The sequence below is a fragment of the Ostrea edulis genome, chromosome 3 (genome assembly GCF_947568905.1).
Source record: "Ostrea edulis chromosome 3, xbOstEdul1.1, whole genome shotgun sequence".
In the NCBI taxonomy this organism is placed as follows: Eukaryota; Metazoa; Mollusca; class Bivalvia; order Ostreida; family Ostreidae; genus Ostrea; species Ostrea edulis.
Window position 1 is genome coordinate 58,644,331 of NC_079166.1, and position 137,500 is coordinate 58,781,830.

General features: G+C 35.9%; 5 protein-coding genes across 69 annotated transcripts in view; 2 read left to right on the top strand and 3 right to left on the bottom strand.

Annotated features, from left to right (window-relative positions):
• LOC125673814 (uncharacterized) overlaps positions 1-10,465 on the bottom strand; it is a 45,885-nt gene extending 35,420 nt beyond the window's left edge. For 2 of the 9 annotated variants that reach the window (XM_048910641.2, XM_048910634.2), the window contains exon 1: positions 7,262-10,465. The gene's annotated coding sequence lies outside the window, so the exon portion shown is untranslated. Of the gene's footprint in view, positions 1-1,075; positions 1,352-2,033; positions 2,177-2,336; positions 2,656-4,963; positions 5,037-7,261 lie in introns of those variants that run through there. The other 7 variants (XM_056158322.1, XM_048910637.2, XM_048910636.2 and 4 more) reach the window with 5 other exon arrangements.
• A 22,190-nt stretch (positions 10,466-32,655) lies between these two features.
• Positions 32,656-90,596, top strand: LOC125673106 (phosphatidylinositol-binding clathrin assembly protein LAP-like). Of its 50 annotated transcripts, none has more exons than XM_048909395.2 (27): positions 32,656-32,943; positions 46,791-46,933; positions 47,079-47,154; positions 50,682-50,784; positions 52,349-52,388; positions 53,770-53,826; positions 54,104-54,215; positions 54,787-54,893; positions 56,161-56,184; positions 61,305-61,346; positions 62,116-62,139; positions 69,265-69,353; positions 70,177-70,191; positions 71,431-71,551; positions 72,587-72,628; positions 74,261-74,540; positions 75,066-75,140; positions 76,346-76,399; positions 76,796-77,155; positions 78,142-78,174; positions 80,316-80,354; positions 82,875-82,922; positions 83,575-83,731; positions 84,486-84,666; positions 87,250-87,294; positions 87,962-88,181; positions 88,267-90,596. In XM_048909395.2, the coding sequence occupies exons 1-26, from the start codon at positions 32,814-32,816 to the stop codon at positions 88,151-88,153; spliced, it is 2,589 nt and encodes an 862-aa protein (XP_048765352.2). In that variant the 5' UTR covers positions 32,656-32,813; the 3' UTR covers positions 88,154-88,181; positions 88,267-90,596. The 50 variants fall into 50 exon arrangements, with proteins under 50 accessions (XP_048765352.2, XP_048765351.2, XP_048765356.2 ...); XM_048909394.2 differs by lacking the exon at positions 56,161-56,184 and adding an exon at positions 56,345-56,368; XM_048909406.2 differs by lacking the exon at positions 56,161-56,184 and adding an exon at positions 56,345-56,368 and having other exon boundaries at positions 32,657-32,943; positions 84,486-84,606.
• Positions 90,597-93,751: 3,155 nt separating this feature from the next.
• LOC125676107 (C-Jun-amino-terminal kinase-interacting protein 1-like) lies at positions 93,752-104,778 on the top strand. 6 transcript variants are annotated; one of them, XM_048914003.2, is made up of 11 exons: positions 93,752-93,950; positions 98,896-99,208; positions 99,511-99,643; positions 101,020-101,568; positions 101,727-101,894; positions 102,504-102,587; positions 102,732-102,829; positions 102,987-103,091; positions 103,215-103,294; positions 103,376-103,474; positions 103,835-104,778. In XM_048914003.2, exons 1-11 carry the CDS (start codon positions 93,907-93,909, stop codon positions 103,905-103,907), a joined length of 1,746 nt encoding a protein of 581 aa, XP_048769960.1. In that variant the 5' UTR covers positions 93,752-93,906; the 3' UTR covers positions 103,908-104,778. The 6 variants fall into 6 exon arrangements, with proteins under 6 accessions (XP_048769960.1, XP_056014315.1, XP_048769958.1 ...); XM_056158340.1 differs by having other exon boundaries at positions 99,514-99,643; XM_048914001.2 differs by having other exon boundaries at positions 93,875-94,199.
• Positions 104,779-106,005: 1,227 nt separating this feature from the next.
• LOC125675623 (proton-transporting V-type ATPase complex assembly regulator TMEM9-like) lies at positions 106,006-117,712 on the bottom strand. Of its 2 annotated transcripts, none has more exons than XM_048913382.2 (5): positions 117,563-117,712; positions 116,136-116,302; positions 115,509-115,602; positions 112,810-112,935; positions 106,006-107,695 (listed from the first exon to the last, which is right to left on the bottom strand). In XM_048913382.2, exons 1-5 carry the CDS (start codon positions 117,614-117,616, stop codon positions 107,528-107,530), a joined length of 609 nt encoding a protein of 202 aa, XP_048769339.1. In that variant the 5' UTR covers positions 117,617-117,712; the 3' UTR covers positions 106,006-107,527. The 2 variants fall into 2 exon arrangements, with proteins under 2 accessions (XP_048769339.1, XP_048769338.1); XM_048913381.2 differs by having other exon boundaries at positions 112,801-112,935.
• A 5,156-nt stretch (positions 117,713-122,868) lies between these two features.
• LOC125675333 (multiple epidermal growth factor-like domains protein 10) lies at positions 122,869-124,668 on the bottom strand. 2 transcript variants are annotated; one of them, XR_007370444.2, is made up of 4 exons: positions 124,409-124,668; positions 123,886-123,941; positions 123,439-123,616; positions 122,869-123,288 (listed from the first exon to the last, which is right to left on the bottom strand). XR_007370444.2 is itself a non-coding variant. In XM_048912923.2 (4 exons), exons 1-4 carry the CDS (start codon positions 124,513-124,515, stop codon positions 122,993-122,995), a joined length of 597 nt encoding a protein of 198 aa, XP_048768880.2. In that variant the 5' UTR covers positions 124,516-124,523; the 3' UTR covers positions 122,869-122,992. The 2 variants fall into 2 exon arrangements, 1 of the variants encoding a protein (XP_048768880.2); XM_048912923.2 differs by having other exon boundaries at positions 123,479-123,616; positions 124,409-124,523.
• Between the last annotated feature and the right edge of the window lie 12,832 nt (positions 124,669-137,500).

Here is a 137,500-nt window from a genome sequence, read left to right on the forward strand (position 1 = left end):
AATCAACTAGCTATATCGTACACTCATAGCCCATAATTTATAAATATATTTGTACTGTTATCCCATAATTCATAAAATAAAAATTTACAAAAATTTTGTACTGTTAACCCATAATTCATAAATTAAGAATATATTTGTGTATACATAGTGTTAGCCCATAATTCTTAAATTAAGAATATATTTGTACTACTAGCCCATGATTTATAAAGTAAGAATATATTTGCACTGTTAGCCCATAATTCATAATTTAGAATTATATTAATATCTGCTTCTGCTTCACCTAAAACATGAAGTCAGAAATCACGATATGGTCTGACATGTCAGTGGTCAAGAAATTAAGAAAGAGAACTCTAATGTTTCTTTGATTATTGACATTTAATTATCACTGACTTTACCCTGGCATACATGTTTATATACAGGTACGATTGCATACTTCTGACCAAACTATTTTTATCAATGAATTAAGTCCCACCCCCTTCCTTCCCTTCCTCTCACATCAGAGTTGTTATGATTCTGTATCTTTCAATACCAGATCAACAAATCTGTCATTTGCATCATTGACACTAGTCAGTAAGATTACATTGTATGATGTCAATTAGGCGATTATTTATCGCGTCCAGTGTGACAGCAAAACTCCACACAACTGGGAGACTACTGTATGCTTTGAAAACAATCAACGACTTCCTTTTTGCATCCAATGTATGCCCTGTGTCTGATTATATAAAGGACCTCCCCACTTTAGCTGTAGCGTGTGGTCCCTTTTTACCACCCCTCTTTTCCAAAAAAAAAAAAGAAGATCTATCCATTATACTTTTTGGTAAATATGAAACACTGATGTATCTCCAGTAAGTGTCCAGTCATTTTATACTGTACTCTGTATCTTTCAACCTGCATATAACTCATCCAAAATGCCACCTATATAATTCCACCAAACAATTCCTAGAACCCATAACATATTTGAGAATTTAAAAATCTGACCTATTATTTTACTAAATACATATAAAATACACACAATAATCACTGTGCACATAGCACAAAATAAGAGAAGTTAAGAACAGATTGAACAAATACCCACCTCTGGTGCTTTACAACCCACCAAAACTAAAAGAAATAAATAATTCAATTTTACGCCAGTTCAGACCGTGGGATGATCATGACTTACGACTTCTTGTTCTAATAGTTACCTATCCACGAAAAGGCATTATAAGTCCTCCACACTTGGTGACCTGTGCTTAAAAAACTGATGTGTCACAGACAAAAACAAGTTTGTATCTCTTAAAATTGCTCATTGTAGCTTCCTATACTCCTGGGATTCCCCAGGGTGTTCACACAAGTTCAACTTTATCACTCTTTTATATATTAATTAAGGAGCAGTGTTTATTCATAAATTTAACATGTAAAACATATCAGGTTTCAGGATCTATATTCAACTAAGGTGCAGTGAGAGTCCTATCTATTTAACTTAGTATAGATTCATTTTCAAAACATTCACTGGATTTAAAGTTTGATCTTTTTTTTTCTTTTCTTCTATCAGTGAGTCAAAGGAGACCTAGCACACCTTGCAATATTTGATAAATGATCCCTGTAAAAATCTGGTGACATAACCGTTAAACAGTGCCGGATAAAATTATCCCTGTACAGAATGAACTTCCTCTTCGTGATTGGGTGGACAAAAAAAAAATGACAGTCAAATTAATGCAACACACCTGTCACCTGTAGGAGAAATATCTACCTAGCTAGATAAGGTTTCATAGAAACTAAATAGTGCATCATCTCCCAGCAGGGGACATAACTATATATTGACCAGAATTACAGGTTAAATCAAGGCAATAATTGTCTTCATCCTCTCATCTGGGGAGTGCACAGAGAGATAGATAAAGTATACATTGTATGCAGAACCTGTGATTCATGGACAGTTCCATCATCACATTGTTGTTGAAAAATATGCATAAATTTCATATTTAAAAACAAGTTTATGGAAACTTTGAAATTAACATTCATGACTATCTAATAGCAAGTTATTTGTTGCTTACCAGCAATTATTATTCCCAAAATTAATCTGCAGGAACGAGGAATACAGTTAATCAAATTCAATTTCCTGTACACCCAAAATACTTCCTCAAAATTATGAAATATCAAACAGCTTAAAATGTCCGTATGTCTGCTCAGTCCAGAAAATCTTGTGCTATAGTCTAGAATCCTGATTCTTTGGCCAGCATTTATTTTTTTATCTCAATAAAGTCCTTTGTAAGTTTCAAAAGAAAAAAATCGCATTCAGCTTTTGTTAGAAACGCTGACATAGAATAAAAAAAAGTTTAAAGATAAATAACACAAACCTGTGAGATAAAAGTCGACAAAATCCGCCTAGTGTAGTCCAAATAGCTAAACCGGCCAAGTTTTCCTTTGTAGTACTTTAAACTCCGAGTGTCACTTCATTCAAAGTTAAATCACTCATCAGTAGGCCCCTCAAATCAAAGGCCTCAAAAGTCTCTCTGTGTGACCTTTTACCTTTTGTGTATATATATATAACAAAAAATTTCATTCACAAAACATGTCAACTACAGAAGCCTTTAGAACTCCAAAGTCATGATACACATTAAGAGTTGTTGACAGAATGATAATATGCCATTCAGAATTATTGTACTTCTACTACCATAGGTGGAAGGTACCCTTCAAAATCATTCAGAAGCTTATAGACCCACTAAGACCCATGCATTCACCAATCAACTCTGTCAATTTGGAGGTTCCTACCACAATGTTATGACCTAATTTTAGGCCTAAAATCTTGTACCTCCTTTAACCAAAATTCACATTTGTGACAATTACATAGGTGTAACTTGACAAAAACATCTCTTTCCTGCAGTTTGACATCAGAAGTGAATCGTGTCTTTGACATCATTACAAGAATTAACCAACAGAATTAATTGATATCCTACTTGATCACATTTTTATTAGCATATTTAATGATGAATTTGTTTATGAATGTTTAATTAGGATTCGTATGTATCATCCCTCCAGAACATCCTACACAACCACCACAAAACGGTCAGGTAGTTGATTTAATATGAAAGTGTAAATTCAGAAAACTAGTTCAAATAATTAACATCAACTGATTCATTAACCAACGTATCACTGTACAGCTGCATTAGTCATACCAAATTAGCAGGTGCTCTATTATGACTGACCTGTTCTGATTAAACATATTAACACCTTCCATCTTCTCTATTTACAAGGCATACTTTTTGGACTGTTCTTCGTTTAAATTGCTGAATTAATTTGAGGTTAATTGACCCCGAGTGACTAGGAGAAACTTGTTCATGGTGCACACAGTGTCACTAAATATCTGATTATTGTCCGATCCTGTCATCAAGTACAAAAATATTCAAACTTTAACATGTTTAATAAGCAATGTCAACTCACAGGATCCCCACTTCTCTCCTGATAAAATCTTTACATCACTTAGATCCTTAACAAAAACAAAATAGTGACATTATTACCATGGAAATTGATAGCCAAAAGAAATTGATTGTTTAACACGCTTAAAAAGACACAAAGAAACTATAAAGTCACCCATCAATAAGAGGGAATAATACATATCATGTTTAAGTCCTATAAATTTACATTAAAAATGTAATGCATATACCACATAAAATGCACCACAGTTAAAAACGTAAAAATAAGTTTAGAATTTGAATCTGCAGTAAACAAGAGGATCGGTACTTGAGAGAGATTGACACACCTCCAGATGTGGGACAGTCTGCTCTGGAGTTTACCCGTGTGATTCTGTTAAAGTACATCTTATTTCATCCAAGATCAGGATGTTTTGATACTTGTTGACAAAGACTTGCATCTCCAGTTACCATCAAAGCCATTCACACACCACCGATCTCTGGTGGGAAAGACCACTAAAGGTCTACGTCACAGGAGGACTGTCGGCCATTGTGATATGTTTGCGTTCGAGGACTGTCAGCCATTGTGATATGTCTGCGGTCGATGTCTCGTTTAACATATATATTTAAAATTTACACAAAAACCGAATTAAAAATTAAATCACCCTGATAAAAGCTCTGTTGCAGCATTTCTTTATAACTATAAAAGTGTAAAGAGCAACTGCCTGCATGAACAAGTGAGCTACTGATACTACTGCTCTCAGAGACTGTAAGTATCATTATCAATACCAGTTCTAATAAACAAATGCCAATTTAATCGCTAACAAAATAAGAATAGTGGTTTTAATGTAATGACTATCAAACATTATCAATCTCTTTTTGTTCCTAACATTTATGAAATTTGTCTATTTTCACTTTCAACAACTTTCTTCAACATTCTGCAGCTATTTGCTTTCCATATTTCTGTATAAAATGCACATACAATATCTCAAAAGAGAAATTACAGAACATCATTTAAATTAATCTGGGATAGTGGGAATATTAAACAAGTAAAACAATGAATATCATCTAATTAATCCGGGATAGAGGGAATATTAAACAAGTAAAACAATGAATATCATCTAATTAATCCAGGATAGAGGGAATATTAAACAAGTAAAACAATGAATATCATCTAATTAATCCGGGATAGAGGGAATATTAAACAAGTAAAACAATGAATATCATCTAATTAATCCGGGATAGAGGGAATATTAAACAAGTAAAACAATGAATATCATCTAATTAATCCGGGATAGAGGGAATATTAAACAAGTAAAACAATGAATATCATCTAATTAATCCGGGATAGAGGGAATATTAAACAAGTAAAACAATGAATATCATCTAATTAATCCGGGATAGAGGGAATATTAAACAAGCACAACAATGAATACTGTCATGTCTGTGACTTCTAAAAGACAATCCAAACAGAATGTCAGCAAATGGATGAATGCAGCAAAATGTGGGAATTTTAAGCCCTAGTGAGTGTGCACAAACTTAGATTCATCTACATAAAGAAAAAAATGTCCTACTCATCACAGGTCAAGTGCATTTTATCCAACATTGTTAGAAAAACAGCCTACTATCGGTACTTCAAGTGATTATAAGTCAAAAACTCAAATCAGGAAACACAAGCTCATGTGACTCGTTATCTGCACAGTCCAAGGGGAGACAACCCTACCTTGAATCAACTGACACGACATATATATATATTATATATAGATGCGCCAATGTGATACTCATGTCGCCAAAAAATAAACCTAAGAGGCTACTTCTGTTAGGTGCTTGACAAAACCGTTTATATAACTGACAAATAACAGAACTACAAATTTAGACAATATCACTGTACTGAGGGAGTGGATGTGAAACGCCAAATGAAAATATTAGTTTTAAGGAGGAATATGACACAAAGCAAAAATAAAATCAGAAATATAAAATCTCTGTCATTGTAACAGTCGCTATTAACTTGTCTGGATAAGTTTATGGCCTACGGTGTTAAGTGATCTACAAATCACGATTTTAACTGTCTCAACCAACCAGAGTTTTTCCTTTTCCAAAATAAATGATTTTAATATACTAAAATTGCAAAAATTTGCTATACAAGGCAAACTTTTTTATTGCACAAATATCTTGTACTTTTTTATTCATGGTAAATTTGATTGGTGATCACCTCCTTATTGGGAATAGTGATACAACCCAGTCAGCTTCCTCTCTGAGTCATATTAAAACTCACTTTCCTAACTTTAACACACCATGTATCAGGCACAGATCACCAAAATAAAAATACACAAATAACCATGACAATGTCATTATTGGATGCTTACAATTTGATCAACCCTGTCGTAACATTGACTGATATCAAGAATGATTCGCGTCATGTGACTGTGTTGTCTATTTGGTGCATATACATTATCTGTGTGTGTGCAACGGGAGACATATGAACATCGTATGTGTCATATGATAACATATTTATGTTATTTATACACAATATTGATATAAAACATTAAGGACCTATTAAACTTGTACATTTCTTACACTGCAGCAAATTATAACATGTACACATCATATACAGAAACACATATGTGTAAATTACATGCACTACGTGACCTTTTCTGTTCATTCCTATATTATACTTTATCATGACCTCCCTAATTTGTATTCTGAACCATATCATTTACAAAAAATCAAATATTGTCTGCAGGGTTTTACCCTGCAAATTTAAATGTTGCTACCCATTTAATATTAAAAGGGAAATTTTTGAGGGGAGAGGGGTGGGGGAGGCAGTTGTGAGCTTCCAAGGGAGGGGGAGGGTGGGCCATACTCAGAAACAGGCATATAAATTGATCATAATCCTGTTATTAATTAGATGCTATTAAAAACAGACACAGAATTGGAGAAAGATATATCTGCATTATATAAACTTGGTGAAATTCATTTCATTATTATGTCATCGAGAAATGAAAGTGGAACTGCATGCAAAATCAAGGTCAGAGTTTTGTGATGATATAGCTATGTAAATAACCAACAAGAATAAAAACATTGACGAAAAATGAAAGGATTTTAACTTTTTTTAAACGTATTGAAAATCTTATACATAATTGACTAATTCCTGTGTATATGTTTGTCATTGCTTTGTAGATATGATTATGGTAGAAACCAACTGTCATTTCCAACTGAGACTCATTGACCATGCAGACAGTGCCTGACCAACTACAATCTTCTATAGTTACCTGTTAAAATTCAGTGTGCAGGTTATTGCAAATAGTGGCTTCACCTTTGTAGCATATATTTTTTGTTATCCCCTACTATTAGGAATCATAACCTGCGAGTTATTCAGAATTCCATGCTCTACACAGAGGGCAAGCATGGCTCTGGTATAAAAATAGACACATTGCAGTAGTTTGACATCATGACCCTGAACACGAGATCCTAAACTATGTATTCCGTGACAGAGAGTTTAAAAATTCATCAGCGGGATTCTAAATACCTGACAAACTGCAGGAAGCACAGATCGTACTAAAAAGCTGTTTGGGTGTAAGTAAATTATGAAGGGGGGGGGGGGATTTGTCATGTCGCTAGTCTCTCGGTGCTCCGTTTTACTCAGTTAAGTCCCCTGCATAATGCTAAATTTTTTCATTTTTTATTTTACTGCAAACATGCATTGTCTTTTAGACAGGACTCCGTGTGTGGAGCAGTGGGGAATTCGGAATCAATAAATTTTTAAAAATCTGAACCGCTGCAAACCAGGTATACAGGGCACATATTTAGCATTCTTCTTCCATTCTGATTGGAACGAGAAACATCAGGATGCATCGTGAAATCGATCTTACCTACACCCCTCCTTAGAAGTGCGAATCCATCACATTATCGCTAATTTGGGTGAAATTTATCCCCAACAGATGACAGTACGGATAGATTACAACGCTTGAGTGACCTTTGATATGAACCGGAAATACAACTTTCGAGGGAGAATTTATTGTAAATTTCGCTTTCCGATCCCGAGCATAATAGCCTCTTTTTTTTTTTTTTTTTTTTTCTTTTTTCTTTTTGGATACTCGTTGCGGTTTTTCTGTTGTTTATTTACTTTATTTTTATTTCCCCAAAACAGTGACAATTGCTGGGGCTTGTCTTGTGGAAAATAAAACAAAATATGAATCTTCTATGTACAATGATTAACAGGCATCTAAAGTGTGGCTAGCTGGTATAGATCTTATGTAACCCCCCCCCCCCCCCCCCCTTAGAATGAAATTATTTTATACAGAACCAAAAATTTATCCAAAATATGTTATTTCCTCACCGATCACCCTCACAAGTCGTTCTGAATAGTCAGTTTCTACCTTCTGTAAGCTTAAATGAGATGACCACATGTGAGAGATTTGTTGCACACCTTTACATAATGTCCCAAAAGTGGTCATCTCAAAAGCTTACAGAAGGTAGAAACTGATTATTCAGAACGACTTATGAGGGTGATCGGTGGGGAAATAAAATATTTTGGATAAATTTTTGGTTTTGTATAAAATAATTTCATTCTAGAGGGGAGGGGGGGGGGTTACATAAGATCTATACAAGCTATCCACACTTCAGGTGCCTGTGCAATGGTCCTGTAGTATAGGAGAGAGGAGAAAACTGGACCGGGAATCGAACCCGGGAACCCTGCACAACTAGTCAGGTGCTCTAACCACTAAAATAGCCAAGCTGATATCCACGATCAGTATATCCCTAACTACTACATTCCTCCTTCCTTAATTTTGTCTTCACCCTCGAAGACACACGCAACCCAGATTCTTTTCGCCCCTGACAGAACAACCTGCAGTGCAGGGATAATCAACGACACCACCTGTAGTATATAGAAGAGAGGAGAAAATCTATGGCTAGACCGGGAATCGAACCCGGGACCCCTGTATTACTAGTCATGTGCTCTAATCGCTGTGTTTCCCAGGCAGATATCCACGGTCTCTATATAGCCCTACTAAAATACTATCTAACTTGCAGAGTATATATATTAATGATTATCAAAACGTTTCATCGTCTTTATCAAAACGACTTTTAAAAAATTCTTTTATAGAGGACTCATATTTTTTTCCATTTATTCTATTTTCCACAATTTTGTAAACGAGCAACCGTGGGAAGTGCTGGGGCCTGTGCAACTCGTCTCCTTTCGAGATTTGCATAGCGCGCACAACCACGTCGCAATGGCAATTCTTTATAGCGTATCATATAAGGTCTCATCCGAATGACCCTCGACTCTCATGCACATTAGCAAATGTTCAAGTCAAGATATATATTTAACCAAGGCGATTTAAGGGATAAATTGCATAAACTGGTTCAAATTTCTTAAAACGCATGAAAACATGATTAGAAACATCTTCGCCCTCTTCGAGTTCTATCGAGGCAACATCGTCAACTTCGATCAATGAATTTAGAGTTGTACGTGTACATGAGTAAGAATTCCAACAACCAATCAACTTAATGATGCCTACCTGGTCAGGCAGTGTTTTAAATTCATAAATTCGTCGTCTAATAAGTCGGTGAAATGAAGAGTTTTAAGAGCCTACCTTTGTTTGGAACTGCTGTCTGCCATCTTGTTTTGTCCAATCCTGCACATGATCATGACAGTGAATGTGGAGTGTTTGGTAAAACCATTGGCGCACCTTGAAATTTCTGAACAGGGAGAGGGGCACAATAAGAGGATGGAAGTAGGTTGGGGGGGGGGGGAGGCTGTCTTTAAGCCCACAGCGGGTCCAGGGCAAAGTCAAAGTGGGAGCGTAGGGGGTGAATCCCTCTGAAGTCACCGAATTTTGACAAAATAAAGCGATCATATTTCAGTACAAGTATGTTTTTAGACATATTTCTATTTTCAAAAAAAAAAATAAAAAAAATAGATGAATAAAAAAGGTCCTATTTGTGAGGACACACATCGCACATTACATGAAAATGACTGCGTGCTTGGTAGTGTGCGTTTTATTCTAACTAAATTCTATCCATTCATAATAAGTATTTGAATAACAAATATATATTGCAAAATAAAAATATATATATGACTTTTATAGGTCGGTTGCGAGTTCATGGAGCGATATACCACATTTTTTCGAAGTCAAACATCTTTTTCAAGTTTATCACTCTCGTATTTAAAAAAGGCATACATGTACTATTCCATTTTACACACTTTTCGTGTCGTTTCATCCACTTGTAGAACACGTGTATAACTTGTCAGTGTTTTCATTATTTTTCGTTGCGTATTGATCAGAGGATCCCTCACCACACAGAGCAGATTTCACTCGAGGAAAAATTACAAATTCATATGTGTACGATCCGGGTTTTTTTTTTATTGGGGGGGGGTGTTGAATGGCATGTAAAACTCAGTAAAATACAAGTCCTTTCATCTGACGCGGTCATTGCACGAGTGGCACTTGAACCTCAAACTCTGTCGTGAATTTAGTGAGCGTTATTGCCAATCAGCTGCATGTACGTTGAGCTAGATCATCAACTCCTTCATTATCATATCTTCGATGCTAGAACGTGCATGTATATATACATACATGTGTACCTGTAAAATGGTAGCTCTCGCGAGAGCTAAACTAGTCATACGGTTTACCTCGATCGCGTGTGTGTCCCCCCCCCCTTTTTCTTTTCGATTTACACCTTTTGACCTTTTTTCTCCAAAATCAATAGGGGCCTTGCTTTGCTGGTATCCAACAATATATCCAAGTTTCATTTGATTCAAATTAAAAAAAAATTCGAGTTATCCTCCTGAAACCAAATTTTTTTGGAATTTTAAATCTATTTTCGGTCACTGTGACCTTGACCTTCGACCTATTTTCTCCAAAATCAATAGGGGTCTTCCTTACCTGGTACATAACAATATCGTTATGCATCATTTGATTCGGATTTAAACTTTCTGAGTTATCATCCGGAAACCAAATTTTTCTGAAATTTTCATTCCATTTTCGGTCACTGTGACCTTGACCTTTGACCACCATTTTTCTCCAAAATTAATAGGGGTCTTCCTTACCTGGTACCCAACAATATATCAAAGTTTCATTTGATTAGATTGTAAATTTTTCGAGTTATCATCCGGAAACCAATTGTTGACGCCCAACCCATCGCCCACCTGCATCACCAAACCAATAGCCGAGTTCAACTTCGTTGCAACTCGGCTAAAAACATGTAACCACCCAGGTTGTACAAGTTTGCATATTTTATAAAATATGAAATTATGTAGTCCTGTTACATAATGTACTCTTAAATGAAAAGAATTTTTCAAAAATTCCTACAAATTTTCATTTTTAAAAATTTTGAATCCTTATTTATAGCCAGGATTTGGTCAAATATGAATCTGCATTACATCGGAACATATTAATAATCATGGCCAGTGAGAAAGGGGAAAAGTTCTTGCATATAAAATTTTTATCACCTATTGTGGCTATTCTGGCCCTACCCTACCTCCAGGGACCATGATTCAAACAAACTTGAATTTGCACTATATCTGGAATTGGTTGCGTACTGACCATGGTCCTGTTGTTCTTGAGATTTCCACCCCTCCCATTTATTCCGATGTATAACTTTGAATCATTCTATCGTGGCCGAAACCCCGGTAATAATTGAAATAACCTGCAAATTATTACATATTAAAATGTCTAGTCCTGGCCCTGTTGCTTGATTTTCTCCTAACTATTATTTATGTAAATCTTTGATCTCCTATTGAGCGCCCCCCCCCCCCCCCCCCAAGGGTCATGGTTTAACAAATGTGAATAGGTACTACTTAAGGATGTTTGATACGACCTAAGGATGCTTGGTACTAATTAAGGATGCTTGGTACTACCTAAGGATGCTTGGTACTAATTAAGGATGCATGCTTGGTACTACCTAAGGATGCTTGGTACTAATTAAGGATGCTTGGTACTACCTAAGGATGCTTGGTACTAATTAAAGATGCTTGGTACTAATTAAGGATGCTTGGTACTATCTAATGCTGCTTGGTTATCAAACTGACTAATTATGGCTCTGCTGTTCTCAAGAAGATTTTCTTTCATCAATTCCTATCTACATTGAAATGTATGTAAAACTCAATCCCCCATTGAAGCACCATCCTACCCCCGATCATCTTCCCGAGTCAGGGGTTTCTAATCCGCTAACCTTTGACCGGATAGACAAAGTAAGACGGGTTAGAAATCAGGGCCTTTGATTGGCCTCATTAGAAGACGCATGATCCAATTAGAAACATTGTTTTATTATACCAGAAACCCGGGGGGGGGGGGGGGGGGGGCATGATATAGTTTCTTACTGCTTGTCACCCAAACCCCTCCCAAGGGTTAATATCTTGAAGTTGAGGCTAAATAGGTTTCCGGATATTTCTTTTTGTCGTTATTTCAATTTACTTGTGCTTGTCGAGAATTTTATTTTTACATTTGTGACTTCGGCTTTCTTTGAAAAAACGATGCTTCCTGTCTGTTGCTATTCTTGAGAAGAAAATTTTTCCCGCTACACAGTACAGAATGCATTATTTACCACGTCCCACAGAGTTCAACCCTCCGCCTTGCACCGTCGCGGTTTTTCGTAAATGGGCTTCGCGCAGAATCACGTTTGTACCTGTATTCAATCACAGGGCCTTCTCACCTCTGGTCGGCGCGGGTTCGAATTCCCACTCGCGCCGGTAAGTGAGAAAGTTTCCCAGTTTACTTTCGGAAGGTCGGTGGTTTCTTCCCAGGTACATTGTATCTGGATTCTCTCTTCCACCAATAAAAAAAAACTGGGCGCCACCAGATAACTGAAAAATTGTTAAGTGTGACGGAAAACAGCAAAACAATCAATCAATACAGTACTTCGCACAGAGTCACCTTTGTACCTGTATTTGTACAGTACTTCGCACTGAGTCATGTTTGTACCTGTATTTGTACAGTACTTCGTACTGAGTCATGTTTGTACCTGTATTTGTACAGTACTTCGCACAGTCACCTTTGTACCTGTATTTGTACAGGACTTCGCACGGAGTCACCTTTGTACCTGTATTTGTACAGTACTTCGCACTGAGTCATGTTTGTACCTGTATTTGTACAGGACTTCGCACGGAGTCACCTTTGTACCTGTACAGGTGATAACCAGTCTGAATGCGGTGTCTTATCTCTAGTGTCTCTTCCTTCTAGGGGATAAAATTCAATACAAAGTACATTTTTTATATATTCTATGTTTTTATATTACTGATCAAGGTATAGGATTATAAAGACGGGTGTGACCGGTCGACAGGGGATGTTTATTCCTCCTAGGCATCTGATCCCACCTCTTATATATCTAGAGTCCATGTTTGGCTGTTGCCCAACTCTTAGTTTGGTATTCCTTATAGGAGATATGAGATTGACCATTGTTCGTTATTTTCACCTTTTCATTTTGAAATTGTCGCAATATCTGAATATCCCTACAGTGAGGTACAATCCCGAGTTGCCATTTATCTTGGCTGAGATTCGGCTCGGCTGAATATTTGGACTGACGCCTTCACCGAATCTCGAAGCAATCCTTCATAATTCATATCTGGAAATTTGCTTTCAGCTTCCGCCGGTTCACTTATAGGTGACACTGTTGTTCGTTTCAAATAAATGAGTTGACTATTAAACCAACTCTGTATCACCATTAATGCTGTATTACTTACCGTCTAAGTATATAAATTTCGAAAAATAAACTTTCACTAACTTTTCCGTTCAAATGATACTTGCATGGCACAATATTTTATCTCCTGAAATTGAAGAGTTTCTTTAGTCCGTTTTATCAAGTTACTGATACATTGTATCTCCACATATACCTACTTGTATATCGGTAATTTAAAAAACAAACTTGATACACAGATAAGACACGATATGGATACCGTGGTCTTGTGTACAATCTAAATCAGCTTGAAATCTCAGGTCGCTTATGGGCCGTAATTATTACTTAAAGATAAGTCGTTCTCTGTGATTTTCAATAAGATCAACCCCCACTGGTTTTCTATCTTATGTAAATTAGCTTGAAATCTCGGATTGTCGTTCAATTAACACATTGTTCTCTGTGATTTTCAATCAGATCAACCCCACTGGTTTTCTATCTTATGTAAATTAGCTTGAAATCTCGGATTGTCGTACAATTAACACGTTGTTCTCTGCTGTTTTCAATAAAAACAACCTCCACTGGTTTTCTGTTTCCCAAGCTGTCAGACAGGGAGGCGTATTGCGAACCATTCTCTATCTAGTGCCTGTACACGATTTAGTGCATGAAATACGAAATCTATCCACAAATATTGGAGTTTCCAGCATCTCAATCTCCAGTCCAACCCGTATGGGCATTTGTTGTATTTCACTCACCCACATGGATAACAGTGAAATCTACACAAGAATGAATACCAAACGCGATTGTGATTCTCACTGAATGCAGTTATAAAGCTTCCTAATTTCTATCAAGAAAGGACAAACAACACCGACATATACGTATTCCATTGGCACCTAGGCAAGGAAGCTATATTCATTCCTCCAACAGTATATACTCACCTGGAGATCTTCACTTAGGCAAGGAAGCTATATTCATTCCTCCAACAGTATATACTCACCTGGAGATCTTCTTGAACTCTACATTTGAACCCCGCAGCAGAACTTCCGATGTTTGTTGGAAAGAACAGTCAAGATTATTTTTCTCTTCAAACTTCCTACAAGCTCAACTCAATGACTGTTTCCAAGCTATACAAACAGGTAGTTCTACCCTCAGTATTGCATGGGAGCGAACTGTGGTGCGATCTACTACAAAAAGATGTCGATGGATTGATTGTATATTGTTTAACGTCCCTCTCGAGAAAATTTTTACTCATATGGAGACGTCACCATTACCGGTGAAGGGCTGCAAAATTTAGGCCTATGCTGGGCACTTACGGCCTTTGATCAGGGAGGGATCTTTATTGTGTCACACCCGCTGTAACACGGGGCCTCGGATTTTTGTGGTCTCATCCGAAGGACCGTCCAATTTAGTCGCCTCTTACGACAAGCAAGGGGTACTGCTCAGGTCCTCAAGGACCTATTCTAACCCGGATCCCTACGAGGACAAAAATATGTCGAAACTCTCAACATTTCACAGCAAAACACGCAATGGGCCTCCTTTACCAAACCAGATCGGACATGTGTCTACCAGAATTCCTCCCTGACACTGAGGGGATTGGCATAAAGAAACTGTATTTTTTACGTCTTTGTGAGCTTTGTGACCATGACACTAATTACCTTACAAAACACATATTTCTCACCCGTCTATTTTCCTATACAATGTATGACGAATCAAAACATCGTGGATTTATCCAGGACATTATATACCTATATTAACAAAATATAACTTGTATCCTGTCCTAACTCGTTATCTTAAACCGGTAACTTCTCTCCAAAATCAGAGTGGAAAAGGTGAAGATAAATAACGGTGATCAATCTCATAATTCCTATAGGCAATACAAAATAAAGAGTTGGGTAAACTATGACCCTGGACATACTAGAGGTGGGATCAGGTGCCTAGGAGGAGTAAGCATCCTCTATCGACCGGTCACGTCCACTGTGAGCCCTATACCTGGATCAGGTAAACGGAGTTATCCGTAGTCAAAATCAATGTATCAAGAACGGCCTAACAATCAGTATGAAACTAGTTAAACAGCATTTGAACCAATGATAGGTTGTATTGGCAAACTAGATCGTTATAACGACCATCGAATTTGCGAAATTCTGACTGTTGAAACCACTGTACCATCAACTTGTTTGTCACAAAATCCTTTGTCGTTACTTACGGTACCCATCTGATTCCAGACGACAGCGCATGCTCGCTGATCCTGACTCAAAATGACAATATCATCAAATTTGTTTCGGGATATTCCGTGTAATATCGAGTTTGTTCCGGAATATTCCGTGTAATAACGAGTTTGTTCCGGAATATTCCGTATAATACTAACGAGTTTGTTCTGGAATATTCCGTGTAATAATAACGAGTTTGTTCTGGAATATTCCGTGTAATAATAACGAGTTTGTTCTGGAATATTCCGTGTAATAATAACGAGTATGTTCTGAAATATTCCGTGTAATAACGTGTTTGTTCCGGAATATTCCGTAATAATAACGAGTTTGTTTCGGAATATTCCGTGTAATAATAACGAGTTTCTTCCGGAATATTCCGTGTAATAATAACGACAATCGAAACTCCTCGAATGTCTCGCGCACCGCGCACTCGACATATGTCGAGCGCGCGAGACATTCGAGGAGTTCCGATTGATAATAACGAGTTTGTTCCGGAATTTTCCGTGTAATAATAACGAGTTTGTTCCGGAATATTCGGTGTAATGATAACGAATTTGTTCTGGAATACTTTCAATAACAGTTTTATTCTATCAATGTTCTGTTTGTCATATATAAGAAACTCCACACTCATTTAGTTTAGACTTGATGAAATTACACCATGAATTTTGTTTAACGTCTCCCTCGAAAAATTTTCAATCATATGGAAACGTCACCAAGACCGGTGAAGGGCTACAAATTTAGGCCTTTGCTCGGCGCTTACGGCCATTGAGCAGTGAGGGTTCATTAGCGTGCCACATCTACTGTGACACGGGACATCCGTTTTTAAGGTCATCTCTGAAGACCCGTGACATTCACACCTGATGCCGAGCGTTTGGTGATGGAACTGTCACTACGACTTAGGTCTGTCGCGGCAGAGATTCGAACCCCGGCCTTTCGCATGCGGGGCAAACGCTCTCAAATGTTAAATCACAATATTTCATCTTTTAACTAAACTTCAATTGGGTAATAAATAATAAATAGTGTTCAAATTTTAATGTGAATTTCAAGTTTATTAATCGCTTTTCTTGTGAAAATTTTAACGTGAATTGCTATGAATTCACGTGAAATTCGTGTGAATCTCTTCCTGTGAAATTCACGTCTATCACTTTTCACATGATTTTCCTGCGAAAATTTTAATGCGAATTTCACGTAAAATATTTTTCACGTAAAATTCATGTGAATACTTTAACACTTAGTGAGAGACTTTCTTATATCAGGTGTAGGCCATCTGACAGAATGTTCTAAGTTTTCTTTTCCGTCCTTGTCCAGTTTTTGCTTTTTGGGCGTTGAAGTATTACTTGGACTATCTTCAAGCTCAGACTTCTCACGTTTTAGATCCCCATCACCCATTCTGAATGTAGAAGGATTTTCGAGCGTATACTGATGACCGCTTTCTAAATCAGAGCTGCTAGGGTTTCTTTAATCCTCGGTAAGAACATCCGATGGAGCACAGAGAACAAAGTGGTTAGAAGACCAATTCTGTCGTACCACATTGGATGTAAGAGTCCACATTACACATATTTCCAGGGCCGTAAATTAACCTTCAATTTGGAGGAGGCAAGAAATTAGGCGGGGGTCTGGGGGCCGCCCAGGCCCCCAGACGCTGAGCACATTTTGTGCACACTGAACACGTTTCGTGCAAAATCCTTGATTCTAGGGCCTTCTAAGATGTTACTTGACTAACTCATTCTAAAAGAAAGATTTGGAATGCTTTTTAAGGGAGGTATCATGTTCTTAGTTATTGGAAACAACATAAATTCTAATGAACTTTAAATTTTAATTTTTTTTGGCTCAAAAGTTGGAGGAGGCAGCTGCCTCCTCCACCTCCATGTAATTTACGGCCCTGATTTCATTCGAAGACACATCGTAGTCCTTGAACGGCTTTATTAGCTGATTATGGCAGTCTCTGCTGATAGCAGCATTTATTATCTCTGGGGAAATGCTTCGGATGGTCCTACAAATTGCATTGCAAACAGGCGCGTAGCTACGTTTACGTCAAAACGCCCGAGCGTACACATAAAAAACAAAAACAAATAAAAAACCCACCCTATTAAATGCAACAAACATAGGTGAAAAATAAGTGTCTGCAGTATCTGCGGTACATTAGTCTCCCCCGGACCCCCTACCAGGGCCCTGCCCTGGACCCGCTGGGGGCCTTGAGCGGCCCCCAGACCCCTCGCCGTACAATAGGCGTACACATTAATTAACTCAGGCTACGCCACTGGCAAACAGCATAAATCTGCAGCAATGAAGAATACTCGCCAAACTTTGCAGTTTTAAGAATTTCATTCTGCAGAGATTTTGTTGCAGCACCAGTTACTCTGCATTCATCTGAAAGCGAAGTCTCATAAAAATATGGCATCAAGAATGCGCTTTAAATTCCGACATTTTGCCTAAAATTTTGAACGTTCAAATACCATTTCTCATTATGAACCAGTTCAAATAAAGTTCTAACTCGCATTTTAACATGGTGGTTTTCGCATCCAAATATTGAAAGGGAAATTGAGCGGTAAACACAATTATTCCCACGGGCCCCATTAAGTCGCCTCTTGGACGCTGAGGACCTATTCTATACCGGATCCCCACGGGCCGTGCAATTAAATGTTATAAATTGAGTATAAGAAGTTGATTAATAACTGTCAGCGATATTATCAACTTTATTTTCATATATTTAAATGAAATGGCTAATTCAATACAAAATGAAATCAGAGAATTGAGCTAACTCTCTGCCAAAAACGTTTGGGGGTCTAAGCCCCAATTTTCAATGCCTATATCATGTCCGTCTTTGCAAAACAAAACAAAGGGGGGGGGGGGGGGGCTAAGCCCCCTAGGTTCGCATATGCACTAATTTCATATGAATTGCTGTTCACGTGAAATCATGTGAATATTTTAACGTGAATTTCATGAATTGCTGTTCATGTGAATATTCTAACGTAAATTTTACAGGAATCACTTTTCACGTGAAGTTCACATGATTTACGTGAAATTCACGTAGGCACATTTACCTCTGCAGTGCTTCAGCGAAATGAAGGAAATCGAAATATAAAAACAGAGGCCAATTGACCACATCACCCACCTGAGTTACATTGGCCCTTCCATTGTTCAACAGTTCTGATTATCAAAAGATTTCTTTTATTAATTTTCATTCCCTTGATAAGTTTTGACTTTGTAGTGTGACCCCAGCTTAGCCCCGAATTATCATGACACCATTGTATCACATGAAAGGTCTTGCTGTAAAGAATTTTTCAAAGCTACAAAATATGAAAAGCTTTAATTAACTTGTGTAGTCCAAGAGATATTTTCAAAAATTCCATATATATCAACATATATATCACTTTGATTCCCTATTATGGCCATACACTACTCCCGGGAAACATGATTTGAACAAACTTAAATACTCTAGGTAGGGAAGCTTTCATGTAAATCTCTATACTTCTTGCCCAGTGGTTCTTGAGAGTAAGATTTTAAAAGATTTTCCTATATATTCGCATGCAAAACTTTGATCCCCTATTATGGCTCCATACTAACCCCAAGGGCCATGATTTCAATAAACGTGAATCTGCACTATGTCAGGAAACTTTCATGTAATTTCAACATTTGTGAGCCCAATGGTTCTTAAGATTTTTAAATGATCCCACCCTATTTCTTGCATTTTTGTGATTATACCAAGGCTTTATTCTCTCATTACGTTGTAAGTAGTGTGGATTTATGTTTGCGTACTACTTCCCGTGATGAAATTTAAAAAAAAAACACAAAAAAAACCTGGTAAACTATTGATAATGAAAAAGTTTATATTTTCCATTGATTATCAATTATTTATATATATATATTTTAAATGTTGTCAAGGGCAATAACTCCTATATATGCTGGTATTCCCTCTACTGCATGTCCATTATACAATCATTTCCCTAATATTCACAATTAATTCATACATATTTGTTAATTAACAGTTTTCTAAACTATTGACAATCAAAAATTTCCATTTCAACAAGTTTTTATGCATTTTTTATTATTCTGTTTTCCGAAAATGTGTGCTTTTCTGATACTGACCTTTACTTCTGTTTAAATTGTATGTCAGACATTTTAAACAAGGAACCAATATGCACATTTTCGTTGGTTATTAATCAAGTTTAACTATATTGTGTGAAAATTACACTTTCAACCATTATTTGATATTGATATATATGTCAAATGAGGATGGGGCTACCTAAGACCTCCGCCTGGTATGAAGACCTACAAACGCCTGGTTATATTCATCGTCCTCCGATTAAGCATGTCTCAAATATTTAGACATCTAGTAAACTCTCTCTCTCTCTCTCTCTCTCTCTCTCTCTCTCTCTCTCTCTCTCTCTCTCTCTCTCTCTCACGTGGTCCACACTCATGACCTAGCGCAAGAAAGACAACTCGCGTAAATGTTACATCGTTCAATGTTACAACTCTTAACCATAGTTTATATATATATATATATATATATATATATATATATATATATATATATATAAGCATATAAGAACTAAGTTCCAACAACATTCGATACCTAAACGTGTCGGATCCACAACATGAATACAAGATTATACAAAGCACTAAAATGACCAACGACACGAACAACCAGATTGCCAAATTCCCTTCTCCAGGACAAACGAAACGAATTACATAATGTGGCCAATATCAACAGAGAATAATAACAAAAACTACATATAAATACATCTAGCACTACAACTACACTAATCTACAAACGTATTTACAACGCAGACTACATGTTTTTTGGTCTTTAGGCTTGGCAATCAATGTTAAAAGTGGAGCGAATTAGGACATGCCTTATTCGACCAAAATTGCTGTCCTTACACATGTGATTTGATCAGTCCCCCTATCTTATAGCAATTTTGATAGTGGTATTAATAGTAGAAAGAGCTTAGAAATCTGAAGTTTAGACTGCCTGTGATATTTGAAAAAAACTTCACCAAAGAGAGCTAGGGGCTCTATGGGCCAAAATCGGCCCCAAATTTACATATTTTTTCATAAACAAAGAAAGAGAATCCACTTTATTTTAAAAATGTTTCTGACTTAATTCAATTAATATTGCTAACTTGATTAACAGCGGGAAAGAAAATATTGTGAATGTTACGTAATAGAGCTTATTTCTAACGTGTCTGAACGCGGATTGCTCTTAACTTCATCTTTATATTTTCTTCCAAAATTGTCTTCCCTGGACAATTTAGTGTTATTTTTAAGAAATAGACATCCATAGCATATATTCAGAAAAACATGGTTCATTTCTGAGATGAGGCCGATTTTGGCCCTTAGAGCCCCTACTTATTTAGCTCTTTGCTTGTTGGTCATATACCGTATATGTAGTAATCCAAGTACGATGCAAAATGAGCGTGTCTGTCAGATTGTTCAAAATACCTCCATCTCATCCCCCTCCCCCTTCTCATGCAACACCACCCTCAACATCCAAAAGCTGATTGTCATAAATTTCCCGAATCTTCTGAAATCGAATCTAGAAATTGCTGTTTCTCCAAAGAAAAGAAAGGGTTTATGGCAGGTGAAAAAAAATTGGTTTTAAGAATTCAGAGTAATTTTCAAGAACTTGCAAATTCTTCGAAAACATTTTGTTCGTGATATGCTGCACTGAAACTGTTTTTATTTGATTTAACGCCTAATTTTACACAGAGTATTCAATGGCGTAATACATGTATAATATAAAAAGCTTTAAAAGAAAAAAAAACAATGCATCATTTACATGCAAACACATTCTACATCTACTAAACTAAAAACATGTACATTAAAACTGTCTAAACAAATGTGTCTTCAGTTTAGCTTTGAAGGTATGTAAAGATTTGGACTGTCTTATTTCAGATGGTAAACTGTTCCACAGTCTCGGACTAATAGTTCCGAAAAACATTCAACCCAGAACAATCTACAACATAACGACATTCAACACAGTACAATCTACAACAAAAACATTCAACCCAGTACAATCTACAACAAAAACATTCAACCCAGAACAATCTACAACAAAACATTCAACCCAGAACAATCTACAACAAAACCTTCAACCCAGTACAATCTACAACAAAAACATTTAACCCAGTACAGATTTGGACTGTCTTATTTCAGATGGTAAACTATTCCACAGTCTCGGACTAATAGTTCCGAAAAACATTCAACCCAGAACAATCTACAACATAACGACATTCAACACAGTACAATCTACAACAAAAACATTCAACCCAGTACAATCTACAACAAAAACATTCAACCCAGAACAATCTACAACAAAACATTCAACCCAGAACAATCTACAACAAAACCTTCAACCCAGTACAATCTACAACAAAAACATTCAACCCAGTACAATCTACAACATAAAGACATTCAATCCGGTATAATCTACAAAAAAAACATTTATATCAACCCAGTACAATCTACAATAAAAACATTCAACCCAGTACAATCTACAACAAAAGACATTTAACCCAGTACAATCTACAACATCAAGACATTTAACCCAGTACAATCTACAACAAAAACATTCAACCCAGTACAATCTACAACATAAAAACATTCAATCCAGTACAATCTACAACATAGATATTTAACCCAGTACAATCTACAACAAAAGACATTTAACCCAGTACAATTTACAACAAAAGACATTTAACCCAGTACAATTTACAGCAAAAACATTCAACCCAGTACAATCTACAACATAAAGACATTCAACCCAGTACAATCTACAACATCAAGACATTTAACCAAGTACAATCTACAACAAAAAAATTCAACCCAGAACAATCTACAACATAAAGACATTCAACCCGGTATAATCTACAACATCAAGACATTTAACCCATTACAATCTACAACATCAAGACATTTAACCCAGTACAATCTACAACATCAAGACATTTAACCCAGTACAATCTACAACATTAAGACATTTAACCCAGTACAATCTACAACAAAAACAGTCAACCCAGTACAATCTACAACATAAAGACATTCAACCCAGTACAATCTACAACATAGAGACATTTAACCCAGTACAATCTACAACAAAAAACATTGATATTAATCCAGTACAATCTACAACAACAAAAATTATATTAACCCAGTACAATCTACAACAAAAACAATCAACCCAGTACAATCTACAACATAAAGACATTCAACCCAGTACAATCTACAGCAAAAACATTCAACCCAGTACAATCTACAACATCAAGACATTTAACCCATTACAATCTACAACATCAAGACATTTAACCCAGTACAATCTACAACATCAAGACATTTAACCCAGTACAATCTACAACATTAAGACATTTAACCCGGTACAATCTACAACAAAAACAGTCAACCCAGTACAATCTACAACATAAAGACATTCAACCCAGTACAATCTACAACATAAAGACATTTAACCCAGTACAATCTACAACAAAAAACATTGATATTAATCCAGTACAATCTACAACAACAAAAATTATATTAACCCAGTACAATCTACAACATAAAGACATTTAACCCAGAACAATCTACAACAAAAACATTCAACCCAGTACAATCTACAACAAAATATTCAACCCAGTACAATCTACAACATAAAGACATTCAACCCAGTTCAATCTACAACATTAAGACATTTAACCCAGTACAATCTACAACAAAACATTCAACCCAGTACAATCTACAACAAAAACATTCAACCCAGTACAATCTACAATAAAAACATTCAACCCAGAACAATCTACAACAAAAGACATTTATATTAATCCAGTACAATCTACAACATAAAGACATTCAACCCAGTACAATCTACAACAAAAACATTTATATTAATCCAGTACAATCTACAACATAAAGACATTTAACCAAGTACAATCTACAGCAAAAACATTCAACCCAATACAATCTACAGCAAAAACATTCAACCCAGTACAATCTACAGCAAAAACATTCAACCCAGTACAATCTACAACATAGACATTTAACCCAGTACAATCTATAACATAAAAACATTCAACCCAGTACAATCTACAACAAAAGACATTTAACCCAGTACAATCTACAGCAAAAACATTCAACCCAGAACAATCTACAACATAGACATTTAACCCAGTACAATCTACAACAAAAGACATTCAACCTAGAACAATCTACAACAAAAACATTTAACCCAGTACAATCTACAACAAAAGACATTTTACCCAGTACAATTTACAACAAAAACATTTAACCCAGTACAATCTACAATATAAAAACATTTAACCCAGTACAATCTACAACAAAAACATTTAACCCAGTACAATCTACAATATAAAGACATTTAACCCAGTACAATATACAACAAAAGACATTTAACCCAGTACAATTTACAACAAAAACATTTATATTAACCCAGTACAATCTACAACAAAAAACATTTATATTAATCCAGTACAATCTACAACAAAAGACATTTAACCCAGTACAATCTACAGCAAAAACATTCAATCCAGAACAATCTACAACATAAACATTCAACCCAGAACAATCTACATCAAAAACATTCAACCCAGTACAATCTACAACAAAAACATTCAACCCAGTACAATCTACAACAAAAACATTCAACCCAGTACAATCTACAACATAGACATTTAACCCAGTACAATCTACAACATAGACATTTAACCCAGTACAATATATAACAAAAACATTTAACCCAGTACAATCTACAATATAAAGACATTTAACCCAGTACAATCTACAACATAAAGACATTTAACCCAGTACAATCTACAACATAAACATTCAACCCAGTACAATTTACAGCAAAAACATTCAACCCAGAACAATTTACAACATAAAGACATTCAACCCAGTACAATCTACAACATAAAGACATTTAACCCAGTACAATTTACAACAAAAAACATTGATATTAATCCAGTACAATATACACAAAAAAAATTATATTAACCCAGTACAATCTACAACATAAAGACATTTAATCCAGTACAATCTACAACATCAAGACATTTAACCCAGAACAATCTACAACAAAAGACATTCAACCCAGTACAATCTACAACAAAATATTCAACCCAGTACAATCTACAACATAAAGACATTCAACCCAGTACAATCTACAACATTAAGACATTTAACCCAGTACAATCTACAACAAAACATTCAACCCAGAACAATCTACAACATAAACATTCAACCCAGTACAATCTACAACAAAAACATTCAACCCAGTACAATCTACATCATCGACATTTAACCCAGTACAATCTACAACAAAAGACATTCAACCCAGTACAATCTACAACAAAAACATTTAACCCAGTACAATCTACAATATAAAGACATTTAACCCAGTACAATCTACAATATAAAGACATTTAACCCAATACAATCTACAACAAAAACATTTATATTAACCCAGTACAATTTACAACAAAAAACATTTATATTAATCCAGTACAATCTACAACAAAAGACATTTAACCCAGTACAATCTACAACATAAACATTCAACCCAGTACAATCTACAGCAAAAACATTCAACCCAGTACAATCTACAACAAAAGACATTTATATTAACCCAGTACAATCTACAACATAAAGACATTTAACCCAGTACAATCTACAACAAAAGACATTCAACCCAGTACAATCTACAACAAAACATTCAACCCAAAACAATCTACAACAAAACCTTCAACCCAGTACAATCTACAACAAAACATTCAACCCAGTACAATCTACAATAAAAACATTCAACACAGTACAATCTACAACAAAGACATTTAACCCAGTACAATCTACAACAAAAACATTCAACCTAGTACAATCTACAACATCAAGACATTTAACCCAGAACAATCTACAACAAAAGACATTTAACCCAGTACAATCTACAAGAAAGACATTTAACCCAGTACAATCTACAATATAAAGACATTTAACCCAGTACAATCTACAACAAAAACATTCAATCCAGAACAATCTACAATAAAAGAAATTTATATTAACCCAGTACAATCTACAACATAAAGACATTTAACCCAGTACAATCTACAACAAAAGACATTCAACCCAATACAATCTACAACAAAAACATTCAACCCAGTACAATCTACAACAAAACATTCAACCCAGAACAATCTACAACAAAACATTCAACCCAGTACAATCTACAACATAAAAACATTCAACCCAGTACAATCTACAACAAAAGACATTCAACCCAGTACAATCTACAACAAAAACATTCAACCCAGTACAATCTACAATAGAAACATTCAACCCAGTACAATCTACAACAAAAGACATTTAACCCAGTACAATCTACAACAAAGACATTTAACCCAGTACAATCTACAATATAAAGACATTTAACCCAGTACAATCTACAATATAAAGACATTTAACCCAGTACAATCTACAACAAAAGACATTTAACCCAGTACAATCTACAACATAAACATTCAACCCAGAACAATCTACATCAAAAACATTCAGCCAGAACAATCTACAACAAAAGACATTTAACCCAGTACAATCTACAATAAAAACATTTAACCCAGTACAATCTACAACAAAATCATTCAACCCAGAACAATCTACAACATAAAGACATTCAACCCAGTACAATCTACAACAAAAACATTCAACCCAGAACAATCTACAACAAAAGACATTTAACCCAGTACAATCTACAACAAAAACATTCAACCCAGAACAATCTACAACAAAAGACATTTAACCCAGTACAATATACAACATAAAGACATTCAATCCAGTACAATATACAACAAAAACATTCAACCCAGTACAATCTACAACAAAAACATTCAACCCAGAACAATCTACAACATAAAGACATTCAACCCAGTACAATCTACAACATAAAGACATTTAATCCAGTACAATCTACAACAAAAAACATTTATATTAACCCAGTACAATCTACAACATAAAGACATTTAACCCAGTACAATCTACAACAAAAAACATTTATATTAACCCAGTACAATCTACAACATAAAGACATTTAACCCAGTACAATCTACAACAAAAAACATTTATATTAACCCAGTACAATCTACAACATAAAGACATTTAACCCAGTACAATCTACAACAAAAAACATTTATATCAACCCAGTACAATCTACAACATAATAGCACACAAAGTACAAGAATGTATTAACCTGCATCACATCGTATCAAAACGTCAATTTCCAGACAGCTACGAGTGATCAATCGTGGCGTTCGTAACGGTGTTGTATAGTAGCCTTTCCCCCATAGTAGATGTTTCCCCCGGAAAAATAGCTATATAGTAGCCTTTCCCCCATAGTAGATGTCCCCCTCCCAGGAAATAGCTATATAGTAGCCTTTCCCCCCATAGCAGGGTTAACCCCCTCACGTTTTTGGATTTGATTTTAGAAAACAGACTATGGAAAGTCAGTCAGGCTTTGTACAAGAAATATTGATATTGTATAGATCTGAGTATCGAAGAGTGTATACTGCCAATAGTTTGAATGTAGATACATGTACATGTATTTTCATAGAATTTTTTTTTTTAGAGATATGCTTTACGGTAATACTGAGAAAGAATTAGCAAAGTCTAAACTGCGAAACAAAAGACATTATAAATGTAAAAAGAATGTATGTACCATCATTTTACGTGCCTTTTATATTCTCATGAGGATTAATTTTCAATGTTTTGAAATAATGAATGTACAATGCATTATTATTATTATTGGCTGAAACATGTTTACTTCGACTTTTTAGATGAAACAAATGGTTTGAGGCCGTTCTTTTGACACTTTGGTCATTTTGTTTTTTCGTTTGTATATGCTGATCATTAGGGCACCTGCAAAACCACGAAACGAAATCGAAACGAGCCTAGGCCTAAGTAGGAATGAAACAAAACCAACCTGAGCCAGGGGTGGATCCAGGCAATATTTCCAGGGGGTCCAGATATTTTAGGTATAAACACAATTTTCCCAGGGGGTCCAACATTTTTTGGGGTGCAAATATATAGTAAAATTCCAGTGTGTGTGTGTGTGTGTGGGAGGGTGTGTGTGTGGGGGGGGGGGGGGGGGGGGCTCCGCAAAAGATTTTAATACAAAATGGACGACATATTACCCCGCGTCTTCGTTTTCATTTTTTAAAACGATCTATATGATCTTTTAGGATAGCAAAGTACTGACAGTACAGCTGGGAGTTGCACCGCCTGGAATAGTTACGATTATATATCGATAACATGTTCACATCTATTAATCCACCAATGACCCGAGAACATTGGGGGGGGGGGGGGGGGGGGTCCTCTCAAAAACCTCTAATTCAATTGAAAAATCCCACTTTCCCCCAATGAAGTGTTAAGAATCATGTCTAGCGAGAATGCGAGTTGATTCCTTAGTAGTAGCAAATTGGAATCAGGGATAGACAATCAACAGAGTTGTAGAAATTAAGTTTTACTCCACTATCTATATGAAAAGTTTTTTGTGTTAAACAAATGGAAAGAGACAATTTTGATTTATCGTACGATGAATACTTATTTGTTTAACTAACAAATTCTAAGTTGCCTAAATATAGGTGCTGTTTTACAAGCACGAAATAATCTGATTTTATATTCTAAATATATAATTGTTTACATAACAATCGACTGAATGAAATGTTTGTTGAATAATAAATATTTCCATAAAACCCAATCAAGGGAATTCGGAAATTAACTCTACATTTAGGATATAAAAGAAATGGATAGCCAGAAAAGGATTAATTTCAGGATGGAAAGAATATGTATGGGAATGGTCTGCCGTAAATGTAACCGGAATGAAAAGAGGGGGGAAAATCTACTATATACTATATAGTAGGTTTTCCTGGGGGTCATCTGGTTATAAAAAGGGGGGGGATCCTATTATATAGCCACATTTCCGGGGGGGGGGGGGATCTACTATATAGCCATTTTTCCGGGGGGGGGGGGGCTACTATATAGCCATTTTCCGGGGGGAAAGATGGCTAGGGGGAAAGGCTACTATACAACAATTAACGGATCACACGACAGTAGGAACCAGGTATAAAGTGAAAGCTTTCACAAAGTTCCCGATTCCTACAAGCAGAAAAGAGTTAATTGATATTTTTGACTATGACTGGTTTTTATAGAAATGTTTGTCCATCTTTTCCTCTCAATAGTTGGTCCACTTACAAACCTGTCGCTAAAGAAGGTTAACTTTGAGTGGACTGTGAAGAATCGAGTTGCAGTAAATATGTCCTCTCAGGAGTAGCCCAGTTCTGTTAGTAAATATCTTTTAGCCCCTGATTTTTCTAAGCAGTTTAGGTTTACCATTGATGTTAGTGATGCAAGAGTCGGGGCTTGAAACTATAGATAGAGTTGTTTCTCTTACAAAATGTCAACAAAATTATTTTACTATTGAAAAAAAGTGTCTTGCTTTGTTGTTAACTTTACAACATTTTGATGTTTATTTGAATGTTACTGTACATTCAATTGTTGTTTTTATGGATCACAACCCCTCACGCTTTTACATAAAATATTAATTAGGAATCAAAGACTCGATCACGAGAGCCTTGTATCTTGATCAGGTAAACGGAGTAATCCGTAGTCAAAATTAGTATGTAAAGATCAGCTTAACAATTTGTATGAAACACGTCAGACAAAATAGGTTGTATTGAAAAACTAGATCGTTATATTTAAAACGACATTAGAAAGCTGACTTAAAACGAGACTGTTGAAACCATTATAACATTAATTATCAATCAATATCATTGTTAATAGGAGTTTGAAATAGAAAGAACTTAGAGTTGAATAGAAGAAATTTTGAAATTGCATTGTATAATGAATTATATTATTATTTTAGCATCGTTTGGGGGAAATATTTTGTAAAAGTTTGGTGTCATATATTTTCAATGACGTTGTTGATTTAAGATTTTTATCTTTAGAGCTGTGTCTGACAGCAATGAAGCAGAGAGAGAGAGAGAGAGAGAGAGAGAGGAGAGAGAGAGAGAGAGAGAGAGAGAGAGAGAGAGAGAGAGAGAGAGAGATGCACAAGAGTTTCATCCGTCTCGTTTTCAGATATTCAGAATTGTCAAGTCGTAACAAGTACACATAGTAAAAATGTACAGTCTGTTAAGAATTCTTAAAAATTTGATTAGTTAAGTTAGATACAATGTACATGTATTGGTCTCCAATGTTGTGCACCCAGTGTAGTCGATTTACATCTTATAATTAAGTACAGTTTGATGTAGTGCAGTTTATTCATTATGGACGTTGAAGCTTTTAAACATGAAAACTTCTTGATTTACTTTATATCACCCCCTCCCCCCTTTAACTTAAACTTTTTACTTATTTTACTTTAACTATTCTATATATATATATATATATATATATATATATATATATATATATATATATAATTACAAATGAAATAAATCATGTAAATTGACTTTGTTTTTATATTTCTAAACACTTCAAAAGCTGTATCTTCCCATTATAACCTCTAGCCTAAAAATTCAATGAGTTAACGATTTTAACGCAATAAAGTACCAATATCAAAATATTTGCTGGGTTTTTTTTCCGGCGCCAAATTTCTTTTTAATTATGATTGTAGAAAGTACACGTATATCAATCGTTTTCATATATTCTTCTAAATGCATGGTAAATGACTAAATACAGTACACTGGAATAATACTTTGCGGTTTACAAAATACGAGAGTAAAATCTGCAAATGTTCCGCCTTTCCTTGAATTTTTAGTTGCATCTATTAAACATGTCCTCTACAGGATTTAGGTGGCGTACACCAAAATGTGTACACCTTTACACTTGACCACGGAAAGGTGTACACTTTGTGGTCAATGCAGACAGATAAATCTTCCATAACATTTAGCAGTATTCTCATCCATGTACGGGGTACTGGTTCGGATGGGGGGAACACGAATTTTTAAATCGACTAAAGCTAAGTAAATCATCAGGAACGAAAAAGGAAAACGCGTATTTCCTTTTAGCTCACCTGAGCCTTCAAGTGAGCTTTTCTGATCGAAATTTGTCCGTTCTCCGACGTCGTTGTCGTCGTCGTCATAAACTTTTCGCATTATCATCTTTTTCTCCAGAACCACTGGACCAATTTTAACCAAACTTGGCAAAACGTATTCTTGGGTGAACGGGATTCAAGTTTGTTCAAATGAAGGGCCACGCCCCTTTCCAAGTTTACATAATAGCAAAATATTGAAAATACATTGACAATTAAAAAAAAATCTTTTTCTCCATAACCACTGGGTCAATTTCAACCAAACTTGGCACAACGCATCCTTGACTGAAAGGAATTCAAGTTTTTCTAATGAAGGGCAACGTCCTTCTCCAAGGGAAAATAACAGCAAGATAATGAAAATACATTGAGACGACTTTTTAAAACTTTAGTTCTTCTCCAGAACCACTGGGCCAATTTCAACCAAACTTAATACAACGTCTCCTTGGGTGAAGAGGATTTAAGTTTCTGCAAATGAAGGGCCATACCCCCTTCAAAGGGGAGATAATCACAAAAATGCAAAAATAGGGTGGGGTCATTTAAAAATCTTCTCAAGAACTACTGGATCAGAAGAGCTGAAATTTACATTAAAGCTTAATGACGTAGTGCAAATTCAAGTTCCCCAGTGTAGGATGGGACCACAATAGGGGATCAAAATTTTATATATAAATATAAAGAGAAAATCTTTAAAAATCTTTTCAAGAACCACTGGGCCAGAAAAGTTGACATTTACATGTAAACTTCCTGGCATAGTGCAGATTCATGTTTCTTAAAAACATAGCCCCCAGAGGTATGGTGAAGCCACAATAGGGGATCCAAGTTTTATACATACAAATATATTTGGAATTAAAAAAAAAACAACCCTTATCTGAAAAATCACTTGGACAGAAAAGTTTACATTTATATGAAAGCTTCCTGATATAGTGCAGATTCAGGTTTGTTAAAATTATGCCCCCCCCCCCCACAGGGGAAGGGTGGGACCACAATAAGGGATAAAGTTTTACATACAAATATATAGAAAAAATCCTTAAAAATCTTCTCAAGAACCAGAATTTTACATTTACACCAAAGCTTCCTGACATACTAGTAGTAGTGCAGATTCAAGTTTGTAAATCATGCCCCCGGAGGTAAGTTGGGACCACAATAGGGATCAAAGTTTTACATGCGAATATATAAGGAAAATCTTTAAATATGGGCCAAGGTAACTCGGTTGAGCGATGTGACCCATGGGCCTCTTGTTTTTCGAAGTATACATGAAGACCTGATTACAAAGATTTTTCATTTTAATTTTGATGGTTGGTAATACATGTACATATAAACATGTATCTCATATAATTTTTTTTTTAAAGATATCAAGAGTGTTTAAATTGTGTTTAGATTGACGTTATCTTTTTAGTATTCTTTCTTTGTTTTAGTTTATAGCCCAATAATATTTTTATATTTTGGTTATATACTATAGTACTCACATAGAAATTAATATGTATAACTGTATACTTAACATCAGGGTTCCTCGCATCAACCTCCTGCATGCGATATACGTGCCTGTTTTATAGCCAAAGATACTTATGGAATTATCTTTTAGTTTCCTTGCCTGGTAAACGATATATTGTATACGCGATTTCTTTTCAGTCAATTTCTATAATGCTGTTCTTGAACGAAAAATAATGACAGTCTATATACCGTAAATATGACAATGCGATAACTTAAATAATTACGAGCATAATACTGTTTACATCGCCCAGAATTTGTTGTTGTCAAAAGTGGTTATACAAGATGATAAAACGTTAAATAATGTCGTGGTTAGATTTCATTTATGAATAACTTGAAATGATGACATCACATTACCGGTATATTGTAAAATTACGAAAGAAGGATGGAAAACACTTTCCACAAAATGTTCTCATGATGATTTTGAGATGCCAAAATCCAGGGAGGTTGGTTTGCGGGTTCCGTCCCCATCCCCTTCCCAGATCGACCCACACACATATCTATTAATTACTAGAATATCAAATTAATTTAAAAAAAATAATAATAATAGTAATAAAAAAAAAATTATATCATGTTTTTATCCCGACTCGGCCTAAATGGGGCGGTCCTTTGGCTGAGACCGTAGAAACCGAGACCCCGTGTTGCAGGAGGTGTGGCACGATAAAGATCCCTCCCTCCCCAAAGATCAAGCGTCGAGCATAGGATCTAAATTTTGCAGCGATGACGCCTCCATACGAGTGAAAAATTCCCGAGCTGGACGTTAAACAATATACAATCAATCAATTAATCCGATGCGGGTGTCCGATCATAATGGAAATTAAAAAGCTACACAAGAGAATCAAGACTCTGCCAATATAATGAATGGTCCCCAGTCACGTGATACTTTATGTTATTCAGAACCGCCATCTTGATTCGCGAACTGCACATCCTCCCCTTTTCTCGTTACACGGAGAGGGTTTCTAGACCAGTGGAGGGGTCGTTTGGCCCTATTTATTAATATTTGGTGACTGGACACATACTTGATAAATAGTCATGTCTAAACAAAGTATAATGGACCGCGTAACAGCGGCAAAACACAGTATAGCAGGCCAAGGGTTGGCCAAGGTTGTGTGCAAGGCTACTACGGAGGAGGTGATGGGCCCGAAGAAGAAGCATTTAGACTGTAAGTACTCATCTGTTTGGACGAGCGTATAGCTTATCGATGAATTGTAGTATTAAATATTTCCATGATCACCCGGATGTTATTTAGAAAGCAGTAGTTGTGTATGAAACTTTGGCGGAATATTTCACCCACGTTGACAGTCGCCGGGCCACAAGATCCGCCCATTTCGGCAGTTTCTTTGATGGTCTTTCCTGAATTTCAGCATGAAATTTTCTTTGGAAATGGTCATCTAGTGTATTTTGTACGTGTTAATACACCATTAAATTTTTGCATAGTTGTTTAAGAGTAGATCTAATAAAAGTAAGTTTTAACCGAGTTCATATGGGGAGAGTGAATATAGCCTATAGTCTTCGGACCATATCTAATCCGAGATTCCTCTGACTCTTATCCCTATTTGGACTAGAATCTACAAGCTAATCGTGGATACTTTGACCTCGATTGGAATTTTATGTATTTGTATGCTGACATTATGCACAAAGAATTGAGGTGATCTAAGTCAAAGTGATGCTTCACTTGTCAGTGTTCGGGCCGTTTAAACGGCGTTGATAGTATTGTATATCAGTCATGATTAACTTACAGAAAAATCATCCAATAACTGAATCTTCACGTTTGGAATGTAGATCCGTGACATAAAGTTGTAAAAGGTAGGCAAAACAACAACACCAGCTGGTGTTCCCACTTTTCAATATTTTAGTCCACTCTGACTCTCCCCCGAATGTGTCACGATATAAAGGTGGGGACAAGAGTCAAGGGAATCTTGGATTAGATCATACCCAGAGTGTTGGTTGTGAATTACGTTTTGTTTTATTATATTTTTTTTTTTTTAGACATTGTTCATATTAAATCAGCCTTAGATTGTCAGTAGCACACAGACACAGGAAATTTACTGGACTCAGACAATTGAGCTCTTCCTTAGGTCCAACCATAGCTGTAACTTTAATGGATACTGGTCAAGCAAGATTAGAATATACACTTCACCAGGTCATAGTCTAGAAAAAATGCTAGAGTTGTACATATATATCATATATCATATTGATGTATTATCACACATACCATGTCAGAAGGTTTTGTATTGATCCTTCCTTCAATTCCCTATAATTTATATACATGTATGATTTTGCAGAATTTGTAAAACTAGATTGATTTCATGCTTTGTTTACAATTAGTTGTGCATCACTGTAACTCAGGGTCAGGTTATATAGATCAAGCAAGGTGTCAAGTAATGTTCACATACCTATGAATTACTCAATAAAATGATGTGCGATGTGAAGTTGAACAGCATGTTAAACTGATATGTCTTGATAAGTTCATCCATGACCTTTTGAATTATAAATTTATTTATTATCATTATTGGCGATGAGTCTTCATTGGTAGTAAGAGTAAAAAAGATATATATATATATATATATATATATAGAGAGAGAGAGAGAGAGAGAGAGAGAGAGAGAGAGAGAGAGAGAAATTGAAAATGGACTTGCATATAACTCCAAATTTATACAAATATTTATTTTTGCATACGGAAAGTATTTAAACACCAATCCCCTTAATTTGGAATCAATGCTGATTTTGATGGAAGTGCAATTTGCGGTGGAGTAAATGTAATTTTTTCCTGTTATTGTCATGTACGTATTATACGTGAATGTAAATATAGAGCTGAAATCTTGAATGAGTTCCAGATCCTGTTTTGATTTAACTTTAGATGCGTAACCATGGAAACATGTTGCATAATTACGCTTCCATGTACCTCATCTGGAGCTCTGAATTGAGTTTCATGTATCATGTTTTCCGGACATGACAATTCATGAAAGAAAATTCTGATTAAAAAAGTTAATTCCAATAGTTTGGACAAAGGGTGGGGGTGTTTAGACGTTAATTAAATTCTGTGATTTGACATGTACAGCATGTACGACACTGTTTTATTACAACACTTCCAACAGGCTCCAAAAAATCAAAGAAATGAGCATGCAGGCATGACTAACAGACTTTTATATGTACAAGCAAGTAAAATTTCACGTAAGATTTTTGTAGGTCTTACTAACGAGGGCATGGGCCTTTCCAATTGGGAAAATTGCGTAATTTTCATGAGAATGGGGAAAATATTTCATGCAAAGAATTGGGGGGGGGGGGGGGGGGGGGAGCAAACCATTGCATTATGGTATAATTTGGACACCTTGTGACTTTCAATTTTGGTCAAAGCTTACCTTATTTAAATAAGCTGAGGCCAAAAAAATTAGGTTTACTTAAATATTTTGAAGCACATTGACAAATTGTAACACCCCAGGGATAGACATCAACTTTTCTTCCTACTTGCCCTTTGGGCAAGTAAACTCAAAGTTTTACTTGTCCGAATGAAAAACTTTGTTGTCCGAAATATTTTAGACTCTAAATAAGCCTGTCAATCAGTAACTCTCATTATCTCTCTCTCTGTCAACTGGTACGATCTACTAGAATGGGACTTTGCTATAATCTGACAATTTGGTGAAGAAAACAACATATGGAGTTGGACTTTACTTTCTATAAATAGTTGATATTCCTAGATATTTGATATTCATCAAGCTTAACACAATTATTATAATAATCACATTTTCTACTGAAAAAATTCACTTGCCCCATTGGGCAAGCGTGTATTGAGTTTCACTTGTCCGAACTGGGTTTTTACTTGCCTCGGGCAATCGGACAACCGTTAATGTCGATCCCTGCACCCCCAACATCCCCCCCACCCCCCGAGTATCCAGGTACATGTACTATCATGCAGGGCTCGAAATTAGCGAGAAATACTCACAAAATGCGAGTACATTTGAAAAATAGCGAGTAAAAATAGTGGACACGAAAATTTTAGCGAGTGGCGATTAACAAACCATGCTCGTATCGTATCCGTTTTATATGGTGATGTGGTATTCGCTTTTCTTAATCTTGCATTCAGAATCATACAAACGCTTACATGAACGACCGATTTCAACAACCGTTTCTATCCGGATTTTTCTTTTATGATTTTTTAAGAGTCAAACAAATGCTTTAGAGGTCTGACATCGCATTATGATGAAAAATATAGACATGTGCCACGAGTCCTGTTCACTTATAGGGGGTGATTAAATTGAATTCCAAGTACGAGGTTTTTGTTATTCATTTTTCAAAAAAAAAATAAAAAATCAGAGTCTATGTTTTACCAAGTCTTCTGGTAGTCATTAGAATGACCTACATTGTATCTACATTAATTTATTGTCATATTGATGTCGGGTTGTAGTGATGACACGAATGCACTGCTCGGCGCATAGACGATTATAAAAAACGTTCATGGGACTCGTGATTGTGCTGCTTATAAACCACGAGTCTGGGATTCGCTTTGAAAAATCACTAGTGACACCCCTGATGTTGCATGAAATTGGAAGACATTGGATGTAGACCTGCGGTAAACAGGTTGTGGATTAGAGGTGCGATGGTCAAGAGACCTAAACATTGCACCATATGACTTATGTAACTTAATAGTGTCTTGTCCAAACGATGCCTGTTGACCCACTAGACTCAATAATGATTGGGAAAATCATTGATTTAAAAAAAATTAAAAATGTATGTAAAAAGAGCACTGCTTCATTATTTTTATTTTAGCTTGTAGGTTTTCATTTTAGCCTGTGGATTTTTTACCTACAGGCTAAAATTAGCCTGTGGTAGAAAAAGTTAATTTCGACCCTTGATCATGGTAGATTTTTGAAGATATTACCAAGTAGAAATAATCCACCATAGGAATTTTTAAAAAAAAATTTACTGTTTGATTTATTTCACCTAAAATTCGACATTGAAGTCTATGGGAAGAGCAGGCCCCAAATAATAACAGCATCAATATGCGAAAGTCCCAAATAATGACAGCATCAATACAGGAAAGTCCCAAATTATGACAGCTTGCAGCAATGTAGGAAAGTCTCAAATAATGACAGCATCATTACCAGAAAGTCCCAAATAATGACAGTATCAATACGGGAAAATTTCAAATAATGACAGCATCGATACGGGAAAGTCCCAAATAATAACAACAGCATCTATACCAGAAAGTGCCAAATCATGACAGCAGCAATATGGGAAAGTTCCAAATAATGACAGCATCAATACGGGAAAGTCCCAAATAATGACAGCAGCAATACAGGAAAGTCCCAAATAATGACAGCAGCAATACAGGAAAATCCCAAGTAATGACAACATCAATACAGGAAAATCCCAAGTAATGACAGCATCAATATGGGAAAATCCCAAATAATGACAGCATCAATACAGGAAAGTCCCAAATAATGACAGCATCAATATGGGAAAGTCCCAAAAATAATGACAGCATCAATACGGGAAAGTCCCAAATAACAAAAGCATCAATATGGGAAAATCCCAAATAATGACAGCATCAATACGGGAAAATTCCAAATAATGACAACATCAATATGGGAAAGTGCCAAATAATAACAACAGCATCAATATGCGAAAGTCCCAAATAATGACAGCATCAATACAGGAAAATCCCAAATAACACAATAGCATCAATATGGGAAAATCCCAAATAACAATAGCATCAATACATGAAAGTCCCAAATAATGACAGCATCAATACAGGAAAGTCCCAAATAATGACAGCATCAATACAGGAAAGTCCCAAATAATGACAGCATTAATACGGGTAAGTCAAAAATAACACATCAATACGGGAAAGTCCCAAATAATGACAGCATCAATACAGGAAAATCCCAAATAATGACAGTATCAATACGGGAAAATTCCAAATAATGACAGCATCAATACGGAAAAGTGCCAAATAATAACAACAGCATCAATACCAGAAAGTCCAAATAATGACAGCATCAATACAGGAAAATCCCAAATAACACAATAGCATCAATATGGGAAAGTCCCAAATAATGACAGCATCAATACAGGAAAGTCCCAAATAATGACAGCATCAATACGGGAAAGTCCCAAATAACAACAGCATCAATATGGGAAAATCCCAAATAACAATAGCATCAATACGGGAAAGTCCCAAATAATGACAGCATCAATACAGGAAAGTCCCAAATAATGACAGCATCAATACGGACAAGTCCCAAATAATGACAGCATCAATACGGACAAGTCCCAAATAATGACAGCATCGATATCAATACTGGAAAGTCCCAAATAACAACAGCATCAATACAGGAAAGTTCCAAATAATGACATCATCAATACAGGAAAGTCTCAAATAATGACAGCATCAATATGGGAAAGTCCGAAATAATGACAGCATCAATATGGGAAAGTCCCAAATAATGACAGCATCAATACAGGAAAGTCCCAATTAAATAATAACAAAAGCATCAGTACAGGAAAATCCCAAATATTGACAGCATCGATACAGGAAAATCCCAAATAACAACAGCATCAATACAGGAAAATTCCAAATAATGACATCATCAATACAGGAAAGTCTCAAATAATGACAGCATCAATATGGGAAAGTCCGAAATAATGACAGCATCAATATGGGAAAGTCCCAAATAATGACAGCATCAATACAGGAAAGTCCCAATTAAATAATAACAAAAGCATCAGTACAGGAAAATCCCAAATATTGACAGCATCGATACAGGAAAATCCCAAATATAATGACAGCATCGATACAGGAAAGTCCCAAATAATGACAGCATCAATACCGGAAAATCCCAAATAATGCATGGTTGAAGATATCTGTGGTGGTTAGGACAGTTGAGAGGATATAGGAATAGCTGTGGTCTGAAGAATTTGTTTTCATGTTAATTGGTGGTCACAGTGGCGTGATTGCAGGTGAGGATCTAGGTGAAGGTCTAGGTGAGGATCTTAGTGTGGATCTAGGTGTTGAAGTGCAGAAGGAAATGCTCTAACGGATTGATTGGTGTCTATCAATATTTGGGTCATTGATTTTTAAGCATGCTGTATCTCAATGTGCAAGATCAATGGAAACTGAGCCCAGATGTAGATATTACTAGTTATAGTTATATTAGTGTTGTAATCTACTCAGGAGAATCTGGCACTTGGGAGATGGGGAACATGAGTCGTTGGATCTATACAGAATATCCACACTGTCACATCAGTATATTCATCCACATGTATCCACACAGTGACAGTGTTCCACATGCATGTATCCACACAATGACAGTGTTCCACATGTATCCACACAATGACAGTGTTCCACATGTATCCACACAATGACCATGATCCACATGTATCCACACAGTGACAGTGTTCCACATGTATCCACACAATGACCGTGTTCCACATGCATGTATCCACACAATGACCGTGTTCCACATGTATCCACACAATGACCATGATCCACATGTATCCACACAGTGACAGTGTTCCACATGTATCCACAGTGACAGTGTTCTACATGTATCCACACAATGACGGTGCTCCACATGTATCCACACAATGACAATGTTCCACATGTATCCACACAATGACAGTGTTCCACATGTATCCACACAATGACAGTGTTCCACATGTATCCACACAATTACCATGTTCCACACGTATCCACACAATGACAGTGTTCCACATGTATCCACACAGTGACAGTGTTCCACATGTATCCATACAATGACAGTGTTCCACATGTATCCACACAATGACAGTGTTCCACATGTATCCATACAATAACAATGTTCCACATGTATCCACACAATGACAGTGTTCCACATGTATCCACACAATGACAGTGTTCTACATGTATCCACACAATGACAGTGTTCCACATGTATCCACACAATGACAGTGTTCCACATGTATCCATACAATGACAATGTTCCACATGTATCCACACAATGACAGTATTCCACATGTATCCACATAATGACAGTGTTCCACATGTATCCACACAATGACAGTGTTCCACATGTATCCACATAATGTGTGTGCATGTGACATGTGAATATATTTAAATCACTTGGTTGTCAAGTATTACCAGCCCTACCATACCATACCAGGGTATGGTTTCTGTTTTAAAGACCAAAAAAAAAAGCACCATAGGGTTTCTCCACGGATCAGTGAATGTGGGCGGAGCTTATCCATGGTCAATGTTATTTACCTGGCCAAGAGATCAGTTGTTGTGTATATTTTTATGATATACATAGGAAACTTCTCAGGTTATCATAAATTATGCTTAGTGTCTTGATTTGTGCCAAAAAAATAATTAAAATTTCTACCTACATGCATACCGCATTTCTATATCCCGTAAACCTTCAAACTTGGTCATATTTATGTATTACAGATAACAGGTTTAGCCCATTTTTAAACCTGTCCTTTTTAAAACTTCTAATTAAACTGTTATATATCGTATATAAATAATTTCCTAAATATAATATTACCCGGCGTTTCCGGGCACTTCCTGGTGTCCTGGGAGTTCATGGTGTCGTGGGTGTGGTAGGTAAAATATCCATGTTTCGAGAGAATGAATAAATCCAAGTAGATTTGGTACATGTACAACCAAATGAAGAATGATCAAGATACCCTCAATATGGGCCGTCTGTAGGGTTTCTGTGGCTGTAGTGTTTGTGTAATGGTGGTATCCCAAACAGAAGCTGACACGAAGTAGCATTGTGTAGGGGACGTTATAGCCATTAAAATATTCTAGGTGTGAGTCAATGCTATCAAATCTCGGGTATACCATGGCTTTCCTTGAGATCTAAAGACTGCTGGTCATCATTAGCCATGCTTGTTATCAAAGCATCTTTCTCGGGTAGCAGTAGACCATGGTCTCTGCAAATGTCAATCAACCTAAGCTCTATTGTTAAAAGTTTGATTGACCAGCAGCTTATCATCGATCACCACACAGGTAGAATTTGGGGGCGTTAAATTAAAGTTGGGTATTTAAGAGCTAGGGTAACAAAATGTTTTTCCAAATGATTCTCGACCAATCAATTCCACTGAATGACTTAAAGTATAATAATCTGAAAAATCATGGAGGTGGGAGGGGCAGTCACCCATTTATGTAATTATCATTTTGCATTTAACATGTTTAAAAATAACAGAAAATAATGGTGAAATTGTCAAAAAAGGGGGATATGGAGGCAGACCCTGAGCACTAATTCTATGTGCCTGTCACGGTATCAATGACACGATACGTGTATCTTACGGGCTTGCAGTCGATACGTTCGATATGCTGTAATGTTATACCTGTACTGAAGTCGTATATTTTGCATTGTTAGATAAGAGGGGGATTTAGTTATATTTCTTCTGGCCTGGAGGTTATAAAACTTTTTGAGAATGTTTTTCATACTCAAACTAGTGTGCTCTAAATTTTACTCATATTCAAACGTGAAGATAATAAATTTTTTATAAAATTATTCTCAAATGTACTCAAATGGAGTACATGCTCAAGATTTTCGAGTATGGTTCGGAGCTTTCTCACAGGTGTATTCAAAGCAAATATGGCTGAGTATGAGTGTGAGAATTTAAGTTTTCTAACCTCGTTTCCTTGTTTTGAGGATTTTGACACTTTTATTGATTTATTATTTATTTATAGCTTATCTTGAAATGTGGTTTATTTGCCTCTATCAACTTTTCTTTAACTTCCACTTCCTTACATAATTCATTCGTAAAAATTTCTCTCAAGAATTTGTTTGCAATCATTATTTATACAATTATCATGATTACGCATAGAATTATGAAATAGAAAAAACTATTTCTATTTTATTTGGGTTTGCTGTGAAAGTGAATTGGCAACCATTTTTTCTCTCAAAATCTCTCCATGGCATAGAAATATATATTGATGACTATAATAAAAACATTTTGGTACAGAAACAAGAAGAACCTAATACAACTACATTAGATATCTGCTTTTAGCGTAAAGAAATATATGTAGGACTCCAAAGTGTGATGGCCACGCCAAAGTGTGATGGTCTGCGCCAAACTCTGATGGTGTGACATATGCCAAAGTGCAAAGGTCCACACTCATGCGCCAAATTGTTATGATGTGACACGCCAAAGTGCAATGGTGTGAGGCAAATGCGCCGAAGTGCAAAAGTGTGACAAGCCAAAGTCCAGTGGTCCACATTAATGCGCCGAAGTATGGCAGAGTGACATGCTGAAGTCCAATGGTTTGCAAAACTGAATGGACACAGTGTTTTGGTACAGACTGTACCAACTGTGTGTTATTTCACCAAAATACCTAATGCAAAATCCATGCAAAATAATGATAAAAACTTATATCATTACCATTTAGCGAGTTGTCATGTTATTAAACACAAAAATTTCAAATGCGAAATCGCATTGAATGTTTTGCTTTATAGCATCCCCACCCCCCCTGTCCACGAATTTATTATGTACATCACACATAATATGATCATAAATTAAAGCATGTTTGGGCAAAGTATAGATAACAATTAATGTGCTTTGCTGTTCTCACATTATCCTCAACAGTGTAAATCTTCCCCTTGCTATCGTCCATATCAATCTTTAATCACCCGTGCCTTCCTCCAATATCCTGAAGACGGTACCAGCAGAAAGAACCTTCGTTGAGGCAAACTGACGTCGCATTTCTTCCGTTTGATTTTGAAAGACGTTATGAATGACGTCATGATAACACGATGTCACAAATGTTACTCTACTCCCGCACCATCAGACTTTGGCGTGTCAGACTGATCACACTTTGGCATAGTGCCCAAACAAATGATGGACCATCACACTTTGGTGTAGCATGCCTATAGTAGAAGTGCTGTCGCATTTTGACATGACCATCACTCTTTATAGTCTAACAATATAAGTAAGAATTGTTGGCTTGCAAGACAATAATTATTTAATCACCAACACTACATATTTATGTGCCTGCTTTGATGTTAAAAAGTGTTTGAAATAATTAAATACTGGTGTTTAATTACTGAAATTATAATATAGAGCAATTTTCATTGAATTCAATTTTTGGTGACATAATGACAGTTATAGTGCCCTTTTAAGAAATGGTGTTGAATGTTTTGAAATTCTGGTATAAAGTGAAACTCTGAGACAATTTTTTTGGTCAGAATTAATACACAGTGTGTCAGAATAAACTGTGTAAAAAATAATATGATATTGAGAATTGAAATAAGGGTCAGAATGCCCAGACTGCACAGGTGTCGGATTAGGCAGTTTTCACTGTAAAGTTAAGTGGAAGGAGGCTGTTGAGGAGAACTGTGTGTTAAATGAATGTAAGGCTTACACTCCCCTACTATTGGCCTGGGGATGAGGATTCCCTGTCAGAGCTTTAGAGTGTAGGGAGGTATTTCCAGATCAATAACTCCTCAGTTTTCTCAGTGTTAACCCAGCATCAATAATTCAGTTTAAAGACTTGCAACTCCCCACAATATGTTTTCAGTGATGTAATATAGGTATGCTAAAAAGAGCAGTCAGTGCATTGTACCGTGACTGGAGTTATGATTGAATGGGGTATTATAGAACAGTCAATATATCAGTATTGTGTAACTGGATTGATAATGTAGTAGTGGTAGTAGGAGAGAGAGAGAAAGAGAGAGATGTGACTGGGTCAGTGATATAATAGGGGTGTCTGTGGAGAAGCAGGGTTAGAAATTAACTTTTGTTCGTAAGTCGATAAGACTAGTTTATTTTTGCTAGTTTGTGCAGGCTAGTAAAAATATAAAATGGAGCCTTGAGCCTCTTTTTCGGTTCAGAATTGAGCTACAACTGAAGTCATATGCATGTAAGAGTATGTTTATTATGTTTATTACTAGGGCCTGGTCATGTCGACAGGTGCTTTGAAGTAATCTGTCAGTATTTTCTTTGGCACGCAATAACTTGAGTTTCCTTGAAAAGATTTTAATGAATTTTACTTGAACTAGGTAGAGGAGCTGGGACCCCTTTCTATTTTCAGAATTATGGGACTTGGAATTTTTATGCCCCCGAGATCGAAGATCGGGGGGCATATTGTTTTTGTCCTCTCTGTCATTCTGTAATTCTGTCATTCTGTCTGAAACTTTAACCTTGCTAGTAATAACTTTTGAACAGTAAGTGATAGAGCTTTGATATTTAACATGAGTATTCCTTGTGACAAGACCTTTCCGTGGGTACCAACATTTTTGACCCCGTGACCTTGACCTACTTTTTGAAAACTAACCTTGCTGATAACTTTTGAACAATAAGTGATAGAGCTATGATATTTCATATGAGTATTCCTTGTGACAAGACCTTTCCGTGGGTACCAACATTTTTTACCCTGTACCTTGACCTTGGAGTTTGACCTACTTATTGAAAACTTTAACCTTGCTGATAACTTTCGTAATAGAGCTTTGATATTTCACATGAGTATTCCTTGTGACAAGACCTTTCCGTGGGTACTTTTAATTTTTTTTTTTACATTGGTCATAATTACTTCTAAATGGTAAATATTAGAGCTTTCATATTGTACATAAGCATTTCTTTTGACAAGATCTTTCTACTGGTACCAAGATATTTGCCCTTGTGACCTTGGCCATCTTCGGAATTGGCCATTATCGGGGGCATTTGTGTTTCACAAACACATCTTGTTAAATATTGATAGAGTAATAGCACTTTCTGTGGCATGCAGTAACTTATATTACTTGTCATTAGAAGATTTTCGTAGAATTTTAAGGTTTTATGCTTGGATTCCCCTATAGTAATCACTCAGACTGTTAGAACTTTCTATGACATGCAATAACTTAAGGTAGATCCACCCTAATGTGGGTTGATCTATCTTAAGTTTCCTTGTGAATATTTTTGTAAATTTTATTCTTGATAATTGGATTAGGTAGAGGAAAACCTCTTTCAAATTTCAGATTTATTGCGGGCCCCTCCTGATTTGTCAGTTTTTTTGTTGATAGGCCGTAGTGATTTAAAACAATGTTCAAACATTCTGTTGATACTGATTAATTGAAAGTAGCAACAATTAACATGTTTAATATCAATGACTCTTACCTTTAAATTGCACCTTGTTTTATTTTGTCATATTTTACAAGTTTTCATTCATAGTTGGAAGATTTCAGAGGTGAACCTTTTCGTAACTTTGTATAGTGCAACATTTTAATTCACATTAAATTTCTGCTTATTTCCAGGCTGGAGCTACGTCCTCAGTTGAGTGATGTGGCCTATGGGCCTCTTTTTCTTCTTCACATATTCAATATTAAGTCATATTCATACAGACTAGTAAAATTTCATACAGACCACTGAAGTCTGGAAGGACTGATAATTGGAAAAAGTTCATTTCAAACTCAGGGGTCTGAGAGCAATTGTCATATATTTCAACTGTGGTAATGGTTATCATAGACATACATGTAATTGACTAAATAGCAGTATTAAACCCCCACCCCACCCCCCCGAAAGATGAAATACAATTGAGTCCTTAAGGCCCTTCACCTGAATATTATAATGGTTTTGCGTGCCATTCAGTTAACAAATAGATTGAATGGATGATGGCTACAGTAGTACATATCTGTAACAAGAGAAGGAATTTTTTTCCGAACATTAGGATCATGTGTCATTACCTGTTGGGTCACATTGTTGGGGTGTTGATCATAGTTCATCTCTTCTATCTCATTATAAACTTGATTAATCTGATATATATATAACTATTAATATGTGATATAAAAATTATTTGTCCATAATGGGATGATAATTAACTTTTAAAATGTTTAAAAACTGGAGGGAGTGTGTTGTTATGGTTAAAAACTGGAGGTTGTGTGTTGTGATGGTAGCAGCATTTCTGGCAGTGTACTGATTCATCAATTTTGTAGAGGGGAGTCACTAGCTGCCTACATGTACTGTCTTCCACTAGTATGACATTCAGCCCTGTCTTCCACTAGTATGACATTCAGCCCTGTCTTCCACTAGTATGACATTCAGCTCTGTCTTCCACTAGTATGACATTCAGCCCTGTCTTCCACTAGTATGACATTCAGCTCTGTCTTCCACTAGTATGACATTCAGCCCTGTCTTCCACTAGTATGACATTCAGCCCTGTCTTCCACTAGTATGACATTCAGCTCTGTCTTCCACTAGTATGACATTCAGCCCTGTCTACCACTAGTATGAGATTCAGCTCTGTCTTCCACTAGTATGACATTCAGCCCTGTCTTCCACTAGTATGACATTCAGCCCTGTCTTCCACTAGTATGACATTCAGCTCTGTCTTCCACTAGTATGACATTCAGCCCTGTCTTCCACTAGTATGACATTCAGCCCTGTCTTCCACGAGTATGACATTCAGCCCTGTCTTCCACAAGTATGACATTCAGCCCTGTCTTCCACGAGTATGACATTCAGTCCTGTCTTCCACCAGTATTGCATTCAGCCCTATATTCCACTAGTATTGCATTTAGTCTGCCTTCACTAGTAATCCATATACAGCCCAATGGATGATATTTTGCTGGTAATCTGTTGACAGACCCTGAGAAATTGTCTCAGATTTAGACAACAAATTGAAAATAAATAGGCCGCTGAGCTGTGTTCAGTCTGCTCTCAATGGAATTTTGCTGATGTTAAGAATTTTGGCGGATGAATCTATGCTTTATTCAGGTTCATGTGTACCTTCCATTTTCCAATGGGTCAAAATGGTGCATCAGAAAGTTTTAGGGTTGGTTGGTTGTAAATTGTTTAACGTCCCGCTCAAGAATCTTTCACTCATGGAGATGTTAAGTTTTTAGATTTTTAGGGAAATGAACAATACCCAATTTAGGTTCAGCACAAATATATGTGTGCTGTTATCGTGATGAATGTCATTGTTTACAGGTTCAGCACAAATATTATGTTAGTTTACAGGTATGTTATATGGAAAGTGTGTGCTGTTATTATGATAATTTTCACTGTATATTGTAGATGAGTAAACATGCTGTGTTTTTTCTTTTGCAGACCTAATTCAATGCACCAATGAACCTAATGTCTCAATACCCCAGCTAGCCGACCTTCTAATTGAACGCACACAACACCAGAACTGGGTCATGGTTTTCAAGGCTCTGATCACCACCCATAATCTCATGAACTATGGGAACGAGGTGGGCTATTTTTTTAAACAAATTCATGTCTGTATATTATAGATTGTATTGTGCAGTTACTTTTGCCCTTGTAAATTGATTTTTTTCTTGTTTGTCCTTTCATTTGTTTTCCAATGTAAAATTTTTATTTTGTCATTGATTTCAGAGGTTCACGCAGTACCTTGCCTCTAATAATTGTTCCTTCAACCTCGCTCAGTTCATCGACAAACAAGGTGTTCAGGGTAAGTCCTCGGTAACTATCTAACGGTCGCGGTAGCTCAGTGGTAGAGCGTTCACTTCATAACCTGGAGGTTGCGAGTTCAAGCCTCGCTCATACCATGGCAGCATCAAACCAAAGACGTTAACATAGATAGTGATTGCTCTTTTACCAAACACTCAGCCTTTGGAAGTAAGAATCGCAGGTCTTTCGAATATGACCTTAAAAATCGAGATCCCTTGTCGAGGCAGACATTTGTACGTTAGAGAACCCTCACTGCTACGGCCTTGAGTGCTAAGTATGGGTCTAAATTTGTGGTACTAAACCAACAGCTGTTGACGCCTCAAGAGTGAAAAATTCTGGACGGGAAGTTAAAAAAAAATCAATCAATCGGTAACTATTTCTGACTGTCATGTCCGAAGCCAGGGTAAATGTGTCATGTCCTACAACAAACTGTTATGTTCTACAAAAAACTGTCATGTCATGTCCTATAACAAACTCTTTCATGTCATGACTTACAACAAACTCTGTCATGTCCTACAACAAACTCTCAGTCATGCCCTGGGTAAGTTTACAATTACACAGAGATTCATGCTTTCAAAGACATTTATCGAACCACCATAATACAAACAGCCAAGCCATTTATTCCTTAGCAGCTTAGATAGTAATGGCAGAAAAATCAAGATTATTTTAGTGTTTAGTCTTGAAGAAGTGTTGATATGGAATCCTAAAGTCTAGTAATGCTGTCTTTGGTCTAAATGTGAAAGTAACATTACGGACCAATTCCTATCTTCCTTCTAACACACAATATTACATTGACAGGAAGTGAGTATGATAGATAGGTTAAAATTGCTAACCTCCAGGAAGACTTGGACATTTGTTTCCTTGTATGACAAACTTTGACTTAGTAGTTTCATTGACAATATGCACACTAACCAGTGCAAAGATTAGTCAATATTTACAGCTACCGAATAATCACTTGTAAAGTTGGAACAAATATTGACCTAAGAACACCTGAACAGCCAAGGCTTAGTCCGAATGATTTACAACTTTCCAATATACCACAAGAACAAAAAAAAATCATTGCTGAGCACACACACACATATATATATATATATATATTTACATTTCAAATGTTTTTGCCTTTAATTTATATCTCTAAAAATTGTAATGACAACCATTTCCTCATGAATGCAAACTGTGCATGTGAATACAGATATAGATATAGTACGACTGTCTTAACGACTGGGAATTCTGACAGAAATGAAAGTAGAACGTAAAGAAAAGTTTGAAAATACGTTAGGGTATGAACTACAAATTGCTAACACACTTCATGAACTACGTTAGTGTGAGGCTTCGCAGTTCTAGCCCTTGTGTATTTTAAAAATGAAATTTATTTCTGTTCAAAGTAATTATATAGTTTGACTTGGTTCAAAGAACTTTCAGGACTGGTGATACTTAAAATTGATGATTTATAGATATATGAAATTGTATAGTTGAATATCATTTGTATGTTGAATTTTCCCCTTGAATTCATCCTTATTCTTGCATATACTAGCTAGATCTCGATATATCTATATTCAAATGACATGATGATCACTTTGAAGATCTCCAATGCCGTCCCTAGATTTTCACAATATCAATCAATATAGTTTGTACACTTCTGATTGAATTACTCTGTGGGACACTGGTGTAGTTCAATTCTCTCTCTCCTTTGAGCCAAAGTGTAGATTTTGGAGAATGTAAGCGATTGTTTATTACAGATTCATTCATTGATGTCATAATGTATCCATAGAATGGTAAATCATCGTGCATTTCCAAAAGAATCAGATGCATTATGTTGGACATGTCTTGGAATTTTTCTATTTATTATTCAGGATAACTTAAGTTTCTGTGGGAATATTTTTATAAATTTTATACATGATACTTGGACTAGGTAGAGGAAGGCCACTTTTGATTTTCAGATTTATCATTGGTCCCTTTCTGACTTGTCATTGGTTCCTTTCTGACCTGTCATTGGTCCCTTTCTGACCTGTCATTGGTCCCTTTCTTACTTGTCATTGGTCCCTTTCTGACTTGTCTTGTGTATAGTTCCATTAGCTATATGGCATTTGAAAAAGTCAGAGTTAGGAATTTTCCCTGGAATCATGTCTGAATGGTCCATCACAGTATCCTCCAGCAAACATTTGTCAACTGCTTTTGCTATTCGTTTTTATCCATTTTGCATCAGTTGTAAACTTTTGAACATCTTCAGTTTCTTCTCTGGAACGGCTGAACCAATTTTACCCAATTTTGGTACGGAGCATCTATGGGTCAAGGGGAATGGAAATGGTGAATTTCATGGTCCAGCTATGTTTAGACATCAAGCATTGATCAAACTATGATTTTAATAAGCAGTGAGTCCCTGCCTAAACTGTCAAATTCATTATCCCCCTCTCCCTCTGGAGGGGGGTTGAGGGGGGGGGGGGGGGGGGGGGGCACTGAATTGTTTATACATATACTATGTATATTGAAAATACAATATAGTAATGAAACATTTATACTTTTGTGTTTCAGTTGTGCAGGGGGAGATGTATATCTATAAAGCAATGAAGCGTACCTATAATACAATTGTACAGATCTATCTTAATATGTGAAAAATATGGTGTGGATTTATCATATCTATCAGAATTCACAGCTAAAATTTGTTGTGTGGCCTGAAAATATTATTTCCGTCTTAAGACTATGCATATGTAAAATATATGAAATGGTTAAAAATTTTATTTATTTTTCTGTAAATATCATTGGTTGCAATATACCAATTAAATTAAACAATGCGGTTTTGAAATGTAAAGTTAGCTAGGACAAAAACAAAGTACAACCCAGACTCATTTTTCTTAGCGATGTAAGCAACATTTGAATAGTCATTGATTAGTAGCTATAAAGAGTTTGGAATGAATGACAATCGATTATTGGCGATAATCGTTCCATCACTAGGTCATGGAGCCTTGTTTGTCTTGCTGACAGTTGTAACATTTAACACTAGAATGGATGTGAATTAGAGAGGGCTACATTTTCAGTGGACTCCATGACATAGTAAAAAATCATCTTGTTTCCCAAATTTAAAAATGTTCAAGTATTAAAAGTACTGAGTTTTGGCTCAAATTGGATAAAATCACAAGAAAGTTAAAAATAGATTTTGAAATGTTTGGGAGCAAGTCTTGATTTTGCAAAAGTGAAAGAGTTTAGAAAATTAGCATATTGTGAACTTAATCAAGACTAGTACTCTTTTTGAGAACATACACTGTACACCCTCAATTTTTTTGAAAGATGAACTTGAGAAAAAAAAAATTCTCTTTTATGATCCAATGTCTTTATATTATCTTACTTACTACACAAGGTGTAGCATTTTGTATGAAAAAATGAAAAATAGATAATGAAGAAGCCCTTAAAATTTAGGGCAGAAATAATGATCAGTATGCATGCAGAACTTCAAAATTATCAGAGGAAATTCAGTCTGCTTTATTTTATTTTTGTGGTGCATATTTTAACAATGTAAATTTCTCTTGCCAGGATATGACATGTCCACGTTCATCAGACGATATTCTAAATACTTAAACGAAAAAGCAGTTGCTTACAGACAAATGGCATTTGATTTCTGCAAAGTCAAGAGAGGGTGAGTGTGTAAAGAAATGGTTCATTGTGCAGTACTCTGCTATAAGTAAGTTTCAAAAACAAAAAAAATTCTCAATATATTACATGAAAAACGATATGTTTTCAATAAATTCTCCTGATCTGATTTCTTGTTCAATTTTGATGAAACAAAAACCACTGATCTCAAAAATACATTCACAGTATTGACTAATGATTTCAGAAGAATTCTGTTATAATCTATTGTAAAGATATGACAATTCTATCTCAAAGTTTAATTTGAGAGTATACTTATTTTTTACATGTATAAGTATACATGTGTTATTTTTGAATTAGAAATTTAACATTATCAATAGACTGTTATCTCGGCAATATTTCACTATTACAGTAACATAAGAATTTTAAAAAAAAAATTGTGACAACTACGTCTGTTTTTTTCTAAAAACATGGCATTTATTTCATCAAAATGGAGGAGAAATTAGTTCCGAGGAAATATTTTTACAAAAGATAATTTTAAATGAAATAGAAAAAAAATTCTTTGGGGACTTACTTATGGCCAGTACTAGTACTGTACTTTAAGTACCATTCTCTAGCGTTGAGAATTGTTTGATATTAGACGTTTTGAACATTATACAAGCAAAGTTTTTCGTAAGCGTCATTATATTCAAATCATCTCTGTAGAGGGAAAACCCCCTGGGAATTTTTGGGGTCAGAATAACAGGAAATGTACTGAAATGTATAAGACTGAAGCCTGGTAGCATCACACTATATCTCGTCCTCTGAGAGCCCATCACGGGGAAGCAGAACCGATGTATGTTACATGTTCTCACTGCACTCCTGCTGTCTTAGGAGGTGTTTATGGAATTGAGGGAGTTGTGCATTGATTGTACAATCCATTAAGTTCAATAAGAGGGCCCAACCTGGGGTAGTACCCATGGTATGGATTAAAAAGCAGAACAGTTAGTAACATCAGCTGTGATGCTCAACAAACAGAAATATTGATGTTCTGTAGATCAATAGCTGTAGTATAACATGGCTGTCTTCTGCTCGCAGTCTTCTGCTCAGTCCTAGCTGTCTGCTCTATAGATCTTGTTCTGTGTTCTTCCTGTACCAATATATCTCATTATATAGGCAAAACATTCTAGTCAGTCTGCAATTTCATATTTCCTGGAAATTGTGATGTCAGTTTTGGCATATGGATATGGCCCACTAATCCCAATCATGTCAGACAAGTCATTGTTTGCTGCATTTATGACAGTGATTTGTAGTAGGCTGATGCCGGGAATGAAGTGTAGGCTGATCCCAGAATATTATGTAGGTTGATCCTAGGAATTAAGTGTAGGCTGATCCCAGGAATAATGTGTAGGCTGATCCCGGGAGGGATGTATAGTGGGCTGATCCCAGGAATGAAATAGAGGTTGATTGTGGGAAGGATGTGTACACTGATCCCGGGAATGATGTGTAGGCTGATTTTGCAAGCAGCTTTATTGTAATCGTTCATTCACCTAGTTTTATGTAACATCTAAGCCAAGTTGCACCAGTAAAATATATATGTCCTTTAACATCATATGTGGGTTTTTTTTTTCCAGCAAAGATGATGGATTGCTGAGAACCATGAATGCAGAAAAGGTAGACTTAGAAATATTTTGTAGACAAGAAATGCGTCTTCTTACCTAGAGGAAAAAAATGATAAAGCGAGACTCTTAGATCTATCCTGCTGATCTTTGAATTTATTCCAGGATTAGTCACAATCAATTTTCTAGAAATTGTGTTTTAGTTGATTTTTTTCAAATACAAGTATAATAGATCATGGATCTTTGTCAATAAGTGAAATTCTCCATGGAGACTCCGTCTGTATTGACGCCCTCAATGTCCTTCAATGCCATTTAATTGGTCTACGGTAATTTTGATTATTTAAACCTTCATGATTGAATGAGTGAAAGGAGGAAAACTAACACACAAACCCCCCCACCTCCCCCCCCCCCCCCCCCCCCCCCCCCCCCCTCCAATAATAAAGAAAATGTACGAGTTTTCAATGTGGTTGAATGCTGTATTTCGATTAAGTGACTAGATTTCATTGTCTTGTGGTGCTGATGCAGTACCGATTGATAATGAGCAAGATAGATAAACTGGTCCTCTAAAAGTCATTGACTGCCAGGGTAACTAACGAATGGTCAGATTAGTACCCAAATGTACAAAGATCACTCTAGGGTCACCTTGATGCTTGACTAACCCTAACCTTTGACTTACTGAATTTCATGCCTGATGAAATAATTTACAATGGCTGACTTGTCATGTATAATTCAGTCATTCACTGTAAGCTAAGTTTGAGAATGTACAGTTAGATTGTCTAAAGAGTGCACTTGTATTAGCTAATCTACGAGAGTGTAACTGTTTTAGCTAGTCTACCAGAGTGTGCCTGTTTTAGCTAGTCTAGTCGGCCAGAAAGCACATGCTTTAATTAGTCAGCCAGAGTGCACTTGTTTCAATAAGTTAGCCAGAGTGCACTTGTTTTACCTAGTCTGACAGTGTGCACCTGTTTTGATTAATTCAGAGTGCACCTGTTTTGATTAGTTATCCAGAGTGCACCTGTTTTGATTAGTTAGCCAGAGTGCACCTGTTTTGATTAGTTAGCCAGAGTGCACCTGTTTTGATTAGTTAGCCAGAGTGCACCTGTTTTACGTAGTCTGACAGTGTGCACCTGTTTTGATTAGTCAACCAGAGTGCACATGTTTACCTAATCTGCCAGAGCACCTGTTAGCTAATCTGCTAGAGAGTACCTGTTTAACTAATCTGCTAGAGAGCACCTGTTAGCTAGACTGTATATTTGTTGAGGTCACTTTGGTTTACTATGTTAAGTTACCTTGCAACAGTAAACTATGCTGTATTCTGGTCATTCTGGAGAAATCCAGTACAACTGTATGTGTAGATTGAATTACACAAAAGCAGTGGGTATTAAGGGAGGGACATATTTTGCCATTTATTACGAAATTCATTCATTTTTTCCTAGCTATTAAAGACACTACCAGCCCTTCAGAAACAGTTGGACTCCCTCTTAGAATTTGATGTAAGTAGATTAATTTCTGATGTTTGGTAAATGATATATAATGCAATGTGATAAATAAGTAATATTTGAAGTTGATGTGTAATAGACAGAAATTTTAGAATTGTGAAGACATCTAGGTGTGATAGAGATGTTAGACTAGTCAAAAGATTCAGATGTAAAAGAGATTTGTGAAAACCTCCAGGTGTAGTAATAGACCTTGTACTATTCTAAGCAGTAACTGGATTTTCATGTTGCTAGGATCAGATCTTCTACTGATATGTGAGCTTCTCTATTACAGTGTGCCCCTAATGAGCTGACCAATGGTGTCATCAATGCCTGTTTTCTCCTTATGTTTAAAGACCTGATCCGTTTGTTTGCTTGTTATAATGACGGCATCATTAATTTATTAGGTAAGGACATTTTAGAGAAATTTCTAGGTCATCTGAGTGACTCGGGTAACCTGTTGTGATGCATTTCCTCCTGTTGTTGTGCATCATGCTAGGGTAGGGCTACTACATTGATTCAAAGTTTTACAGGAGAATATATATATAGGAAACTTGAAAAACATTCTTTTCAAGAGTTGTAAGATCACATTAAATCAGTAATAGCAAAAAATCCATAAGCACTATTTTGACCACTTGGTCACAGTTGTTGCAATGACCAGCATATATTTGTTTGGTGTACATTTAGTGATGCTCCCGTGTTCATCTGTTTCTGTTCCACATGAACTGTTAATGGAAAGACAAAATACAGTTGAACTTCAGTATATCGAACACTGGTATCTTGAATACTATGAACATGTCGAAGTGATTCGGAAGTCCCAACCACTTATTCTTCAAGTATTTTACCTTCGATATCTCAAATCCTCAGATATCTCTGAAGTTTTTTCTTGGTCCCATTAAGTTCGAGATAATGCAGTTTGACTGTATTATTATATATTAGATATAGTATGTTTCAGTTTGTTTAATATTTTTTTTCCAGAAAAATACTTTGACATGAATAAGAAGCAATGCAAAGATGCTTTAGAAATATACAAGCGGTTTTTAGTTCGGATGGATAAAGTATCAGAATTCCTGAAAACAGCTGAAGTAAGTAAATAATCATAACGTTCTGTCATTGTAATATTGTTTGTAGGCTGTTGTTAGATTTGTCCACACTCCCCTGTATAGTATAGGGAGGGTCAGGTAGCAGATGACATTTTTGGACTGTTGTTAGATTTGTCCACACTCCTCTGTATATTGTAGGGAGGGTTAGGTAGCAGATGACATTGTTGGATTGTTGTTAGATTTGTCCACATTCCCCTGTATAGTGTAGGGAGGGTCAGGTAGCAGATGGCATTGTTGGGCTGTTGTTAGATTTGCCCACACTCCCCTGTATAGTGTAGGGAGGGTCAGGTAGCAGATGACATTGTTGGGCTGTTGTTAGATTTGCCCACACTCCCCTGTATAGTGAAGGGAGGGTCAGGTAGCAGATGACATTGTTGGGCTGTTGTTAGATTTGTCCACACTCCCCTGTATAGTGTAGGGAGGGTCAGGTAGCAGATGGCATTGTTGGGCTGTTGTTAGATTTGCCCACACTCCCCTGTATAGTGTAGGGCGGGTCAGGTAGCAGATGACATTGTTGGGCTGTTGTTAGATTTGTCCACACTCCCCTGTATAGTTTAGGGAGGGTCAGGTAGCAGATGGCATTGTTGGGCTGTTGTTAGATTTGCCCACACTCCCCTGTATAGTGTAGGGCGGGTCAGGTAGCAGATGACATTGTTGGGCTGTTGTTAGATTTGTCCACACTCCCCTGTATAGTGTAGGGAGGGTCAGGTAGCAGATGACATTGTTGGGCTGTTGTTAGATTTGTCCACACTCCTCTGTAAGGGGAGCAGTTGACATTGTTCTTATCATTCAGTCCTATGTCCTAACTATGGTTATAAATTACACTTGTCATTGTCAGATCTATCAAAATTGACAGTGTATAAAGGGTTCTCAGAGTGGATCTTTAGATGTATTTATGATTAAAATGGTTTTGGTTTGGTTAGTGCTAAAGGTTTATTAAGCAACTGCAAGGGGGGGGGGGGGGGGGGGGGGGTCAGTGTCCCATTTCCATTACTTCCTTATTGACATTTTGTTCTGGACAATAAATTACTATTTAACCTGTAAATATATTGTCCCAGCTACTAACCTGTAAATATCTTGCACCTTTTATAACCTGTAAATATATTTCCCCACAAATTACAGGATTTCCACAGGGGCACCATGCTTTTCCTGTTTCCCTGTCTCTGAATTTGTTGCAATTCGTATTGAAGGGAAATCCCCTGTTGTAGTCTTGTCATTTTGAATTTTGTTTTTATTTTTCGTTTGGTAGACTGTGGAGTCTAAATTCGGAAAGGTTGTATATAATACCAAGTAGACAGTCAGTGTTGTGCTTTGTACAGTGGTTGCAAACCAAGCCTGGTTTGGTTTTTGTTTTTTGGTTTGTTTGTGTTTTTTTTTGTGTATGATATTAATTTTGCATTTTTTTTTTTTCATGACATTAATTTATTTCACAGAATGCTACCAAAAACCCCCATCAGGTATTCTTTGGTTGCCATAGCAACTTCATGTCCGCTTCCTGTCTATGACTAATGTGTTTCTACGTGATCATACATAGTGTAACCAGAACGAGACTTTTTCTGTGCCATTTTCAGTTCGACTTGTTAGTCATTTGCTAATATGTATATTGCACTCTGGGACATATAACAGCATGACTTGTACCACATCACTCATCACCAAGGAAGATTAGATGTTTAGAAATAATAAGAAAGTTCTTAATATATATATATATATATATATATATATATATATATATATATATATCACACGAGGATGGTAAACAGAAATCTGGGATTAAGTATGTACTAATAAAATTTAGAATGAGGTTCAGCAGCCAAACTAATACAACACTTGAGTATATTGTTCTGTTTTTATGACAAGGAAGAAATGAGAGATTCTTGGGTTGTAGTTTGTTAAAATGGTTTAAAAGACATGTAAATTGTATTCAGGAATATCATCCAATGCATGACTAAATTCCATGTACCTGAATTTGGAAACTGACTGAAAATAGAGTTGTCATTGCATTGTTTTCTGCATTCACTGGGCAATTGAAATCCACCATTTGGCAAAATGATGTGTATTAGACTTAAGACAGAATGATCTGAGATTATTTTTTAAAATCCAATACCAGTAAAGATATCCTTATTAAAAGAATCTTAATTATCGATCTTTCTCGGACACATTTTGATATTTTTGCTTAATTTAAAAGGACGTTATCCATGTGAAATACAGTTCACAGAATAGTTTCACAGTGGATCTGTAAAAGATACAGAAATAGTTTTATAAATATCTGTAAAAGATACAGAAATAGTTATATATCTGTAAAACATACAGAAATTGTTATATATCTTATTTGTAAAGTTTTCTAAAAGTATAGAAACCAGCCATGAAGGCAAACTTTCTGATTGAATGGATCATCTTTGATGTCCATAAGATTAAACCATGTCATTTTCTAGTAAGACTGCTTATATAGACCAAATTCATGATTTTATGAACTACTGTTAATGGGGTTTTTTTGATTTTTTTTTTAAACCCATTAAATTTTAGATTTATTATTGCAAAACTGGACGACGGTGCTATAAATTTATTATAGTTTATCGGGTGCATTTTCCCTAAACATCTAAACTTTACAGTTGTTACCATCTCTATAGGAAATTCAATAAACAGCCAATTTGAAAAATATAATACATGACTGTATAGTTTTTTATACATTTTATTCTTCTTCTTTAATTTTCATATTTTTAAAGTATTTTTTGAATTATCATTTTTTATTTAACACTACTAGAAATATTAATTATTGTCGGAATATGCAGGCATGATGATCAGTCTGAAGGGAATTTCTCAGATTGCACAGAAAGTGTTTGTTCACATCTCAGTGGACATTAAGACGACAGTAAAAAGTTGTCTCTATATAAATACAGTGGGGCCTCGTTAATCCGGACACTTTGGTTCCCAGCAAAATCGTCCGGATAAATGAAGCGTCCGGATAATTGAATCGCATATTTTCTAGCTTTGCATAAGTAGCCAATATGTGCCTACTTTATTGATGCATAGTGAATTAAACACATTCTATCATTGGATTTAACCATTTGCATTAGTAAATAAATTATGATAATGTTAACATTTACATGTATTTCAAAGCACTAAAATTTGATGTACGTGTTCAGTGTATTTGCCTGTGCTTACATTGTACATACATATGATCCCTACAAAAAAATATTCAAAACTATGTACCGTGCCGGTAATTTCCATCTGTCACGATTCACGGGTTCGGCGGTCTGTTAAAACAATCTTCATCGTCCAAAGTTGATATAAGAATTTCGTGATTATCATGTCAGTTGACAACATTCTTTAACCAAACTCCAATCTGCCAGACTTTATATTTCTTATTTCATAATTAACCAAGACAATATCAGGAGAACAAAACCATTTAAGCTCGTAATATCAAGACCTACTACTGCTTTGATCTAGTCACGCGCACCTATTATTTTCATGATGCAATAATAACGGAACAAAACTCGGGTGAAAATAACATTACAGGTACATACAGAATTTAATTGTCATTTTCCTTAAAATGGTAATTTTCTCACTTCTACCCAGAGTTTAAAAATTCGAAAGCAATAAAGCTTTACAACATCGTAACAAGAATCAATCGTACACAAGTACATTCTACATGTACATGCGCGACATTCTAAACGTTAAAAACTTATACTATATATACATGTGCATGAACATACATGTATATTTCACGCCAATCAACAGAATAAAATCCAGAATCTAGAAGTATAATCTACACTCTTTAGATTTGAATATAGGCCAATCCGAAAACTTGAGTTATCTTTCCTTGATCCGGGACGTAGTGCGCTTGCGTAACAGTAGTTTAAGACTTCCGGGTAGTATATTCGAGAAGCGTCATTATCAACAGTGCAGAAGGCCGCAAAGATATTGCCGTATAATTTTACAGTAATCACGCCAACAAATATTTTAACATTAATAAAAAAAAATCCCAATGCATAGGTTTATTTCATACACGTGAAAACAACCAACTTTGCATGCAAAAATAATAGAAAATTAATGTTTTAAGTAGAGGAGGACCCCTCCCCCGATAGAATGTTCTATCGTTAAAGTGAAGGGCCTTTCCCGAGACGCAGTTAGATTATTCTAACTAACACACACACACACACACACCCCCCCCCCCCATTTTCCAAGATTGTACATGTTTTATGACTGAAATTAGTATATATCATACGTATTGCATACATTTCCTCAGAATCTTTAGCCTGTGTTTTAATACAGTCAGATTTATAATAAAACATCAGAAGTTACTTGTTCAATATCAATGTAGTACATTCAGCGATAAAAGTTCTGCCACGATGTACGTCTAGGTATGTCGGACTGACACCTCTGGATTCTGAAAATGTCCATCTCTTCGATTGGCGAGTAAAATTTATCCCAGTCTGTACTTGTAAGTGAGAGGCCACTGACAGATTTCCAGCTGTCTGCCCACAAATTTTATACAGTTACAAATACAAGTATAACCATAAAGAAATTCGTCGTCACAAACCTTTTACACATGCAATGTTTTGAAAATAAAATAACTTATAATTGAACGCCCTGAGTGTGTACCTGTCAATACAGCCATTTTGGGTAAAATATTTGGAGTTTTACTCAAATTATTCAGTATATTTGTGGCGAAAAGGGGGGTCTAAATCTGTCATTGCAATTTCTGTTATGACACAATACGTGCCTATACATAATCAAGTACATTTCAAGGGGACTAAAACGAATAAAAGAGGGAAGATACAGAGACGTCAAAAGCATTCTATTGGGGGGTTAAACTTATCTTTTCCCAGAGAGTACATTTGAGAATATGCCACCCCCCCCACCCCCCCCACCCCCCACCCCCCCCGGGATCACACAGATCTATGAAAAATAATTTATATCAATCAAGCAATATTGAACAAAATTAATTTTTAAAAAATAATTAAAAACCTATTTTTCTGCATTTTAAACATATCAGTTGATATTAACAATTCCAGCTTATGCTGCTGTGTACAAACGATTTGCACACAGAATGAACACGTCCAGGTACTTTGGAGAAAGTTATCCAAACATTGCAGTCTGGTTTATTTTTGAAAGAGTCGATTGGTAGTGGTGGAATAATTTTAGCCCTGATAAAACAATGAGAGCGTTGATTTCCTAATTTAATTGATTTTTTTTACTATCTTGGAAAGGGGGATGTTATGCAAGATCTTTGCACGTGTCGATCCTTGTAAAAACCCGAGCTTTGAGTTGATGAGATGCCATCATCTCTTGAGAATCAGAAGTTCTGTTCTGATTTCATACAAAATAATTATGTCAGTCGTTATTGGAGACATAAGTAAACAAATGAATGTCTGCGTGATTTCCAATCTAATTTTTAAACCAACCCCCCAACCCCCGAAAAATCACACCCGACTCGATCAAGAAATTCGTTTTTGTTTCCATTAACATTTTCTTACTCTGTCGTACAAATGATTTCAACTGTTTTCGAGTTTGAACAGGACCCATACTAATATAACTTATAATATATGCGAAGTATGAGTATGTTACTACCCGGAAGTTGTCATATTCACACTAAATGTAAGAATACAAAGAGAGATAACTCACGTTTTCGGAAAGGCCTATACCGATATCAATTTACGAATCAGTACAACTGATACGTGTAGCAGTTAAAAAAATTATCATTATGGCATGATGTTTAATTTATTAATACTATTAGGGTATTGATCAAGACTGTAAAATAATATGCTACAGATTTATTTACAAAATTCAACACTACACGCAATAAAGATCTTATGTGCGAAAATTGGCACTACAATGTCTCGATCGGCACGTGCTATCTAACTGACATATCACGCACCACCTAATTAAAGGGAGGTGTTGACAGGGTACAGGTAATCGCTTCATTTAGACAGTTTGGGATGTTTTCTTTATAATTTACGCCTTGCTAAAATTGTCCGACACAGACCTTCCCTTAACAAAATTACCGTCCGGATTAACGGTACAATTTTCAATGCATTATGACGTTTTGTAGTAAAAAGTGACCGTCCGGATCCGGAATGCGAATTTCCGGATTAATGATGCAAAATAATGTATAAAAATTCTGTTCCCTAGAAAAATCGTCCGGAAGGTGAAGCGTCCGGATTAATGGCGTCCGGATTACCAAGGCTCCACTGTATATCCCACTGCTTTAAGTCTACTTTTCCTAGTGGATATGCATGTCATTTTACTTACTACCTGTATAGTTTAAATTTCCAAAGTAAAATATACACAACACTGCTTGGTTTGTAGAGAATGTACAGAATTAATCTGATGGAGATGTATTGTTATTAAATCTTCAGCTAATGTTAACATTTCTTTCTGTGTGTTTTACAGAGTGTTGGTATAGACAAAAGTGATATTCCTGATCTGGCAAAGGTAAGTGCGGGGGCGTAGACTGACAGGTAATGTGTGATCAAAATGCCATGTACAAACCATCAATTCTGTGTGAACTGTTCTACCCATAAAATAGTTCAGCCCTGATCAAACTCCAAAACAGTTTGATAACTTTTGATATATTCTCTGATCAAAATAGCGAAGGAGGTTTTTTAAATTTTTTTTTATTTTTGTCAGGGTTACATGCATGTTTGAGGGTGGTGTGTAGTTCTGAATTACATGTACCAGAAATATGTGACAGTTTACTGTTAATTATGAAAAAAAGTTGAAAAAGTGAATGGAACATTATGGAACATTAAATTGGATTGTCTTTCCTTATTTCACATTTGCAACAAGACTTGCACATTCGGGGAATATGTTATAGAAGATATGCTTAAAACTCTCAAATTTCTAAGTTTAAAACTATTTCTCAATCTAAAGCAAGCTGCAGAAAATTAAAATCAGTAAACACATCAATACTCCTAAAGATTTTCTTTAGTTCTGTTAGGCATCTTGACACCAACACTGTGTGTATATGAATTATATATATACACACCCATATAATTTTGATCATTTGTAGACAGTACTAATGAAATAGATTTCAGGGAATGCCATGAGTAAATGATATATAGCAAGTTAATTCAATCTAATTAGATCCGCTCATCTACTATCGCTACACATATGAACAGACACAGGTGGGTCACTTTAACCTGTCTATATGAAGAATATGTCAGTTTGAATCTATCTCTAGTTCCGTTTTTCTCATCGATAGGGATTGAAGAGCAATGCTAATTCTGTGAGTGATAAAATTAAATCCACTTCTTATAAAGACATTCATGCTTGTGTACATAGGCCAGGCATGTATGAATTTTGACTGAAAAACAGTGTGTGTATGTTACAATGGTCCACCTCCAACCTCTACTGTTTGGGTATAAAAGTTCATCACAATTATTTTTTGTGTTTAAAGCAATATTAGTTCTACACCTAAAAAAGATAGTAAAAATGTACTGTTATTATAATTTTGTATATGTATAACTTTAACCATAATCATTGATAAGATTAAAACTAAGTTGGAAAAATTAATCAAAATGATGAATTCCGTTCTATTGGATTTATAGGGCATTATATAGAAGTCATTTTTGTACGGGAAGACAATGATGTAACTTTGCTTCCTTTAGAGCCCCTGAAAAGGTTTTCTAACACAAATAATTCTCTTATTGAAATAGTAAATCCCAATTTTATAACAAAAAAATTCTGACACCAAAATGGCAGCTAATATTGCTTTAAACACTTGTTCTATGCACTTTTTCTGTTGAATTCATTCTCATCACCTTGTTTTAATGTCATGTTCATACAGCTCACCTTAACCTCTACTAAACACAGGGATTTATCTATGCAATTACTTTTATTACCCATGTCCTAGGAAAAGTGATTTAGAAAATGAGCATCACAAATACAGTTATCCCCCCTCCTTGGACATTTATCCGTTGGAAAAATATCCCCATTCCAGCTGGAAATTTTTTTTGGAAAAATGATTGATGCAAAATCATACATTTTTGAGGGCTTTTAAAGGCATTTCTATGTCACTACATATTCTTCACATGATGACTAATTCTGGAAGACAAATCAAAATGGAAACAAAAATAAGTTTTGTGGGATTTTTTTCAAAATTGTTTTATTTCAAGATTTTTTTTATTAATTTTTTGTTTTTGTTTTGTTTTTATCTAAAGAGGATATATATATATATATATATATTCACAAAGAAAAAGGGTACATTTTCCTGTTTGTATTAGCTTAGATAAATCCCTAGAACCTGCTGCATAATTAAACCCGTGAAACACTGAATACCATGACTAATGATTTTATTCCTTTACCAAATATTTCACCTTAACCTCAACTCTTTGTATTGAAATTTTGTTATGCAGTTTTTATTTGAATTGATAAGCTCACACAATCTGATGTTTCATATGAGTTTTCCTGTTTGACATTTGTCGTTTTATACCCTTGTAAACGAGCCCTCCTTGTCTGTAGGGTATACGGGAATCACTGTCCCGCAGTTTTTCCTGATCGTAACTTTTGTAATGGATAGATATTGCTTTTGTATCATGACTCTTAGCAATGTAGGTCATTTGGTTAAGATCAAGGTCACTGATAAAGAAAAAAATTGAAGTTTTTATCTGGACTATACTTTGCAAAGCCATTGAAAGTTCAGGCTTTGGATGATAGTGGCTTTAAAATGTATGATGGGTCATGGCCTTCAACCAAGGTAATTTTTCAAGGTCTGTAGTAGAAGATATGAAAAAATTATTATTAGTGATGAGTCATTGAAATTCATAGGGGCAAATCTTTGTACATTTTACATTTTACAACATCGTTTGCGATATATTTTCATAGGTATATTTTCTGCATTTTGAATAGTGAATTTCATCGTGGTTTGAAATTCGTGGGATAGATGTAATAACATTATCCACGAATATTTAGCCCCAACGGAATAAAGATTTCACTGTAAGCTTGGGGGGAGTTAGTAGTTTCTCTATAAACACAGCTCTAGTTGCTATATGTGATAGGTAAAGTCTATTAGATCATGCTGATAGATGAACATTTTGAGAGAGTTGGAAAATCAGTACAGTTTAACATGCTTATAATGAACACGCTTATAATGAATTCAAGCTTATAATGAAGACACATATAACAGATTCAAGTTTTAACGAACACACTTACTACAAATTCAAGCTTATTGCAAAGTGATATTTATTCATTTAGAATAGGAAAATTTTGGATATAACAAAGTTTGGTTATAATGAACTGTTTTCTGCTGGCTCTTGTGGTTTACTATAAGGCCAAAAATAAAAATTGATTTGTTTGATGTACTCCGACCGACCTGTCAAATTTGCTCCTACCCAATCATTTTTTTCAGCAATTCAAAATTTCATTTTTTTTTTGTAGTTCCCTTGAAAAATAGAAAATTCTCCGTATCTTAAAAGAAAATATTAAAAAATTTCATGACGTTCAAAAAAAAAAAAAAACCTACCTACTGACCCACCTTGAAAAATGTGGGTCAGAGTACATCAAACAAATGTATTTTTGATGATGGCCTAACCATGTTTTATTGTATTAGATCTTTTTTGATTATTAATTTTGTTCTTTTATACTGATAATACAATTTGATTATAGAGGACCAAATGTTGCCCAAGAACATAGCCAAATTTTGGTCCAAAATCCAGCTCATTAATTTCCAAGACTTTGTTATAATTGTAATGTTTACATCTGTGCCAAAAATGGCATTTGATACAAGAAAGTTCACTCTCATTATTCAGATGGAGAAATCAGAAACCTTATGAATTACAGACAGTAATAATACAAAAAATGTAACCTCGGCAGATCTTGGAGAAATATATCTGAGAAAAACATTGACCCATTATTGAGACACTGAACAAATCCAAATGTCAGACAATGTTAACCTGAACAATGTTCAAAGCCAATCAATCAATCCATACGTCATTGTTATATCCTTATAAATTACTCCTTATGTAACTGTACATCATAAAAAGTCCAGCATCTCCAATGTTCAGATTACCAAACATCGATTGACAATGGATGATGTTCAGGCTTGTATTTCTCAAAAAAAAAATGTCACACTGAAGTTTGCGTTTTCTTTTATTTGAGCAGTCAAAATTTGAGCAAAATCTCAGACTTTAGTCCAAGTTTGGACTGCAGTTTCCTTCGAAAAATCCCGACCAGAATAACGAACGTATGTTTGACTTTGGACTTAATTGTTCAGATCAATCAAAATGAGTTGCTTTTAAGATAATAATTGCCGATTAGTTGCATTTCACGGTAACTAGGAGTGTTATAGAAGGTGAATGATATTCTAAAATGGCCATCATGGTTTTAAAGTGGTTGTATCAAAAGTTGCACCTTCACTAAACTGACACTGTACTAAAGTTTGATATTTGATAATTCTGTTAATGGGCCAGATATTATGCCTCATTTTGTTACATTAATGTGTTTTAATTCATTTGTTGATATGGGAAAATAAACCCAGTTTTGTGTATTTCAGGATACTCAGGTAGATTTACAAACATTCTGCTTACTTTGATTACTCTCTGAATCTCTATCAACAAAATGTTTGCTGCAGTTAGAATCCTTGCTAGACAGCACGTTGCCTTAAATTTAAATATCAGTCACTCATCATCTGTCAGTCATCATGGTCAGAGTTGGCCAGTCTCTGTTTTTGATCCATATATTTTTGTTTTTAATTTCTACTGTATAATTTGCAGGCAGCCAAAACAATATTTTCAACAGCTTTTTTGATATGCCCTGACAAGGACAAGACATATTATGGTATAGTGACATCTGTCTTCTGTCCAGACCTTGTAGGCAAAATGCAAATACAGGATCTTACAACTTGGTACATTTAATCAGCATGGTGAGGGAAAGATGCCTATTGTTTTTCAATGTCAAAGGTTAAGGTCATAGTGTCAGTTAAGAGGGAAACCTTGGAAGCAGAATAAGACCAAACTATTGAGGCTAGGATCTTACAACAAGGTACATTCGATCACCATGATGAGAGAAAGATGCCTAATGTTTTTTAAGGTCAAGATCATAATTTGATCAACATAATGAGAGGAAGATGCATATTGTTTTTCAAGGTCAAGGTCGTAGTATCAGTTAATAGAAAAACCTTGTAGGCAGAATACAAACCAAACTATTGGGGCTAGTATCATCAAACCTGGTACACATACACCTTATGCCAAGTGGTAGATGCCTATTGTTTGTCAAAGGTCAAGGTTGTAGTATCACTTAGTACAAAAACCCTGTTTTCGTATTTTAATTTTGTTTTTTATGAATACAAGTGTTGCTCTAAAATTTGTCGCAACCGCCCTCTCAGAGAAATACATAATCAGTTCACATTTCAACTTGATTGGTGCACCATGACATACTTTAGGGCTGAAAGTAGGTCAAATAGTTTTCTGGACTTTTTCTCACCATGGATACAGATATTGCACGAAGGTCTAATGGGTGTATGTTATACCATTTGTGGTACTCTTGTATAACATAATGAAATACATTCTTGACTTATGGCCCATTGAACTGTTGATAATTTTAAGCCATTTTTAGTTAAAACTTGAGCTTTCAGCTCAAGAGAGCTTTTCTGATCGCCTGTTGTCTGTCGTCTGTCCGTCCGTCCGTTTCTGTCTGTAAACTTTTCACATTTTCAACTTCTTCAGAACCACTGGACCAATTTCAACCAAACTTGGCAAAAAGCATCCATGGGTGAAAGTCTTTCAAGTTTGTTCAAATGAAGGGCCATACCCCCCTTCAAAGGGAAGATAATGACAAAAATACTAAAATAGAGTGGGGTCATTTAAAAATCTTCTCAAGAACCACTGGGCTAGAAGAGCTGACATTTATATGAAAGCTTCCTGACATAGTGCAGATCTATTCAAGTTTGTAAAAATAATGGGCCTTGGGGGTTAGGTTGGGGCCACAATAGCGATCAAAGTTTTACTTGCGAATATATAGGGAAAATCTTTCGATATGGGCCAAGGTGACTCAGGTGAGCAACGTGGCCCATGGGCCTCTTGTTGTATTTGTTGTATCTATATATTGCCTATACCATAGCTGCTAACTCTAACATGTTTTATCTTGCTGCTACAGAAAGAAGGTCTGATACTGGCCCTCTTACATGTATACAATGGTGGAGGTATTAATTGCTGCAGTAGTAGCCCCTTAAAGATTTTTAACCTCCTAAAAAAATTTCGAATTGCTAGACTTTTTGCTTAATTGTTATAAAATTATTTTGATATAGGAATATGTCATGGTTTTATATAGATGGCAAGATCAGTGTTATGTTAATCAGAATTATGTGATTTTAACGTCATCGCTATGAAATGGTTGGGGCGTATAGTATTATCCCTTTCCGTCCGTCATGGTATTTCACGCTTAGTAGTCCACAAGAGGAGATCAAAGTTTTACATGGGTATATGTAGGAAATATCTTCAAAAATATCTTTTCTGAAGAACTACGAGGCCATGCATTGCATTCTCTACGGGATTTATGAGATTGATTACTTTTCATTAATATGCAAGAATCCTCAGGGAGATTACATTCCGTGTGGTGATGGGGGAAGGGGGGATACAATAGGGGAAAGAAGTTATACGAGAATGTATTAAAAATACTGTGGAATCATTAGAATTTGTGGTGACTCAATTTTCGTGGAATTCGTGGGTACCCCTCACCCACGAATTTACATCCTCAAAGAATAAAGACAAAGCAAACATTCCAGAGTTACCTTTCTTACAAATATATAAATCCACGAAATTACGTCCCCACAAACCCGTAAAAATTCAGCAATCCACAAAAATTGGCCCCCATGAATTTAAATGATTCTATAATACTTTAAAAATATTTTTTTCTCGAGCCTAACAGTGCCTTGATAGTCACTAGTCAGCATCAACAATTTTTGTGGATATATCATATTAGTCAGCATCAACAGTTTTTGTGGATAATCATATTAGTCAACATCAACAGTTAGTGTGGATAATCATATTAGTCAGCATCAACAGTTCGTGAGGATAATCATATTAATCAGCATCAACAGTTCGTGTGGATAATCATATTAGTCAGCATCAACAGTTCGTGTGGATAATCATATTAGTCAACATCAACAGTTCGTGTGGATAATCATATTAGTCAACATCAACAGTTCGTGTGGATAATCATATTAGTCAACATCAACAGTTAGTGTGGATAATCATATTAGTCAACATCAACAGTTCGTGTGGATAGTCATATTAGTCAACATCAACAGTTAGTGTGGATAATCATATTAGTCAGCTGTCAGCATCAACAGTTCATGTGGATAGTCATATTAGTCAACATCAACAGTTCATGTGGACAGTCATATTAGTCAACATCAACAGTTAGTGTGGATAGTCATATTAGTCAGCATCAACAGTTTTTGTGGATAGTCATATTAGTCAGCATCAACAGTTCGTGTGGATTTGTGTTTGTTAAAATCTTCAGGAGTAGTCGAACCACACTAACACCATCTTCACAAGTCAAGCGTTATTGATTCATTACCTCGCACTAACATCTTCACAAGTCAAGGGTTATTAATTCGTTACCTCGCACTATCACATCAATATGCAAACATTCCCATCCATCTTTTATTCATGGACTCTAGGGGTAGGGTGAGGCTGAAATTAGGGATCAAGTATCATTCATAATACATGAATGTAGGGGGGAAATATTTCAGAAATCTTCTCCAGAACAACAATGCCATGTTAGTCATATTCGTATAAAAACATGCCTATGTAGTGTGGATTTAACTTCAGTTAAATCATGACCCTATGCCATGATGGGGCTGGGTTGGGGTCATAACATGGGTCAAAATTTGCCATGGGATTATAGAGGGTCAAAATCTTTTAAAATCTTCTGATGAAGAACAGCAGGACCTAGGTGGCTCAGGTGATCAATGTGGCTCATGGGCCTCTTGTTTTTTTCTATTTAACATCCTTGGAATGTATCAAACCTGAATGTCATTAGGGGCATTCGTGTAAAACTGGCACATATATTTTGTGAACTGTTTGTTGAACATTGGTTTGAAATCAGTCATGATTCTGTCTCCTCTATGTTATGGCTTTCTTCAAATGGATATGGCATTTTGATCATGGCATGCATGCTTTAGAAACCTAGTCTTTCTGGATAACATGCTAATATTTAAATAAACCAAAGCTATTAAAAAGTTTTACATTATTTTGCAAATATTGTATTAGATGTGAAATAAGATTGTGAAATTGAAGAAGCATGAGAATTGAGGGAATGTCTGTATTCATGACATTTGATTTATAGAATCTCTTGTAATTTGTATAAATCTATTTTCTGACTTTAGCTGAATTCTGTGTTATGTTTACAGGCCCCGTCGAGTCTCTTAGACGCCCTAGAACAGCATTACCAGTCATTGGATGGCAAGAAAGGGGCCACAACTCCAGTCAGTGGTTCTAAGTAAGTTTGGCCAGTAAGATGGTTAGGGGCCACAACTCCAGTCATTAGCTCTAATTAGGTAGTGTAATTAGAATGGTTAAGGGCCACAACTCTCGTCAACAGCTTTAAATTAGTACATTGTATTGTCATTAAAACTGTCAAGGGTCACAACTCTGTTCAGCGACTCGAAATAAGTATTGTAATTAAAACAGGTAGGGGCCATAACTCCAGTCAGCAGTTCTAAATAAGTTCCTGTACTGTAATTAAAATTGCCATGGGCCACAACTCCAGTCAGTGGTTCTAAGTAAATTTGGCCAGTAGAATTGTTATGGGCTACAACTTTAGTCAGTGGTTCTAAGTACGTTTGGCCAGTAAAATTGTTAGGGACAACAACTCTGGTCAGGAGGTTTAAGTAAGTACTTTAATTAAACAGTTAGGTGTCACAGCTTTAAATAAGTACAATGTACTGACATTAAAACTGTCAGGGGCCACAACTCTGGTCAGTGGATCTATATAACTAATGTCATTGAAACAGGGTCACCATACTGTCTGTGGTGCCTTTAAAACAGCTAGGGACATCATATCTGTCGGTCATGCCATCAAAACATGGCTATAACTCCTGTCAGTGATTTAGGAAGTCAAAATTATAACTTCTGTCAGTAATGTAGAGATGTAGGAAGTCAAGGAATATAACTCCTGTCAGTAATGTAGAGATGTAGGAAGTCAAGGAAGATAACTCCTGTCAATTTGTTAAATTTTGTAATTGATATTTCCCTTGTTGATTGTTGAAGATGTGACCGTCATTACTCACAGTTCTTTGATTGTGCACTGTTATTTGTTACAGTATATGTATTCCAGCGTGAGTATGACTTGAGATTTCACTCATGATTTGAGGTGTTATGTAAGGGGAGGGAACTTCTTTTATGTACTGTTTTGAGATATTATGACAAGTTGATCCTATTTAAGGAGGTACTCTACATCGTCATAATGGCTGACTTCCTTTAAAAACATGGAGAAAAAAAATCAATATCAGCAATATTTGACTTTTCCTTTTCAATTTAAATACGTAGCCGAATAGCTCAGTAGATTAGCATACCGACTGCTGAACTGTAGGTCGCAGGTTTGAATCCAGCAGGTGTTTTAATTTTTTTCAGATTACCTTCTACTAAAACTGTATTTTTTGACAAAATATAAATTTGAAAAATTTCAACTTCAAAATATTATTGTACATATCCTCCACTTTTCATCTACATGTACATCAAATTTTTCTGGTGTAGCATACCTCCTTAAAGGTGATTTGATTCACATTTTCAATGTTTATGTAAACTTAAAATGTTAATCAAAAGCTTGAAATGGTATCTCCTTCACTATATCTATGAGGTACTCTTAGAATTTTCTAGGATAGGACTGATAAGTTTTAAAATAAGTGTTTAAATTGAATTATTTCCTATAAGTTTGTAAAAAAAAAAATTCTTATTTATAGATAGGTGTTAAGAGTACACATGAAATGATCACTGTAACACAGGTTCACAAGTAATACTGTAAATATCTACGTGTAGTGCCGAGACTTTCCATGACTATTCTGAACAGTTTATTACACTAACTTCAAATTCACTTTCAATCAGCTGATCAATCAAATCAAATCTCTTGGTTGTTATACCGCTGTGACACAGCAGCTGTGACAGGGGGAGGTTTTCAGGCCAGCATTGTTTTGTTGATTGCTTTACAGGAGCAATAACACTGAGTGGCCTAAGTGTGAGAGTTTTTCTTCACAAATGGTTTGAGCACTAAATGGTTTTTCGACTCAAGATTCACGATATTTTCTGTAAATTTTCATGTACACGGTACAAAGCTTGTTTTGTATCGTTTGAGATACAGTTTTCTGTGTTTGAGAAATATATTCGCCAGGCTATTAAATGTCTCAGATATTTCTGTTGTCCTGCTTTACACAACATTTTACAAATAAGAAATGAAGGTTATCATGGGATTTATCTAAAGTGAATTGCAATTGAAGATGTTCAACAGTATGCAAATGGTGTGCTGTATTGTGATATTGGCTAACAAGATGAATATTGTTTGAACCATTGTGTTTCCACAGGCCAGTAGGTTTCGCTGCCGCCATTAGTACAATCTCGAACAACACACCAACCATTAGCGTATCCGAGGAGGAACGACAACGCATTCTGGAGGAGGAGAACATTCGACTTCAGCAACTCAAGGTAGATAACTTTGAACGTAGCCTTGTTTTATTCTGCTTGTTGTTTTGCTAGCCGCCATAAAATGTTTTGTGCATATTGTCATCTTTCATCTTCATTCATTTACACGTCTTCGTTCTTTGATGCACTGCATTCTGTTAACCAGTGTAAGTTTTGAACCATGTCATCGCTATGAAATACCGAATGGTTTTATTTTAACTATTTATGAATTAAAAGAATGCTATGTCATGATGTAGAATAACCAACTCTATTTTGTTAATTTGTACAGAATTTGAAACCACCTTGTGGTATAACCACAAAATTAATATGATATTTTTGTTACTTAATGCATGAATGCACCATGTTAACAAAGTGGACAGGTTTTGATCCTATACTGACAATGAGGAATACGTATACTGGATGTGTACTTATTTTAGCAGGATTCAAATTTTGGCAGTGAAATATGAACACTATTGTATGGAATTATGAAAATCTCTCTACATCCGTTATCAAACACAGAACAAGAGATTACATCAAATTGTGCATCACCTCCGACTGCCCCAAATTTTAGACATGCAAAAATAAGTACACATACATTGTAACACAGCAGCTAGTGATGAATTGTGAAGAACAGAAGCAGGCTAAGGAGAAATAAATCCGTAACATTGATAAAATGGGGATGTGTTAAAAAAATTCTTAATTGATGGTTCTTTTCCAAGTCTCTAAAGCCTGCTGTATGTTCTTCCAGTAATGAAAAGTTTAATCAGAAAGCTAGAAAATAAACTTCTCTATTTTTATCTATGCTAGGTATGTGTGATGCAGCTTACCAATCAAACCAAAGGGTTATTTCAGGTTAAAATGTGCTGCTGCTATGGTGTAATTTGCATGATGTGTGTCCTTTGGTTTGATTGGTCAGAAGTGAGCCTTGAACTGCATTAATCTGGTTACTGATGACCCTTGTTGCATTTGATTGGTCAGTGACGACCCTGACTGATTGCTGTAGTGTGCATGTTGTTATGCTGATGTTTGACTTTTCTCTTTCTCATCCATTCCCTGTAGAAGGAACAGATTGGCAAGAGCACTGCTGATTCTCCAGCTAAGGTAACTACTACCTGTGTAGGTCATGGAACACATTAGGGGATTTCTCAGCAATAAATCAGGGCAACTGTCGAAATGAAAAAAAAAATAATAAGCATAATCTTGAATGAGATGGAATGTCAGATGAAGTTTGGAGATGGGGTGGGGGTAGTGCACAGTGTTAATAATAACCACCGGATGACAAAGTTGCTGAAAAACTGAGAACACCCAGTCTCTGTAGACAAGTTTGTAGTGCTGTAGTGAGGTATGGTGGGTTGTCGGAGAGGACCAGAATTCAGGTATTGCGTAGGTTGGATTTTGTTTTATTAATTTATTAATTGTTGTGAGGTATGCATGTTGTAATGTTTTAGATAGGATAGAGTAGTTTGTGTGCAGTGTAACATTGCGTGTAAGATTTTATATAAACATGTATATATAAATATACATGATTATAAACACTGACAGATGGTGAAACAAAATCAAATTGTTTTGATGGCAATGATTTTTTAATTCTATCATGATGATGATGAATTTTGAGACTGCCGTTCACCTTGTGTATGATGATGTTTAGCATTTTCAACTGACACACTTGATTTATAGTAAGCGGATGACAAAATTTGATGTGGAAGAGTGAAAATATTATTCGTAAAAGTTTTAGTTTTGCACAAGATGATTCTTTATGCATGCTGCCATGTTCCACTTCTCAGCTGATCCATTCCAAGTTGTATGTAAGTCACATGGTACGGAGAGCGTTAACCGATGATCCATCAGATTGAGTTGTATGTAAGTCACATGGTACGGAGAGCGTTAACCGATGATCCGTCGGATTGAGTTGTATGTAAGTCACATGGTACGGAGAGCGTGAACCGATGATCCGTCGGATTGAGTTGTATGTAAGTCACATGTTACGGAGAGCGTGAACCGATGATCCGTCGGATTGATATAAATTTAAGTATACAAACATACACTGTCTACACACTCGCACACATTTTCTGCCATGAGTAAATGACAAACACACGTAAGTGCTTGAAAACTGTGTAATGTACATATGTTTTAGAATGAAAACACAAAGATATATACTTTGAATGCAATTTAACTATATCCATTCATTGAACACAGATTCATTTGAAGGGTTTGTTTTGTGTTTTTATATTCCATGATGTTCAAACAGGTTTACAATTTTCGTAAGATAAGGAGAAAACAAAATTTTTATGAGGAAACCCCCAAACAAGTCCTCACTACTACTACAGGCATCTCAAGCACCTGTTCTCAATAATGTAGGCTCTCTTAATTATGTTGCTAACAGAAGTGGACAATGAATTTCTCGACCTATGATGGTTATAAGTTCCAATGCTTTTGCCTTTGATATCTTTACAAATTCTAATGATAGCTATTTCTTCATGAATGCGATGCAATTGTGAACATTGTGCATATGAATCTTGATAAATATGTTGTGTCTTCATTTCAATAGCTGGCAATTCTGATGGCAATGAAAGTGGAATGCAAATGAAAAAAAAATAATGAATTTCATTTTTGAAAATATGCGAGGTATGAAGTGTGATGCTTCACGCTGGCATACTTTTCAAGAATTGCAAGCGCGTGTCAATTCATACCCTCATGTTCTTAACAAAAAATTATGTTTGATCTCGCACACAGGAACAAAGGCTGAAAGAACTAGGCCAGTCCCCACAGCAAGCTGGTTCCCTCTCCTCCAATCCCTTCGCAACTCAGACGCCAAATGGGACAAGCGATTTATTAGGCTCCCCCTCCAAGTCAGGCCAGCCCCTCAAGGCTAGTGATGACTTGTTGAGTCTGTCGGGGAATCCATTTGTTCAGAATGTGCAAAACGTCATGGCGATGCAGGCGTCGACACAAGCCATGAGCCAGCCCAACACCTTTGCTCAGTGGAATAATACGCCTAATCCCAGTGTTCCTGGTAAGTCATGTGACTGAGTCTGGTAAGGACATGTGACTGAGTCTGGTAAGTCATGTGACTGAGTCTGGTAAGGACATGTGACTGAGTCTGGTAAGGACATGTGACTTAGTTTGATAAGGACATGTGACTTAGTCTGATACGGATAAGTGTCTGATAAAGGTCATGTGACTGTCTGATAAAGGTCATGTAACTGTCTGATAAAGACATGTGACTGTCATAAGTACATGTAACTTAGTATGCATAAATGGAAATTTTATATGATTGGAAATTATGTATCCTGTATAACAAATGATTTAATAACAACCTGTTTCCTTAAATGCCATCATATTGACCCAAGTCCATAAATTATAAACCCATCGTACTAAGTAAGTACAGCGCATGGCAGTTTATACCTCTCCCATCTTTTTATTCTTCTCCTTGGAAGTTTTCCTATTAACTTGAAAATTCAGTAAATATTTAACTTTAAACTTGCTAATATTGACAGAAGTTTAATTTTGATGACTGTAAAAATTTGTTCCTTGCTAGCAACAAGTGGCATGTTCACATCTGATGTTGATTTTGAGAAAGTGTTCCCAAACCAGACTGCTTCCACAGCAATGGGTATGATCCTCGTTTGAGCATGCTCAGGCCTAGACACTGTGCTAACAACAGTTTTCTCGTCTTTGTTTCACCATCTATTAACATTTTGTTCTGCTTAATAGTTAGGGAATGGGGTTTGATAAATGTATGCCTTGTTTAAGTGTAAATGTGACTGGTAATATATTTTTTTTTAATTTTTACTTAACCTAGATCACGCTTACAACATAGTAAATACAAATAAACTTTGGTGGTAAAATTTGTGATATTCGGTTTCAGCAAAATTTCAGGTGTGACATACTTGTACTTTCAATGAAAATTTCATCTTGGGAAAGCTTAGTGATATTTTGTTGATGTAGGTAGAGTCTGTCCAGTGATATTTTGTTAATGTAGGTCTGCTTAATGATATTCTATCAATGTACAGTAGGTTATGACTAAATTTCATGGGTACCCTTTCACTTGAATTCAAATCTTCAAAGAAATACCCAACTTATGAACTAATGCATGTGTTCATGTACTGAAAGTAGATCCTTGATATTTTTTCAATCTGCAAAAATTAATCTACACAGGTTTGAATGACCCCGTGATATAATTCACGGTCACGGAGAGAATGTATGGGCTGGGGATGTACTGTGTACCTGCATTCTATTCAGTCTGATCTGCTAATCATTGTTTGCACATCATTCTCTGTAATATTTTAATTTTACTAACAAACTTTTGACTTTTTTAATTGCATGAATTACCAATGCAGCATGCCATTGTAATAATTGCAAATTGTAGTTTTCAGAAAGAAAACAATATTTATTGTCTGGAAATTTAAGATGGAAAGGGGATTTTTCAAAATTATCAAAGTTTTGTTTGTCCATCAAACATTTTTGATAAACCATATTATAGTGTTTGTTTATGAATCTTTAGTTGGAAAACCGATTATTCAGAATCATTGATGTATCCAGCATACACTTTATTGCCAGCATTACTGGATTTGTCCATTCAAACTTTTGTATATAAACTGATGCAAGAAAATAAACTTTTACTACATTTTTACTATAAAGTAAATATAAATACTTTGTATGCTGAAAAAAAAATATTTCAAAAAGAATTAAATGAATGAGAATGTTGAGGATGAAATGGGATGGGGCGGGTTGTTTCAAGCAATGGCATGTGACAAGGTGATTGTGTATTTGCCTATTTGTTTATAACTGCATGTTTTACTTATCGTCTGTCTCCAGGCCAACTAACTGGTGCCACGGGTCTCTTAGTACCCCAGACTTCACAAAAACCAGGTATTGTTGTGTTCGATATATATATACTACATATTCACTTTCCCATACTTATATAGTACTCAGATTACACTGTAGAATAGTCACATGTGACTGGTTTTGTAAATTTTACTTCATTCTGTGATGCTGGATTACTATACATTTTTGTGTTCATTCATCAATGACCAAAATTCATGATTTTTTTCAATGGCTAGAATAAGTGAGTGATCTTTATGTATATAAAACCAAACTGACTGACCATCAACAATCTTAAAAGGTTGCTTCTTTTTCTGGGCATGTTTGAGTTTTCATGTTTATTCCACTGAATAAAACTGAAATTTTCAGTACACAGAGGACTAGTAGAAAAATTTCTTTAAACAAGGGAGGTAATTCTGATTCTTTATTTGTTCGCACTGCCAGACTTGCTGTCGCAGGAGGACGTCTTCGAATCTCTAGATCCCCTAATGCCCACCTGTCGGTCGTCCACGGTAACCACGAATAGCGGGCTCGCCTCTGGTGGTATATTTAGTGTGGAGGCTTCGAAAGAGGACGATACCTCTGATATGATGGCATTGTCCTCCCTCGGGAGTTTCGGAGTCAGCAGCTCAGGCCAGATAGAGACTTCTAATCTAACCACTCTGTCTACTTTGGGGACGGGAACCAGCATCCTCGGAGCAGGTTGCTCCCTTCCTAACGATAGCCTGGGTTCTCTGTCTTCTGTAGGTGGTGCAGGAGCCACTCTAGGTGGTGCTGGAGCCACCATGTTGGGAACTGGTTCAGGTTTATGAAATTAGAGTGATCCTCTGTACAGTTTTGTCCTCAGTCATTTTCTGTCTCAGTCTGTTGAAGGTTCCTCTGCCAGTGAAATTCGTGATCTAAGTTTGTTATCTGTGAGTTAGTGTGTGTGAGTGTGTTTATGAACAGATGTACACTTGAAGTAATATCTAGATTTCTGTATTTTTGCTAAAGAATGCCCCTGTAACTGATAAGAAGTGAAAGAGAACAGTCAGTTTGTTCAAGAGTACACAAGAATAAGATTCATCCAGAATTCCTAGTGGTGTGTGCAGGATTCAAGATGTTGGGGGAGTGAATGCCTTAATTTGATAAATTGGGGGGTGGGGTGGATGCATGACTTGGTAGAGGTTCTTGTTTCCAATGTCAACCGTCTGATTCAGAATTTCTGAAGTGACTGAGCAGTGTGGAGGATGGCAGTAGTAGGTGTTTAGGGTAGTTCTGTTGTTTAGATACACAGTTTTCAGTTGAGCACAGAGTTCACTAATTTAAAGTGTGTGTTTCTACATTAAATTGTGTTGAAATCTTCTTTTTTTTTTTATTTCTCAGTTGATCATAAATTTGGTAGACACTCTTAATTTCACAATTATATATCAAGGCCAATTAATGTACATGTAGTCCATGAGAACACTGTTTTTTGTATGTCTGAATCATTTTTTAAAAGGTACGGTTCATTTCATTGGTTGACTGTGAGATGATTTTCTGCATCTCTGAATTTCATTGGTTGACTGTGGGATGATTTTCTGTGTTTCTCTGAATTTCATTGGTTGACTGTGAGTTTGTTTTTTTGTGTGTGTTTCTTTGTATTTTATTGGTTTGGTTGTGTGAGGTAATTTTTGATATATGTTTGTTGTTGTTGTATTTCGTATTTCATTAGCGGATTGTGTGAATTTTGTGACAGGGTTCCTTATTCTGTGTTGTAATTGTGAACATTCTGTTAGACCCCCTTGTATACCTTTGGTTGAACATTTCAGCTTTTGGAGGACCCCCCATGCCAGCTAGCCCAGGTTAGTTCAACTTCCATTTCAGCTGAAATTGCAATGTTTTACTAATGCTACAAACAGAGAGGGGTGTGCCAGATGGACTAACAAGTTGATTTTAATTGTCTCAGCTTATGAAGTAAAATATATTCTGAAATTAACCAGAGATTAATTTGCATTTCATTATATCACTGGGTACATTATCAGTAGCTTTAGGTAAAGGTGTATGTGCCGTAATAAACAGTATTTTTCCATGTTGGGAACCAGTCTAAAATTTTGTCCCTATGATTCTGTATACAGGGAAATGTTTGTCCTCGGTTTATTTTTGCCCTCATCATTGGGTGTCTGAATTTTAGACTTGAAATAGATTTCTCTTTTAACATAACGGTGGCAAATTTAGAATGAGATGAATTCATATGCAAATTTATACAAGGGCAAAAATAACCCTGTATACTACATTATACAGTAAACTTTTAAAAATAATTATACAACAATTTCAACAAATTCTTTTTATTGGTGTCAGATTAATCCTAGTCTATTCAATGCGAAGTAAAAACGGTGATTTTCTGATGCATATTTATCATATGAAGGATTAATGATTATGGTGGACGTGTGCAAAAGCGCAGGAAAAGAGACATCATGGAGGAAGAAGATTTTATATACCTAGTCTTTTGTGTTAAACATAAATTTAGTCCCTTGGGGATCCTGGTTAGAATAGGTCCTCAGTACCCCCTTGCTTGTCGCAAGAGGTGACAAAATGGGGTGGTCCTTCTGATCAGACGCAAAATCCGAGGCCATGTGTCACAGCAGGTGTGGAACGATAAAGATCCCTCCCTGCTCAATGGCTGTAAGCGCGAGCAAATGCTTAAATTTTTTAGCCCTTCACCGGCAATGGTGACGCTTCCATAGGAGTGAAAAATTCTTGAGAGGGACGTTAAACAATACACAATCAATCAATAAATTTAAATTCGCATAATTCTAATAATTTAATCTATTATAACCCACATGACCTTTGCTCAAAGTGGTCCTCTCGACCCTGTTCCCCATCTGACTGTCTTTTATCGCTTAACGCATTCTGCCTGCAGGCCATCCATGCTTTCACATTGTTATTAGCATGCAACATCACGAATATTTAAAAATGTAGCGTTTAGTGCATTAAGATAGCAGATAAATAGGAATTACCTTGATTTAATGGAGTTATCTATCATTTGCTTAAAGTGTATAACTTATATTGCTTGATAAAAAAAAAAAACCCAACTCACATGCTTTCATTCTTTTGCTTTATATCCAATTAATACAGCACATATACCTTTAAATAGACACTACAGCTCATTATGCACAAAAATCATGAAATGACACTTTTACCACTACTTCCTGAAATTTTGTTGCATAGTTGAATATTTTTGATATTGAAAATTCTAGGTTTGTTTTTTTTCTTCACAAAATTGATATTTTTTTGTGGTCATAGGAAAAAACTTGACTGGTTCCTCGTTTCGGTATTTAGACCTGCATAGGATGGGTAGGCCCAGAATCCTGACAGATTCTGCGAGCTTATAAGGAGTAAAAACGAGGGAGATAAAATTGGAGATAAAATTAAATTGAACTAAAATTTACTTGGGGACCAGTATCATAGGGAACTAGCAAAGATACTGATGGACAAGTAAATTTTACATCTCGGTATGTGTAAAAAAAAAAATTTTTTACTTCAGCACATTTTAAAAAGACACAGTTTAGTTAATAGGGGCATGGAAGGGTTATCATGAAAATAATCATGATCATGATTAATAATAAACAGAATAATCCCATAATTGAAAAAGTGAGTATTCAAATATTTTTTAAAAAAAACAAACTTTTGCCGTTATTCAAAATCATGTAATGTAAATCTGAGCCAGAGCTTTAAGAAACCTTTGAATTCTGGATGATCTTCAAAGTGCAATTGACAGCAAATTAATGTATGCTGAAATTCTGAACATAATGCGAATTGTTCATAATTTCAGCATTGATACGATTTCTATAGTTTAACGATAACTTTAAAACAAAACAGTACATGATTAAGATGTGGAAAATGAGCTGTAGCGTCTTAATTTTTAAGAGTAAAAATGAATGAGAAAGAAAGTTTTGGAAATTGAACTGGAGATGATCATTGTGAAATTTTCTGCTTTTTCAAGCCCTCCAACACCGAAGTCTGTCTCCTGCTGTAGACCCAGGTATCAACATGATGTTAAATTCATCGTAGCATAATGCAATATTCTGAGTAGCTTAATCATAATGGGATATTTATAGCGATATAACGTGATACATGTGGGAGTTATCAATGGGATATTTATAGTGATATAATGTGATACATGTGGGAGTTATCAATGGGATTTTTATAGTGATATAATGTGATACATGTGGGAGTTATCAATGGGATATTTATAGTGATATAACGTGATACATGTAGGAGTTATCAATGGATTTGAAATGTAAATTTAAAATAGGAGGATGAAACAAAACTTATATTAAGCAAACTCTAGATCGTCGAGTAAATTTGTATTTGGGATACTTTGTGAGTTATGTTTGTATGTTGGCAATATTTTGCTTTATACCAAAATGAGAACATTGCATTATAAAACTTGCATTTAAGTTTGTTAAGGTGTTTTGCAGCCTATTTGAGACTTGTTTCATTTAAAGACACCACCAGCTGTAGATGAAGTGGCACAAATTTTAGCCTACTTATGGTGTTCACAACCTTAGAAGCGAGGGTACTTTATTTTACTCAAAACCTGTGACATAGGACCTTCATTTCTAATTGTTCTTTCACCAGGCACCCGGGATTAGTCATATGACGAAATGAGTCTTGTGACATTGAAAAACTCATGACGGCATGAGAAATGAGTCATGTGACATTAGAAATCTTGGAATGGCATTAGAAATGAGTCACGTGACTTTCAAAAACTCGGGATGGAATTAGAAATGAATCGTGTGACATTAATAAACACGGGAGTGTGACCTGTGTCATGGAAGGCATTGACACTTCCCTGTTGGGACCTTTGATGCTATGTATAACTCGAGATGTGTGCCACTTCACCTACAGCCTGTCATGTCTCTGTATGAGTGAACAATTCTCCAATGGGACATCAAACACATACATCAAAATATAAACATTGCATTATACAGGTAAACTTCGGTATCTCGAACACGGATATGTCGAATACCACGGATGTCTCAAAGTGAGTCTACGGTCCCAGCCAGTTTTACTATATTTATGATTTTTAAAAAAACCAGTATCTTGAACACGGAAATCTCGAATGCCTGGCTTATCTTGAAGTAGATTTACTCTCCCAAGTGCTAAAAACACATACGTTATCTCGAAGTCCAAGAAGTTTCTTGCTTCATTGACTTCACACCTGAATTACACAATCATCCCGTTGTGCTAATTTTACGGTCTCGTGGATGTCTCTGTTAGTTCTAGCATGAGTTTCATGGAACCATTGCCGATAATCGCGCCTTATTGGCCCCAAGCTGTTGATTTGGAAGCTTTATCTAATTCTGCAGATTGGGTGTTTGGAGGTGATCGTGAAATGAACACTTATACGTAAGATGACACGATAATTCAACAAGCAGCGCGGGGACGAGTACATGTACTGAAATAGAAATTTGATTTTGTCGTAATACATGTTTATACATACTATTACAACTCAGAGCAAACACTAAACACATCAAAGTGGTATAGAAATCAAGAATTAAACAATAAAAGACCTTATTTTTTAGTTTAAATATCAGCACCAAAATTCAAAATCTTCAGTATCTGATAAGCATTCTACATGTAACGAAGGAGCCGGCATTCTATATGAAGGACCCGGTATCCAACCCGGGAGATAGTTGGATTATCTGGCAGTGGTATAAAAAGGAATCTTAAAGTTCATACAATCGAAACCAAGTTCCAGGCTATAACACAGAATCCAAGGCAGCGATATTTCCTGTTTCTGTTTGTCATTATTACAGTGATCGGTTTATCATTTACAAAGCGTAACACAAATCCGGGTATCAGAAATACTGAACTGAACGTGATAACTGATTATCGCTATGATAAACGACTGAAATTGGTAAAATATAAGTGTTGCTGTATCAAATAAAGTAATAGATATACAATATACATGCAAATGCAAACATATTAAAGAATCCCTAACTTCGAACTAAAACTTTTAGCGCTTTTAAAGGTGTGTTTATCTACCTGTCAAATAAAACAATATGCAACATAAAACGTTACACAGTAGTAGTGTCAAATTAATGAACTTGGATTTCTCGAACCCTTGGATATGTCGAAGTTTTACTTCGGTCCTGACAAGTTCAAGATATCGAAGTTTACCTGTATCTTATACCAAAAATAAACATTACATCACATATTGATACTAAATATATACATTACATCACATATCAATACCAAATATAAACGTAACATCACATATTGATACCAAAAATAAACATTAAATCACATACCAATACTGAATATATACATTGCATCACATTATCCTAAAATTAAACATTATACATATACATCACAAAAAAACACTATGTCAACAATAATATTACACAATAAATACTTGGAATAAGTAACACAGATGGACTTATACTTCATAAGTGTACAATTAATTCCAGTGTTGAATTACACAAAATGTTAAAATGAGTTTCCTAGAGCCGATCTTGACTAACAACTGTGTACTCCTCTCTCTTACCTTCCACAGCACCAGGACGCCTAAGCCCCGCCCTCATTTCAGCTGACCAATCAGCAGGTGACATGGCTGTAGAACTCTCTCCCAGTTTCTTTTCTTTTCTGTGGTCACTATCTTGTTTGTTTTTTGGTTGTTTTTTTTTTTTGGTTTGGTTTGGATCTTGTATGATTTTGTTGTGGAGTTTGTTTTTGCTGTTATTTTCAGAGTTCAGTTGTATCATTGGCCGGGAAAGTTAAACTGGTCCAGTCTTTTGTTGATAGATAGAATTTTGTTTCGATTGTTTCTGAGATGAAGTAGTTCTTTCTTGTATTCAACAATCATCTATGTAATATTTGTCAATGATTCAAATTGTCCTCAATTGTTTCAGTTTTCTAAATGGCACAAATTTGATCTATCTACATTGCAGCTGCAAGAAAGGGAAAAAAAAACATCCCCAAAAAAATGCATTCAGCATTGAAATGTTTATTAGATAAACATCTCGACAGTGTATTCATTTTTGATTTTGAGAAACAATAATTTATTGAGAAAAAATATGTACACATGTGTTGGTAATTGTATGATATGGTTAATGGTGATTGTTTCATTTTGAATGTAAAAGAAAAGTTTATGTACAATATAAATTTTCAAATTTAATATGTAGACCTATTGTAGATTTATGAATTATAGTGGTGATCTATAAATTATGAATTCTAATGGTGACCTGTGTTTTCAGGATTCGATGCTTTTGGTGAAGTTTTGAAGCCCACATCATCTGGTGGTGTGACGAGCAACTCGTCAAATGACAAACTTATTAACAAAGATTTGGACTCCAGTCTCAGTCAGCTGGCCGGCAACCTCAACATCAAGGGATCCGTGTCACAGGTCAAAAAGTAAGTTGAGCAGTCAAGGTCACAGGTTAAAAGGTAAGTCGTGCAGTCAGGGTCACAAGTCAAAAAGTAAGTCAAGTAGCCAGGGTCACAGGTCAAAAAGTTTGTCAAGCAGTCAGGGTCACAGGTCAAAAAGTAAGTCAAGCAATCATGGTCACAGGTCAAAGAATAAATCAAGGGTCTGGTAAAAAAAATTAAGGGTCAGTATCACAAATTAGAATAATAATAGGAATCTGGATCATAAGTTAAAAAGAAAGTTGAGAAATCAAGGTCAAAGAAGAAGTCGAGGGGTCAGGTAAACAAGTGACTCAAAGGCTCAGTATAATTCAAGGGATCAGGGTCATAGCTCATAAGGTTAGACTGGGGGATCAGCATTACTGATCTAAAAACAAGTCGTGGGGATGTTGCACCTACGTCAGATAAATTACCTTTCCACTGTTTCCTGGCAGCCAGTACTAGAAGCAAAAACTTTGGATCCTTCGGTTCGGATCGTGAAACCACAAGTCTTGTGTCATGACTGGCATCAGCAAGAGAAAGCATCTCAATGCTATGGGATTGAGCCCTATGTAGATCTCAAAATTTGTGGCAATCTACCTATTGACAAATTTAATTAGATATGAGTGAAAAATTTGAATGTGAGGCAGAACTACATGCCAAGAAACAAACAATTCATCTCTGTCAAACAATTACACAACAATGATTGGATATTCAGACACAACAGGAACAATAACATAATCTCAGAAATGTTTCCTTTCAGACAGCAACATGACTGGCAGCCAAAGGGAGAGCAGAAAATGACTGGTGGTCAGAACTGGCAGGGAATAGCACCAGTGGTACCGAGCGCTACCTGGACATCCCCCAGCTACGGCCAGCCCATGGTAAATAGTCAGTCCAATTTGACTACTCAGTCCACGATGGTTAACACTCAACAGACCGCGGTAAATACAGAGATTCTGTGTTGTTCTGGTGTTGTGTGTGCAGTCCTCACTAGATCCCCACCATGCCTGCTGGTCTGCTGTAAAAGGACAAGCTTACTAAGCAATTTCTGGTTCCCTTAGAATTCGAAGATGACATAAGGCTATTAAGTATATTTTGTCTGAGAAAGGCATACAACTGTTTGTTGGAAATCCAAAAATAAAGGTCTTACCGAGAAAATGACCGGATAAATGAACAGATGTCATTTTCAGAGGCAGTAGACTAATCAGAAAAAGATTTTGGGCAGAAAGTCAAACGTCAAGGTCATAGTCCGATAATGAGTGTGGGCTTGTGTGATAGACTTCATGTTCAGGATGTGAATGAATCATAGCAAGAGGAACACACTGATAGACTTCTGTAGTCAGAAGGGCAAAGGTCATCAGCTTAGAAGGGCATAGGTCATCAGCTCAGAAGGGCAGAGGTCATCAGTTCACACAATTAAGAAATAACTTTATTAGGAAAAAAACACATCGGGATTGTAAGAGACTCAGTCAATTGTACAACGTATGATACAAGGACTCAGTCAATTTCAAACTGTATAAAGTATAAAAGTTGGTGAAGATACAAGCGAGGCATCTGTAGATGTTGGAGAACTCAGAGGTCAAATAAAAAAAATGTTGGTCACAGTGGAACTTATATTAAAAAGGGTTAGAGAATAGTACAGACCAGCGGGTGTTGGTAGTGAATGTTTTCTTTTTGTGTTACTGCACGCATTATCTGCACGGATTCCTGCCACAGTTTGTACGAGGAGAACCAGCACAGGTTGTATGTTGTGGTGTTAGTTTTTATTCAATGTCATCCGAAATACTTCAGGTCAAAGAGAGTTCTGGTGTCAGTGATTTGAATATTGACCATAGACCCAACTAAAGTATTCCATATGCAATAAACATGACACTGCACAAGTTGTATTGAACACCAATTTTAACTAAACACTTCATCATTAAAACAAATTCACCTTGAGAGAAATGTGGTGAAGTTTCTCGCATCATTTGAAATCTGATACCAGATAGATTCTAGATAAAGCCGATTGGTTGTATATGGGAATTGTTAGCCGAGTTGCGCAGCAAATTTTAGCTTTTAAATTGTCGGGCAGGCGGCGTCCACAATTAGCTTGTCTGGTCTCTAACTTTCATACTTTTTGGTGCATCTTTGTGAGACTTGCATAACATGATCACATCCAAAAGAGGAAGGTTCCTATTTATTTTGAGGTCAAAAGGTCAAGGTCACTTTGTCACTAAATGCCATAGATTTGAGCTTGTCCGGTCTCTTAACTTTCATACTAATAGGGGCGTCTTTGTTGGACTTCCATATTTTGATCACATCCAAAAGAGGAAGGTTCCTATATATTTTGAGGTCAAAAGGTCAAGGTCTCTTTTTCACTATATACTGTAGCTTTGAGCTTGCCTCTAACTTTTATACATGTACTTGCTAGAGCATGTTTATCAGACTTCAAATCCTGATGAAATCCAAAGTTCAAGGTCATTATCACACTAAATACCTATTGCGGCCATTCAAAGCTTCATACTTATAAACTATATTAAATACGTGCATGTTTTTACTTCGTGAATGCAAGCGTGCATAATTTTCCAAACTGTAACTCGACCATACGCATCTTTGATGCGTTTTAGCGATTTTTTTGATTATGGATTGTTGAAATGAAATATTTGTGAATTCAACTAGAATCTTTAAGGAAGAACAAGATTATCTTTGTCTTTATCCCTTGCCTCTGCACTCAGCTTATCTACACGGGTTGAAGAGACACTGCTTTAACAACACTTGTACTTGGACTTTTGTTTGTTTTAGTTTTTTAAATATATACAATTTTATTTTTGGTTGAATTTTAGATATGCAAATATTAGAGTAGTAAATTAAATGCATTTGCTTCAAATCAGTTCGACCATGCATGGATTGGCAAATGGATGGGTCACACAATAGGAAATTTATCAAATTGATGTATATAAACAAATTAATTAATGACAAAATTTATTCATTGATATTTGCAAAGAACAGTTTGAAAAATAAATCAGATATCATTATAATTCTTACTTGATAAAAATAAATTAGATGAATGTGGTATGACATATCGTGTATTGTAATTCTCACTTGATAAGCACCTTAAGAAGCTGGCTGTCCATGGAAAATCAGGCAGAAGTTGACACCATTTTCTTCTTCTTCAAAATTACATCATAGATGTATTTCTGTTAAAGGATTATCTTGAAGTTTAAACTCTGATTTGTGTGTTAACTATAACATCTAATGAATGCCGCGTCATAAATCATCATGAAGGGCAGATAGCTCTTTTTGCTGTTGTAGAATGTGTAAGAAGTTATAAAAAAAAAATTTCTGTATTACATCCAATGCATTTGCAACAGGAATTTTTTTTTTATCACTGTTACAGAAATACATGATAATCAAACAAACTTTAGAAATAAAGAGCAGATCCTAGCGAATGTTTTACCTACACTGTCAACACTGTCTGGTTATCATTGGACAGTTTATTCCATGTATCAACCCTGAACGTTTTAAAGGTGTTTTTCTTTCTTCAGATGATGGCACCGGTCATTGGGTATGGTGTACAGCCAGGAATGCAGGTAAGCAGTTGTCTTCAGAGCAGCTAGTGCTTTCTCCTGCTTTGTCAAACGTACCAGGGAATCAGAGAGTTAATTGTCTGGTTCTCAAGAAATTTACCTTGATGCCACAACTATTATAGAAAAAATCATAGTAGCCCGAGAAACCGATCAGATCATGAGATTTCAAGACCTAATATTGTGTATTAATAATATCTATATTTCAACAAGATTGAATGAGTTTCTTATAAAATGTCAGGACCCTTGTAAACCGTAACATTTTAAAGCTTTTAAGAAAGAGTACTGTAACATAGAATAGATCATGTACCACCAGTTGGAGTCCATAAATTCCTAAGTGATGCAAATTCTCAAATTTCATTAAATTAATTGAGAAATCTCATGATATTAGTGCATTTTTCTCCTTTTCAGGAAACATAAGAGTGCAGTTTTAGACAAACTTTTCTTTTGTATCGTGTGTGTGTGTGTGTGTGTGTATTGAACAGGTGAAGCTATGGCTTCAATGTGAAATTTGCCTTCACTCGATATTTCCAACAAGATAAACTACATGAAAAATAAGGCATTTTATGTCCAAATACCACTATGTAATGAGAGTAAAGAAAATTTGTCCAATGAACAGGAGAAATTGAACATCACACTTTGCTTTCTACTTGAGAAAATATTAATTTTCCAGCAACCAGGGATGATGGCTGTCCGGCCGATGGGAATGCAGCCCAGCATGGGAATGCAGCAACCAATGGGAATTCAACAGCCAATGGGAATGCAGCAACCCATGATGTACGGAATGCAACCTGGAATGGGAAGCATGATGTCACAACCTCGCCCGCCAGCACAAACCAATCAGGATCCATTCGGAGCATTATGAAAATTGCTGTCTTATAACCATTATTCAGGTATTCAGAATTAAAAAGTCCATCTCATCTTGTTTTTCTTTTGTCTGTATGCTAATGTTTTGTATTTCTTTGTTTATAATTTCAGGTAGAGTCTTAGTCGTGTGAACGTTTGTGAACCAGTTAAAGGCAGGGAACAAGTGTGTGCATCATCACCATGGCAACCATGAACTTTTACATTCCTACTCAAATCCATATCCAATCTATGCATATGAAAAAATGACTCTCAAAAGAAATTTTTTAAAGACTTGTTTGTGCATCATGACATCAATGGAAGATCAAAAACACTGAGGCTTGAACTCTGACCCATGAATAACGCAGAGACTAATAACTCCATAATACTTCATGAAATTGTATGCCAGCTAGTCATTCAGTGGTGCAATTTCTAGGTAACCATAGTAACCAGGCTGTTACAGCCACCCTAGTTCCCGAGCATTGGACAGAACGAGAGTCAGCATTTCACATTGTACACTGTACATTTAGTCACAAATATCTAGATGTACAATAGTCACGCGTGAGAGAAAGGCTGGAAGAATGGTTGTGTTAGTAATCTGTTGGCATGGTAACATTGTTACTGTGGTTCTATTTTGTTTTATTATGATCATATGACCTCCTGATTCTCTGATACATATGTAGGTTGTTTATTTCGGTGTAAATGTGTCTTATGCAGAGTTAGTTTAAGCCAAGATGTCTTACGTATTGTATGTCTAGACCCTGTATTTATTTGGAAAATGGGGAGGGTGATAGAATGAGTGTTAGATGGCTGATTTGTTTTACACCCTAGTATGATCGCTGTTATATCCGTTTGTTACTATGTATAGTATGTGTTATTCTGGTATAAGTCGAAATTTTTAGTATATTGGTGCCCCAAAATACATTTTATTAACATTAATATATATACATATATACATATTATTCAATGTTGTATTTAATGGAATGTATTTATGTAAATAACAATATTATGAAAAGTGTGTATGGAATATGTTAGGTACCCCTTTGAGACCACAATATGTTAGGTACCCCTTAGAGGCCCCTACAATGTGTTAGGTACCCCTTAGAAGCCCCTGTAATGTTTAAGGTACCCCCTCAGAGGCTCTGATGCCCTTATTATGCAGACTTATCTGTGATTGTTTTATAATTTCAGTACAGGTAGATGTGTATCAGAGACGGCCAACACATTCCAGGTCCCCTCGACTAAAAATATTAACCCTACTATATACAAAGTGGAAAGACATGCATAAAACACTGCAGATTGTCAAATACTCGGGATAAAACTTGCCTCAATGTGCTTTGTAAATGTAACGAAATTTACTAAATTCCACTTTGTAAATAAAAACATCGGGTTTCTGAACTAAAAATCTAATAGATGTTAAATAATGAAATTTACTAAATTCCACTCAGTAAATATAAGCAACAGGTTTCTGAACTAAAAATCGAATATATACGAAGTAATGAAATTCAGAATTCCACTCGTATGGTTGATAGTAATATGTTTGGAACTACAATATTTCGACGTTCACTATTACAGCACATATGATATGTTGCAACAAATGAGATTTAAATGATACATGTGTAAGTCCATCAAATGTATAAATCACACAGCAATTCTGTCAATTTTCTCTCTCTCTCCATATTTTGTATGTACAGACAGTGGAAGAAACTAAAAAAAAAAAAAACCAGTTAATGTTATAGGCAACGTTTTGGTCGTTTTTTCTAAAACCATTTTTTTCATGTCTTTGATATGAGAATTTCTTGAATATGTTTATATTTTATTTTGTAGTAATACTACACTATACTTCTTACATCTGCCTGGTTAGTTCGATGTCTAGGTCACATAAATAGTAGTGTGCAAGGGTATGATCTCTGATTGATCCAAAGAGTTTTCTCCCCTTCTTTGCTACAATAATATAAAGCTGTAGTTTTTTTCCCCATATATATACAAGAGTTTACAGTTTTCATTTTCCACAACCAGAAACTATTTTTAAAAATGCAAACATTTAAACAAATTTGATAATGTACCTTGAGGTTTTTCGTTCATAGAGGCAAGATACAAGTGAATCCTACCCAAAATGTCACAAACGATTAAATGTGTGAAACGTTGTGTATGACCTTAAATCGAAAACGGCTATCTCCTCCCTGTGGGTTTGCTCGCTCATTCTTCCGTTCTACTTGTGGACTGCACATACAGACAATCTTAACAAATAAATCTGAACTGAATCTGCCATATTGAATGTGATAATGGATCAGATCTGTTTGAGGACTTGTACAGAAGTGTAGGATTTTTTTGGTTCAGATCTGTGTGAGAATTTTTGTATAGAGCTGTAAGTTTCTGTTGATGAGAATTTTTGTATAGAGCTGTAAGTTTCTGTTGATCAGATGTAGTTGCTCTAGACACAATAAACTCATTCTGCATCTGTGCATGTCTCTCCATTGTCCTACAAATCAATCTTAGCTTTTCTAGAAAGGTGAAAATGACGAACAGTGATCTACCTCACCTGAGTCGAAGGTTCAATTGAGCTTTTCAGATGGACATTTTTCTGTTGTCTGTCGTCGGCTACATGATAACCTTTTCACAATATCATCTTCACGAGAACCACGGGGCCAATTTCAACTAAACTCGGCACTTGGATGGAGATTCAAGTTTTTTCAGTGTTGAAGGGCCATCAAGTAAAGCAGAGCTATGCTTAGGTATATTGATATACAAGCGTTATCGGTTACTGCAGATTCAAGGTTCTTCATACATGTATCTGGACTTAGTGTCTGCTTCCAAACCTGGAGGTCGTAAGTTCACGTGCCGTGGCCACGTTAAGCCTAAGACGTAATCAGAGTGATTGCTACTTCACCATACGTTCGTTATTTAGAAATGAGATTCACAAATCTTTCAGATATGACGTTATAAACAGAGGTATGGCGGCAGGCGTTGGCACGCTTAAGCATCCTCACTGTCACGGCCCTTAGCGCTAACCGGAGGTTTAAATTAGTGGTGATGTGTCAGTATGTTGTGTGGATTCAAAGTCATGACCCTTTAGGGCTAGGGTCATGATAAGGGTCAACAATTTTCGTGGAAATAAAGAGGATAAAATATCTTTGAAGAATAAACAGGGTTCATTTGGACTCGGTGAGTACTACCGCTCACGGACCTCTTATTTAGACAAGAACGTGTCCTCCGGTAGTGCGAGGATGAACAATGCGGAGAAAATCATTGTTCATGTGATGCAAAAAGAATTTTCAACTCGAGTAGACAGTTTTGGAATTCTGTCATTTCAACTACACACTGTTCATCTTGCTTTGTTACGACGTGCGTCAAGTCTATGCTACAAAAGAAATATATCCGATGAAAACTCCCTGAACAAATTATTGTGAGAGGGGGGTGATTACGTCTTGTTGGAGAATATATTTTACTTGAATAGAGATGTTAAGTGCCACAAAGGACCTCCCAACTTTAGCTGTGACATATGGCCCCCGATGATTTAGTAAATAATCAAAGTTTGAAATATTCAATACCTTCACTTACAGGTTTGGCATTTTATTTTACTGAAAAGTTCGTTAACATTAATAGCTATGCCCTCTTTTGAAATCGAGATTATTCTTTACCCTTATCTCCCAATATCCCAGGGGGAAAGGACTGGACACTTACTGGAGATACATTCAGTGGTATACCAAGATCATGAAGGTCAATACCATATCAGAGGAACCTACAGGCTACTCCGGATATAATGAAATTCAGGGAACCGACCTGAATTCTTCATTATAACCAAAGTTCAATATAACCAATGCTGAAATACATAAATATTGCTACTGTGGGATTTAGTTTAACTTCAATATAACAGATATTTCAATATAACCGACTTCAATATAAGTGGAGTGGACTGTATCTCTTTAAATGGCACAAACATAGAAGATGTCACCAACTTCCCATACCTAGGAAGTAAGATCACCACTGATGGGGATTCAGAGGCAGATGTACAAGCTCGCATTTCTAAAGCCACAGGAGCGTGTGCTGCTCTGCGGAACATCTGGAGGTCAACAAAGTTTAGCACCAACACCAAAATTAAGATCTTCAAGAGCAACGTGCTTGCGGTCCTACTATATGGTGCTGAATCTTGGAAAGTAACCAAGTCTATTTCCAACAAGCTGGATGTATTTCAGACCCAATGTCTCCGCAGAATATTGCACATCTTCTGGCCTAACACCATCTCAAATGACGAACTGTACAAAAGGACAAACACCACTCCTCTATCCCAGACGATCAGAAAGAAAAAACTGGCTGTGGATAGGACATGTATGCAGAATGAACCCAACTTCCATCCCAAGGATTGCTTTGAAATGATCACCAACTGGCAAGAGAAAGAGAGGAAGACCAAGAGAGAACTGGAGAAGATCGGTGGAGATAACAACTGGAGTTGGGGACTGGTCCAGAAATGGACAAAAGACAGACCAACATGGAAGTCTCTGGTGACGGCGTTATGTGCTGACCAGCACGAAGAGGACTAAGTAAGTAACAATCAGTGGTATAATAGAAAAATCTTTTTTTTTTCCGAAAAGAGAGATGGTAAAAAGAGACCACAAGCTACAGCTAAAGTGGGGAAGTTCTTTCCATTTTTACGAAAACGCTTACCGTGATGTAGGTCATAAAAATGTCTTTAAAAAAATAAATAAATGTATAAAAGACGTCATTCTTTATTAGAACACTTCCGCGGTAACAGACACCTGTCCCGCAGAGACGCATGCGACTTCTCCAAACTTATAGAATAGGCCGACACAAGCCGGCCCATTATAATTTTATCAATCGAAACATCACTCGGTCTCCGATTGAATAACTTTATATACAGTTTTGATAACCTGATCTGGATTTCCTATACAAATATTCTCGTTTTTCCTTGAATAAGCAGTAACTTTTAATAAACTTTCAGCTGTTTTCTTTGCTTCGTAAAATTAGTTCTGGCAGAAGGAATCTTTGCATACTCTCATATGACGTTCCGAGATTGAGTTTAAGGAGATACTCTACATCGTCTTAATAGCTGACTTCCTTTAAAAATATGGAGGAAAAAAATCTACACCAGCAACATTTGACTTCCTTTTCAATGAAGACAGCTAGCTCAGTAGGTTAGCATACCGACTACTAAACTGTAGGTTGCAGGTTCAAGTCTAGCAGGGGTTTTAATTTTTTTTTCAGATTACCTTCTACTAAAATTGTATTTTTTGACAAAATTAAGTAAATTTGAAAAATTTCAACTTCAAAATATTGTTGTACATATCCTCCACTTTTCATCTACATCAAATTTCTCTGGTGTAGCATACATCGTTAAACTGATTTTACCCCTGACTAGAGTAGACGGGTAGTATACAGACATCACGTGCATACGATGTGAATAAACAGCCACACCTTGGAGAGAATACTGTCGTTTTACGAGTTTAATGTAGGATTTATCAAATACATGAATTATATTTTGTAGATTTAAGCAATGTGCCCCATCCATTCGAATTGCCTTTTTGAGATTTCGATAGCCTGAGCACACGTAATCCATTATTTCTTCAGATATTAAAAATATTGCCGTTCAAAACGAATGCTTGTATACCGATAGACCAAGAGAGAGAAAAAGATCTACAGGAAAACGATGTCGAGACAGATATCGACCAGTCCATGATTATCATAATAAACCTCTTGACGTCACAATCGATTCCGGGATTGTCCTAGTGTACAGTATGGCTGAAGGATTCTGAGAAAATGTTGAAATTGAATTGTTTTCTCCCACCAGATTATTCTCTCAGGTCAGTACCAGGGGCTAGTCTCGTCAACGGGGTAAGGGGCAAGGGGATGACGCGAGAGTAATCTACAAGTTCTGTGTTGTACTCACATTTCTGTAAGGCCACGTACAGGAATCAGGACGACACATATTAGTGCCGGAGAGGGTAATTCTAGAGACTGGTTAATGGTGGTGCTTATTCTATGATTTCTAAAGATATAAAGTCTGATGATTTGGAACTTATATATTCAATGCCAGATGCTGAATCCATGATGTACGTATTGTATTGGGTATTAGTAATCAATGTTTCTTTTGCTTGTTATGTCTAATTCATTTTAGTGTGAAAAGTTGCGTTTTAGACACGTTAATAGGACATTGAAGCAATCGATTGGACTACATATGCTTCGGGAAACATTCTCCGATATCCAATGAGCGTAGAACCAATAGGAATATTTAAGGCAAGATCTCTATATCAAAACAGTACAGATGTCATTGATTTTCTTTTCCCGAATTGGGGTGTGTGTGACCTTCGATGTAAATGCCGAATCGACAGATTCTGTAACGCAGTAGTCAAAGATTCAAAGGCTGTAACTGGTACTTGTCTATCATCGATTAATTCAGCGTATTGTAAATATCATACACACGATGAATAACTGTCTTGTCTTGAAAGGGTAGAACTATATGGGATGACGACATTTGTCTGTATACGTCATAATCTAAGTCTTCGTGTATGTGTTCGGTATATGTATGTCTTAAAGTAAGTCACAATATACAGTCCATGCACTGTTTTAACATAAACCCCAAACTAAATCCATTTACTCTGTGCAAATCTTAATCCATGTACCATGTCTATATATGAATCATTTGTGTCTTCCTTGGAAGAAGGTAGACGTAGTTGAAGTGGTTTACAGTCTTCGGACTGTGCACTTCCTCTCTGTTGTGATTGGTGGAAAATGCATGATGTAAAATTTTTCTTAATTTCCATTGGTTAGAATGCTGTTCTACCCAAGGAAGGTATTTCCTGTGATCAAATCTACGTACAAGTTAACGATTTCAAAACAAGATTTTCAATCTTAAAAACTGACAAAACGAACAAAAGAAAACAACAGTTAATGAAATTGACACACAACTATTAATATCACTATTCAGAGAAATTATCTCATCTTTTTTTAAAATATGCATAATAACAGAAACACTCGTTTTTCTTTGTTTTGTTTGTTTGTATTTTATTATGAGATTAATCATTATTCGTTGTCTCCACCTTTCATTTTGGGAATTTTCTATTTGGTGGGGCTAATCACTACAAACAGTCTTGTTGTCACATAGCTAAGAATTGCATGAAAATAATCAGACCTGTCCACAAAATGAAGTTCACTAGCTTTTTTTAAAAACAGCATACAAGGTGCAATCCGTCCACCTGTTACCACAATTTGATAAACAAGTCTAAATAATGCTGTTGATTACTCTTACTGTAAAAATTAAACTATACATGTATCAGATTAATTTGAAGCTTTTGCATTTTCCCCCTACACTTCTGTGGTAAAATTATCTATTCTTTTAGGACAAAATTTCAATTCCTTACAATTGCTACCATCTTAAAAACAATTATTCATCTTTTCCATCAAACCTAGCTTAAATACCGTTATGATATAGATCTAATATGTGGCAAAGCTATTACGGTATTTTCAGGTTTTTATCCATGTTCATTTCTAACACAGTTGTACTACTTGTGCAAGAATGATTTGTATGAAGAAAAAAAATGAGCAATTCAAACCTGTTTCCTTTGTTTCATTACTCGTCTTGAAAATTAATATTTTATTAAACACAATAAAAGTCTAATTTTCTTTGTTTTGATATACATGTAGAGGCTTTAATCAGTGTTAATATAGGAAGCAGTGGTTTTTGATTAGTACAAATGCCATTCACATTCAAGGTCATACTTGTGAAGAAAATCCTATACAATGGGACTCAGAATACTGCTTTCGTAAGGATATCAATTTTTAATGAAAACAAAGAGATAATTCAAGTTCACTCTTTCAAGTTGTTGCTAAAGACGGCAAGCTTTTAAAAAAAGGCTATACTTGTGTACTATACATATGTTGATCAGTCTCACTCTCCCCAGACTCTCGCTTTCGAGACTTGCGCAAGTCTCGAAAGCGAGAGTCTGAGGAAAGCGAGATTAATCTGTTCACAAAATGGAATGTTTTAAATTCGGATGACATTAATTCTCTAGAACTGAACTTAACACAAAAGCCGTATTTCGTAATTTAGGAAATATGAATTATTCAATTGAATGTAGACGTACGGTAATAGTCAACACAGGGTTCCCTCACCTAGATTCCAGATATTCGTATAACGATCAATACCTTAATGGTGTTTTATTCACCAACAAACCTAATTTTTTCGTGCATTTTTAAAGGAATGTGTAACTTAACCGATTTTTCTAAACTATCCATATTTTAAGTCAAAATCACATATGCAAACAAAAACGCAAGGTTATGAAATTTGAGAAATATTTGTTTTAAGGTGGGTCCTTAGTCCTGGATTTTTGGGGTTTAGGTAGCATTTTTTTTGTTTGGAATCAATAAATTAACATTCAGAGTAATGAAAAAATGCAAATTAGTCAAGGATTTCCATATTAATTTTCATTACAGACACTACTGAAGTCATGTACCCCTATGTAGATTTTTATGACATTCATTGGAAACAGTTATTTGTCATTATTTTAAAATAAAAACAACAAGAAAATTGTTTAATTGCATTTATTTATCAAGAAACATTTCCATAACTAAAACACATGTCATTTTCAATATGTTCATCAAGTTTTAGAATAATAAGTGCAGAATTATTGAATTAGCGTTGTTCTCCAAAATGTTAAAAACGAATAAATGTGGACACAGTTTCCTTATAGCATGGTTTACATATCATTTTTTCTGTTTATATTAGTAGATGTACATATGTTATAGTTATTTATGAAAAAAATCTACACCTTTCCTTAATAATTTCGAATTTATAGCTTCTAGAGTATATATACACCCATAAAAAACCGAAATCTGGCACCATACAGCTGAGCTATTCAAAATCACTCATGGATTAAAATTTTATGTAATTTCACAAAAAGACACAGATAATGATTCCTTATCACCTTGGTAAAATGTTTGTGAAAAATAAAGGAAATCTATCGCATAATGGACTTGATAAATAATTTATTGAAAACGGAGTTATTGTCCTTGGATTCAATATTTTGAAACATATAATTGACTATTCAGATATATCTAAGACTTTTGAAATATTTTATGGCTGACAATTTTTTTAAAAATAACTATTGAAAAAGACTCCAACAAAATTTATGTTCCAGTCATTAAATCATTGACTTTGCAAAATCTTATGACGTCACAGGAGTGTGGAACTACGTTAAGGCTGATCGATCCTCATGTGATGTCATAGGTTTTTGCAAAAATCTTTATCAAATTAAACTTTGTGCATGATAAAAATATATCTTTCAGAGGAATTTTATTCATTGAATAAAATATATAATTTGGTAAACTTTTGACACTGAAAAAGTTTATATTTTCCATAGACAATGAATTACTTAAAATTAAAAAAAAAAAAAGTTGTCAAAGGCAATAACCCCTATGCTGGTATTTCTTCTACTGTATGTCTATTCTACATGATTTCCCAAATATCCACAATTAATTTATACATATTAATGAATTGGCAGTTTTTTTAAACTGTTGATATAACAAGTTTTTATCTATTTTGATTATTCTGTATAACGAAAATGTGTGATTGTTTTAAAACATATACTTCTGTTTTTGTATGTCTGACATCTTTAAAAAATGTGGCAACATACACATTTTCTTTGGTTATTAATTAAATATAACTATATTGAGTTGAAATTAATACAGTTTTTCCACTTTCAACCAACCATTAATATTGGTAAGTCACATGAGGATTGATCCACCTTAAGAAATGAGAGCAAATAGGTAGATATGTCATTTTATTCAGGTATATCACCGTCATGAAATAGAAGATTGAAACCCGTCATATAATCTCAGCAATGATTTAACCCTTTAAAATAATATATTTAGAAAGTGTTACAGGAGATATTCTCTCTTGGATCTAGATTTACAATAAACATTACCACTTTATTTTGAGTTGCTTACTAATACCACAAAACCAGAAATAACAGGCACAGTCGAATTAAAATTGTATCAAAGCAGAACCTATGCTGTTTCTTGATTGCATATTAAGACAAATTGAATTTCTATTTTTAAAATTTTGAATCTGTTGTTAACGTTTTGTATGATTCTTAACAATATTTTCACAAAAGAGAAATTTATCAATACAGATATCTAAATATTTGACATTTTCAGAACTTTTTGATAACATGGCCATTACACATAATATCGAAATTCGTAATACTATTTCTTGATGGACCAAATAAAATGGATTTTGTTCTCCTAGGGGAAGTGGCAACCTGTTATCCACCAACCAATGAAAACATTGGACATATATTCATATATATATATATATATATATATATATATATATATATATATATATATATACAGTCTTTATATTCAGTCATTCCACAAGTATATCAACCTCATAGAATAGCATATCGACCTCCCACTACGTGCTCGGTCGATATGTTATTCTCTGAGGTCAGTACATGTAATATATATGGTCTTACCTCATCAAAAGGCTATATTTGTATATTATGTACAGCATTACACAAACCTTATTTATAGACTGAATTTGAACATTGAGCTGCCCTAAACCGTAGTCAGACAAGCGTATGATTATTGGTATATTTTAAAAGGAATGACGAGCGATAATCAAGTCTTCCCGTGTCTGTGGTATTCCGTCTGAAATCACTACTGTGACGTGTCATACTTGAACGTCAGCTAGTATCAGCAGACAGTCGAAAGAAAAAATATGATAAATATCGATTTGTGATATTTTAGATTAACCCACGATATTAGCCCTGAAAATTTCCCAGAGGACCTGAACGACTACGACTCTGATCTAAAGAAAGAACAGTTTATCCTGTCATGTCTAACGACGCGCGCAGCATCACCGGAAGTAGAGTGCACTAAAGACGAAGGAGACGAGAAACAAGCGTTGTCTCCCCTGCAGATTCAACAGAAAACCCTAGAACAACTGAACAACGTTATCAATAACCAATATCACAGCGCTAAAAACCAAAGCGATAGAGTGAGTATCAAAGCCTCCGGTCACGTGGGTCCGGAAGAGGTACCACTCATACATGAAGTACAGGTTCGTACAATACCACTATGTGATAGCAGACAAAAAAAAATCTGATTACATGTTCCATGAATGAATGAATTTTGAAATTTCATTTTAAATCTAAAAACAAAAATGTTTATCAGAGACGTCATTATCGGTCATACGATACAATATATAGAATCAACAATATACAACGAACAATGGGGATTCCACCGTAATCTTCTATATACAATAACATCAGAAAAATATCAATAATACTTCTTTTATAAAATCCATGCAGATATCGAGTGTTTTGGGGGATCAAACTGATAAGAATTAAGAATTTCTTTTAGCAGACGAAGACAGCGGCAGCGAAGAGGCCCAGCACGCTTACAAGTAGTCACGTGGTGAAACCAGTATTAACGAGAGGTAACCGGAAACCACGAAAATTACCCACAGTTCCTTCATCGCAGAATCACGTAATCGGTAAATACAATTTGTTCATTGAGTGCTTTGATGATGTCCTCATCTCATCATTGGTGTTTTGGTCAGTTGTCAAGCCCTGCATCAACGATTAATCTGCCTGTTCAGCTAACTTTCCTTTACCTAAATTTTCAGTCAATCTAAGTAGGTCGCATGGAAGATGTCGAGTTGATACAGACCACCTCCTGGTGGAATGGATTTTTTCAGCGTCTTAGAAGGGTCTGGTCTAGTTCTTTATCGTTTACTAAGTCGTTTTCCCAGATGGAAGTTACAATTCAAGAACATGGATTTCTTCAGTCTGACTAAAGTACGAATACTTCGATTAAAAAAAAAGGTTGATGGTGTATTCGATAATTACACAACTGCATTGGACAACAGGGTGCGCTTATATATGTACAAGGTTCTAGAGGGGCGTTAACTGTAATTTTTGTCAACAAAATTCAAAGACTCAGAAAATTGCTCTATATTATGTATCGAAGTAAAAACACTAGTATTTACTATTTGAAACATTTTTTAACCTCAAAACACTGCACATGAATATGTAAGTCTGGCTCCGGGGCCACCAACATATCAAAATCTCAACGTTGGTGGCCCCGAAACCAGGTGATTAAATAATTATTGTCTTGCAGGCCAATAACTCTTCCATATATATTTCTATACACTAAAAACGGTTATCTAACGTATTTTATTAGGTTTCTCTTGTTTTTTGTACAAAATGAATTTTCAATAGTCTCTAATATATATTCCCATCCCAATGAGAGATTAAAAAAAGGGTTGTCATAATTTTCACAGTTAATGCCGCTTTAAATTAATAGAGGGAATTCAATCTACTTCACTATTGAATTCTCAAGTGCTTCATTAGTTCTGATGCGAACAGAAAGAAATACATTCATATCTAATGATGAACAAAATGTCCACTAAAACACAAGTGGGTATACCTATTGCCTACACTATGGGGACGTCAAGATCATCTGGTATAAAATGTTTGTGACCTTGAAATAACCTTGACACAAAAAGAACCACGTGCCCAATTTCATATGTGTCAAAAGATTAGATGGATGCTGTAGTCATCGCATACAACTCACCACACCTCAACACGTCCAACAAATATGAGAATAGTCAATCCTGTATGTTTTATCTTGCTTTTGAAATATATATATATATATATATATATATGTGTGTGTGTGTATATATATATATATATATATATATATATATATAGTGTACCATCCCCAATATATAACAGGACGTACTATCCAAATAAAAAAAAACCCCAACATTGTGTACTGTCCCCAATGAATAACATAACAAGCGGAATTGTTAGAGGTAGATTGATGTTATCCATTGATTACAATAAAGTTTGATTTTTTTCCCTACAGTAGTGACACCAAATAGAGGTCCGGATGTAAAACCTATAAATGAGAGATGTTTGGCAGACGAACTCCAAGAAGCGCTGCTGCGAGGGGATAATGATGACGTGTTTCTTCCCGAACAGCCCCCAAAACAGGAGAAAGTGTATCCTAAATTCAGTAAACAGTATCTAGACGAGCTTAAGAACGGCTGCTTCAACTCGGTATCCGGTAACACGGCGCCATGCCTGTCGTCTGACAACGTCTATCTTTCGGAGGACTCCGTTCCAGACACCAGACCGAGGCTCCGATCGAGTTTCATGTCCAAGGACGCGCGACATCTGTCTGGGGACAGTGGACGTTCTTGTTCAACGGACTCCAGTTCCGATGCAGATGTAGAAGCGCCAAATAGAACGGAGAAAGTGAACAGTAGGTTATGTTCCATTACGTCACAAAAACGCACAGAGGCCAAAGATCACAATAAGTACATTGCGTCAAAAGAGGAAGTGAGTGGGTCGTCTGCTTCTTCGTCTGCTCTACTGACGTCAGATGACAGGAAAAGAAGGGATAGTGGTGATGGTGAGATTATTCTCCAACATTTTATAATTATTCATATGTATGGTTTGAGAGCAAACGGGTCACAGTGCACTCGGTATTTTGATTAAACGTCTGGGTAAGGGATAAACCAATCTAAATCATCAACTTACGAAATATTTCATTGACATTTTTAACATCAGATCCAAGCCGAAGATCGTCATCTGTTTTTGGGGACACACGCTTCTTGGATTTGGAAGTGACGCATCGAGGCATGCATAGATTTGTTCCCCGCCACAAAGATGAAATTCCTGTAGAGATCGGAGATCCGATACATGTGTTTCGTTTGGACGACGACCTCTGGTGTGAAGGTTAGTGTCGCCCTAATCGGGCACGGGATACTAGGGTAGTGTCGCCCTAATCGGGCACGGGATACTATCTTAGGGAGGTAGATACAAATTTCAGGTTTTGTACGTGAAATAACATCAGTTTAGTGTGATATTCAGAGTGATACAAATGTACTGTATAGACCACTTCTTGTAAGCGTTACTTTTATTTACGAATCGCCAAAGGGAAACACACTAATGGTGAATAATTTTTGCGAATGACTCAACATCTGCAGTAGAATTTCGTTAACGCGCTTAAGAGCTGGCTTGGAGGTTATAAAACCATGTTGAGCACGTTTTCATACTCAAACTCCGTGCTCTAAATCGTACTCATATTCAAAAATGAAGTTCATAAAACTTTTATGAAATTATTCTCATACTGCAAGGAAGTACATGCTCAAGATTTTTTGAGTATGGTTGGAGCTTGCTCAGAGATGTATTCAAACAAACATGGCTGAGTTTGAGTATGCGTACAGTAAAAGTATTATAACCTCCTGGTTTACGGTAACCGTTTGGTGTTTCTTCCGTAGTGATACTTGCTTCCTTGCATTAAGCTAACTAGTGCCATTTTAATCCTGATCATTTCTCCCACAGGTGTTAACTTACGGAGTTTCAGGCGAGGCATTTTCCCGTCTATGTACGCCACAGATCTTAAATTTCTGGAGGAGCCCGACACGGGTAATATATCTATCTTGTTTTACCTATAAAAATCGAACTTCTTAAAGTTATGTAAGGATTCGGTTTTAAATAAGGGATGTAATATTGATGGCATGCTGAGATATTGTTTATAGGATAAAGTTATGCTATGCATTTTATTTTTAGACGAAGATGGGAATTCCCATTTCAACATGAGGTTTTTGGGGTCAGTGGAAGTGAGCGGTCATAAAGGAGACGACGTTCTGTGTCAGGCTATTAACAAGGTCCGATCACGTGGTGTTTAATCTAATTAGCATACATTTACTTAGTCAATCAGAATAACTGAAAACCCACCAGGACTTCCAAGATATCAACCGATTTTGCAAAACACGAACTTTTGAATAGCAATCTGAAGTATTCGCGACATTTGTCTATTTGTAGGTGGCGCTCTCCCGTCGATCAGCCAAGGCCTCCGCACCGCCACCTATCGTATCAGTGGAAATCAGTCAGTATGGAATACGCATGCTCGACAAGAGTAAATTGGGGGTAAATTTCAAAAAGTTCACATTACTGTACAAAGTATTAATCGATTTCAAATTCCTCACACAATGAAATGTGAATAACTGTTGTTCTGTGTGACTTTAATGTTATTGCGCCATTTCCTTTCAGCATGAAACAGATGACCATTTTACTCATTTCTTTGCGCTGAAAAACATTTCTTTCTGCGGTTTTCATCCCCGAAACGAACGGTGAGTGTCGGTCCGTAAAATTAATTACCTTCAATTGATAAGTTATTATTGGTTATTATACGAATCTTTTTTTCTGTATAGGTATTTCGGATTTATTACGAAACATCCAACATCATGTCGTTTCGCATGCCACGTGTTTCTGGGCAATAAGTCGACGAGATCTGTTTCTGATGCCCTCGGGTAAGTCACGTGTTTCTAGACAATATCTTAACGAGATCTGTTTCTGATGCCCTCGGGTAAGTCACGTGTTTCTAGACATTATCTTCACGAGATCTGTTTCTGAGGTCCTCGGGTAAGTCACGTGATTCTAGACAATATCGTGACGAGATCTGTTTGCTATTATTATCCTTGTTTGAAAATTTGTCGGATGGTCTACACAGTCGATTGTGACTAACATTAAGTTAACATCAATTTAACGGTGAAAACTTAACGTGAAAACGTCAATCGAGCTTATACATTTTAACGTTAGCCACAATTGGCTGTTTATGTTTTGATAAATCCTCTACTATAAATTTAATTATACCCGTTTATTTCTTTCAGAGATGCTTTCAAGAGATTTTATCAGGAGTACATGGCCTTCACACACCCGACGGAGGACATTTACATGGAGTGATCAACAAAACTCGCAAGATTCAGGCAGGGAACTACTTACTTCAACATTTCCCATCATCGACATATTGCGGTTTTTTTTTCTGGCATCAAATCTTCATATCAGAAACTGATTGAGAACCTCGACTTCAGGAACCCGCAATAATGTCCCATGAAATAGCAGATCACTTGCAGACTACCACGAATTCAGTCTGTGCTCATACTATGGTGCGTTGGGTCACCGATGATTCGGAAAATAAACACCATCAGATTTAGACCGGCATTCAAACTTCCAAAGAAATACATGTATGATGACGATACAGAAATAAAAGCAATGTATATGCAGCCACAATGATATACAAGTTATTGACTGCAATAAGATTATGTGTACCTTCATTTTGAATACTTGTACGGTCAACATCAAATATTATCGTCATCAACAAATTACTCTCTATTGTAGTGGCTCAGTGTTAGAGCGCTCGCTTTTTGAATAGAATGTCAGTTCAAACTTCGTATATGACGGACTTTGAATCGCTGACGACATTCCCTTCATCAAGCGCTCGGCATAAAAAAATATTTCGGAAAAAATCTGAAAACCATGGTCGTGTATCAAAGTCTATGTTTAGTGTTCTAGAGTCCTTAGTATACATATAAGTAAATATTTTGTGGTAATTTTCATCGAACGAATTTCATCAATGATTTTGCTGTACTAACAAACTGACATTAATGAAACTATTTCAGATAGGGTCATTAAATTGTTCCGTTATGAATTTTACTGTTGATGATAACCACACACTCACAGTGAATACCGTGAGTGACGCAGTATTGTATGTATAAATATATCACATGAAATCTACATGCTCTAATTTTCCAATCATTAAAAGATCAGACATCTGGGTTGCATCACTTTTTTGTATCTTGATTCCCTCCACCATCGCTAGTCTTGGAAAGTCACTAATTGATCAGTAGATAATGCGTCATCGTCGAAAAGTGGGTTTCCGACGATGATGATGCGTGAACCGTTCCATTTCTTTGTGTATCTGAATAATGCTGACGTTGTGCCGCTGAACGATTTAAATCGTCCACTGGAAAATGCAATTTCATTGGTTCACTTGACTTCGTTACTTGAGCATTTCCGGTATGCCTTATGAAATAAATGCACGCATCTTCGATTGCCATAGGTTACGATCCACTGTTCTTTATTCAACCTTAGCGGATTTATAGTTACTTGGGCCGCGCCATCTATTGGTTATCGAAATTTAAGTCCCTTTGCGTTACATTTTATCCAATGAAAATCTGTCTTACCCTCGTACTCAATAGGACACATGGAACAAAATGCCAACAGAGATGCTGAAATTGGTAATCGGTTCCATTTAAATTCTTTGACAGAAACCCAGAATAGAAGCATACGATCGTCCGTCTTTTTTAATTTGAGTGGTGGGTTAAAATGTCGTGATATAAACTGCGATATGACAATTCAACCACAGAGGCTGCCATTACTATATACGCGCCATTTGTAAGGCACAATTTCATTGGATACTCTGAAATATTGGGGCGCATTCTTTTGAAAGCTTCTAAATCCGCTAAGGGTGACTAAAGAAACACGGGGTATTTGCCCTTGACTGCGAAGATGTTTATGTGGTAAGTCCTGGTTCTCAGAAGAGGCATGAACCAGTCTGTTACATTTGGCATATTTTGGGACCCGGGTAATCTCTGGTGGGAGACCGCGATTGTCCCCTAGAACTTCGCCCCACAGGCACTCCGGGAGACACCTATCTCTCTTTGGAGGGGGACAATGGGGTAGAGTAATTCCTGTTATTTCCTAGCTTTTTGTGATTTTGAGATGATAAAGAGTTATCTTTCCTTTATTGTGCATTAAAAGAAGAATGAAAAAGAACAAAATAAATTGAAGGACCTATATGATGTGTTTGTGTTAGATGCCTTCCTACTGACTCTGACTAGTGGGATAACCCTTTAGCTCAATCAGTATAGAACTGAACTGTCGTGCAAGAGTTCCAAATACAGGCATCAACCAGTCTCTGTTGTATTTATTCCCAGAATCAAAAGGCATAATGGAACCATTCATATGAACTGTATTTGATAAATGGAACAATAAACATAGAAACAGTAAGGGGAATTTATTATCAACACATAGATGTACATCTACTACATAGAAACAATGAAAGGAATTTATTACGAACAGTAAATGTACATTTACCAAATCTATAACCGAGGTAATATTTTATACAAAAACAGAGAGAATCTTTCAGTCTGATAGTACAACTATCAAAACTGTAAATAAACAACATGAACAATGGAAATAAATATAGACATATTTGTTCAATCATTACAGACAATGTAAACATTCTCACTGATCCACTTTCAGTCATCACATTTCACAGTCCACATCCAATCGGTAAGCTTTCCAGCTCATTATACATGATTGTATTGCAGTATTTTTCCCCCACAATGTATCTAAAGGAACGGATTACCTATTGAATGAAATAAGGACAAACACCACTCTGATTAGATGAAGAATCAGTCAAGAGACTGTGTAAGAAATCATTGCTGTCGTCTCTTGATTTTTTTTTTAGCAGTGAACTTGTATTTGACCAAATGACCATAGTTTTAGATCTAGATGTAGCATTTCATCAAAAGCTACCTTTCTGTCAAGGTGGGACACAATTCCCCCCAAAAACCTTTATTAGATTTCGTCACTACAGACACGATTTTGGTCACTTGCTTTCCTGCATAGTTAAGAGAGTGTTACTTAAAGGGCATCTTGTTGCGATACTGTCTTCCTCCACTGCATGCAAAAAGAACATCATCTGTTACAAAAATTCTATTACATACAGAATCTGATACACACGATCTGTTACACTTTTCAAACATAATTAGATAATTAAATTACTGTATGAAAGGACTGCTTTCTCTGCAGAACTCAGTTCAAGATACAGCAAAACAATCTCACTATAGCTGTAGAAGTCAATGTGAGATACTCCGAGACAATCTCACTTTAGCTGTAGAAGTCAATGTGAGATACTCCGAGACAATCTCACTTTAGCTGTAGAAATTGATGTAAGATACTCCGAGACAATCTCACTTTAGCTGTAGAAGTCGATGTAAGATACTCCGAGACAATCTCACTTTAGCTGTAGAAGTCAATGTGAGATACTCTGAGACAATCTCACTTTAGCTGTAGAAGTCAATGTGAGATACAGCTAAACAATCTCACTTTAGCGAAATTGTGCCCAGCCTGATTAATGTTTCTCCATTACAAAATCATCTCGTTGACACCCTCTCCCCTGAATTTTTTTTTAATCATCATTAATGACATTACTCACGATTTAGTGGATGTAGCTAGATTAAGAGAGACTGTTAATTTAATATAGGATTGAGTGATGGTCGTAGATCTGTTTAGTTTAGGAGTGAGTGATGGCTGTAAATCTGTTTAGTTTAGGAGTAAGTGATGACCAGAGATCTTTTAGTTTAGGAGTGATGGTTGTAGGTCTTTTAGTTTAGGAGTGAGTGATGGTCGTAGATCTTATAGTTTAGGATTGAGTGATGGTCGTAGATATTTTAGTTTAGGATTGAGTGATGGTCGTAGATCTTTTAGTTTAGGAGTGAGTGATGGTCGCAGATCTTTTAGTTTAGGAGTGAGTGATGGTCGTAGATCTGTTTGCGTTGTTCCTGTACTGTATCTTTCCATCGTTTCTGTACATCCGTCACCTGGTTAATGACAGATCGTTGTCGACCAACATTCACTCGTTGTCTAGTTGAAGCCGGACGCTGAGGTTCAGCTGATAAAGTATCCTGGAAAACAGGTTGTTACATTAATGAATTTTATGGAGAGGTTACAGTAAAGGATTAAAATAAATAATCTGTCCCATTGTACATGTATCAGTGCTGATCTTATGCACCTATGTTAAGGACGAATAACGAATGTTAACCAGAACTATGTCATTGATGCAAATATAAAATCAGATTAGTGTCTGTTGATTGTTTATTCTAGTTAACATTACTGACTGTCTATTGATTGTGCGTTCTAGTTAATAATACTGATAGTCTATTGATTGTGTATTCTAGTTATCACTAGTAAAGGATTAAAATAAATAATCTGTCTATTGATTGTGTATTCTAGTTAACAATACTGACTGTCTATTGATTGTGTATTCTAGTTAACAACAATACTGACTGTCTATTGATTGTGTGTTCTAGTTAACAACAATACTGACTGTCTATTGATTGTGTGTTCTAGTTAACAATACTGACTGTCTATTGATTAAGTATTGTTATAGTTAACAATACTGACTGTCTATTGATTGTGTATTGTTATAGTTAACAATACTGACTGTCTATTGATTGTGTATTCTAGTTAACAATACTGACTGTCTATTGATTGTGTATTATTATAGTTAACAATACAGACAGTCTATTGATTGTGTATTCTAGTTAACAATACAGACAGTCTATTGATTGTGTATTGTTATAGTTAACAATACTGGCTGTCTATTGATTGTGTATTGCTATAGTAAACAATACAGAGAGTCTATTGATTGTGTATTCTAGTTAACAATACAGACAGTCTATTGATTGTGTATTATTATAGTTAACAATACTGACTGTCTATTGATTGTGTATTCTAGTTAACATTACTGACTGTGTATTGATTGTGTATTCTAGTTAACAATACAGACAGTCTATTGATTGTGTATTCTAGTTAACAATACAGACAGTATATTGATTGTGTATTGTTATAGTAAACAATACTGACATTCTATTGATTGTGTATTCTAGTTAACAATACTGACTGTCTATTGATTGTGTATTCTAGTTAACAATACTGACTGTCTATTGATTGTGTATTATAGTAAACAATACAGAGAGTCTATTGATTGTGTATTCTAGTTAACAATACAGATAGTCTATTGATTGTGTATTATTATAGTTAACAATACTGACTGTCTATTGATTGTGTATTCTAGTTAACATTACTGACTGTCTATTGATTGTGTATTCTAGTTAACAATACAGACAGTCTATTGATTGTGTATTCTAGTTAACAATACAGACAGTCTATTGATTGTGTATTATTATAGTTAACAATACTGACTGTCTATTGATTGTGTATTCTAGTTAACATTACTGACTGTCTATTGATTGTGTATTCTAGTTAACAATACAGACAGTATATTGATTGTGTATTCTAGTTAACAATACAGACAGTCTATTGATTGTGTATTGTTATAGTTAACAATACTGACTGTCTATTGATTGTGTATTATTATAGTTAACAATACTGACTGTCTATTGATTGTTTATTCTAGTTAACAATACAGACAGTCTATTGATTGTGTATTTTAGTTAACAATACTACCAGACAGTTTATTGATTTTATATTTGAATCCCCCCCCGCCCCCCCCCCCCCCCCCCCCCCCCCCGCAGAAAACTGCTACATGAAACACTCTAACATAGTATTATAACACAAAAATGACATTTTGAAATGGTGACTTTTTAAGGAATTATTTCAATGAAGGATAGAACATTTTCCTATATTCCAGAATTCTTATAGCAAAATAAACATAAAATGGGCAGTAGGTAAGATCAGTTGCTACAGTGATGTACTGTTTCTTTTGTGAAATTATTAGTACAGTTGAACTTCAGTATCTGATATCTTGAATATGTTGAAGTGAATTGGAAGTCGCAACCACTTTATTCTTTAAGTATTTTTTTGGTCCCATCGAGTTCGAGATAACGAGGTTTTACTGTAGTGTGAAATAAATGACAAGATATACTGTTAATGATCAGTTAATAAGGAATCTATTATAGATTATATTAAAGATCAATCTATCTCAAGCTCCAGTAAAAGTTCAAACTGATTTTTAAAGTTCTGTGCACATTAAAACTTCTGGTTAAAGGCCATATATATGTACATACTGTAAGGCATAACAATTACAATCCAATAATACAACAAGAGGCCCAGAGGCCTTATCGGTTACCTGAGTACTAGTTAAAAGTTCCAAGGGCTATGAAATCTAGAAAGAATTTCCTGTTCTGAATATCTATTAGTAAGCTAAACTCTAATCTTCAGCAATAGTATAAAACAAGATGTGTTCTTAAAACTTCAATGCCATCAAAAGTGCATACAACGATGAAAGGCTTTACATAACATAATATATGTATTAACATCAAAACATAGGACTAATTTGGACCCATCCTAGAGTCAACACCCTGGGGTTGCAAAATTCACCATTATTTTGTACATCGATCCTTTTTTGCTATTCCTAAACATGCATTTAGATTTTATACTGTATCAGCAAACTTAAAGAAATCCTTCAAATAACTATAATGATTTATGCACCACCTTGAAACAAAACCCTAACCCTCTAGGATCATGATATTTGCAATTTTGGTTAAGGACTATCTACTCCTAAACATCCCTTTAGTTTCAATTTATCATCATAGCATTGAATATATGTTTTGCACATAAACACTATATATACCAAGTCTGGCCCCGCCCTGGAGTCAGAACCTCTATCTCAGGGATCCTGAAAGTTAAAAATTTGCTAGAGGCCTTCCTGCTCTATATCACTATGCATTTAGCTTTTCTTTAAAGACATGCAGGTGTAGGGAAGAAGATTTCTTGAAAATTAGCCACCTTTTGACAGTTTTTGCCCCACCCCTAGGGCCCCAGAGGTGCAGGAGTCCTAAAATTTACAATTCATGTCCCCCTTGTCCCAGAGATGTTTCATACCAAATTTGAAAAGAATTTGAATGGTAGATATCAAGAAGAAGTTAAAAATATCTATTGTTCACTTATTTAATAACTGACTATTTTGGCCCCACCCTGACACCAAAACTCCTACCCCCGGGGGTCATGATTTTAACAAATTCGAATATGCACTATGTCAGGAAGTTTTCAAGTAAATGTAAACTTTTCTGGCCCAGTCATTCTTCACGAGAAGATTTTTAATGATTTTCTGCTATATATTTGTATGTAAAACTTTGATCCCCTATAGTGGCCCCAATCTACCCCCAGGGGCCATGATTTTATCAAACTTGAATCTGCACAATGTCAGGATGTTTTCATGTAAATTTCTATTTCCTGGCCCAGTGGTTCTTATGAAGATTTTTAAAGCTTTTCGCTATATATTTACATGTAAAACTTTGATCCCCTATTGTGGCCCCATCCTACACCCAGGGGCATGATTTTAACAAACTTGAATCTGCACTATGTCAGGAAGCTTCGTAAATCTCAGCTTTTTTAGCCCAGTGTTTCTTGAGAAGAATATTTTTGATGACTTTCCCTATATTTGTACGTAAAGCTTTGATCCTCTATTGCGGTCCTATCCTACCCCCAGGGGTCATGATTTTAACAAACTTGAATCTGCACTATGTCAGGAAGCTTTCATGTCAATATCAGCTCCTCTGGCCCAGTGGTTCTTGAGGAGAAGATTTTTAAATGACCCAACCCTAATTTTGCAGTTTTGTGACTATCTCCCCTTTGAAGGTCCTCCATTTGAAAGCCCTTTGCCCAAGGATGCTTTGTGTCAAGTTTAGTTGAAATTGGTCCTGTGGTTCTGGAGAAGAAGATGAAAATGTGAAAAGTTTACACCGTCGCCACCAACAGTCAACCGACAAATTTTGATCAGAAAAGCTCACTTAGCCATCGGCTTAGGTGAGCTAAAAATCCTGAATGTGAAAATGTATCAAATGCAATAGAATGTAACTAGCTTCGGGAAATGATGTAATGATATAAGTTAGCTACAGGAAATGATGTAATATAAGTTAGCTACAGGAAATGATGTAATATACATGTAAGTTAGCTACAGGAAATGATGTAATGATATAAGTTAGCTACATGAAATGATGTAATAATATAAGTTAGCTACAGGAAATGATGTAATGATATAAGTTAGCTAAAGGAATGATGTAATGATAATAGCTAAAGGAAATGATGTAATGATAATAGCTTGCTAAAGGAAATAATGTACATGTAATGATATAAGTTAGCTAAAGGAAATGATATAAGTTAGCTAATGGAATGATGTAATGATATAAGCTAAAACAATATGATGTGATGATGTAAACTAGAACAATATGATGTGATGATATAAGCTAGAACAATATGATGTGATGATATAAGCTAGCTAAAGGAAATGATGTAATGATATAAGCTAGAACAATATGATGTGATGATATAAGCTAGAACAATATGATGTGATGATATAAGCTAGAGCTATAATGTAATAATATAATCAAGCTATAGCATTATGATGTAATAATATAAGTGAGCAATAGCATTATAATGTAATAAATATAAGCGAGCTATAGCATTATGATGAAATGATATAAGCGAGCTATAGCTATATGATGTAATGATATAAGCGAGCTATAGCATTATGATGTAATGATATAAGTGAGCTATAGCTATATGATGTAATGATATAAGCGAGCTATAGCTATATGATGTAATGATATAAGTGAGCTATAGCATTATAATGTAATAAATATAAGCGAGCTATAGCATTATGATGAAATGATATAAGCGAGCTATAGCTATATGATGTAATGATATAAGTGAGCTATAGCATTATAATGTAATAAATATAAGCGAGCTATAGCATTATGATGAAATGATATAAGCGAGCTATAGCTATATGATGTAATGATATAAGCGAGCTATAGCTATATGATGTAATGATATAAGTGAGCTATAGCATTATAATGTAATAAATATAAGCGAGCTATAGCATTATGATGTAATGATATAAGCGAGCTATAGCTATATGATGTAATGATATAAGTGAGCTATAGCTATATGATGTAATGATATAAGTGAGCTATAGCTATATGATGTAATGATATAAGCAAGCTAGAGTAATAAAATGAGAAAGAGCCCACTGCCCAGAGATTACCAAATTCACCTCCTCGTTAACCTGCTGCTGGTACTGGGTTCTCGGCCGTTTGGTGATCAGGGGATCTAGACACAGCAGGAAACACATGTAGATGAAGAGCAGGGACACTACACAGATGATGAAGATCACCACTACCTGTAACACAACAATACCCAGATATAACGATACTGAGATATAGCGATACTGAGATATAACGATACCGAAATATAACGATACTGAGATATAATGATACCTAGATATAATAATACTGAGATATAACAATACCCAGATATAACGATACTGAGATATAGCGATACTGAGATATAGCGATACTGAGATATAACAATACCGAGATATAATGATACTGAGATATAACGATACTGAGATATAACAATACTGAGATATAATGATACTGAGATATAGCGATACTGAGATATAACGATACTGAGATATAACGATACCGAAATATAACGATACTGAGATATAATGATACCTAGATATAACAATACTGAGATATAACGATACCGAAATATAACGATACTGAGATGTAGCGATACTGAGATATAACAATACCGAGATATAATGATACTGAGATATAACGATACTGAGATATAATGATACTGAGATATAACAATACTGAGATATAGCGATACTGAGATATAATGATACTGAGATATAACGATACTGAGATATAACAATACCGAGATATAATGATACTGAGATATAACGATACTGAAATATAACAATACTGAGATATAATGATACTGAGATATAACGATACTGAGATATAATGATACTGAGATATAACAATACTGAGATATAACGATACTGAGATATAATGATACTGAGATATAACAATACTGAGATATAATGATACTGAGATATAATGATACTGAGATATAATGATACTGAGATATAACAATATTGAGATATAATGATACTGAGATATAACATCATTGAGATATAATGATACTGAGATAATATGTTTTATGATGTGACTGTTGAGACGAGCGAAGATCCATAATATCTTGCAACACTTAACACTGGAAACATAATGTGGTCGATGTAAACAGTGCATTGTGACATCATATTAGCTGCGATGGTTTTTAGTTTGTTTTTTTCTTTCAAACCAAACAATAACAAAACATACAAAGTTATTAGAAAGCTATAAGATATAACAATACCGAAATATAATGATACTGAGATATAACAATATTGAGATATAACAATATTGAGATATAATGATACTGAGATATAACAATATTGAGATATAATGATACTGAGATATAATGATACTGAGATATAATGATACTGAGATATAATGATACTGAGATATAACAATATTGAGATATAATGATACTGAGATATAACAATATTGAGATATAATGATACTGAGATATAACAATATTGAAATATAATGATACTGAGATATATACTGAGATATAATGATACTGAGATATAACAATACTGAGATATAACTAGTGTTGCAAAATCTTACCAAAGTTACAATCGATTATCAAATTGAATCAGCAGCATACTATTGATTAAATAATCGATAGTTTGAACTTCCATTTACGGTTGCATTAAATAAAGTACATGTAATATCCATTCTGATTAAATGATATCCTAATGAATTAAATATATTTACCAACCATAACCTCCATACCATAACCCTGGTAGATCCCTGGGATCATGAAAATTACAAGTTTGGTAATGGGTTACCTGCTCCTTTGAAATATCGATTTATTTTCAATTCAGTATTAACACCATTAAAGAAAATGTTATTCAAATGTTTTACACATAAATACTACTTTGGTTCCACCCAATAGGAAATTTACAATTTTGGTAGATACTGTTCTGCTCTGCATGATTGTGCATTAAAGTTTTCTTACAGACGTGTGGTTGTAGAGGAAGATTTTTGAAAATTGGTTGATTTTTGGCAGTTTTCATCACCCAGCCCTAAGGTCCTGGTGGAGCAGAATTCCTGATATTTAGTTTACAATTTATATCCCCCTTGTCTCGAAGATGCTCATGTACATGTACCAAAGTTTAAAAGAGTTGGAATGGTAGTTGTAAAGAAAAAGTTAAAAATGTTCAATTTTGAAGACACACATTTAATCACTATGACCATTTTGCCCCCACACTGGTACCCAAACCCTTACCCCTACAATTACCCCTACCCCTACAATTACCTCTGCCCCTACAATTTTGGCAAAGGACTACCTGCTCCTTCTTAATATCCATGAAGATTTAATTTTGTATCAACAGCATTAATGAACTTCAAGATGTTATTCAAATGTTCTACAAATAAACACTCCAAATATCACAAGTTTGCCCCAACCCTGGAGTCAGAACTCTACATTGGGGATCACAAAATTTACAATTTTCTGCTCTACATGACTATGTATTTAGTTTTTCTTACAGATGTGCAGTAGTAGGAAAGACGTTTAAAATTTGTAAAATTTTGGCAATTTTTACCCCACCCCTAAGGCACCATTGGGTGTAGGGATCCTGAAATTTACAATTTATGTGCCCCTATTCCAAAAGTTGCTTCATACCAAATTTGAATAGAATTTGGAAGGGTAGTTATCAAGAAGCTAAAAATGTTCAATTTTTAACACACGAAGGATGACAGACGCCAGACCAATGGCAATAGGTCACCTGAGTAACTTGGTGACTTTACAAATATTATTAGTAATCACCTATTTGGCAACATTTTGCTAACTAACCTTAATAGCAGTGGTGTTCCTACTCTCATATAGACATTCACACAAAGCACACACAGCGCCACTGGCATGATCCTCCAACACGTGATAGCAGTCGCTGTAAAATGTGAAAATATACAGTCATTGTAAAATGTGAAATATACAGTCATTGTAAAATGTGAAATATACAGTCAGTGTCAAATGTGAAACATACAGTCGCTGTAAAACATGAAACATACAGTCAGACTGAGTGTAAAATGTGAAATATACAGTCAGTGTCAAATGTGAAACATACAGTCACTGTAAAATGTGAAAATATACAGTCAGTGTAAAATGTGAATATATAAAGTTATTGTGAAGTGTGAAAATAAACAATCATTGTAAAATGTGAGATATATAGTCATTGTAAAATGTGAAATGTACAGTTGCTGTAGAATGTGAAAATAAACAGTGATTGTAAAATGTGAAACATACAGTCGCTGTAACTAAATTGTGAAATATACAGTCAACGTACAATGAGAAATAAACAGTCAGTATAAAATGTGAAAATACAGAGCAAATTTAGACTGTATGTATTTATGTATCCTTACCATAAAAATGTGATGTACACATTTTTATGGATACATTGAATTAAGGATGTTAGTGACATACCAGCTGGTGGGGTCCAGGTCATCCTTGATCCATGTCCGACTTTTACCCAGGATCGTGCCATTGGGAGCCACGTTGGGGCACACACATTTACAGCGTTTGTCCTCAAAACTGCTCTTTTCTACAGCCGGGTCATTGGGTGATGAACTAAAAACCGGTGACAGGGAGAGCTGACAGAGAGTAAAAATATAAACTGTTAACTTTATCTTATAAGTTTCTATGCTTCACAGGCAGCACAAGAATAAAATGGCATCAAGTGTTAAAAGAAGATGTGTTTGTGAAATACTGATACCATCATAATGCAGCAAAGTAATTCAAGTATCCAAAGAGAGGTCTTGAAACACATAAGAAATATAGTATTATGGATGATAATACAGTCACCAATCGAAATATAAAAGTTCACAGACTAACAGACAGACAGACCAAAAACTATGCCCGTCATTGTCTGATTATGGGGACATTCAAATCTTATAGAAAGAATACCACAACCATGTCTTTAAATTGAAATTCAGTTTAATGCATAGGTACAGTACTGTTAAGTATTTCTTAAAAAGAAAAAAAATCACATGCTCTACTCAGCAAAAATGGAGTCAAATAACCGATTTTCATAATTGTTATGCATTATTCATATTTCGTGAAAATGTGTCTGTGTTTTGTTGCACAAAATATTAAATAAAATTTTTTGCATAAACAAATATGAACATATCTAAATTACTGATATTTACACACACTATTACGATGTGCAGGGTGTAAAAAAAAAAAAAAACAGTTATATACAATTATAAAGTAATTTACTCATTTCTCATATGACGAATAACAATTCAGAGCACGTCCAGAATGCCGCTAGAAAGGGTTGTGTATATATCACAAATATCCCTTTGTAACGTAGAAAGATTTTAAAGAAGCAAATTATCAATATAATTTTTTTTTCTAAGTTGAAAGAGACTATGACGTACAGGTTCATTTCTATGTGATTCAGTGATTAACGACCGAGACTAGGACAGCTGTCATGGATGTCTTTAATCATAATGATTAAAAATAAACTAAAAACACATGTCTACTGTCTAAGTAAAGAACGATCTTACCCGTCCTACGGAATTTTTTTTCCACACCCTCAATTATCAATTAAAATAAGTCCCCAAAAATGGTGTTTCCCAGAATAATAGACAGATAAATCCCAGTCAATTCTTGTAAGTTGTGACTGATATTGACTTGATCTTAATTTACCCCAACTAGTAAACACAAGAGTCTCTGATCCCCACCCCCCACCCCCAAATACGTGATGGTGATTATTGGGATCCCTGGGTGGACAGTCCTATAGTCCAATGACCAAAATTTCTGAGTTATGAACACTGAGTAGTAAACAGCTGTTTTACACAAGGGGAGGGTGATCATTTCATTATAACTTGTTACATTAAAGAGGCACTCACCGCTATACATAACAAACATATAACATCATAAACTGCTCGGGAGAAACCAATCATATTCAAAATAATTTATGAAAAAATCCCGTCTACTTCACTTCAATAATCAACAATGTTATTACCGGAAGTAGATACGCGAACATCTATATTAAACAACTCATTCATGATTTATTCGTACTACACAACAGCGGATCTAAAGTGGTGGTGGCATTTGATCAGTTAGAACTTTTCTTAATATCCAAGTAAAAATAAAAATATAATAATAATAAGTACATATTCATCAAATCAAAACATGTCAAAGGAATTTCTTATTTGATTTATGCTATTGTGATAATATATCAGTGGTAGGCACAGAGAGTTGGACAAATTCTAGTCAACTCGGCCCCTGGTGAACTCGGCACTTGGTGAATTCGGCACTTAGTGAATTCAGCACGTTGTTAACTCGGCACTTAGTGAATTCGGCACTAGTTTTACGAATATAAAAATAATGTGTATACTGAACAATATGTGTGTAATATTTCTAGATTTTTTGAACGTACTTGTAAGTGATTTGTCTTCAACATTTATTTAGGAATGATTGTCAGTTTTAATTTTTTCAAATGCTACGGAGGTTTTGAATACCACCGGCACTCGGCTAAATTGAATATCTGAAATTGCTGCTCATAATTGTTAATCACAACTTGACAATATGTAATACAAATAACTTTCTCTTGGGCATGTAAATACATGTAGTTATAATTTGCGAAAATACACCGTATGCAAATGAATTGGAGGAAGATCTCGTGTTTCCTAGGAGTTCTCCCATTCTCGTGGAAACGTTTATAAAGATATATTCCTGCGTTATTTGAATATGACAAATGTTAGGGTAATTGTGAAATTCATCGTCATATTTCTAAAAATTAATCTTATTTCAAGGGTTCTATAGTATAGTTTTAATACGTCAAGATATTCAGTCCTTAGACTGGCTGGTCTCTGTCGTCTGGTTACGAATTCTTTACAAATTGGATTTGGCTACATTTGATAAATCATATACATGTAATGCCGTACAAAATTGTCATATTTTGAAATCACAAACAACTGGTGCAATAATAATATTATCCTTGTATCTAATTATGACAATACAATGTTTTTAAAAAATTCTCTTGTTATAATGATATTGATGCCTATATAATTTGTATCTTATATATATTTGATTAACTTACATTTGTAAGCGGGGATTTAATTTCATACACTTCCCAACTTTTGGGACTTAGGAGGGAAAAAAAAGAAGCCTCATGGTTATTCAAACACCAGCATTTTCATTAATCTAAATTGCATCAAAAAGGATTTTGCCCAATAAAATATGTACATTAGTAAAAGTTATTCATCAGAGAGTTCAACTTCTGGGCTATATTACATGTGCGCACAATACTTGCATTCGTTTTTAATATGTCTTAAGCATATCTTCTCTGTATACTGTATATATCAATAAAGGTTATTGATACATTTTCAGGTTCCATTGAAGAATTAATTCATGAAATAAAACCATAACACCATAGTAAGTTTCTGCTTAATTTCATGTGCATCCATCATGTATTCCACAATTGATCATAAATATATATACACCATATACAGTCCATATAAATAATAGTTTAACCCAACATGCAATAAATAACACATTGATGCAACATGTATTCCACATGAACATTTATTAATCACACATTTATAACACATGACTCCCACATAAATCACATAGATACTGTATAACGGGTATATTTTCTGCGGTTGTCCAATTTTTGTGGGAAGAAAGACGTCTGATAGGCGCATCACTGTGTAGGAGGACCGTATATGTTGGCACATCCCTGCAGTAGCTGGGTTGCCGTGATATCCCTGTCACAGTACTCAGTGGCGGATTTAGAGGGGGGCGCAGTCGGCGTCCCCCTAAAATTTTCAAATTTAAGGTAAATCGCGGTGTCTTGTTTCGGAAAATGTACTAAACGATAAAAGAAGCAATAATTTCTTCCACTCCCGGAGAAATAAATGACAAAATCCTTTGATTTCTTGAATTACTTTATTGGGAGAATCTAATTTTTTCCCAAAACCCCTTAAAATTTGGGTCATTTTATTAATTTCACCTTCTTAAAATGATAGAAAATAATACAAATGACATAATAGAAAAATATTTCAAGCCCCATAAAATCTGTAAAATCCAGGAGCTTCCGGAGGCTTCGCCCCCTGTACCTCCACCAGGGTTCCACCCTGGACCCACTGCCTCATAAAGTGGCGCCCCTCGTAACCACAATTCCTGGATCCGCCCCTGGTACTGGTGCCACAATTCAAAAACATGACCCTCTACTTGACCCCTCTTCCGTTGGTATCGCTGCATCTTGCCTTCGGACACCATCTTCATCTGAAGGCTAATGTCCGTTGCTTCCAGATACAGCATGGATACTAGATGGTAAAAGGGACGGGTCCCCTGCCTACCACACTGGTGTTTAGTCGGTTATGCCACCCCTCCACGTCGTTGTTGGTCCGGTTGGCTGTCATAAAGACACTCCAGTGATGGGTTTCAAATATGGGGCTACGAATCCATGTTTTGTAGATGTAATCCATACTGGAGCCAATACCTCTGGACTGGAGCACGGCCATCCAGACGGTGGAACGCGTCTTCGCGTTGGAATGGCAAGGCAAGGAGTGGACCTTTCCTGAACACGGCTTGTATCCAGTGGAATGCACGGCCCTGGATTGGCGTGCGTGGAAACCTCTCCTTAATAGCTTGCCACAGTGCAGCTTCGAAGTCTGCTACAAAGCCTTCCAGTGAAATTCGCTTTGGTGAAATTAGAAGAATGTTTATAAATGTAGATGTTCAAGAATACAACAGAAATGTAGAAGTGCTGAGGTTATCCTCAGTTTTGTATTCACTATATATATTCCATACCAGATACTTTTTCATAAGCATGTACGTGTCCATTTATTTAACATACATTGTATTTAAATGAGAGTTTGAAACTAGAACTATATCTTACAGTACATATATCAAACATATATGTACAATATATCAGTAAATATCGTTTACCCTCACATCGGATTGAAATTGAGCGTGGAAGATTTATTTTCCCCTAAACTGCATTTCCTATGCGTTATGTATATCGTATGTTTATTAATTCTTTGTAAAAAAAAAAATTTAAACCTGAGCTGTATGGTTTATGGTAATAAACAATACAATACTTCCAAACTATTCAATACTTTATGTTTATTATTCTAACATATGACCTGTACAGCTCATGGTAATAAGTAATACAATACAATAACTGCCAGTTTGATGAATATAATTAATCGATGCACATGTTGGCCATTTCCCAAGTTAAGAGTATAAAGTGTACATATATGTCTACCAATCTTGATTTTCATTCAAGAATATTGCCAATTACATGTGAAAATATTAATTGATACTATATAATCTGGTTATCTGTATGTGACAATTCCAGAGTTCTGATCTCTTGTGAAATGTTACAAAACGATAAAAACATTGCATGTGAATTCAAAAATATAATCAAAATTATCGCATGAATATTACTCAAGCGTGTTACATTATGGAATATAAATCAGTTATTTGTGTGTGTGGTTTTTTTTTTTAAAGCAATCTGAATATAAAGAAATTGTTGTAGGTTGTTGTGCGAAAAAAAAAAAATTCATCTTCGTACTTCTAGGAACACTGAAACCTGCGCGGTCAGGGGTCTCCTCATTACCCCCTCGTAATATGATCACCTCACGCGCCCTTGTGTACAAGGTACCCTTATACAACCACCTTGTTGTTTTAGCAATTTCATCGCTGAGTTATGTAGGAACTTTGATGGAAATAGTTATCAAAACGTACACCACAGCATTCTTAGATTAACCTGACCACATAAGATTGCTATAGCTAGACCTTTGAAATTTTTCAAAAATATATACAACATACATGTAGTTTAACCTTTATATTGACAGGAACATATTTCTTTTAAGATTTTAATATTCTCATACAGACTGCCCTGTGCCATATTTTGTCCTAATTCCATAAAAAAATTTAAATGTGACTTTTTATCCGTGGCTTTTATCATGTGACTATATTCTCTTTTCAAAAATTCTCAAACTCCTCCAATCATATTGCTAAAATCGTAAAAACTGAAAGAATTACCGAAAATGAATTTCGTACTACGCTTAAGCCATCCCTTATTTGATGTATCTTTAATTACCTGTCTCATAATTATCATTTTTTCTAATTATTACCCGTAGACCGACAAGCAATATTGTCAAATACATCCCAAAAATCTCATAATTCGTTTTCTTTCATTCATATAGAAACAACTTCAAAACAAATCAAAACAGGTGCAGAGATGACCAGACTTTGCTGCCGAATTAACTAGGGCCGAGTCCGAATTCACTAGGTGCCGAGTTCACCTAGTGCCGAATTAACCTTTTTTTAAGTGCCGAATTAACCAGGTGCCGAGTTGACTTGTACCCGGTTGGACCCCCCCCCCCCCCCCCCCCCCCCCTTGGTAAAAATCCTAACGGAAGCTGCACTTTCGTCTAGAATATTTGGTCATAATCCTAGAATTCTTGCATCAAAATGGTAGCTATCTCACGGAGTCACACCTCTCTCAGATTACGAACTTACTTGTGGCCCCCTATACATATATATACAGGGGCGGTTACGGGGGTGGGGTGGGGGTGGGGGTGGGGTGGGGGGTGGCGCCACTTTATGAGGCTGGGGGCCCTGGAAGCGCCTGGATTCTGCAGATTTTATAGGGCTTGAAATACGTCTCCTATTTAGTCATTGTACTATTTTCTATAATTTTTAATTAGGTGAAAAGAATAAAATGACGCAAATTTTAAGGGTTTTTGGAAAGAAATTAAGTTTTTCCAATAAAGTAAAGATTTTGTCATTTATTTCTCCGGGAGTGGAAGAAATTATTGCTTCTTTTATCGTTCAGTACTTTTTTCTAAACAAGATACCACGATTTAACCTAAATTTGAAAATTTAAGGGGAGGAGGTGTCACCGACTGCGAACCCTTAAATCCGCCACTGTTATATCATTGTGCCGTATTTGGTCTGTAATGTGGTACAGGTACCGTTTAGTTGGAATAACCTAACTGTGTATCGGGGTAGGCCCTCAACACAATCGAGTCCATAGGACATTATCACTTTAACGATAGACCATTCTATCTAATGTACCGTTATGCCATGATCTGCGTTAAATGATGTCATGATTAAATGAAGCAACAAGGAGTTGAAGGGTGATTTTAGCATGCTCGTACATGTCGATGAAAACCACTTATAAATACAGTGAGAGAAATTCATCAAATATTTCAATGTACTTATATGTCTATGATTTTTTTCCCCTTCTTTTGTATATCAACTGCTCGTGATCAATAAAATTATGAAAATGACAATCATCTGTCCTTCCAAAAACCAGATTACGAAATCAGTCCCATTTCAATTGCAGCATAAGTATGTTTAATTTCACAATCATCAACAAATCGCCCTGTAGACTGATAAGCATGGTTGCACTCTCTGTCAATTCTGTTTCTGCGGCGTTTGTAGCCTCCATAAACAAGAATTCCGAGCACCACCACTGTAAGTAAGGATGACGTAAAAATTATGACGTCACTTCCTCCATGGACTACAGAATTTCCGATGGCAATGAATTCTGCTGTACCATTAATACTGATGTTTTCATTTGATATTTTTGTTGATGGTTCTGCAGTGACATCTGCAAAGAAGGATATGAATGTGCAATCGGCACAATATATTTTGTAATCTGGTTAAGTTACGCAACAACTTAGATTCATGTATCTCAAAGTTTTTGCAAGAATATCGACATAAAATTATGATATAACCAATCTATAACTTATAATCATACATCTAGAATTGGAAGTTGGGGACGTTCAAAGTTCACTCACTTCCTGATGGCTCTTGGCATCCTGTTGAAACACTACACAGATTTTGAGAGCACTTGCAGACTGATTGACACCCTTCTCCAAAGCTTGGAAAAGGGCATGGCTGTTTACACTGATAGCCAATAAACCCAACGGAACATTCTGATCAAATAAATAAAGAGACGTTTTAAATGATGAACTGTAGAAAATAGTACAATATCTTCATCCTTACGTGGCCAAGGAAACATGAAAAATAATTGAATGTCGAAATATTTTATTTTGCATATTTAAAAAGCCAAATTAATAATGCTAAAATCATCTATTGCTCACAATTTGTTCGCAAGACACTCAGTTAGCGAATATGTACATGAGTGTGTATATATCATCTAGGGACAGTGTAGTACATTAAATCAACACTAAAAAAATCTTACTTGTGCAATCCCCGGATGTTGTGTTTAACATATAGCCTTCACAACAAGGAACATAACTACAAGAGGAAAATATAGGTCCTATATATATCTTCTAAATGTCATATATATATATATATATATATATATATATATATATATATATATATATATATATATATAATATAGTATATATAATAATTGATCAACCGATATTTCCAATCCTAATACATGAACATATATGATGACGATAGAGTTTACATATTCAAGAAATCAATCTGATAATTTATAATCTCTTTTGATTTGGGTTTCTGCATGAATGTAGTAAATACAACAAAAATAATGACAGTATAACTATTTTCATTTTGAGCTACAACAACTTGGTTGTTTCGTATCTAAACATTTAAATCGTCGCTAGCCACACTTACGTAGTCCGGAAGTAACTACCCTACTCAGAGTGAACGAAGACATTAATGATGAAACATTTATAACAAATAATTCACCGTTACGTTTGAAAGAAAACGAACATTGATGGATTTTTCCTTACCCTGAGGCATTGCAAGAAATAGCAATCTGCACAAAAACTGATAAAATGACAGACATCAACAACATTATGATTAGTATATTTTCCCCTTTCATTGTGCAAATGTACATGTATATCAATTGATCAAAATGACATTTGCCATAAAGGCGGAAACTAAATTCTTCAAAACTTGTAATAAATTTACATAATGTACAGGAATTAAACTCTTGATTGGATCTAATATTTATTCAGAACCTTGTCAAATCATATTAAAACTATTCTTTAAAGAGTTAACGAAGTAGAGGGGTACATCCGCCTCCCCCTGAAGATGTATATGGAAATCTTAAACAGGTCATTCCAGCGATCGTGACCTAACATTGGATCAATAAAAGTAACCAGAGGAAAGTTGTACATGTATTTCTGCAAATCCCCCTACCCACCAAGAATTTTTTTTTAAAGATGATCACAATGACTAGGGAAGGTGTAGGCGTTGTGACTTTTCTCTCTCTTAATGTTATCAATGGCAATACACACGTATACAATATACATACATAGGTAGTGCACGTTTTCATTTACACGCCAGGGAACCGGGTCGAACACTAGACAGCTGAGCTTTAAACGCTGTTTTTGGATAAGCACATACAGAAATGAATTGAACAATATTTAATCATCTTAGCTATAATCGTGCTTGGTTCTAACCAAATTTTGAGTGTTATCAGTGGATATTAAATGTACTCGGCCGTTTTATTATTAGAAGTTTCTGAGATATCAAGGAGTTTTTATTTGCCTATACCTAATGAAGGAGAGCAAGATCCGATTTCATTTTGACTAATTAATGTACTTCACCAAGCTATAATATATAATGCACCTAAATATGAACCTATATGAACCTTTAACTTGCACTTTATATCTCATGATTGATATTTTTATAACAACGGGTTAAGGAAATTGGACACAAAGGACCGCGGGTTACCAAAAATGAAAGATACTTAGAACGCGGAATTTGGACACTAAAAACATAGTGATATGCAACGACAGACAAGGAATTAATCCGAATTATAAGTGATATTCAGGGATGATATAACCATATGAAGGTACTCGAAGCAGTTTAAGTATGCTACTATTAATATATATTGCAAACAAAGGTCAAGGGACATGATTGGTTGAATTGGGCTTATGACATATGAGGGACATACATTGCTCTTTGGTATCCTATGCCTTAAACGCTTGAAATACCTTTTCATTTTAATGTAATAATTTATGAATCAGTGTAGATACCCGTGCTTGGTGATCCGTTACAAGAGGTTATGGTCCACAGAGGTTTAGACGTCATGCATAGACCAGTGGCAGATCCAGAGGAGGGGGAGGAGTGGGATCCCCCCACCCCACCCCCCCTTTCGTCAGATAATGTTGTTAAAAAGGTAAAAAAAAAAAAAACAAAAAAAAAAAAAACCCACCGCATTTTGAGGGTGGACCCCCCCCCCCCCGCTTGAGAACCAAAATTAATGGTAGATCTCCCCTCCCCTTTTTCTAAAATTCCTGAGTCACCTTGGCCCATATTTAAAGATTTTACCTATATATTCGCATGTAAAACTTCTATCTCTATTGTAGCCCAAACCTACCCCCGGGGGCCATGATTTTTACAAACTTGAATCTGCACTATGACTAGAAGCTTTCATGTAAATGTAAACTTCTCTGGCCCAATGGTTCTTGAGATGAATATTCTTAAAAGATTTTCGCTGTATATTTCTATGTAAAACTTTGATCCCCTATTGTGGCTCCACCCTACCCCCGGGGACATGATTTTAACAAACTTGAATCTGCACTATGTCAGAAAGCTTACTTGTAAATGCTACTCTACTGGCCCAGTGGTTCTTGAGAAGATTTTTAAAGATTTTCCCTATATATTTTATATTTGTATGTAAAAGTTTGATCCCCTGTTGTGGTCCCATCCTACCGCCCGAGGACCGTTATTTTAACAAACTTGAATATGCACTGTCAGAAAGCTCTCATGTAAATTTGTACGTTCCTCGCCCAGTGGTTCTTGAGAAGATTTGTAATGATTTTCCTTATAGCTATATATTTGTATGTAAAACTTTGATTCCCTATTGTGGCACAATCCTACCCACGGATGCCATGCTGTTATCAAACTTGAATCTGCATTATGTTGTGGCATTTTCATTAATCAAGAGCTTATTTTACCTTAAGAAGAACTATATTTTTTTTATTTCTATTAATTATTTGTGTTGATAATAAATGAAGAGCGAATACATATAACTTATAACGAATTCTATGAATAGATACGAATAGGAACAGGGTTCGAATTGACCGGCTACCTAACACGGCTACGTCAACAAACGAAATCATTCGAAGCTGCGAGTTTTCGGGTCGTATGGAGCTTTAAGGAATATTTGAAGGTATGTTTGGACACAAGTATAATAGGAAAATATGTTAAGGATTTTTTGATATTAAATTGTTGAGACAGTAACACAAGAATACATGTACTTGTAACGATATCAGGTCTCAACCGTGCGCAGCTTTTTGTGCGCCGTAAATTGAAGGTTTTTATAAGGGGTGGATCTGTAGCTCTCTGTTCCGTCACAACATTTTTTCAGAGAGCTACAGTGCTGCAGCTATCCCATACCAATATGACATTATACAGAATCCCAATCCTTTAACGCAATGGTTAAATATTTCAGCATTCTCATCTTTATATAGTTTCATATACATGTATGATAGCCCTCCTCCCCCTTCCACTCTTTTTTATCATTGGTAACGATACATGGGATCCATTTAAAAGCCTATTAATTAAGCTAATTATCACGATCCCTTGCTTCCATTTAAGAGCTTATTAATTAAGCTAATTATCACGATCCTTTGATTCCATTTAAAAGCCTATTAACTAATTATCATGACTATTTGATTCCAAGCTTACAGTTACCGTTTTCACAATCACAACTACCATGTCTCCGTTATAGTGAGTAAAGTTACATGGTTGTTTTTCTCACCTTGCAAAGCATGCCGTGCTAAACTAACTTAACTAACCCTCAAGGTGTAAGGGGGGGGGGGGGCACCGGGTTTCAAATCACCGGACCGGGTATGCTTGGAAAGTCGATATGAGCGATTCCTATAATTTTGTTCTTAGGGAGAAACCAGAGGTTTGTAATTTCTGTTGCATAAAACATTTGAAGAATTTTCTCAGGAACAAATCTATACTAAAATGGTAGTTTTACGTGCGATAAAAGCAGAGGACATTGATCGACAAAGCTTTTTTGTTTTCAGTCAAAAAACTTTCCGACCGCCAAAAAAAAACAACAAAAAACAAAAACAAAACAACAACTTGTTTACATTATACAAAATTATACGATGATGAATAGGTATTGACATGAAAAAATTTGGGCTTTTCTTCTTTTAGATTTCACTTGAATTCAACATAGCAAAAATAAAAGAACAAGGGATGTTTGTAAAACACATATGCCCCCCATGGTGCAAAATTGAAAAGGGTTACACACACACACATCATTTAATTGAGAGTAGTATCATCAATTCAAAATATTGAGCAGACAATATCTTCCTATGTCAAGAGTGGATTGACCATGTGACCTAAAAAATCAATAGGGGTAATCAACTCCTGACGATGTACCAGTGTACCAAGTTTGATGTCTGTCAAGCAAAGGGTTCTCAAGATATTGAGCAGACAGTATATTCCTATGTACAGTTTAACCCTTGACCTTTGACAACGCGACTTCAAAATCAATAGGTGTCATCTTCTCCTGAAGATGTACCAGTGTACCAAGTTTAATGTCTGCCAAGCAAAGGGTTCTCAAGATACTGAGCAGACAGTATATTCCAATGTCAAGTTTGACCCTTGACCTTTGACCATGTGACCTCAAAATCAATAGGGGTCATCTTCTCTTGAAGATGTACCAGTGTATCAAGTTTGATGTCTGTCAAGCAAAGGGTTCTCGAGATATTGAACGGACAGTATATTCCTATGTTCAGTTTGACCATTGACCTTTGACCATGTGACCTCAAAATCAATAGGGGTCATCTTCTTCTGAAGATGTACTGGCGTATTAAGTTTGATGTCTGTCAAGCAAAGGGTTCTCTAGACATTGAATGGTCAGTATATTCCTATGCCCAGTTTGACCCTTGACCTTTGACCATATGACCTCAAAATCAATAGGAGTCATCTACTCCTTAAAAAGATGTACCAGTGTGCCAAGTTTGATGTCTTTCAAGCAAAGGGTTCGCAAGATATTGAGCGGACATTATATTCCTATGTCCAGAGTAGATTAACCCTTGATCTTTGACCTTTTGACCTGAAAAAAAAAATAGGGATCCTCTTCTACTCATAACTAACCCACATATGAAATATCATTATCATCAAGTGAATGGTTCTCAAGATATTGAGCGGACAACACATGGTCTACAGACCGACCGTCCGACCGACAGACCGACCGACCGACCGACAGTTGCAAAACAATATGCCCCCTCTTTTTCAAAGGGGGACATAAAAAAAATAATTGTAAAGGAACGCTGGACAGCCTGTAACATAGATTTGGATTATATTTCAAGAAACAATTTAAATTCATTTAGTGAATACACTTGAAGCACAGTCTTTCATTAATTTAATGCTTTGAAAAAAATATTATTACAACACTAATAGAGAGGCAATGGGGATCTCCTTAATATAGTAATTATAGTATGCACTACTCTGAATCAAATACAGAAGTAGTGGTGGGAATTGAACCCACACGGCCACATATCCTCATAACAATTAGCAACATATAAAGGTATGGGGAATAAGAACAAGAAAAAACAACCGCCAAAAATTAGGAGGCTCTAGTTAATTTTGAGTATTAAATCAGTCAACGTATGTATTTGAGCTCTATTTTTACAAACAGTTCCTGCATTCTAATTCAAAGATCTAAACATTTTTGGTCAATTTGGATAAGGTTATCAATGAATATTTCAGAGGGTTTGCATTTGTTGTTTCAACTTGCAGGTACATGTAAGATCTATACTTTACCAAGTATTTTTCCTTCTTCAACCGAGGTTTGCACTATCAGGATCTGACCTGGAGGTTTTGAAAATTTTTGAGCACATTTACATACTCAAACTCCATGCTCTAAATCGTACTCATACTCAAAATTGAACGTAATAAAACATTTATAAAATCATTCTCATACTGAAATGGAGTATATGCTTAAGATGTTTTGTGTATGATGGTAGCTTACTCAGAGTTGTATTCAAAACAAACGTGGCTGAGTTTGAGTACGAGTTCGATAAAAGTTTTATAACCTCCGCACCTGGTGTCCCTGAGGACGACTCCTAGGGCAGTCATGGGACGGGTACCTGTAAAGTGCGAAACGAAATCTACCGAAACGAAACGAAACCCACCGAAACGAAACGAAACAGATTGTATAACTGAACTCTTTTAATTATAATAATTAAAAATGGTATCTTAGGCCCCTGTGAAAGTTACCACATATAAATAAAATTCGCCTCCCCTTTGATGTAGGCTTTCGGCTTGACTGTTACAAAGTTTTAAAAACTGGAAAGGGGGGGGGGGGGGGCGTAAGCACAAAGTGCAAATCCGTTGTTGATTAAATGCCATGTACAATTAATTTCGGATCCATAAATTTCAGAACCGAGGGTTACAGTCTCAGAGATCTGGGGAAACACACTATACGAGGGGTGGGGTCGCCGACCATGGATCCGCCTTTGGGCATAGATACATTGTTTGAAGAAGCTGGTGTCTGAGAAAATTGAAAGCAGGAAGAGCTCTTAACCTCTTATTTTATCTCTAACTGCTGAGGTGCGAGTACTTTCAATAATGGTAAAACTCTATAGATTTGGGGTGTTGCTAAGACGGGGAATTGAAAACGGGACGGGAAACGGAATTTTTTTAATGCAATAATATTAGGAGGAGGTCGGCATTTTGTAAACTGAAAAGGCTTATGAACAAGGGAATTTTAAGCAGAAATCACAAAGAGAACGGGAGGACATATTCAGAATCCAGCGTTTGATATACTACATACAAATACACAATATCCACATGTATACATATATTTGTCTTTACAGCAAAAAATACTGAAACATGTATTTATGCCTAAAAGCGGATCCAACGCCGACGACCCCATCCCTCGTTTATAGTGTTTCCCCAGACATCTGACCTGTGAGACTGTAACCTTCCGTTCTGAAATTTATGGATCCGAAGCTAATTGCACATGGTATTTATGTACTCTGTGCTTACCCCCCCCCCCTTCCAACTTTTAAAACTTTGTATCAGTCAAGCCGAAAGCTTACATGAAAGGGGAGGCGAATCTTATTTATATGTGTAAACTTTAACAGGGGCCTAAGATACCATTTTTAATTATTATAATTAAAAGAGTTCGGTTATACAATCTGTTTCGTTTCGTTGGGTTTCGTTTCGTTTAGGTAGATTTCGTTTCGTTTCGGTAGATTTCGTTTCGCACTTTACAGGTACCCGTCATGGGACTGGCAGTCCATTAAACTAAAATAGAAACGTTCGCAGGCTGAATCTTATCTTGTCCATGCAGACGATATTGACATGCGACATGGAAACCACTTATTGTTTGTTCTCTGTATTCATTATCAAATCTACAGAGACTAAAATGACCCGATTGTTGAAGTCCTTTTCACTTTAATGTTCAACCATTCCTGTTTCCCTTCTTGCCGTCGTAAAATGGCTGAAATATTGCCAAATTGGCGTAAAACATCTGAAATCAGAACCACTATCGTACATTCCCGAAAATCATTATGAAATGGAAATTAAACTCAAATTGTCCGCCATATTGGATATATGAAAAAACACCGAACGCTCTCCCCTGTTCAGTTGACATGTGCGCGCCTTGTACGAGACGGTTTTCGAGCTCTCGCTCTACTGAACAGAGCTCTCAGAGGTACAGGTCGATATGGTTAGCGATCGCTCGCTCTACTGAACAGAGCTCTCAGTGGTACAGGTAGAACACACTACTTTATTCGGAAAACACATGATTTTGTCGAGTAAAAACAACCCTACACAAAATTGTGAAATCATGCGTATGTCTAAATATCGACATTGATGAAAATAAAATTGTATGAAGGAGCTGATGTCGCAAACACAAAAATTTCATTGTACCTGCAGATCTGTAGGTCTCTGGGAAAATATTGAAGGAAACCAGAGAGCTACAGATCCAACCCATATAAAAACCTCCGATTTACGTCTCAGAAAAACCTGCGCACTGTCGAGGCCTCATGTCGCTGTATTCTTGCATCGCCGGTTCAAAAATTAAAGATAAACAAGAATAGATATGGGTTACCCCATATCCAAGATATTCGACTTTTAATTTACTTGAATTTTCACTATGCTCAGCTGATCTCTAAGAAAAGAGTGCACTTGTTATGAAACTGGTGTATAGTCCTTCATGTCGGTAGCAAATACCGTCACCAGTCTTTTGTCCCTATCAAACCAGTGTAGTCGGGTTGGGTATTCCGATTAGTCACAGTTCACTTCCGGTAACCTATGACGTGGATAACCATATATATTGTAACGGGACTGTCTAGGGTAATCCCGTACATTTTTACATCCAGGTCCAGAAAGGATAACGAGTACTCAGTGTTTAGAAATAATTATATTCTGTTGTAATTGAACATGTATAAAATAACATGATTTAGATATGAAGCATGATCATAGTAAATCCAAGGGAGTGTGATAATTACCGTTATAGTTAAATTTAGCCCCTGTGTCCGAAATATACAAATCTGCTACTGCTACTAATTACTGCTATACTCAATACCGTTCTCAATCTGCGTTCAACAGGTATATATATAGATATAACAATTCCCGGCCGGGATCAACATACCCGGACGGGCGTAACCAGGGCGGGTGCAACCCGGACGGCCGCAACCCGGTCGGGATATACACAAAAGGGCAATAACTCAATAATACAATCAAGGAAATGCATAAAGAGGGTAAAATAGACTATAAATAAAACCTATAATTAAGTGAGCAATATGTAAAACCATCACACTCCCCCTTCCTTAAGATCTAATGTGGAATCCACATTAGTCACAATGAAATCATTACCTAGATCTTTATTAACATAAAATATCATAGAATGAAAATAAATAATTGAAATAACAACATCTGTCAAAACAACAATAATAAATCATGAATAATACACACGCATTCAATATCAAATCAACTACCAGGTCCATATAATTAATGAAAAATGTCACTCCTCGAAAAGGGTGTCCCTCTCCCGAAGTTTCTTAAGTTCACTCTCGAGCTCCCTGTTCTTCTTTTCCAGTTGACGCCTAAGGTTTCTCTCCCGCTCCAGTTCCATGTTGTTTCCAGTCTCGAGTCTTCTTTTCACTAGCTCCCTCGCTCTAACCAATGTGTCCATACCATTGCAAAGCCACATGAGGCATGCATGCAACTCCTCTGTGCTTCCGGTCTCTGGTAGATTTGGCAAACAAAGAGACGGTAAATTACACCAAGTAGTCTGTGTTCCTGTGGTATGGTGGTGTGGAGGTTCTCGAGCCTGATATTCTTGGAGGGTTAATTTCCTCTTCTTGACTTCTTCTCTTTTCTCCTCTGGGGCTGGTTCCTGTAGGTCCGTTAAAGTGCCTGCTGTAGAGGACTCCTTCCCCTGAGTTTCCTGCGGAACTTGTACACCTGCTGCCCCATTCATAGTTGTTCCCCTGAAGATATACAATCCAGGGTCCAAATAACCCTTATTCTCCCTCTGGATCACCTCGCACTTAGCGAGTATAAACTCCCCTGTATCAGTGTTGTTTTCATGGATTCTCCTTATGTGGGTCCGCATGTCCGACTTTCTTCGGCACTCAGCATTGCAACCATGTACAGAACATATGTATTTGGTGGTGGACATTTTGTGTCGCTCCTCCCAGTGACGTGTGAATTTGGATTTGGAGGGAAACTTTGTCCCTTTACATTCGATGATTGGACATTCCATTCCAGATGGGTCATAAAGGACCTCGATATATTCTGTTTGGCATTGTCCTAGAACAGCATTTACTTCGTTCAGGTCAGCGAATAAGTCCAGAAAGTCTTCCATCTAAAATGGAATTTTTAAAATAAATCCTTAGTTATACATGTAACACTTAACATGTTAAAATAAAATGTATAATGATCATTAAAATTGTACATACAAATAACCAACCTAAGTTATATGTCAAATTGACAACAGCCACCCCAGTGATCTAACGAGTACACATCCTAACAAAACTATTTTATACTACGCGCGCTGTAGTATAATACAAACACATGGACAGGGTAAACAAGTCACCGAAAGCTAAACCCATGGTGAAAATACACAAGTCACCCATTCCAACGTTAGGAATCAAAGCTAAGTACTACTCATGTCTTCAAAAGACATATACTTATGTCTTACAGACATACAACTCCATTGGTTTTATGTATATATATAATTCCAAAACACAACACTCCTCCCCCCTTAAAAATATTTTATTTTGGTTCTAAGGAGAGTATCTGGAAACAGGCTTGATAAGCCTTCCTTTCCGAGAAAGTTTGAAGGTCAAAGGAGATTCCGAAGGAGAGCTTGCAATTGGCTGGGAGCCCAGAGCTGCTTGCTGAGGATCATCACTGTCGCTTTCTTCATCAGAGAGACTATCTGAATCGTATTGATTAGTTTGAGCCTCAAAATCGGAATCAGAAATGTACTGATTCTCAGAAACTCCATCGCCTCTTAATTCTTTCAAGTGGTCAACATGAACTATAGACGTTTTCCCGGTAGCTGAGTTTTGAATCTCGTATGTAATGTCAGACAATTTTCGAAGAACGGCATATGGTCCCGTCCATCCAGAGCCCAATTTCCGTTGTGCCTTTGGGGGATACCACCGCCATACTAAATCACCTGATGAAAAAGCTCGTGGCTTTAATTTAGTATCGTAGTACCTCTTTTGTCTTTTAAAACTTGACATTAAATTGTCGTGAACAGTGGAAAAAGACATTTCCATTGAGTTTCGTACCCATTCTACATAAGAATGGTTACATCCAATGTTTGGATTTTGCATGGGGGGTGTTCAGCTATAATATCAATCGGAAGCATTATTTCTCTCCCAAGCATTACAAGGTTTGGAGTACATTTGGTACTTTCATGGACAGTTGCACGGTACGCCATCATCAGATATGGTAAGTGATCATCCCAGTTTGTTCTATTTTCGTCAACAAAAATGGCCAGCATTTGTTGTAAAGTTCGGTTAAATCTTTCAATCATGCCATCAGATTGGGGATGGTACGGCGTAGTACGGGATTTGGCTATTCCTAGGAGTGAACAGATCTGAGAAAATAATTCTGATTCAAACTCCCTTCCTTGGTCTGTATGAATGCGGTAAGGTACTCCAAATCTGCATATGAATTCTGTTACCAGTTTGTCTGCCACGGTCTGCGCAGTATGATCTGATAAGGCAAAAGCCTCTTTCCACTTCGAGAAATAATCTCCAATTACCATTATGTACTGGTTATCATTACTTGTCATCGGTAAAGGACCTACTATGTCTATTGCAATGCACTCAAGCGGTCCATTTACTGTTACGTGCTGCATAGGAGATTTCCCTAACCCAGGTCCTGGTTTCTTTCTAGCACATGGTTGGCACGACTGACACCAGCGGCCTATATCATCCGACATACCAGGCCAGTAGAAGCGATTTTTAATGGACTGCATGGTTTTCTCTCGTCCAAGGTGACCCGAGGTACGATTGTTGTGCAGTTGGTACATGATCTCCCTTCTGATAGATTTAGGTGCAACTAGTTGAAGAATAACTTCTTTGTTGTCCTTTTCCCATTTCCTGTATAGTATGTTGTCAATTATACTTAACCTATCCCACTGTCGAAGTAGACAGTTTACTGTTGGATTGGGATCATTTACTTTGGGACGTTCTGTACATTCTAGCAGAAGATGCTTTATTCGACTGATTGGTGGATCATTGTCCTGTTGATTCCGTAGAGACTCCTGACTCCATTGTTCTAGCCAGTTTGATCCTGATCGTGTGATAGAATTAACTTCTGGTTGTATATTAGCTGTCACAGTATTGACAGAACAGTCTGCTCCAGGAGAACATTGACGACAGTTCTCTCTTTTGCAACGTTTGCGGGGTCTTCTTGATAAACCATCTGCATTTCCGTGGAGATTCCCCTTACGGTGTTCAATAGTAAAATCATAGGTTTCTAATAGAGAGATCCAGCGTGCCAATAGACCTTCCGGCTCTTTGAAATTTTTTAGCCAAATAAGGGACGCATGATCTGTTCTCAACAGGAATGGTCGGCCATATAAATAGTGTCGGAACTGTTTTACAAATGTAACGACTGCCAACAACTCTCGATAAGTCGTACAATATCCCATCTGAGACCTTGAGAGGGTTTTACTGCCATAGGCAATCACAACCTCTTTTCCATCCTGAAGCTGTGATAAAACAGCACCAACTCCATATGCGCTGGCGTCCGTATCTAATATAAACATGTCATTGGTTGATGGGTAAGACAGTATTGGGGCGGTTGTCAGCAGATGTTTTGAGGTAATAAAAGCATTTTCACAGTCCTCGGACCATTCAAATTTCTTGTCTTTTTGGGTTAATCGAGTCAGTGGATAAGCTATATTGGAGAAGTTTTCTATGAAACGTCTGTAATAGGAAGCTATTCCTATAAAACTCCTTATTTCCGTCACTGATGTTGGTGTTGGCCAGTCCTGAACAGCAGTAATCTTCTCAGGATTACATCTGATGCCATCGTGGGATACAATATGTCCAAGAAAGGATACTTGCTCCTGAAATAGAGTACATTTCTTTGGCTTAAGTTTCAGATTTGCGGATTGCAATCTGTCAAAAATGAAGGTTAGACTTTCCAAAGTTTTCTCAAATGTTGAGCCAAAAATAATGATATCGTCTAGATAAACTAGACATCGTTCCCACTGCAATCCAGAGAGTACGGCTTCCATGAGTCGTTCAAATGTAGCCGGGCTATTGGAAAGACCAAAGGGAAGAACTTTAAATTGAAATAGTCCCTTGTGTGTCGCAAATGCTGTCTTTTGTTTATCAGACTCATCCATGACAACCTGCCAGTAGCCGCTTGCTAGGTCTAAAGTACAAAAGTACTTTGCTCCAGATAAAGTGTCTAGTGATTCATCAATCCGGGGTAGAGGGTAAGCGTCTTTCTTTGTTACCGAATTCAGCTTGCGGTAATCTACACAGAATCGAGTCGTCCCGTCTCGCTTTTTAACGAGTACTATCGGTGCTGCCCAAGGGGAATTACTGGGTTCAATGACATCCTCTCTCAGCATCTTGTCTATTTCCTCTTCTGCTATTTTTTTTCTGGTGGATTGGAAGACGTCTAGGAGGCAGTTTGATAGGTCTTGCGTCACCCGTACTGATAGTATGTTTCGCTAAGTCTGTGCGCCCTAGAGAACCTTCAGGTTCAATAAAAACATCGGAATAGCGAATCAATATGCTTTTTAACATCTGACATTGATGTTCTGTCAAATTCGATGAAACTTTGTCAAGCAGTGGTCTTAGATGTAAGGGTAAAATTTGAGCATCTGCCGACTTACAGCGGGGTTCTTCGTACTGTGTGTGTTCGCAATCCCATACTGAGTCGATGGTTTGTAACGAGGCCACCTTTGCATTCTTTTTGAGAATGATTGTCTCCTTTGTTGGGTTAAACACTGAAAACGTAACGTCCAATCCATTAGTGTTTACGACTGATTTTGCCATCAGTATTCGATTTCCTACTCTATTATCTAAGTCTGGTTCAATTAGAGCTTCAATATCAGGGGGAAATTTATCAGTTATCTTGCCCTGAACGAACATTTCACTCCCTCCGGGTACACTAACAGTTTCTGCTAAATGGATACGTGCGCATCTGTTTTGCAAACGGTTTTCCCTAAGTAAGGGAATTTCGCCAAAATGATGTGAATGTAAAATCCCATTGCTAGCGTCTATCAAAACATCGTACTTCACTAAGAAGTCTAGTCCAATGATTCCAGATAAGCCTCCGAGTTTTGCTACAACAACAGATGTAGTAAACTCACGACTTCCAAATAACAATGTGACATTTGTTTTCCCTTGCAC

Coding starts and splice junctions, on each gene's coding strand:
- LOC125673106 (XM_048909395.2), top strand. CDS start 32,814: ATGTCTAAACAAAGTATAATGGACCGCGTAACAGCGGCAAAACACAGT. Junction 52,389..53,769: donor GAACCATGAATGCAGAAAAG/GTAGACTTAGAA, acceptor ATTTTTTCCTAG/CTATTAAAGACACTACCAGC. Junction 54,216..54,786: donor CGGCATCATTAATTTATTAG/GTAAGGACATTT, acceptor TTTTTTTTCCAG/AAAAATACTTTGACATGAAT.
- LOC125676107 (XM_048914001.2), top strand. CDS start 94,129: ATGATTTCTAAAGATATAAAGTCTGATGATTTGGAACTTATATATTCA. Junction 102,830..102,986: donor TGTGTCAGGCTATTAACAAG/GTCCGATCACGT, acceptor GTCTATTTGTAG/GTGGCGCTCTCCCGTCGATC. Junction 103,092..103,214: donor TCGACAAGAGTAAATTGGGG/GTAAATTTCAAA, acceptor ATTTCCTTTCAG/CATGAAACAGATGACCATTT.
- LOC125675623 (XM_048913381.2), bottom strand. CDS start 117,616: ATGATTGGTTTCTCCCGAGCAGTTTATGATGTTATATGTTTGTTATGT. Junction 116,303..117,562: donor TATGTTTGTTATGTATAGCG/GTGAGTGCCTCT, acceptor ACTCTCTGTCAG/CTCTCCCTGTCACCGGTTTT. Junction 112,936..115,508: donor GGAACACCACTGCTATTAAG/GTTAGTTAGCAA, acceptor GTTGTGTTACAG/GTAGTGGTGATCTTCATCAT.
- LOC125675333 (XM_048912923.2), bottom strand. CDS start 124,515: ATGTACATTTGCACAATGAAAGGGGAAAATATACTAATCATAATGTTG. Junction 123,942..124,408: donor ATTTCTTGCAATGCCTCAGG/GTAAGGAAAAAT, acceptor TTCCTCTTGTAG/TTATGTTCCTTGTTGTGAAG. Junction 123,617..123,885: donor AACATCCGGGGATTGCACAA/GTAAGATTTTTT, acceptor TTATTTGATCAG/AATGTTCCGTTGGGTTTATT.